This window comes from Talpa europaea (genome assembly GCF_964194135.1).
Source record: "Talpa europaea genome assembly, chromosome: 9".
NCBI lineage: Eukaryota > Metazoa > Chordata > Mammalia > Eulipotyphla > Talpidae > Talpa > Talpa europaea.
This window is the reverse complement of record NC_140076.1, coordinates 4,369,985-4,509,558: the sequence shown is the minus strand read 5'-3', so window position 1 is coordinate 4,509,558 and position 139,574 is coordinate 4,369,985. Positions and strand designations below refer to the sequence as shown.

Below are 139,574 nucleotides of genomic sequence, written 5' to 3'. Positions count from 1 at the left end.
CTGCAGTTCCCCTGTATCCCAGCCCTCTGCTGTGGAGATGGGGCGTACGGGGCGGGCAGGCTGTGGGTGGCTGCCCATGCTCCCCAGCTGCCCACAGGGATCCCGGAGGAGCGATGCCCGTGGATGTCTGTGTCCAAGCCCTTTCTGGGTCAGTATGTGCCGAGGAGGGAGGCGGAGAACCCGTTATTCCCCAAGTCGGCCCAGCACCCCGGGCCCGGGATCCTGCAGGCCCGTGGGAAAGCACACGGTGTTCTTAGTCCTCCCTCCCTGCCTCCACCAGGCTGGCTCGGAGGGCAAAGGACTGGCTGCTGCTGCCACATTCGCAGAGAGAGGCGGCAGCGGGGCAGTGGGGTGTTGCTGGTGTCTCGGCTCTGGCTTCTTGGTGCTAGTCAGCTGCCCCTCCGGCCAGGGCTGCGCAGAGCCAGTGTCTGATCAGGAGGGAATGGCTGGCTCAGCAAGGAGAGCGGGTCACACGGTGTCCCCGGAGTTCCTCAAGTGTGGCTGGAGCCCACAGCGACACCAGCTCAGCCGGGAGAGCGTGACCCACTTCCACATCCTCTCCCGCGCGGAGAGCGGGCGGGAGGCTGTGGAGACCAGCTCCAGTTAAGGTTTTGTTCAGGTTGGGTGTCTCCTGAGTATCCAGCCCGCATGGTTCCTGCTGCTGGAATCCTGTGGTCTGTGTCGCGGAGCTGAATGACACCCCGAGACAGATGGAGTCGCCACCTTGTCCTTCGCAGTCCTGGACCCTGCAAGTGGGGCTTCCTGGGGGGGTCAGGGTCCCGCGGGGATTCAGGTACCTCTCACAGTGTGGACCCCCGCCCTGCTCTTCCTGTGAAGTCATCAGGTCTCCAAGGAGCTGCGTCAGCCTTATCCTCCCTGCCCAGCCGTGGCCTCTCAGCTCCCGCCCCAGGCCACCCGGCTCCTGCAGACCCATCCTGACCAGAGTCTTTGCAGAATGTTCTTTTACGACAGGAACATGAACTAAAACCTGCTCTGGGCCCCATCGATTTCTCCTGCCCTCTCCAGGTAGAGGACTTGAAAATGACTTTCCACTTGTAATTAATTGTTTCTTATGGGGGGGGTGGGGGTGGGGGGCCTGACTTAAATAGTGGAGCTGTGAGTGTGGCCAAGTGACCTGGGGATTTTAAAGTGGTAGCTCTGAGTCCCTGAATGATCCGGTCTTGTTTACAAAGGAGGGAGCAAAAGGTGACAGGGAAACTGCCAGGGTCGGTGACAGGTGGACTGTGACCTCAGGCCCGGGTGCTGGGCACGTGGCTTCCCGGCTGTGGCAGAGGGTCTCGCTGCCCCCGCTGCCCAGGGACTGACCTTGCAGGCACACAGCGTCCTCCCGGCTGCTCCCTGGAGTTGTGGGGAGACCGGGTGCTGTGATTTTTCAGAGGACATGGTGGGCCTCACAGAAGTGTAAGCCACAGAAGTGGGGGCATCCGTCCAGGGCCCCAGCTCTGCCTTCCTGCACAGAGTGGCCTTCCGGTGGGGTGGGAGTGGAGCCCGCCCTGTGCTCCTTCCTCCTTCGGGCCTAGGGCCTCCGTACCCCCCACCCCACCTCCGACTCTCTGGGGGTCCGTGGGTCCGTGTCCACTCTCCCTTCCTAGCTCCCTGGAAGAGAAGGTGTCCCAGGCCGGTGGACAGGGAGGTTGGAGCTTGAGTGCTCAGCAGCAGGCCCTGCGCGGGACTGTCCCAACCACCCAGATAAAGCGTTTCTCTTTATTCTCCTCTTCTGACCCCCTCCCACTGCCTTAGAGGGAAGAAAAAAAGTCAGCCCTGTTTTTGAGTGGGTCAGGGACATGGTACCGCGCCCAGCAGGCTGTGGCGAACTCCGTCTTCCTCCCCCTGCTGCGTTCCCAGCCCAGAGACGCGCTTCCCCTGTGCCTGACGGCGGCCCTTCGTGCACACGTGCTAGTAGTTGCTTGTGCCCAGATGTTTAAGGAACAACTGGACAGACGGTGGGGCAGCCTAAAGGCAATGGTCCTGGGCCCTAAAAATGTGAATGTGATAGAGAAGCCGGTGAGCCCTGCTGGACCGGAGCAGGGAAGGAGCCGCAGCCGGAGCCGAGCCCTGCATGGGCCTGTGGTCAAGTGTGTGTGTGTGGGCGGAGGGGGCGTGGCGGTTTGGGGAATAGGCTAGGAGGCGCTCAGCAGAGGGCATGATATCTGTGCTTACCTTCCGTGATTCGAGTGCCAAGGCAGTGCCCTCGGCACGGGTGCCCATCCCGCAGAGGAGACCAGGGTGGCAGTGAGTCGGCAGCTTCAGGGGACTTGGAGGTTTTTGTGACAGTATGTTTCTAGCAGACTTACACGGCTTTTCTAGAAGCAGGTAAGACCTGGCATTCCCATGTGCCTGCCTCTGGTTTAACAGTTATGTGCTCCCAGTAAACTTGCAGGGGAGCTCAGGTCTCTGGGGCTCCTCGGGAGCGCCACCACACCGACGTGTCATGACCGCCTCGTCTCCCCACTGAGAGTCTTTGCAAGAGAGAAACCTGCCTGTTCTGTGGATACCGGCTTGTGAAAAGACTCCTGGGTTTCACTGCGTGACATGTGACAGCCTGGGGAGTAGCTGGCCTGTAAAACCAGGACTCTTTCTGCTAACAGGTCAGTTTTGCCGGAAGCTTCTGCTTCTTTCCGTGGCTTGGTGACTAATGGTTTCGTGGCTTTGGGACCGGGGGATGTCATTACAAATGGATGATGGGAATTTGGCTCCTGAACTGGATCATCGGGGTGTGCCCAGTCTGGGTGCTTGTACCCACACCCTTCGGGAATGGGGATGCGGGAACAGGGCCTCCCGTCCGCTTCTCTCCTGGGCAGACCCTCCAGGCGACTGGGTGGGGCCCAGCTGTACCAGGTGCTGCCTTTTCCGGGCAGCTCCCCCGCCCCTGAGCACCAGCCGCTGGGGTCCTTGTGCTCACCCCTGGCAGGCTCCGTGACCGGGGCTTCCGCCTTCCTCCACAGTTACTGGAGTCAGCGCACGGTCCGTTCGGGAGTAGTCTTTGTTTAAAATATTTTTGATTTTGATTATCAGCTTGTTCAACATATAGGGAGGAAGGAAACCAAGTCTTCAGCGGCCCGTTCGGGGGAGGTTTCCTTTTTCTTGGATTATTTTTTCTGGGAGGCAGCTGGAGGGAAGGGACAGGGGAGGCCGCAGGCCGCGGGGCGGCAGTTATCCAGACAAGCAAGCCGCGTGGCCGATGTGATGTGTGGGTGTGCAACGATCTTGGCAATTTGGAGTGATGGTATGCATGTTTGCGAGGCAGACAGACATACCTGTGTTTTTATGCAAATTAGCACGTACCTGTATGCTAAGAGCCTGTAGGAAAGAAGAGGCAATAACCCTACAACTTTTCTAAGAGCTTTTAGGAGAAAATCTCCTCCAGGAGGCCATGCCTGGGGCCTCTTGGCGGGGCCCAGAGCTGGGGAGTGGAGCAGTGGGTTCTGAGGCCCAGAAATTGCCGGCAGCTGGGGGCAGGAGTAGGAGGCCTGAGCCTGCGTCTGGACTTCTGAGGGGGTGCAGTGAAGCAGCTACAGGGGACTTTAAGGAGGGAGGTGGTGGGCAGAGAGTGGGGCACAGCGAGAAGAGCTGGTGCAGGCTGCGATTTTTGCCAGGGCCCTGAGCGGGCTGGCTGGGCCACGCCTGGGCCTGCCTGTGAACCAGGCTTGCCCACATGACTGAGAGAAGGGACCTGCACCACTCCTGTTGGGCCGGGCTCTCCCCTTCCTCTTCAAAATAACGTTTAAATTTCCAAGTTTAATTAAAAATTTATTTTATTTTTTAAAAAATATTTATTTATTTATGCATACAAGAACTGGGGTAGAGGCCAGAGGTGTGGGAGTGTGAGAGGATCCACCAGAGACAGAGTGGGGAACAGAACAGGCAGATTGACCAAAAACACTGCTGAAGGGAGCAGTGGGCGAGACAGGAGAGGTCTGCTGCGCCATGTGGGCAGCTCCCTGTCCGGCCGGGGATCGAACTCATGCTGTAGAGGCCGCGGATAGCTTCACGGTGCTCTGCTTAGCTTGCTGTGCCACCAGGTAGGCCCTAATTAAAAATTTGAACAGTGACTCCTTAAAAGTGGACATAACTGGGTAGCAGAATTGATGGGGCTTCCCTGACTCACACCTTCCACCTGGCCCCTGGAGGTGACCCCCAGACTGTGAGATCTCCTGGCCTGGCTCCTTCCCAGGATTATTAGGTTAGGAATTGCTCTTTCCAACCTAGAGCTGACTTCCAAAGACAGACCAGAAATGCAAATTGAGCTTTCCTGCAGGGGTGTGGGGGCCCACCTGCTGGGGCATTTCTAGCATGGATCTAGGTCACAGGAGAGAAAAAGGGTCTTTTTGCCACCAGCTTACACAGGTGGGCTCCTGACACTGCCAGGCGCTCAGTCCAGCCTGGAAGACCCGGCCCTGGGGGAGGGGGCGGGGCTTGCACCACCTGAGAGCTGAGGATTCCAGCCCTCACATTGGCTTATAAATAGAACAGGCTCCAGAGCCTGCTTACCCACCCACTGAGAACCTGCCAGAGGCCGAAGGTCACGAGTCACCCTGAGTCGAGGAAGATCCGGAGCGGATTTTGTAGGCTCTGGTTCCTGACTTCAGCTCTCAGGCGGGGGCCTGGCCAGCTTTCAGGGTTCCAGCTGTTCCCAGGGAAGAAAAAAGGAGTCCCTTTTTATAAATTAGGTCAAAAGATGTCTTTCTTTCCTCTGTCCTTGTCCCCCTACTGTGTGGCGAGAGAGCCACCACCTATGTGTTGCTAGGTCACGCTTTGGGGCCTGAGGACTCAGCCAGGCCGGGAGTCCCTGGCAGAGCTGTGCGGAAGCTGCCTCGGCCCCAGGGTCCCTTCCTGTTTGCATTGTTCCCAGCTGAACAGCAAGAGCCTGCCAGGTGCTCCCTCTTAGCTGCAAAAAGGTGAGTTTCACCCAATTCAGGACGGGAAGAGTCAGTGAGAGCTGGGTAACGCTTTCTACCCATCGGACCCAAACCACAGGGATGCATTTCTTAAAGCAGAAATTCTAAACAGACACTTTACGCCAGTCCGGCTATGTGAACGTTATAAATACACACATGGGCTCCTTCAGTTCCCCCGTGCCTTGGCTTCTCGGAGACAAGGATATTCTAAGACTGGGGGACTTCCTTCTGGTTCCCCAGGGAATCTAAGACTTCTGGAACCCAGCCCTGCACTTAGCCATTGTGGAGCAGAAGCACCGTCCTGTCTATCTGGATTCTTCCAGTTGGGACCTATAAGCTTTTCAAAGGTCCACAAAATCATCAGACCTGGAATAAAAGGTTCTCAAGCTCCCTTTCCTCTTGTGAGTTAGGGGATGTGTTCCATTTTGGTATGTCTGAGAACAGGGCTCCCTGGGCCTGTGAGGGTCTCAAGTTCCGCGTGCAGGCCTTCAGGGAGCTTCCCAGCTGGGGGTGGAGGCAGATCTGCAGACCCACGGACCGGGCCGTGTCAGGGCAGCAGAGCTGTGAGTGCAGGAAGGGGGCAGGGTGCCTCCCGGGCCTCGGAGCAGCCCAGATAAAGTGAGGCACAGCAGAAACAGAGGGAGGAGGAATGACAGGTGCAGAGGGCTGGGGTGTGGAAGGAGGGAGCCTGGTGCAGGGGGCCACTGAGGCGGCTGCCGAGCAGGCTCTGCCACCCAGTGCTATGCACACAGACCAGATAGTGTCTTGTCATGTGGCCTGGCCTGTGCTGTGACCCCTAATCCTAGCCAGCAGCATCCTCCCAGCCCAATCAATCAAAAATGTCTCGAGACCTTGCCAAACTCCCCCAACTGAGAACCACTGCTGTGCAGAGAACAGCTGGGCAGCGGCCGGATGGAGGGAGCCCTTGCTCCCCACCTCCCACCCAGCAGGCAGGTCCTGGGGAGCTGGCTCTCAGTGTTTCGGGCCTGTCCCGGAGCCCTTTGGTTTGTGTGACACGCCCAAGGGTGCCATGTGCAAGAGGGGCCCTGCAAGGCAGTCGTGCCACAGAGAGGAGGACGCACCGAGGCCCTCGGGTGCCCCAGGTGCCCCTTCCCAGCCTACCTGGGCCTCTGTGCCCGTCTTGGGTCCTCAGGTCGGCTGGCGGGTGTGTGGGGGGGAGGGGGTTGAGGTGGAGGAGGGCCACACACGCTGCTTGCCCTTAGGCTGTTCTGAATCAGGGCCAGTGGATTTGACTTTAATGCTGCGGGAACCTTCCCCCAAAGGACCCGATCAGAGGGGTTCTCACCTGGGACAGGGTGAGCACAAGGCTGTGGGGGGTGGCCCTGAGGCAGGAGCTGTTCCCAGTGAGCATCCTGGCTGTTTCCATGCCAGTTGCCCAGCGGCCCCACAGGACAAGGGCCATCTGTGTGGGTTCCTAGCGACCCCCACTCCTGAAGGCCCCACTTTGGTCAACCGGGGGGCCATCTGGATGGATCACACATGGAATTTCACATATTGAGGGGCCTCTGCAGAGCAACTGCAGGTCTCTCCCCACTTGTTACCTGTTGTAGTGCAGGTGGGCACAGGCAGAGCAGCAAAGGAGAGTCCCAGAGCCCTCAGTGGCTTTTTCAGGCTTTTAATGATCTTTCTACGCCATTTGTAGCGCGGCAGGCCTCCCTCTTGGCCTCCAGCAAATCTTTCTCTGGCGTCCTCTCGTGATCTCGTCCCCATGTAGCCGTTCTCTTATAGGCTCAGTCTTGGCTCAGGTGTGCCCACCTGTGCATGCCCACGCCACACTCCAGGTGTCCCCCATCACGCATGTGTGCTCCACGCCTGCGCCTCCAAGCGCCGCCCACATTCAAGGCCTCAGGTGATGCCACTAAGGCCAACAGCGCAAAAGCCTGAGCATCTTCATTTACCCTACACCTCTCCAGTGGCTTTTTAATGTTTTCCCATTCAAAAAAATAAAATACTTTAGAATACACGTAACAGGGAACTGAGGTGAGCAATAACATTTTTCTTGAACTCAGAAAAAACAAGACCCATACTCGACTCTCCCCCACAAGGAACATCTGCTGAAAAGGGGGGAGGGGTCACATACGCTCCCCAGCCAGAGTCCAAGATGTGGGTGGATGGAGCCAGCGGCACCCTTGGGAACCTGACTGCGGGCACTTCCCTCCTGAGCAGTTTGGAAGTGCAGGGCAATTGGTGCCTTTTGTGGTCAGGGCTCTCCAGACCAGTAGAGTTTGACAACCGTTTTTTTGTTGGTAGCAAACGGACGACAACCATCATTATCATACATCGCTAAGCATCGCCGTCGATGCCTCCCCAGGAGTGGGCAGCCACTGTCGGGCCGACTCACCACCGATCGGCTGGTCATCCGTCCTAGGCTCTCAAATCTCTTGGTGTACTAAAAACCAGGGCGGGCTAAACAGGATCACAAAAATTATGAGGTGTTTCAAAGGCTCACATTTAACTTAACGCATGTCTGATGAGAGACGTTTTTCAATTTGGTCACAATTCCTGGGACAGAAAAGAATTGTTCCCAATTGTCCATTTTATGACCCCCACCACCACCTCCCTGGACCCTTGCAAGGACCGTTCCCTGGGCCCAGGTGTTACGCAGCCTTATCTTATTTTCTTTTTCTTTTTTTTTTTTTAAAGAATGTATTTATTTATACAAGCACTGGGTACAGTCAGAAGTGCAGGAGGGCGAGAGAATTCACCAGAGCCAGAGCAGGGAGCAGAGCAGGCAGAAGGACCGAAGGACACTGCTGAGGGGAGCAGCGGGCGGCAGGGGAGGTCTGCGCGCCATGCGGGACCCTCCTCCGGTGGCCGGGGAGCAGCCGGGGATGGAACCGGTGCTGCAGAGGCCGCGGGCAGCCTCGCAACCCAGCGCTCCACCACTGCGCCACCGGGGAGGCCCCCCTTATTTTATTTTCTGACAGGTGATAGTTGGGGTTCCTGGATTCTCTTTTCTTTCCCCTAAAATGGATTTTTGCTTTAATGTTAGCTGAAATGGCTGATACCTCCATCCACACCTGAGCCAGAGTGGGCTGAAAGGGACACTTGACTCCAAATCCAGGCTCTGTTGCTCGCTCTGTGGCCTTGGGCCGTTCACATACCTTCTCGGAGCCTCAGCTGTTTCTATAAAGTGGGAATAATTCCTACCTCGCAGGCTTGTTGTGTGGACTCAAGCAATGAGAGTGTGCTGAGCGTGGCCGACCCTGCGCCTGGCCCTTCGAAAGATGCTGCAGCCACAGCAATTATCGTTGTTGTGCTGCCGTCCCCGCTCCCCAGCAGGAAGGAGCTCTGGCTCACGTTTGAATGTGGGTTGGCCACCTCAGGACAAACTCCTTACCCCCAGCTCACCCCGTGGATGGCCCTGCGTCCTGCAAACTCCCTGGCTGCCCAAGGCTGTCATTAGACCTGCTTGGCTCGTGCTGGGGCCGCCTAGCTCGAGACTGCCGAGCCCAGCTCTGGACAGAGGCGGCTGATGGTGGAATTTATTAATTACGGCGGTTGCTCATGAGGCTGCAGTTTAATTACTCTCTCTGGCGCCCCAGTTTTGATACCACTGGAGGACCTAAGATGTGGCCCCGGGGTGGGATCTGCCGCACCAGCTGCAGTCCTGCCTCCCTCTCCCTGGCTCCGAGCCTCCTTACCCATCCGCTCCCATCCTGGATGGCGGAAAGCATCCGAGTAAAAGCCTGGACAGTCTGGTTCCAGGGCTACCCCAGATGGTCCGGATGAGACACTGCACCTCTGTCTTCTTCATTCGTGAAACCTCACAGCAGTGTCTCCACGGTGTTGAGAGCTGCACCAGGCGGCCGTGGCTCTTTCTTTAGAGCAGTGCTCTCCACCAGGCGAGAGTTTGGCCTCTTAGTAGTCACTACCTAGGGGTGGCATCTGGCGGCTGATCCCAGGGACGCTACAGAGAATGACCCCATCCAGAATGTGGCATCCTGACACCCCACTTTAAAGCCTAACAGTGATGGGGGGCAGCTGTGGAATGGGGAAGTAAGGCCCTGACACCCCCCTATAGCACTTCGCCCCTTATTCTTTTGAACCAGTTGGGGGTTGGGTGAACTGGAGGGGGTGGGGAGAAGAGAAAGCCGCTCTCACCTCCCTCCACGCTGGATTCGCCCACCGCTTCCTCGTTCACTTTGTTCTGTCCGCCCCCCTCTCCCACTAGAATGTGCCCCACAGGTACACAGTCGGTGCTCACTTAGCTGGTTGGTAGAATGAATGAATGAATGAATGAATGAATGAATGCACCCTCCGAGACCAGGCGGCCCGAGAGTAACATGGCCCCGGCTGCGTGGCTGCTGGTCACGGGCCTCCTGGGCGGGCCTGGCTCGAAGCGCTCTCACACCTCCCGTCACAGCGTGCTCCTTTATGTTGCCGTCTGCATGTTGGTTCCATGCTAGTTTGTGTGCTTTCGAGGCAGCCTCCCTCGGAGCAGATTCAGGCATGCGCACAGGCGAGTGTCAGTTGTGGGGGGCGGGGGGGTGCTGGGGCCCATCCGAGCCCTTCTGTGCCGCTGTGGAGGGTGGAGGTCTGTGCCCCCACCCTTTCCTCTCCACTCTGGCCTCTTCCTCCTGCTCAGCGTTTCTCAGGCAGCTGATTCAGAACTGGTGCCCAGGGGTGGTGGGTGGTCACTTTGTCCCGGGGGTCACGTGCTCAGAGAAGCCTGGGGTGTGGGGCTCGCGTTCAGGTCCCGGGTTGGTCAGGGGTGAGGAGGGAGTAAGGAGACCCTGGAATGGGCAGCCCCCAGTGGTCAGGGCCTGAACACCCCTCTCTGCTGCTCTCCTCCTCCACCCTGCTCCCTGCTGTCTCTACCGGTTCTTCTTCTTTCCCATTTCACAAGGGCAGGTTTATTAGGAAAAGCAGAGGAGCAAGGCCTGCACAGTCAGGGCCAGGGGCTCTCTACCAGCCCTAAAGCGGCCTCTGTGGTGTGATTTCTCCTCCCTCCTGCCCTCAGCATCTTCAGAGGCTTCCTCTTCCCTCGACCCTACCTGCGAGCGGCAAAGCTGAGATTAAGACCCCTGTGCTGGGCTCCCTGGGCCCGAGTGTGGCAGCAGAGATGGCACAGACAAAGCGTGTGCCTGGGCGAGGGCCACGGGGACAGGTAGGACTGCAGGGCGGCCACAAAGGTCACCCCACACCAGGCCCTGGCTGATTGCTTATGCCCCAGATGCTGGTTCAGGCCCTGGCATTGCTATGCCTGCTGAAGCGGACCCCATCCTGACCTGTTGAAGCTGGGGTGCGGGGGACTTCAGGCAGTCACTGGTTAACAGGTGCCGCGAAGGAGAACAGGAGCCAGAGCGCGCGTGGCCAGGCTGGCCCGGGCAGCCCCTCTCGGGCAGCCCCTCTCGCCTCCTCCGTCCTCCTCCTCGGAAAGCCGCCCCTTCCCACCTGGCTGTGAGCAGCAACCACGTCCCCTTTGCGCTTCCAGATGGATGCACTCCCCATCCTGGGCACTCTTCTTGAACTCTTCTGGTTCAGCCTGGCAAGTTCCTTTCCTGATTCTGCTACGTGGCCGCACGGCTCTCCCACGCGGGGAAGTTCAGCAGCCCGCCTCACCCCCGGCCCGCCCAGCAGGCCTCCCTCCCTGCTCCTCTCCTTGCCTGGCTGCTGCAGGCACCAGCTGTGGGACCAGCCCTCACCTCACCCTTCCTGGGCCGGACATTCCCGAGGTGTCTCTCACCTGTGGCCTCCCCACCTCGTCACCTGTGCTCCGGCATCACGTCCGCCCGCACACTCTGCCCTTCGCCTCCGCCCGCCCTGCTTAGTAGGTCGCAGTGCTTGGCGGGCGGGACGTCCCACCTTGCAGAGCGGCTCAGGACACACCGCTGAGCCTTCTGTCCTGGGCCATCTCCGGCCCCTGGCCGGGCCCCGGCGTGTGCGCTGTCTGCAGCGGGCCCCCCCAGTTCCCACCTTCACCCAGCCCCACACCCCATCCAGTCCACAGGGCTCAGGCCCTTTCCCCATAGCACCCACTTAATCTGAAGGCTGGAGCCCTGTGGCTTCCGGACTCCCCTACTTCTCTGTCCACACATGGTCTGGTGCCGGCCGTTTCAGGCTGTGCTTGGGCTCTTGCCAGTGCACCGGGCAGTCCTCATGTGCCAGGCCTTCCCCCCCATTCCCGCAGCCACTGCGGTGCCCAGGCTCCTACACAGCACCACGGGCCGTGTGCCCAACCTCCCATCCTCACCGTCCCCTCTGGGACGCCCGGGCCAAGCCCTTGCTCCCGCCTGGCGGGCTGGGAGTTCCCCCCACCTCTGCCCATCTCTTCTCACGCCGCAGCCACTCAGGCTTCTCCTGACTCCTCGCCCACCTTAGAGACCTGCCTGGTCTAGTGCCCGCTCACCCTGAGCCCTCTCGCCTGGTTCCCGAGGCCTCAGCGCCACCTCCCTCGTTTTCCCAGAGGCTGAATCTCCCCTGCTTCAACACTTCCTTGATGGGGCCTCCGGGGGAGCTCAGCCCCCAGCTGTGTCCTCCGGCCCCTGCGCTTACCCTCCGCCCTGTTTCTGTGTCTGAGGATGCAGTTACTGGGTCTGACTTGACGAGGACCTGCTGCCCCTCATCCTTCATCACAGAGGGGCCGCGGCTCTTCTCCTCACGCGCGTGTCTTCCGTGCCTGGCACAGGCCTGCCTGTCGTCAGCGCTCAGCAGTTCGGAGAACGCCTGCTCCCTGTGCCTGCAGGGCCCGCCCGCCCCTCTGCCGGCAGAGTCCTCTTTCTCCCTCCAGGCCCCACTGCAGGGTCTTGCCCCCGAGGCCTCGGCAGCTGGCCCCTGCCCTGTGTCCTCGTAGAGCTTTGCCTGCCCCCTCTCTGGGGTGAAGCCTCCGCTGCCGGGGCGGCGGCGGCGCTTGGCTGACCCATGCTGTCGGCCTCCCGAGGTGCTGGCGCCTCCGCCCGGCCCATCTCCCTGGCTCCCTCCTGCCCGTCGTCGGTGTTGCTTTCCGCTGGCCGTGTGCTGTGGGGCTCCCTTGGCCTCTGGCCACCTCTTCCTCTTCCCGCGCCTGACGTGGACAGAGCACACCTGGGGAGGCTTCAGTACCTCCCCCTCGAGGCCAGGCAGCTTCTACTTAAGGGCCGGGCTTGAGAGTGCCTCCACTGCTTTTTTCTCGTTCCAGACCAAACACATAATCTGTGGGGTCCGATGCAAGACCCCTTGTTCAAAAAATTATTCAGAATTTCAAGATGGTGACAGGAGAGCGTTGAGCCAGGCGTGGGGCCCTGGTGAGCCCAGGCCGCAGCTCAGAGCCAGCCCTGACCTCAAGGTGCCTGCTGGGGGGAGGGGCGTGTGTGCTGTGATTTCCTTTTTACAAATGGTGAAGTGAGAGGCCCAGAGGGCAGTGGCCGAACCTCAGGTTGCACAGCCCATCGACCGGAAGCAGAACCGAAAACAGAACCTGGCCGCGGCACTCTTGCTGCGACCCTGGCCCTGGGCACCACTGCCTTGAGCTTCCGTTTCCTCCTCTGCAAAGTTGGAGGGCCTGACCTGACCACGAGGTGGCCAGTGAACCCCTGGCCATGACTCCAGGACCCTGGCCCCTTCGAGTCCAGCACACAGCTCCTCTCTGCTTCTGGGGGGCCTGCCTGTAGGCAGTGGGAGGCTAATTGGCTGTTGTGGTAGCTGAGGAAATGGAAGCCCCTCAGCGGAGGGAGAGGCTGTGTCTTTTCATCTCTTCCTGAGGAATGTGGGGACTTGGGTGGGAAGTTCCCCAGGGTTCCTTGGTATTTCAGGGCTTTGATATCCAGGGAAATAAAAGAGTAATTAATTGCTCTCATGGTCTGCAGGGTCTGTTCCTGGGGGGTAGTCTCAGGTGGAGGGGGTGGCAGCGGTGGGTGACGACTTCCATCCCCAGGGCCCTCCGCAGGCCAGAGGGAGAGGCAGATCAGAGACCCAGAGGTTAGCGTGGTGTGTGCCTGTGGGGGAGGCGTCTGTGATCTCACTTGCTCTGGAACCCAGGTCTCCCAGCCCTTCGGGTGAGCGCACAGCTTTCCCGGCAGAAACCCCCAGGAAAGTGGAAGAGAGGCTGTGGGCACCTTCCTTGGACCTCTGTCCAGGCCGCAGGGCTAAGAGCTGGGAGTCCACCTGTATGCATGCATGCCAAGGACTGCCTGGAGGAGGTGGCTGCCAGGGGCAGGAGGGCAGGCTTCCTGGAGCCCTGCCTGTGCCTGACACCCACCCGACTGCGCTCCTGCCAGAGAAGCCTGCAGGGCACCCCATCATGAGGTCACGTGTAGGCAGAAGCAAGGCCGAGCTCCCTGGAAGAGGTGTGCCTGGGGCCAGTGGACACGTGGCCAGAGTCTTCAATGACTTGTACCCGCGTGTCCATTCGTGTTGACATACCTGATCACCAATACTGACCCCCGCACAAGCCTCAGTGCACGTGGGCGGCCTGAGAGGCGGGTCCTTCCTGGTAGCTGGGGTTTGCTGGGTGGGGTGCTGGGGCTCCCCACAGTTCCTGCCCATCAGCTGAACAGTGATTCATGCTGTGTGCTGCTGCGCGCGTCTCTGAGCTTGGCTCACACAGGACCAGTTGACTAAGCCCAGGGAGGAGGAGGGTGTGTGTGACCTGCTTGGACCGGAAATGACAGGCAAGGACAGCTGCCTCAGCACCTTCCCCAAGAGGTGCTGGTGCAGGCTCCCGGGCAGGCCAGACACACAGGTCTTTCTGGACCACGGCAAAGCCGCTCTCCTGGCTCCTGCCGCCTTCCGTGTCCCTCGAGGGGGCGTGTGCCGTGGGGCTCCACCCAGCCCCGCCCCTGACCCTTGTTCTGTGTCTCCACAGGGCCACGCCTGCCTATTTCTCCCTGAACCACAGCCTGCCCCGTCACAGTCCAGCACCTGTTTGTCTGAACTTCATTTCCAGGAGCAGGTAAGGACCTGAGGGGAAGGACGTGTGGTGCCATGGCCCTGGGGCAGTGTCTGCCAGGCCTCAATGACTGCTCCAGGGCCAACCGGGAAGGGAGCTGGCTCCTGACTCTGCCCACCGTCCCGGGGCTCTGCTGCTCTTCTTAGCCCCTTGAGGTGTGTACGGCCTCTGAACGGGCATTTTATAGGCAATCTATGAACCATGCAATTACTTGCAATTATTTAAGATTGTATTTTTATGTGATTTAAACATTGCACAGACGTCAATGTGCATTTTAAAATATAAGCATTTAAAATGAATCATCATTTTTTTTTTTCCTTTAGTAGAGGGCAAGTTGGTCAGGCCTGGCTGGCGGGGAGGGTGTGCGTCCCTCCAGGACCTCCTGCTGTCCAGCCCAGCTTGAGGTTATTCAGGGTATCACAAGCAGGCGCAAGACCACCCAGGGCATAAATGCATATTTTGGCTTATAGGAACGGGAGTGTTCAGACAGCATTGGCTTCGAGGTTATATACAAATGCGCGCAGGTGCCTGTTAGTATTCACGCCCGCTCGTGCCTGTCAAAGGTGGCAGCTCTCGGAGCTGTTCATGAGCGTCCTGATGGCTGCGTGCAGCAGCTGGCAGCCCTGCTCTCCTGTCCCTCCCGCACACCTTCCCGATTCTTCTAAAGTGAGATCAGCGCTTCAGAGCTGGAGGGCATGTGCTAGTGGAGACAAGGGCACTGCCCAGGCTGCGCAGGAGACTGTCTCTCTCCCGTGTGGCCTGGCTGTCTCCCAGAGAACATGGCGGCTTCTTAGGCCACGGCCACATCTGTCATTTTGTCTGCATCCTCCCTGGTGGCTAGGGACCCCTTCTTCACTGTCCTGCACCAGCCAGCCTTCCTTCAACAGGGATGTGGGCTCGGAACCCACAGGGCAGTGTGGGGGTATCTCTGTGTCTGTGGTAAATGCCCCTCAGGTCCCTTGGTGGCATTTGCCTGGGTCAGATGTGACTATTTGGAATCGCCCCCACTTTCCACCTGCACATGTATCTCTGGCCTCCTCTTCAGCTGCAGGCTGTCCCCTCTCCAGTCACCTGGTGCTTGACCGTGCCTGCTGCTTCTCACCATTTGCCATTTTTCGGCTATCGGTGCCATTCCCAAGTCCATTTCCAGAATGGTGCTGTCTTCAGGGAGGGAGCAGGTCTGCCTGCCTCCGACAAGGGTCGTTAACACTCAGATTTTCGGAGGCTCCAGAATGGAAGCAGACGACAGGGTGTTTATAGGGCTGAGCCCGGAGACCATAATTGAGAAGCCTCTTTACTGTGGCGCTGATGGCTGATGACCGCGTGAATAATGAGTGTTTCCAAATTAGTCGCAGTTTGGGCTTATGTAATTCAGACACATTCTAATGGAGCCCAGTTCTTGATCCCTACAGGGGAGGAGAATTCTTAAGTGAAGTTAATCTGATGCTTGTCGGGACAGTGATGAAAATTTAATGGCACGTTTGCTTGGACGGGCACCAGCCGAAGCACGCTTTAGTATACGTGGGACATCACAGCTGCCGTGTCGCTGTTGTTTGGGTTGATCATGGTTTATCCTCTTCAGCCGTGCATTTCCCCACGTCGATGCCCTTGGTGTGGGTTGTGTTTAGGGTGGAGTGAGGAGCGGTTAGGAGGCTCCAGCCTCTTGCGCTGGAGCGGGAAGCGCGGGAGCGTGTGCTGCTGGCCACAGTCCGCCCAGCTCCACCATGCGTCCCGCCGTCAGCATCAAGGCTATCAGCTCCCCCCAGAACTGGAAAATCTGAGGCCAGGAGTTTCAGAAGCGACAGGATCTTCAGCAGGAGAGAACAGACAGGCAGGGAGCAGTCTGCTGGGGACGCATCATAGTTGGGGGCAACCTGGCAAGACCGTCACACACAGAGGACACCCGAGGCCCAGGGGTGGGGCGGCATGACCTCCCCAAAACCACTGCATGCAAGGCTACAGAGGCGGGAGGCGGTGGAGCGATGCCCATTTGTGCAGGTGTGGGGAGTAGCTTGCTGGGCTGGGCGAGGTGCTGCAAAACGGAAACCTGGGGTAACCTCTCTCCCTCCTTCTCCCCACCTGTTTTTTCTGTGCCCCTGTCTGTCTTGGAGGAAGCTTGGCTGGTCAGGAAGGGCCTGTGGTGAGGCGGGGAAGCAAGCACTGGAAAGCCAGACCTCCCGAGGGCCTGGGTTACCTGGCAAAACTTGCCTGGGTGGATCCGTCCCTGAATGGTCCCTGAATGCATGAATATTAACTCCAGGGCCTGGGACTGGGGTGTGGCCTGTGACTGTGGGCTCAGAATAAGGGCTTGGACCAGATGGGCCTGTTGGGGAGGTGAGGTGAGTGGGGGCGGGAGGTGGGGGGGCACCTGCTGCCACTCTGGTTCTTTTGTGTGTGGCGACACCTAGTGGCCGGTCACTTGCCTCCAGCCTGTCTGTCACAAGGGAGGCCCGCTGACCACTAGCCACCCGCCCTGGACAGCCCTGAAGATTGTGACCCTGGAAGCCCTAGTCTGAGGGCTCCGTGTGGCATTTCAGACGTCCCGGGAGCACGATCGCTGAGCCCCACAGCTGCTCAGGAACGAGCGTGCTCTGGAAAGGAAAGGAGCTTTGGTCCCGGAGGCTGCACTGGTCACTGCCTCTTTCAACACCATGACATGTGGCCCTAAATTGACATGGCTGTTGTCGGGAGGGGCTGCTAGACACCGAAGGCTCCCTTCAGCCCACAGGCAGGAGTTACCAAGCCGGGCTGGGTCTGGGTTGTGGGAGGAGAGCTGCACGAAGCCACACACCCTGGCCTTCCAGCCCCGAGGGCCTGGGGCACTGAACCTGCCTGGGTCTCGGTCACCCCGTCAGGAGACACCCCAGAAGGCATCTTTGAATGAGAAGAAGAGTCAGAAGAAGCCAGTGCCAGGCGAGGAGACACCAGTGCAAAGGCTGCTGGGGAGGAGCTTCTTGCATGTTATGGAAACAGCCTGGGGGCCGGGGGAGGATGAGGGGCGAGGAGGGAGAGCCAGCCGCTGGGGCTGGGGCTCGGGGGCCTCCGGGAAAGTGTGTTCTGAGGAGCTTGGAGCTAAGAGTGATGTCACCGGTCTTGGTTTTTCAAAAAGCTCATCCTGGCTACTTGGGGGGGGGGGGGGGCAGAGCGCGAAGGAAGAAAGGGGGCGGTGTGGGAAGTGATTCCTGGGAGCAAACTTCTCACTCAGCTGTGCCAGGAGGTCCGGGCTGTCTGAGCGCTGCAGGCCTGGCCCCAGGGGATGCGGCACTGCCCCTTGAGCCACTTACCCGCTTTGCTAGCTACCAGTTATTAATGAGGTCGTCTTCTGAGCCAGGGGGTGATGGGAGGAAGCTGACGGGAAGGCTCTTAAGGAGACCCCACCACGTCAGCGTCCAGCTAATAACAAGGCCCCAGCTTGCCAGCTTCTAGCCTGCCATGTGGGCCTAGGGGCTGAGAGCTTTGGGGACTGGACAGTTGACCTGGACCCCCAGGAGGGTGCTGCCGCCCAGGAAGCCCCAGCACATTTGAGTCCACCCTTTGCCCAGCGGGTCACCGTCCCCAGGAGCCCTCCAGGTCCAGGGCGTGCAGCCCCCAGGGATGAACTGGGGAGGCGTGTTCCCGGCCTGCCAGCCCAGCTCCCTCGCCCTCTGGGCTCAGCGCCTTGGCACTGGGCTGCGGAGGCTCCACCCCCACCAGCTGCTGCGTTATTTCTGACTCAGCCAGGAGTTATAAGTGTGTAACTCAAGCCCCTCCACGCCTGGCTTCCTCCCCACCGGCTCCTCCTCGAGGGAGGAGACCCTGGGACTTCTCTCCTGGCACCTTTCTTCAGGTTGGGTCCCTGCTGCACCTGGACACAGCTGCTGCCTACCCTCTTTGGGGGATGGGCCCGTGAGGGCCCCGTGGCCGCCCCTGCCCACTCCCAACTCTCCTTGGAGCCCGGCCCAGGAGCTGGCCTCTTGAACTCGCAGGGGCTTTGGCAGAGGGAGCCGTCTTGGTGTTTGGGGGCAGGGAGCTGATTTCACGGCTTCTCCAAACACAGACCCCAGCCAGCGCCTGTAGCCACGTCACTGCTCCTTGGAAATCGCTTGCTTCAAAAACCCCAGGCCCTCTGGGCTCCAAGCACCACATCGTGGCTATTGCAGGCACCTGGCTGGTGGGTGGCGCAGCCGGAAGGTCGAGATGGCCACAGGGCTGGGTCAGCTCAGGCCGACAGCGCTACGCACACAGGGGGCTGGCCATGAGAGCACCATTCTAGAATGGAGCTGGTGGGGAGGAGGGGCAGTGAATGTTGGGGGGACCAGGCAACTCTCCCGCTCTAGGCTCTCAGAAAAGGGCTGAAGTGCTGTGGTGGCTGCCATCTTCTGCCCAGTACCCCATGCGTCTGTATCAAGGGGCGTGCTGTCCTTCCTGACCGCTCCCCCCCCCCCCGGACTTCTCCTTGCTCTGCAGGGGTCCCCAGAGCTGTCCAGGGGATGAACCGCGAGGGGGCTCCCGGGAAGAGTCCGGAGGAGATGTACATCCAGCAGAAGGTCCGGGTGCTGCTCATGCTGAGGAAGATGGGCTCGAACGTGAGTGCAGCGTGGCCGCAGTCTGGGGCCACAGAGCAGAGGGGCTGTTGTTGGTGGGGGAGCAGATATGTTTGTCCTAAGGCTCAGTCCTTCCCCTCCCCCCGAAAGGCTCCTCTCCCTGGAGGTATCCTCCAGCAGGCGAGGACAGGCACCGACCGGGCAGGTGTGCAGGGGTGTTCCTCATGAAGCTGGGGGGCGTGGGGGGCTCTGCAAGGGGCCCGTGCCTTCCTCCTGATCCTGTGCTACCCAGAATCCACTCCCAGGGCCAGATCCGCAGGCTTCCTGGCCCAGTCCCCGGGCGGGGGTGGGGGTGGTCAGGCCCCAGGAACAGAGGCCTGCACTCACCCAAGCCTGTCCCGGCAGCTGACGGCCAGCGAGGAGGAGTTCCTGCGCACCTACGCGGGCGTGGTCAGCAGCCAGCTCAGCCAGCTGCCTCCGCACTCCATCGACCAGGGTGAGTCCCTCCCGGCCTGCCCAGCAGGCCCAGCCACAGCCACCTCCACAGAGCCCGGCTGCCTCCATGTGGAGCCTCAGCCTCGAGGGTCTCCAGCCTGGTTCATCCGGGGGGGACCCTTTTAGAGACCTGTAACAGCAAAAACTGCAGGTGTCTGGGGAGCCCGTAACTGCAGAGGCTCTGCTTGCCACAGACCTGATCCGTGCCCACCCAGCACCCTCTCCTGAGGTGTGAAACTGCCTGGATGCTGGGCTGGGTCTGGGCGGGCTCCACATGGCTGGGGTGTCCCTGGCCATGGCAGGGGGGCTCCGTGGTCCTGGCGGTCTCTGTGTGCCCATGAGGGTTATGCTTCTTGGGTGCAGTTTGCCAGTCACCAGGGTGGTGGTGGGAGCAGGTGAGTCGCCTGCAGGCGCTGCGCTCAGTCCGCCTGGACAGCTGCGGGTCGTGTTGTTTCTCTTAACAGGGAAGGGAACTGGGGTTCGGAAGCACAAAGTCGTGCAGCCAATTACGGGGTCGGGGCAGGGCCCTGGGCATGCGTCTGTCTTGGAGCAGCTGGGGCTGGGTGGCCCCCTTTCTGGAAGGCTCATCTGCCGCTGTAGCCCCATCTCCTGACCAGCACCTCCGTCTGGTCCGTCTGTTCTTACTCAGTTGGAACTGTTGGCCGGAGCTCTTGGGCCTGGGGCGTGTCCAGGTATGCGCGGCTTCCAGAAGCAGAGTGCCTGCCATGGGCGCGTCTTGGGATGAGGTGGCCGAGGAAGGGAGCAGGTCTGGCGCACCCTGGGCTTGACCCACTTGTGCACCCAACTCAGCAGATTCGTGTGGGGCATCCCCAGGACCCAGCTTTACCTTGCCAGGATTGCCCTGCCGCGCTCCCGCAGCTGCCTGTTTGTGCCCTCTCTGGAGAGGGGCAGGGAGGGGAGGCCTGTCCCCCGCTTTTCTGGGAGAAACCCTTTCTCTAGCAGGACCCAGTGGGGTTTCTGTCACAGGCTCGGGGTCACAGCTGTGGGTTCTGAGCTGCTGGGTTGGCTCCTTTCCCCCTCCCTGTCTCCGGTAGAAGGCGTGATGGAACGTAATCATCATAAGTCACAGACCTGTGTCAGCACAGAAATAGCAGCACGTACACGCACGTGCCCGTGTCGAGGGGGGCAGAGAGCTGAAAGGCTGGATTATCACGCTGTTAATGGAGTTGGGTAGAGGCATGGGGGACATTCCCAATCACGCATTTTGGGGAGAATAGTGTTTTTTGACATTGAACGTACATTGTTTTGTAATAAGAACAAAAGTTCTTAGAAGTAGTTCTAAGGGAACTTCCGTTATCTCACGTAGCTAAACCACCCCTTGAGGATAGAAACAAGCTCTGCTGAGTGAGGGTCTCAGTGGCCTCACCTGGCTTGAGCAAGCAGGAGTGAGCCTTGGCGCGTGGGCGCTGTGGACACAGGATCCCCGCAGGCAGACACCCTCAGACCTGACACCCCCCCTCCCCCCGCCGCCCAGGAAGGGGCCTCCTGGAGGGGAAGCTGGACTGGGAAGGGCATCTCTGGGGAGGCTGGTGGCAAGCCCCAGGCCAAGTAGGTCTGGTCTGCCCACCTTCTCTGTTAGCAGAGCCAATCTCAGCTGGCGCCGCAAGGCGGCTCAGGTGCCACCCAGGTGGCAGAAGTGCTGGACCACTGCTTCCAGTGCACCAACTTGAAAGACCCCAAAGACCAGGAGCAACTGAGGGGTGATGGCCATGAGTGTCCCGCAAAACCTGGCATAAGCTCCTCCTGCCACTAGGTGGCACCGTTTCTCAGCAAATGCTTCCTGTTCACCATGCAAGTCTCTTACCCTTGTGGTTCCAGCTACACCCACAAACCCCACCCCCAAGCCTGAAGCTGCCCCACCCACCCATGGGTGAGCAGTTGGCGTGGGTTCTGGTGGGGTCCTGCCCCCCACCAGGTCTAAAGGTTTATACTTTCCCTCCAGGGCTGGAGAGATCTGGCACCGGGGGCTGTCAGGGGAACTGGCTGGGCATCCCTCCATCACAGAGCCCCAGCCCATGCCCTGGCCTCCCAGCCCCCTGATCTTTCCTCAGCAAAGAGGTCTGTGTCTACTGGGTCCAGGCAGGTGCTGGTGCCCTGGTGCATGGGCCTGAACCTTAGGGCCTCTCCAAGAAGCCTAGTGAGGGCCTCATGGGCCTGCCCCCTCCTGGTACTCAGTGGTACCTGCTGGGCCCCTGCTGGTTTGAGACCCTTGACAGCCTCCTCCTGGAAGCCTCCCTTCCTCCGTGTCCACCATCCTCCTGACGCACAGCACACACTCTCCCCCACCCCTGTTCACAACCTGAGGGCCATGTTCTCCATCTTCTCTCCCCCTTTCTGTGCCTCAGCTCCCCATACTGGCTCCTGGTCTGTCTCAACCAAATCTGAACCTTGAGTTTGGGAATGTGGCTTCCCTCTCTTCTTTGTGGGGCTGGTCCCCTAGCCCACTGTCCCCCAGAAAGGCAGGACCGTGGAACCAGATCTCACCACCTGCAGGAATCAGCGCCTGTCCAGGAAGGCGGCCTTGCTGAGAAGCACAGCTGTGGCCTGGCGGGTGGGAAGTGCGGCTCCGAGCAGGCTGGCAAGGGTTGAGCACCCTCCTTCCCTCAGGGAGGAGGTCGTCAGTGTCTTCTTGGGCATAGCTGCTGCAGAGCACTGGGGCGGGGGCGTGGGACGGAGGGCAGCTCCAGGGTGGAATCTGCTGTGCGGCCGTGGTCACAGGCACCCTGCGTGAACCCCTCTCAAAGATGGGCGAGTATTTCCGTTGTAAAGCCAGGGCCATCCAATATAAACATTTTAATGCCCATTTTAACATTCACTTTTTTTTTTAAAGATTTATTTGTTTATGCATACAAGAGCTGGGGTACAGGCCAGAGATGCGGGGGGTGAAAGAATTCACTAGAGACAGAGCGGGGAGCAGAACAGGCAGAAGGACTGAACGAAGTACGCTGCTGAGGGGAGGCAGTGGGCGTGGCAGGAGAGGTCTGTGCGCCATGTGGGTTGCTCCCTGGCTGGTCAGGGATCGAACTCTTGCTGCAGATGCTGCGGATTGCTTCTTAGGGCGGTGCTTAACCCCTTGCTCCCTTAACATTCACTTTTTGCTTGTGGCAATTCTGCTGTGTCCTTCAACAGAGGCGAGCATGGAGCAGCCGCCCACGGGCCCTGCGCCTGCCTGCAGAGTTGGGCCCCAGCCCCTCTGTCCCCCAGGGCTTTTCTTTCTGGCTACTAACTTCACCAACAGCCACACGCCTGCGGCCTGCTTTGGCGGGGCTCCTGGCGGAGGTGTCCCAGGGCTTCCCAGTTCTCACAGGAGCCCTGGGGGAGGATGTTGCCCCAGCCCCACTTTCAAAATGAAGAGACAGGTCTGGAGACGCCCAGAGAAGTGGCCAAGACCCAGAGGCGTTGGGTGTGGCCCAGGGGTGCAAAGGTCGAGCACCCTCGTGTCTGAATCCTTGTCACTTATTTTAAGATAAACTCTAGAAGAGGCTTACGGGCCGCACACGTTTTAAGTAGGACAGTGTTTTACCAGAGTCGGGCAGCTGACATGGCATTTCAGGAGGGGCAGCGCGAGAGTGGGGGGGCAGTTTGCCGCTGTTCTGTTCTGAGCCCCTCGCCCACAGGGCCTTTGCACTTGCTGGCTCCCCTGAGACCCCCAGGCACTTCCTGCCCCGGCACTGTGGCGGGGGTTGTAGCGCCAGCAAGGCACAGAGCAGGTTTTCCATGGGCCCAGGCAGATGGGTGAAGGAGCATCCCGGAGCCCTCAGTGGCTTTTTCAGGCTTTTAATGACCCTCCTACACCATTTGTAGCAAGGCGGGCAGGGCCAGCGCAGGCAGGGAGGCCTCCCAGCTCCCAGCGAATCTTCACTCTCTGGCGTTCTCTCGGGGTCTCCTCGCTGGTCTCCGCTGCCCGCCGCCGCGCAGCCCTCTGCCATCAGTCCTCTGCTGCCACGCTGAGACGTTGTCTCTCGGCCCAGGTGTGCCCGCCTGCGCACGCCCACACCACACTCCAGGTGCCGCCATCAGGCACGCGTGTAAGCCCTCAGGTGTCGAGCATTGATCCTAATGGCGGGACGGCAGAAACATCCTGATCACATCCATTTACCCTACACCAGTGCACCCAGGGGTGCCAGTTCCAGGTCCCCAAAGGCACTTGGCAAAGACTTCTCCATCATCCTTACTTGACGAGGTCCCCTTGCTCACCCCCCCACACACACCATGAGGCTCCAGATGTCCCAGGGTTGGGAGGGGCACCGTGGAGACACAGCCCCTTTTGTTAAGGAAGCTCCAGTGCTTTCCCTCAGGGGGCCCCGGGGCCTGCACTGGCCTCTGCTTGGCCCAGGGCAGTGTGGCTCTGCAGGCCCTCTGGTCATGCCCTTCCTCCCAGCTTGGAAGCAGCAGGGCTCACTCCGGACCTACTGTGCTCCCCTCCCCCCAAGTGCAGGCTGCTGACTTGGGGGAATCTAAACTAGGCCATTGGGCCTCAGGGTCACTGGGAACCTTGTGAAAATGCCTGTGGTCATGGGCAAGCCTCAGGGCCCCGTGGCTCCACAGGAGGCCCAGCCAGTCCCAGCACTGACAGCAGCCGAGCAAGCACACTCCTCTGGGCGTCACCCCACTTGACCCTCTCCCAGGCCGGCAGTGGGGGCGCTGGCATGATCAGTTCCCTTTTACAGCCAAGTATGGAGCATTTTCCTGGCATCTTCTCCCACGCCCTGCAGGCCGCTGCGCCCTCACTTCCCCCTTGCGCCCTCTCCGGCTCCGCTGTGCTCCTTCTTTGGGATCTGCAGCTTCCGGCACCAGCCAGGGCCTTGCTGGGTCTCGGCTAAGCCCAAGCCTTGGAGAGCTTAAGTCCCAGAAAAGGCTCCTCCTGTTGGGGGCCCCATGTGGTGGCTGCTGGCTGCTGAGGGTCCCGGGTCCCCGCTCTCCCCAGGCGAGGCCCTGAGGTTCTCCCACAGGCTCCCGGCAGTAACAAACTCTGGACCGAAGTGGCATCAGCCCGGGAGAATCCCAGCCTGCGGGGTGGGAAGCTAATCTTTTTCAGTTTTAATCAACACTTAGATGAGAATTACCTGTAACCTAATAATGGTAAAATTGAACCAAAAATCACAGATACTTTGAATCAAATTAAAAAACCAACCAGCAGGATTTGTATCCTGTGTCACAGGAAGCCCAGGACGGGGAAGGAGTGGGCAGGTGAGGCCAGGTCGGGGCTCCAGATCTGGCCCGGGGGGCCGCTGGACCCTTCCGCCCCGCCCAGTGGGTTCCGTTGTTTAGAACCCAGACAGGATGCCTCCAAGCCCCTCGCGCCTCTTGAGGCCAACCTCCCGGGGCGGCGGATGAGGCTGCCCCCCACCCCAGGGGAGAGCTTGAGGGCACTTGCGCAGCCGAGGAGCTGCCCGCCCAGCGCCTGGCTCCAGGCGGCCTGCTCAGCAGGGCCCAGGCGCAGGAATAAATGCCTGAAGAATTGGGACTCACAGACCCCTGAGCCACCTTGAGGCCGTGGACACCCTCCTCAAAAGCCACAGACGAGGCGCTGTTTGCACTGGGCCTTGAGGGAGCCCCTGGCCCGTGGAAGGACGCCAGCATGCAGATACGGGGCCTCCGGGGCCCCCTCAGGTTCTGCAGTGAGGGCTGCTGAGTGGGCTCTGGCTGAGTTTCTTCTGGAGGCCGTGGGGGGGCACCCTGGGGCCTGATGGCAAGGATGGCCTCCTCCCTGCTGTGTGCAGGATGCCTCCTGGGAGAATCCCCAGGCAGAGGGCAGGCGGTAGCAGCGGGAGATAGGCTAGTGCCAGAGGATACCCAGCATCTGGAAGCAGGATATTTTGAGCTGAGAACTGGCAGGGGGTTGGGGGTTGGGGGTTGGGGTGCCTGGTCTGAGCACCCTTGTGGAGAGGCAGAACCAGCTGTAAGTGGGTGGTGCCAGCGGGGGTCCAGGAGGGGTGGAGCCAGGCCAGAGCTTAGGCCCAGGGTCAGAGCTATCCCGAGAACCCAAGGACCCCGCACTCCAAACCCACAGCCTCCAGAAATGACAACAGTGGGGAGTAGGTGAGGGTGAGACGGGGGTCAGGCGTGGCGTTGCGCTGTCACCCAGGGAAAGCAGGCAGTGAGGGGAGGTGGGTATCCTATGAGCACCCCCTGAGGACCGTGGAGGGGATACTGGGTGCTCTGAGCAGAGGGGGGTTGCAGGGCCCCTCTAGGGTTCCCTGGGCTTGTAAAGGGTCAGTGGTGACTTTTCCCGAAAGGGTTTCTGTGGAGCCCGGGCTGGAAGCCAGGGTGCACAGCGGGGGAGGGGAGAGGAGGAAATGGAGGCAGGACAGAGGGCTCTTTCAGAATTCTGGCAGAGAAGGGGCGATGGCTGGAGGTGGGGGCGAGGGACAGCGTATAGCAGGAGTTCTCAGAATGTGGGCCACAGACCCCCTCACCTGAGTCACCAAAGGCGCTTGTTAAAAGGCAGACTCCCAGGCCCTCCCCAGCACTGCTTACTCAGGCCCTGCCCAGTGTGCCTGGGAATCTGCATGAGACAAGGCCCTGGAAGGATCTGGTGCCCTCTAGAATTTGGCCGCCTGCTTGGACTGTAGCTAAGACCTGGTCACGTCCCCTGGAGATCCCAGATCCCATCTCTTCTCTGCACAGCCGGGCTCTCTGGCTTGAAGAGCTTATGTGTTGGGGACCAGAGATTTGAGGAAGGAGAGGGAGCACCTCCCGGGGGGGATAGCAACCCCAGGGTAGCAGGCATGCACGCATGCACACGTGTTGGGCTCAGCAGGGGTGGGCGCTGAGCCGAGTTTGGGGGAGCATATCTGGGACTAGAACCTCGATTCTGGCCCCACAAGATGCTGCCTGTGATGCTATATGACGTTATCCGGTCCATTAGGCGTGGCTGGGGGGAAGGGGTGCTGTTCATCACGGTTTTAGATGAGGAAATGAGGGGCCTCCCTGGATCCCACAGATGGGCAGGGTCAGAACAGGTTGGGGTACCCGGGTACCCATGGAGAACAACCCCGGGAGGGCCTCTGCCCCCCTGTGCCAGCTCCGCGGCCTCGAGTTCCTAGCGATGCCGCGGTTGTCAGCCTGGAGCCCTGGGCGCCGCCGAGCCAGGAGCCTGCTTGGGCTGCAGAGCCCTGGCGGACCTGGGGCCGTCGTCCCCATGGCAACTGTGTCATGGCGTCTCTGGGTAAAAGCCACCCCCTGGGAATTTGCCGCCCGCGTCTGGGCTTGTCCGGGAGGGCCCGGTCCAGCGGGTGCCTGAGCCTCAGCCCCGAGAAAACGCCCTTGGAGGAGAAACTGGAGCCTGTTTATCCAGGAGCCTCGTGCCTGGCCCATCTCCCCGGAGCGGGTGTAGTTTGGGGAGCGGGAGCAGCAGCAAATTGGTGTCGATAACAAGATAATGAACTCCCGGGGTGAGGAGCGAGGACCCAAACCTGGAGCCCTGTGGGCGGAGGACGGGGGCGACCTCGGGAATGGGAAGTGCCCTGGACGCCCCACAGCTCGTGGCCAGCCTTGCCCCTGCAGGACGGCCTGGGCCCGGCAGGTCGGGTCCCCTCGCAGTTCTGAGGACTTTGCCCGTGTTGCGCGCCCGCCGGCCCTCGCCTCCAGCGGCCACGGAATCTGGCGTCTCGGGGTTTCAGACGTGCGTGTCAGGCCCGGCCCTTGACCTGGTGAGGACGGCGTTGGCCCCTGAGGTCAGGAGGACCCGGGCCTGGGCACGGGACTGGAGCCGCCTGGGAGCCCCGGCCAGCAAGCAGGGGAGTGGGGGCTTGGGAGAGGCCCCCGGCCCCAGAGCATCCTGGGAGGCCCCCCTTTCGCCAGTGACTTCCATGCTGGGCTGTGTCCTGGAGGGGAGGACTCCGGGACTGGCAGCTGGACCGGGCTTCTGGGGTGTCCATTCTGTTGGGGTTGCCCTCAGGGCTTTTCTCTCTCCCCGCCGCCCCCTACCCTGGGCGGGGAGAGTCTGGAGCTGGGCCCCAGGTGTTTCGCTGGCACGAAGGCAGGAGCTGCAGTCAGCACGTCCCAGAAGCCCTCTCGCCACGTCCCTCTTCAGTGCTCGGTCCTGTGTGGCGGCTGCCCCAGCCGTGGCGGCGGCTGCTAGTTGTGGGCTCTGGCCGTCCCGCTGCGCACTGGTGCTGGGCGTCTTAATGAGAAGACCTTTGACAGCCTCACTGAGGCCTCGGGGAGTGAGAGCGAGTCTCCAGACGCTGGGGGTTGCGTCTGAGTGGCCTTGGGCTTTCCCCTGCACCTGCCCCCTGTAGTGGGCTCATTCCCTTCAGAAAGCCAGGGCGTGGGGGCGGGGTGCTGCTGGCAGAGCCTGCGCTGGGCTTTCTGCTCTGCTGGCGTGAATGCCCTGAGCTTGCAAACACACCAGTGGCCCCACTGTCGTCTCCGCCTCCGAGGGGCCAGCTCCCTTCTTTAAGCTCTTGCATATTTGTCATTTTTCTCTCCCCAGTGCCTTGACTGGACTCTGTTAAAGGGCCAAAGCTGGCACTGGGCGTGGGATGGGACCGCCTGCTGGGTATCCTGCCCGGGTTCAGAGAGCCAGCGTAGTAGGTCAGGGTAGAACATGGGGCCTGGGAGGCTGGTGCCAGGGCTCCTCCCAGGTCAGTGCCCTGGGCTCCAGGTTGAAGTTTCCATAAGCCCCCCGCCCCCAGGGTTGTTTTGGTGGGGGTTTAAAGCCTGGGCCTTGGTTCTTCGCACTGGTACAGCAGGTTTGGGCCAGGTCTGCCTGGAGGCCTGAGCAGCCTCAGGCCTGGGGTGTGGTGAGCTCGTTAGTTATTTCTTTCTCCTGAGAAGGGCATAGTCATGCAGGCAGGACCCGAGAGTCTTTCTGGGCCCTCCGCCTCCCTCATCTTTCTGAGTTCCAGGTCCCTTACCTGCACCACAAGGCCCTGGGCCCAGGAGCCTACTCAGGTGCTGTCTCTCGGTTTTGAGTTGTGTGAATATGTGAGTGAACAAGACAAAGTCCCTGATCACCAAGAAACAAACACCCCATCAAGACCTAACTCTGTGGGTACTGCTGAGGCTACTGAGGCGACTGCAGCCAGTGCGAGGTTGACATGGGCTGTCCATCTGCTTCAGGAGTTGTGGTGGCGTGCGGGGGTGTTTTTGCCGAGAATGGAGTGAGTCCAAGAGCAAGATGGAGTGGGGGAGAGTGTTGAAGCCAAGGAAACTGCAAGCACAAAGGTCCTGAGGCACCAGTGACTTGAGCCTGAAGCCCCTGGTTGAGGGATGTGGAAAAAGAGACCAAGAGGCACCAGAGCCAGGTCGTGCTAGGCCTTGCCGGCTGCACTGTGGCATTTAGCGGAGTTTCTTTTGCGTGTGATGAGAAATCTTGCAATAAGAAGCCTTTGGAGAGTTTTGAGTTACGGAAGGACAGAATCTGACTTACATTTTAAAAAACTTCCTTCTGGCTGATGTGTGAGAGTGGACCATCAGGCACCAGAGCCAGGTATCAGGGAAAAGGTGTCCATGAGGGCAGTGGACGAGGGCCATGTTAGGTGACTCCTTCAGGACAGTTTTAAAAGTAGAGTCAACAGGATCTGCTGGCATGTTGCATGAGGAGTGTGTGTGAGAGAAGCGGGTCAGGGAGACCCTGAGGGTTTCGACTAGAGGATGGGGGAGATGGGGAAACTGATGGTGCAGTGGGCTGGGAGCTGTAGGACTGACAGTCCAGCTTGTCAGCCCTCCGAGGAGGGTTCCATGTTGTCCACATCCTTGCTAACTCTTGTCATTGTCTTGTTGATTCTGGCCATCCTGGTGGGTGTGAAGTGGAGTCTCATTGTAGTTTTGAGTTGCATTTCCATAACGACAGACCTCCTCGTGTCCTCACTGACCATTCCTGTCTCTTTAGAGAAATGTCTATATTCAAGTTCTTTGCCCATTGAAAACATTGGCGTGCTTGACTTTCTCTCGGTATTGAGTTGTGTTATTTGTATATTCCAGATACCAATGTCTTGCCAGATGCAGGACTTATAGATATTTTCTGCCATTCTGCAAGTTGCCTTTTCACTTTTCTTATGGCGGCCTGTGAAGCATGAAAGTTTTTAACTTTGTTCAAGCCCAGTTTTTCTCCTGTTTCTTGTGCTTTGGGTGTCATGTCTAAGTAATCATTTCCTAGCTCAAGGTCAGGCAGATTTCTTCCTATATTTTCCTCTGAAAGTTTGTAACTTTTATATCATTGCTCCATTTTGAGTTCATTTTTGCATATGGTGTGAGGTAGGGGTCCACTTCAGCATTTCCGTGTAAGGTTGTCCCGCGTCATGTGTTCAGTTCTTCCCCATTCGGCTGTCTTGGTACCTTTGTGAAAATTTAGTTGACCCTAAACAGGAGGATTCATTTCTGAACTCTCAATTCTATTCCATTGACCTATACGCCTACCTTTGTGCCAGTGCTACTGTGTCTCGTTTACTGGGAATTTGTAGTATGTTTGTGCTGAAAGTATGAGTTTCACTTTATTCTCTCTCTCTTTTTAAATATTTGTTTATTTATCCATACAAGAACTGGGGTACAGGCCAGAGATGCGGGGGGTGAGAGGATTCCCCAGAGACAGAGTGGGGAGCAGAACAGGTGGATCTACTGAAATACACTGCTGAGAGGAGCAGCGGGGAGACAGGAGAGGTCTGCTGTGCCATGTGGGTAGCTCCCTGGCCGGGGATGGAACTCAGGTTGTAGTGGTGATACTGCTGAGACTTAACCCTTAGGCCACCAGGGAGACCCAATAAAGTTTACATAAATTAGGCACAGAAATAGAATAACAACAATAACTAATAATAAAACAGAACAATTATACTGTAATAAAGGTTGTATGAATGTGGTCAGAATACCTTTGGTATATATTTCCACACTGGTTGACTGCAGGTGACTGAAAGAAACGACAAAGTGAAATGTTGAACAAGGAGGGACTATTGTATGCAATTCTCTTTATGTTACTGTATTCAGTTTGCTAGTGTTTTTGTGGAGTATTTTTCCATCTCATAGGTGTGATTAATGATTAGATCTGTAAGAGATACTGGGAGATGGTGGTCTGCAGTATCTTCATCTGGCTTTAACTCTATATTTTAATATAGAGTGGCAGAGAGTGTGGAATAGGAGAGACTGACCAACCTCTCCTGTCCTGTCACCTGCACCTGGTGGGGAGGGGCTGGTAGAAGCTTTGAGTCAGAGGTCAGACAGTTGCAGCAGAGGAACCTCTGGTGTCGTCTGTAATAGAGGATGGGAAACCAGCTCACAGCCCGGAGGCCGTGGCTGGACCTGCCCGCTTCTTTGCAGCCTCCTTCTGTTCTGAGCCGGTGATTCCAGGACACTGAGAGCACCCAAAAGAGCCATTACATGGTGGCCTATAAGGGAGAAGTGTGGACCCTGGGGATCTCCTCTGAGGTCACCCCTGGCTCTAAAGCCCTCAGTGGTGGACTCATAACTAACGAGCAGCTCTCCCTCCTGTTCAATGACTGGCACGTGTTTCTGGAGAAGAGAGGGAAGTCAGCAGCCTTGCCAGGGCCTGCCAGGCTCACGGGCCTGCCCTGTTGAATGTGACTGCCAGGCCTGCCCACAATGATGGGTCAGAGAATGCTCTGGGAGACCCCTGTGCTGAGGTCTGGAAAGCAGCACAGTCCTTTAGGGGCAGGACAGGCAGGGCGGCAGGGCACTTGCAGGCCCTCTCCACACCGGCTCCTGCAGCACAATGCGGGGCTCTGAACCGGGAGACTCAGCCTTCGGCACCCCCAGAACCGAGCCAGCAGCCGGTGGTGCGGGACAGGTGGGACGCTGGCAGAGGCTTTGCTTCAGGTGTTGTGTGGAATAGGTGTCCTCCGAGTCCCCGTGTGACCTTGAGGAGTCATTTCCTTCCCTGCCTTCAGAGCAGTGGAGCAGCGCAGGTGCACGCATGGCCACGTCCCCAGGGCAGGCTCCTCCGCAGAGCCAACGGCCTTCCCCTCCGCAGCCTCACATCCCTCCTGGGGCCGCTGGTGCTATTTTTGTGCCTGCAGCACAGTACAGAGGCCCAAGGCCGCTGTGAGAAAGCCCACGGGGCCAGCGAGGAAAGAAACGAGTGGGCTGCCTCTGCTAACGGGCCCCCTCGCACGGCTCCGCCAGCCCCTCCCGTTTGCCAGGCTGGGGAGGTGGCGCTCGGGAAAAGCCAGCATCTGTTAGGTAACCCGCCCGGCTGCCATGCAGGGTATGATGTAATCTTGGATTCTGTGGTTGCTAGGAAAATTCTGCCTGCAGTGAAATTGCGTGGTCCTGGGACTGAGGCGAGAACAGAATGTTCCTGAGAAGATAGGGGAGGGGTTTTTGTAGGGCTTCCCAAGCAAAGGAGCCCCATCCCAAGGAACCAAAAATCTGAGCGCCTGTCTAGAAGCTTACTTACCTTATGAGGACTAGCAGTTGTGTGGTCACAGCAGAACCCCCAGGGAGGGTGGTGTGTGGGCAGCACCTCAGCATCCTGGGGCTGGGCCCCCGCAGCGCCCTGCGCTTCTCCGGGGCCTGAGCGGTGAGGAAGGAGGCCCACAGGAGGCTGCTGCCGTGGGGGCGACGAAGATGGCCAACACCAGGCCAAGAGTGGGGGGTCATGCCGTCCTCACCCTACTCCCTTTCCCGTGCCAGAAGCTCCCTCCTGCACCCCCATACCAGCCCACCCTCAGGGGCCTTTCCTGTCTGCTGGTCCAGTTCTTCCCCGAGAGAATCCCCTTACCCCCCCTCCCGCCCCCATTAGCTGAGCACAAGTGTCAGAAAGGCCGACTTACTGCTCAGGGCACCACTAGGCCCTGAGAAAGTGGGGAGAAAACAGCTGGACCCGGGGAGGGGCCGGGGCGCGACCAGGAGGTGGGTGTGGTCCGAGGGTCACCTCACTTGCCCTGCAAGGTCTGGTGGCCTGGTGAGCCCCTTCCTTCCTGAGCAGCTGGGGGTGGGAGGGGTCCGGGGTTTTGACTCTTTCCCTCCTCCCTCCAGCTTTGCTGGCTGTGTGTCGGTCTGTCTTATGGAAAACAAGACAAAGGAAGTGATTTCCTGATCGCCCGGACCAGACTCTCAGATCCGGGCGTGGAAACAACAATAATGAAATGGTGGCTGTGATGGGCCTCCTGGCAGCGGGACCCGGGCACGGCGGGCTGGACACGGGCCGGGCCCAGCCGCCTGTGCTGCAGGTGTTGGGTGTGGCGCGAAGGACTGAGTGGCTATTAAATATCATAACAAGCAGGGGCCTCCAGGGATCAAGACGAGTCTAGGGCAAAGGAAGGTTCCCAAGGGTCCCTGGCTTTGGTGCCAGGGCCCTGCCAGGACCGGAGGCCTCGTTGCGCCCCTGCTCACCTCTCAGCTGCGCCCCCTGAGCCACCCCAAGCCTCTCTTCTGGAGGCCCTGCGGCAGGGTGTTGGCATCCCCCGCCAGGCTCTAGGGGGGCCCAGGGCTTCCTAGAAGCGCTCGGCGCACGACGGCGCCAGGCTGCCGTGGATGCACTTGCCACCGGGCCCGGCCCACAGCGTCCGCTCTCCCTGACCCACAGGTGCAGAGGACGTGGTGATGGCGTTTTCCAGGTCGGAGACGGAGGACCGGAGGCAGTAGCGGCGAACCCCTTGGCACACCCTGGACGCTGGCAAGGGCCACGAGATCTGCGTGGACCCCACCCGCCGAGCGGCAGCAGCTCCCCTTGCCCCGCCTCCCCTCCCCCCCACCCCTCACCTTTCCACCCCCGCAGCCTCTCGGAGGGGCTGGCACCAAGGGGGCACCGTGGCGCGGTCGCAGCGGGCTTGGAGGGATGGACTCATGATTGGCTGCAGGAAGAAACCTTTTTATTTTTAAATCTTGACCAATGGAAACCTTTTATTTTTATTTCTGACTTTTTTTTTTTTTTTTTTTTTAATTTGCGCCTCGGAACGTGGCTTCCCAGGAAGCCGCCCGAGCTCTGGTGCTTCATTTAGGTCACTTTTTAGGGATGTGAAGAGGCCCGGCTGGCTGCTGAAACTGGAAAAGGCTGCTGCTGGGCAGGCGATGGGCACGGGTCTCGGACTGGCCGCAGGTGTGCTGGCAGCAACGGCTTCTCTCTCGCACGCTGAGCGCAGGGGCTGGGACGCCGGTTGTTACACTTGACTTGAAAAAAAGAGAGAAAAACCACGTGCGCTCTGCGGTGTTTATTACACAGCCTGTCGCGGCCGCCCCGTGCTCTGTGCATTTGATTGGTTTTCAGTAGAGTGTGTTTGGGGTTCCGTGGGCTCCCCAACTCTGTTCCTTGCAGTCCCGCTCAACCCTGGGGCCCCAGGAGGGCACATTTGCTGTGATGACTGCACCTGGCTCACGAGAGCCAGGGTACGTGTTGCCCCGAATGCCAGCCTGGAGGTGACCGTGACGGGCCTCCCGCGGTGACCCCCACGGCCTCCCGCGGCATGGCTGGGATTGCTCCCGTGCCCTCTGCCCCTCCCGCTTGGCTGAGCCGAGCAGGGGGTGCTCGCGAGCAGCCTTCCCCTCCATATCCCACTTCCTGAGGCCTCCTGGGGCTCCTGTAAAGGTCAGGAGCTGCTCCCAGCTGTGGGACCCCACAGTGTAGCGGAGGCCTCTGCCCGGGAGGCCGGAACCCACTCAGAGGCCCCAGCTTGGCCCCAGAGGCATTTGTGTCCACACACCAGCCCCTGACCTCCAGGAGGGCCTGTGGTGTCCGCCCTGGGCAGCGGGTCCTGCCAGCCGGAGTCTCTGGCTCCAGGCCTGTGGCCCCGACCGCCTTCTGCAGGGTCTCTATCCAGCTAGCCTGGGAGGGGCAGTCATTGTTTACAAAGTGCCCCCAGGACGCCAGCTGGGCCTTGGTCCTCCTTCCAGGCCAGCCCCCAACCCTGGCCTCCAGCCTGACGCCCAGAAACACTCTGCAGAGCAGTGTTCTTGGAACCCCAGGTCTTCCCGCCTGCCCTCCCCTCCCTGCCTCTTGCAGGAACAGGACCTGATGAGCCCAGGCGGCGGGGAACAGATGATCGAGGCTCCTTCTTCCTTCCTGCCCCGGCACCCAGGCCTGGATAAGACTCTCAACCCAATGTCCCCCTTCTCAGGCCTCGCGCCTATGGCCAGCATGGAGCTGGGCGCCACGGTCAGTGGACAGGCCCCCTCTGCTCTGAGCATCATCTGAGCCTTGCCCCAGACGGAGGACTTGAGGGTCCCGGCTGGGACACCCGCATTCTCTTCCACACACGCGCGGCCCCTGGCCCTGCCCAAGTCACCATGAATGAGCAGAGGCCATTGATCCCCAGGAGACCCGGCAGGCGCCTGAGAGCCTCTTCCTCCGGGAGGGGCTCTGCATGTGCACACACGCGCGCACACACGCACACCCTCACACTCACACACACTCCTCAGCCCACCCCTCCAGCCCCCAGGTGGAAGCACCTGTTACCAGGTGTGGAGGCTCGTGCTGCTCCGCCCCTCTCCTGCTACCTGGAGCTCTCACGGGAGTCCACGTCCCCGCAGATCATGTGTTCCCGCCCCAGCCCGACCTTGTCAAGGTCACAGCCCCACTCTTGTAACCACAAAGGCTGGATCTGTCTCCTCTTCTGAAGAAGAAAAGCGAAAGTGTTGCGGTGGCTTCATATTTCAACTAAAAATATACCTGTCAGAGAAGAAATTAACAATAAAGATTTTTAATAGCTTGGTGTGTGAGCTGTGTTGTCTCTGTGGGGGGCGGGCACTTGGGGATCCCCCCACGCAGCACAAGGAGAGACAAAGCCAGGTCTGCTAGCTTGGGGGTCGAGACCTGGAGGGCAGCTTGGGGTCAACCAGATTCCCCACGTCTCCCCGCCCCATGGCAGGCCCGTGGGGAGGTCGAGTCCCCAGTTGAACGGGGGAGACTCAAAACATGGTCCTAGAATGGGCCAAGGTCAGTCATCTTCAGGGGTGATGTCACCTTCTGTCCTCGACACCCCAACGCCGTGAGGCAGCACTCAGAAGATGGAGCGGAACGCCTGTCCCTTCATCCCAGAAACGGGAGATTTATTGGCGCTCAGCTGTGTTACTCAAGTCGAGAGGCTGAAATCATCTCCGCTTTGGGAATTTTTGCTTTGAAAGCGTTTTCTAAGACTGTCATTTCCACCCTTCATCATCCCATTTTAGGGCTTTTCCCCCCCTGCATACATGGACTCACGGCTTTTATTTCCTTTTCTTTTTTTTTCCAGTCACATCTGAGAAGAGCTCAGGAGCCCGGGGCCTGGAGGCCCAGCCCAGAGCCCCGGGTGTAGGAGGTGGGTCCCCCGCCCCGGTATAGGAAAGTAGGTCCCCCCAGGAGTCTCAGGGCAAGTAGTTACCCCACAGCCCGACCCTCTACTTAAATCTAGTGCAGGGTCGGAGACGGAGGGCAGCTTGGTGTGAACAGGACAAATCTGTATAAACACCCCGCGAAGAGATGACCACTCTCAGCCACCCTAGGTCCATGGCACGGGTGGGGGCAGGGCCGGGCAGCAGACAGTGGGCAGAGGACATGGCACATCTACAACCCTGGGAGCAGCTGGCCGGGGTGCGCCAAGCTGTTCCTTCTGGAATGGGGAAGGGGTGGCCTTTACATCCTATCTGCAGCTTTGGGCACAGATGAGGGTGACCCTGAGACCACAGAGGCCCAGCACTTTGGTGATGAGGAGGATGAGGATGACCCCAACGATCAGCCAGGGCTGCTGGGTAGCACCGATGGCCAAGCCACTGCCACCCACTTGGGCCAGTGCCCACTGGAGGAAACTTCGGCAGCGGGTGACACCCTCATCCGGGGAGCTGGTGATGAGCATGGCCACCACCGGCCGTAGATAGGGTAACCCCAGCCATGCGGGGGTGGGGGTGACGGGCTTCCTGATCAGCTCCGGCTGCGTGATGGACTTGGTGGCAAGGCTGGTGCCATAGGCGGTGTCCAGGGTGCCGAAAAGGAGGCATCATGGGGTGTTCTTGGCCTCACAAGTGTCTGGGGTGCGGAGTCCGGGAAGCTCAGTGGCCAGGTGGCAGTGATTGGGGGTTTTATTTCCAAGAGTTGCCCTGGTGCTAAAGGCTCCAGGTCTGTCAACCCCAGGACAGATAGCACAAGCGAAGCCTTTGAGCTTCAGGGCGGGACGCTGTGGGGGAGGGTATGGGGCAGCCCCAGTGCCCGGGCCTGTGAGGCCCCTCTGCAGCGTCAATGAGAGGCGCTCACCAGCTTTGCTGCAACCCCTCCTGGGACGGGGGGCTCACTACCTCCCGAGAATCCCGCCTCTGGCAAAGCGCATCCAGCCTGATGCTAGTTGGCCACCTTTCCTGCTCACTCGCTCTTCCAGAAAGGAGGTCACAGTCATTGAGGGAAAGAACAGAGAAAGACAGCGATGCCCGCCCCAAACGACATGAGACAGTGGCAAGGGCCCCCTCCGGCCTGAGTGGCCCCTGGCTGGCAAGCCCTGGGGTGAACCGATCAGCCGCCCACACAGGGCCTGCGAGCAGGGCGGGGCTGCTGGCCCTGGACCCCTGCCCAGCCCCTGCAGAGTTGGAGGAGGCGTCCCCAGAACCATCCACATAAGAGGAGTGGGGTGGGGGATCTGCCCAAGAAGGCAGAGCTCGCCAGGCTGTTCAAGCCTCAGCCCGCACTGCGTGGGGTCTGCCTCCCTGGAGCAAGCGGCCAGAAATGCACCCCCCTCTGAGCCCCACTGGGACTGGGCTGCTCAGGCCTGCAGGCTGTGGCAGAGCAACCCCCCCCTGGCGGGGGAGGGTGGAGAGTGGTGAATGAGGCGGCTCTGCCCGCCCTGCAGGTGATCCGCAGCTGTGAGAACCTCCCGCTCCAGCCTTTGAACCTGGCCTTTGTAGCAGGAAATCGATCCCTCAGGGCACTTGGGTGGGAAGGGGGTGCATGGACTGGAGCCAGCTTGGGGTGGGGGAGCTGTGCGGGCCCCAGGGAACACCCCCCTGTCTGCGTGGAGCAAGGTGGGACAGTCCTCTTTCTGAGGGTCTCCTGGCCACCCAGCCTCTCCTAGAGGATAACAGAGGCCCAGGCTAGGCCGAAGCCGCTCTCTGCCCAATAAAGACACTTCCTCTCCAGGCTGCTGGTCCTACTTGAAAGAAAGGCCTCCTTCAAGGCCGAGGACAGTGAAACGCTCTCAAATATCAGCTAGTGCCCTGCGGTTGCTTTATCCCTTGACATTGGAAGGACTTCCCGGAGGGACCTGCCCGGCCTGTGGACAGGGAGGCCAGGTGAGCTGCTGCCACCTGGACCAGAGCCAAACCCCGCCCGTCGGCTCACCTGGGAGGAGAGCCTGGAACAGGTGGCCGTCCTGTTTGCACACCTGTGGGAGCCCTGCCCCGCCTGCGTATCCCCAGGAGGTGACCTCAGACCCAGGAGCCCTGAGAGTTTCCGCCTCCAGGTCCTTGGCTGCGGGAGGAGACGGTTTTCACAAACATCCTTTACCAGGTGTGGCCATGTTTGTCTTCATGATGCAGCCCGCATGGATGGGGCCTACCTGTGCATAGGTGTGACCCCTTCCTGGGTGCTGCCTTCAACCGCATGTGAGGCAAGTATGTCATCACCCCATTCTCCAGGTGAGGAAATGGGGTTACGTAGTTTGCTAAGTCAGATCAAACGAGGAGCCCCGTTTTTCTGACCCAGACTCTGCGCCTGTCACTGCTGCCGGGTCTGACGGGACAGCTCGAGCCTGTGTCACGACGCCAGGTTGCCCAGGGCCTCTGCCGGCCTCCTGTGTGACCCAGGACAGGCCTGGCCTTTGCGCATCCTCCGAGCCTCCACGCAGGCTGTTAACAGAATGTTGGGAGTTCGATTCCCAGCTGGCCGTGGGGAGCCCTCAACTCTGGGCTCAAGCTGCTGTCCTTCCAGCCTGGTTTTGAAACTGGTCTCCCTCCAACTCAAGATGCTCCAGCAGCGCCCCCAGCCACCCATTCTAATCCCCTCACTGTGGCCTTCCCCTCACTCCAATCCAGGAATCCCTGCGGATCTGGCAGTTCACCTGCAGGCTAGGCTGGTTTTTCTAGATCAAGTCTTCTGCTTTGTCCTGGGGCTTCCTACTCACAGCTCCCCCCCACACACACACACACACCTGTCCCCAAGTCACTTTAACAAAAGGGCTCAGATTGGGAGGGGGTGGGAGCCCTGCCTCCCTGCTGTGACCTCTGTACCCTTGGACTGGCCTCAGCCTTAATTTTCTTATTTGTAAAATGAAATAATAATAAAAACAATTGTACCTTTGGCAAAATTTACACAAAAATGCTGTGAATAAAAAAGAAAAACCCCTGGTCAGACAATGATCTCTCTTACCTGGGTGTACCTGTTTAACCCCAGAACAGATGCTTGTGTCCACTGTGGTGACAGAGGGAACTCTGGAGGCCTCCTGGCAGGATATAGGTTGGGATCTGCCACCTGGTAGCTGTGTGGTTTGGGGCAAATTATCTAGCATTGGAAAAATGGAAGACAAGGGCCTCTCCCCTCTGAGGCTGCCACCTAGAGTGGACGAGCTCATGCACAGGGACAGCCTCAGCCGCTGACCTGCCCACAGTGGGCGGTCGGCACAGATGGTGCCCCTGAAGCTACATGCTGCTGTCCCTGCCCCCACCCTCTCCCTTATAAGTCATTCAAAGCCAGGCTTGTCTGCAGTCCCAGGTCCAATCAGGTGCTTGCTAAAGGCCTTCTCCAGGAGGATGAAAGAGCTGAGATCCCCGTAGAAGCCTGCGGAAGCCGCCTCCGCCCCACCCCACCGCTCCTCAGCTAAGCGGCTTTGCTTTGGGAGGGGCGGGGACGTGCCTTGGGGCAGCTCCTCAGCCTTCCCGCTGTGCCAGTGGGTGCCCCAGATGGACCTTGTCTCTGGCTGGATGGGCAGGGAGGGGCCTCCAGAGCCTGGGGGTACGAGTCCTGTCTTTGAGGGACCCTCCTCCTCTCCTGGTGCTTAAACTCCAAATAGAACCCGAGCCAGCCAGGGGAGGGGATAAAATTAAATCCTTGATCGTGATCAAGTGGTTAAAAAAAAAATCACAGCCAGAGGCTCCTTTCCACTGCAGAGACTGATCCACAACCAGCGGGGAGGGGGTGGGCAGGGAGCCGCTGTGCCCCCGGCGCCCAGCATGTCTCCCCTCCTCCCTGCCTGCATCCCCCTGGTCACAGATCCCAGGCACACCCCACCCTCCAGAGGGTCCCCACTCCAGTCCCACCAGCCCGTGGAAGGGGAGGGCGGGGGCGGGGGGGAGCGAGGCTTACCGAGGGAGGAGCCGGACAAAGCTCCTCTGGCCTTGAGCAGCGGCTGCTAGGCCGCAGGCTCCTGGACTCGAGCACCAAGCTTCACAGACCAGCGTTCAAATCCAGACTCTGCCAGGCCTGAGCTCTGACTAAGCAAGTCAGTGCTTCCAAGTCTCTCTCCTCATCCTGAGCTGGGAATGAAGGTGCCTGACCCCGGAGGTCATCTGGTGTCTGTGTGAGCACCTGGGGGCCAGCCTGCCCCGGTGTACGGACTGGAGAGCATTCCAGAACAACACACTGAGTCAGTCCCGGTCAGCTTTGCTAGTTTGCTCCGCAGCTCTGACTCAGGCTGAGGGGCTGCTCCCAACCCTCGGCCTCCCCGCTGGCAGGAGGCCGGGTACTGCCTCTACTTCTAGGGCCCCCTCTGAACAGGCCGTGGGTGGGTGGGCTGGAGACGTGGGTGGGAGGGGATTCAGCTGAGGTGCCCACTGGGGCCATAGTCTCCCAGGCTCGGCCTTTGTTCTCTTGTCCCTGCCCAGCCCTGCCTCCACTGACTGCAGGCCGGGGTACCCACTTCTCCCCAGGTGCAGCTCCAGAAAGCTCTGAGGACAGGTGGTGGCCAGAGCTGCAGGCACCCAGCCGGGCAGGGTGGAGTGGCCTGTGTGTGAGGAGGACTGGGGCTCACCTTGGTGGGGAGCTAAGGACACTGAGAGAGGAACAATGAGGCGGTAAAAATAGCCCTTTGTTTACGAGGCCCGCACATCCTCCTGTGTCCTTGTGTGAGAGAAAAACACCAGAGGCCCACCCCATGGACCAGAGCCCTGGACCCTCCTGCGGGGTGGTGGAGGGAGCAAGCCGTGCTGGGGACAGGGCCTGGCCAGGAGCTGGGTCAGGCCACACAGGGCTGGTGGGCTCAGCACCATCCTCTGCTGTTTCCAGATTCTCCCACACCCCACATGTACCCCACCAAAGAGGCAGCCTCCACTGGGCTTCTCTGGCCTGAGTGGCACCAAGCCAGGTCTGTGGTGCAGCCTCTCTGCCCCCTCAGCCCCTAGCCCGAGGAGGGGTCTGTGTCAGCCCAGGGGTGCTGACTGCCCCTGCCACCCACCCCTTCTCAGTCAGACCCTCCTGCTGGGGGGACTGCCCCCTTAGGAATTGGTGTGGGGGTGGCCTAGCCTCCAGGCGAAGGTGGTCTGGGGACTGAGTCAGCCCCACCCCCACCCAGAACTGCTGAAGCAGCAGAGGGGCCAGATTTGTATCTGGAACTTTCCTTCATCTCTTGCAGATCCTCCCAGCTCAGGCAGCTAGCTTTAGAGGGGAGCCCTTGCCATCTGGCTGCCCGCCTGGACTTCTCAGGGCCCCCCGAGAGTCAACAAGGCCCAGGGTCACAGATGCTGACTGTGGGCCTACTGCGCAAGAGCTGGGGAGGCAGACATGGGAGGGATGAGTCCTGCCCGGTGGTCGAGGGGGCTGTGGGAGGCAGACATGGGAGGCAGCCGCCACGGGGGGCTGTGGGAGGCAGACATGGGAGGCAGCCGCCACGCTCAAGCCAGGGAGGAGCCTGGAGGAGCCGCAGACCTAGGCTCCTCTGTGGGGGAATGTCAGGGGGTCCCTTGGTCCTTCTCCCGTGTTCCATGGACACCTCCTCTCCTGGAGAGAGCCTGATGGTATGCCCCTCCACCCCCCAGAGCTGCCGGCCCCTGGCTTCTCCCAGAAGACAGACGGAGCCCGAGAACCTGCTTTGGAAAAAGACAGCATTTGGGGATGATGTGTCCAGGCAAGTCCAGGGGTGCAGGTTGTGGCAACTGCAAGTGAGCCAGCCTCCCACCATTACCCACCCAGCCTGTGGCTTCCTGCTGCTGCTGCTGCTCCTGCTGCTGCTGCTCCTGCTGCTGGATGGGGCAGCTGCCGGCACCAGCTCTGGCCTGCTCTGGCCACCCCCGTCACGCTGTGTGGTCTATTCAGAGCCCTAAACATTCGTCCTGGGGGCAGGAAGGCAGGCTAGTGTCCTGGCACCCTGTCCCTCCTCCCAGGTGCTCCTCACTGACGCATGGAGGGCAGGAGAGGCTTAGGTGGTGACGCTCTCACAGACCATCAGCCAGAGCAGATGCTGGGCAGGTGGGAGGAGACGGGGCATGCAGAGACCATCTGGGTGCTAGAGCCTGCTCCCCCCAGCATTGGGGGACTCCTCGCCAGGGGTCTGAGCCTCAGTTTCCCCTCGGCACAACAGGAGGTGGTGTGAACACTCCCAGCTCTGTCTTCCAGGCACTTGGAGGGACTCTATCCCGTGCTCCCTTTCAGTGAAGCTTGGTGCTGACTTGCTTTGGCCATGAAGGCGGGCGGATGTGACCAGCCATTCCAGGTGGGAGCGTTAAGGGCCCTCGGTGTATTCTAGAGGCAGCTGCCCCAGCAGATCCTTGCAGAGCCCCCAGCCCAGCGGTGAAGAGCAACCTGTTCCGTGGCTGCATCTCATCTCTGCAGCAATAGCAGCCACACCATAGCCCCCGCCCGCCGGGACCCTGAAGCCACAGGATTCTGGCTCCTGCTGTGCCTGGGAACCCCAGGGTGCTGTCTGGGAGCTGCTTGCTTTCTGGGGCCTGCGGCAACACAGCATGCCCAGCTCCTCACCTTGGACCCTGTTTGGCTGGGGCTGCCCTTGGCATTTACTGTAAAATCCTCCTCCCTGCTGTGGGCAGCCCCAGGCCTCTGCAGCAGCCTGGCCTTGCCCGCAGCTGCTCCGGAGCTCCCCGCCCAGCCCCTGTCAGCCCCACCGTCCGCCCCTCCGGACAGGCCAAGCCTACTCCTGCCTCAGGGCGTGCGCACCTGCTGTTCCTCCACCTCGCTGGCTCTTCCCACATGGCAGATCCTTCATTTGCAGGCATCAGCTCCAACGTCACCCGGATGTGTCTGTTCGGTGACTCTAACAAATGCAAACTGCGTGACTTACACAAAACAGACGTTATTTCCTGCAGTTCCGTGGGCTGGAAGCCCCAGATCACACTGGCATCCTGGTGAGAGCCTTTTCTGGGGTGCAGATGCCACCTTTTCTTGCTTGTCCTCTCTTGGTGGAAAGGGTCAGAGCCGTGTGGGTGCTAACCCTGTGCCAGGCGGGGGTGCCCTCCGGACCCAAGCACCGGCCAAAGGCCCCACCTCTGAACACTGCCCACTCTGGGTGGGGACCCCAACCTTTGAGTTTGGACTGTAGCATCCTCTCAGAGGCTCTTCACTGGCCACCCTATTTTCTTCCCACTCTCTGACATGCTCTATTGCGTTTTCCTGGTTATTTACTTGATTGGAAAAAACCCTATTACATTTCTTTCCTTCGTCCTCGTTCCTCTCACTGGAAGGGAAGTTCAAGAGCAGGGCCCCATCTGGCACCTTCACTGCTGTGTCCTCAGAACCCGACGCATTGTGGACTCTCAACAAAAGGTTTGTCAGATGAATGACTCATCTTGACCTTGAAGCTGAGCCCTCTGTGACTCAGAGATGCAGCAACTCTGTTTTCTGAACCAAAACCATGCTGCAGGGAACCAGGAGCCTGCGGGAGGCGAGCATCCTCTTTCTCTCACTAAAGCCTCGGGCATGTTTTTGTGGGGCTGGACCCTGGCATCCCCGTGGCACCCACACCCCCCAGTCCTGCTGGGCCTGTCTTGACTGGTAATCAATTCTGGGCCACTAACGGGGCCCAGGGATTTATATTGGTCAGGATTTTAGGGGTTTAGGCAACAGAAATCCAACTTCAACTGCCTCAGGTAACTGGGTGTCCTTGGGGACAGCTGGTAGGATTAAGACTGTAGGAAGCAGGACTCTAGGCTTTGGAACTAGGGACTTGATGCTTCTGGAACATTCTCTCCCATCAAGTCCACTTCTTGTTTCTACTTGACTTTGCCTTTGGTCTCCTCATTTCCTGTCACACTGACCTTCCTGGTGGCTTCTACAGAAGCCAAGCTTCATTCTCTCAGTGCCCCAAACAATTCCAACCTGATTGGCCCTGCCAGGGCCAAGTGCCACCTGCTAGACCAGACACAGTTGCTGGGACTTAGTCATGTCCTCTTCCTGTAGCTGGCTGGCTGTGGAGAGGGACATTGGCCCCTGAGCCACGCAGGGGAAGCGTGCTGTGTGGTTGGGACAGGCTGTCCCCAGAAGACTCTGGCCGCTTAACTCCACCCTCAGTTCCCAGCAACCTTCCTCAGTGGTGACGGCATTATGGGATTTGTAGTCGCTGGTGACTTGGCTCTCTTTGGTCTGGGGTGGGGGTGGGGTCCATAAAACCTATTTGTGGAGTTTGTTCTGGGCATCCTTTCCTGCCAATAATTCCCCCCTTTTGCTTTTTGTCACTCATTTCTATGGTGATGAAGGTCAAATATCTGGATGCTGGGGTGCAGCCTCAGATGACAGTTTTTTCCAGTCGGTCACCAGGCATTGTCCAGTGTGGCAAACAAAAGTCCTCCATTCCTGGAAAATAGTTTATTAGTCCATGCCAAAGGGGAAAAAAAAAAAAAAACATCTGGAGGCATTAGCCAAAACAAAACAGCAAACATTATATCAAAATTATTGGAAGAAAAAATCTTAGAACTGGTTCATCTTATCCAGAAACAAGTTCTCTCCATCTTGATCCCAATTTTATCCAAAAATACAGCAAAATACTTGCAAATTGAATCTACTTTCAGTCCATTTTACCTATTTTTGCATTAAGTCACAAGACACAACACCAAACAGCAGTTTCAGTTGGCTCTGTCGGAACACTCCCTACGGGACCAGAGTGAGCTCTCAACATCCTGTCCATGCAGGCTTCAGGAACAAGGTCAGTCTTACCAGACTCCACCTGGGGTTTCCTCTTCTCGAGGTTACCAGAGCTTTTTCTTTTCTGAATTGTCTAGTCCTGCCAATGGAGGCAAGCTTCCTCACCTCCGTTGGAGGTCTCTGAAACCCTACAAACAAAACAACAGATTCTCCTCTTCTTGGTTTGGCTCAAATTCAACTTCCTGGAAGAATTTAATTTCAATCAAATCTACACAATGAAATACATGTCCAATTCTCCAATTTAAGCAGACAAAATTCCCTCTTGAAATTATGCAAAAATAGACTCATTGCCAGGCCTCCCTGGTGGTGCAGGGGTTAAAGTCTCAGGCTATCAAGCTAATGGCAGCCACTGTGGCCTGAGTTCGATCCCCGACCAGGGAGCTGACCCACATGGCACAGCAAACCTCTCCTGTCTCACCTGCTGCTCCCTGCAGCAGTGTATTTCAGTAGATCTGCCTGTTCTGTTCCCCACTCTGTCTCTGGGGAATTCTCTCACCCCCCCCACCCCCGCACCTGTGGCCTGCACCCCAGCTCTTGTATGCATAAATAAAATAAATCTTAAAAAAAAAAGTGATAATGACGAGAGATGATCTTTATTGTGCTATCACAGAGTTCTATATGAGCAACTTGGGTGATAACTGGAACAGAGCTGATGGTACTTGAGCTCACAGCTGAGTTCTACATGAGCACCATGTGTAATCACTGTAAAGAGCTGAAGGTCGTCGAGCTCAGAGTTGATTTCTATATGATCACCATGAGTCATATAGGATTGAGAGCTCATATTCGTTGAGAGCTGCATGAGCACTATGAGTAATAATTAGAACAGAGTCGATGGTACTTGAGATCCTTTTGCTCCACAGGAGCACAGTGAGTGATACCTAGAACACAGCTGAAGGTATTTGAGCTCACAATTGAGTTTGACATGAGCACATTGAAAAATAACGATAACAGGGCCTCCCCTGCTGGCCAGTGGTTGAGCGCTGGGCTGCGAAGATGCCCGCAGCCTCTGCAGCGCCGGTTCAATCCCCGGCCACCGGCGAGGGTCCCACATGGTGAGACAGACCTCTCCTGTCTCGCCCACTGCTCCCCTCAGCAGTGTGTTTCGTCAGTCTGCCTGTTTTGTTCCCTGCTCTGTCTCTGGTGAATTCTCTCACCCTCTCGCACATCTGGCCTGTACCCCGGTTCTGGTATAAAATAAATAAACCTTTAAAAAAAAAATAACTGTAACAACAGAGCTGATGTTGATCGAGTTCATTGGATTCTACATAAGCACCATGAGTGTCACAACTGTAGCAGAAGTGACATTCTTTGAGCTCAGAATTGAGTTCCACATGAGCCGTGAATAAGAACTTTAAGAGAGCTGACATTAACTGAGCCACAATAGAGTTTGACATGAGCACCATGTATCATAGCTACGACAGAGCTGGAGGTGCTTGAGCTCAGAATTGAGCTCTGTATGATCACCATGCGTGATAACGAACAAAGCTGCCTTTAGTTGAGATCACCGAGTTCTGCATGAGCACCACGTGTAACAACTGAACACAACTGACTGTAATTGAACTACAATAGATTTCTACATGAGCACCTTGTGTAATAACTGGAAGAGAACTGATCTTACTCAGGCTACAATAGAGTTGTGCATGAATACCCTGTGTAATAACTAGAACAGAACAGAAGGGACTTGAGCTCAAAATTGAGTTCTCGGGCCTCCCTGGTGGTGCAAGGAGTTAAGTGTCAGCACTATGAAGTTATGGCCAGCCACTGCAGCACCAGTTAGATCCCTGGCCAGGGAGCTGACCCGCATGGCCAGCAGACCTCTCCTGTCTCCCCGCTGCTCCCCTCAGCAGTGGATTTCAGTAGATCCACCTGTTCTGCTCCCCACTCTGTCTCTGAGGAATCCTCTCACCACCACCCCCATACACACACCTTTGGCCTCCTACACCCCAGCTCTTGTATGCATAAATAAATAAATCTTTTTTAAAAAACTGAGTTCTCATGAGCACCAGGAGTGATAACTAAAACAGAGGCCATGTTAATTGAGCTCACAATTGAATTATACAGGAGCCATGAGTAAAAACTGGACAGAATTGACAGTGCTGGAGCTCAGACTGAATTCCACATGAGCACCACGAGTATTATCTGCAAAAGATCTAACATGCTTAAGATCATCAAGTCCTAGATGAGCAACTTGTGTAATAACTATGAGAGAGTTGACATTAATTGAGATCATTGGGTTTGACATGAGCGCCATGAGCAATAGTTATAACAGCTGATTACAATTAAGCTAAAATAGAATTCTACATGAGTAATAACTATAACTGAACTGATGATAACTGAGCTACCATAGACTTCGACATGAGTAGCTTGTGTAAACAGTGTAACAGAGGACCTCCCTGGTGGTGCAAGGGGTTAAGTGTCAGCACTATGAAGCTAGATTCAGCACAAGTTCGATCCCTGGCCAGGGAGCTGACCCCCATGGTGCAGTAGACCTCTCCTGTCTCGCCCGCTGCTCCCCTCAGCGGTGGATTTCATAGATCACCTGTTCTGCTCCCCACTCTGTCTCTAGTGAATCTCCCCCCCGCCACATCTCTGGCCTGTACCCTAGCTCTTGTATGCGTAAATAAATAAAATAAATCTTAAAAAAAAAAGTGTAACAGAGCTGAAGGTCCTTGAGCTCAGATCAAGTCCTATGTGATCACCACCAGTAATAACCACAACAGAACTGACCTTAATTGAAATCAATGAGGTCTACATGAGCAGCACGTGCAATAACAGTAACAGTGCTGACTCTAACTGCAATACACTGGAGCTCGATACTGTACCTTTTGTAATAACGATAAAGGCTATGAAAGGACGTCCGCTCATAATAAAGTTCCAAAGGGGCATCACATGTAATAACAGTAATAGATCTCAATAAAATAAAATGAAATACAGTTGTGCCATTGAGTTCGCCACGAACCCCACCCTGGGCCCAGAGTGGGGGTGGGGACTCTCCTGCTCCAACAGGAGGCCCCACATGGGACCCCAGGAGTGGGTTCACTCCACAGGGGAATCTGGTGTCCCCTCCTGTTGTTTCTGGGTTCCTTGTTTTCAAGCCCTGCCTTCCCGCTGTTGAGGTGGTCCCTTTGGGTCAGCTCCCTGTGTCCGCCTGCTGGCACTTCCAGCTGGTATCAATTGACTCAGGGCTCTACTTTTTCAGGAATCATGCAAGTTTTTGTCACAGGCCATTCTCACGGCCACAGTGCCTCAATGTGGGTCATCTGCATTTCTCCTAGATGAAGTGATGGCCAATGCGTTTTCATCTGTCCACGCACCACGGGACTGTGTCTTGGAGAAATGCCTTCGGAGCTCCTGTGCCCACTGTTTATTTGGGTCATTTGCTTCCGTGCTCTGGGATTGAGGAAGGGCGTGTTGATCTTGAAGATGAACCCTTGTCAGAGGCATGTCCTGCAAATACTTTTTCCCATTCTGTGGGTTGCCTTTTTGTTTTTGTGTTGGCTTCTTTTGTGGTATGAAAGCTGGTAAGTTTTATATAAAAAAATAAAATAAAATAAAGAGTAGTAAATTAAAAAAATTGTTTTTTTTTAAAAACTGATAAGGGCCTCCCCGGTGGTGCAGCGGTTGAGTGCTGGGTTGCGAAGTTGCCCGCAGCCTCTGCAGCGCCGGTTCGATCCCCGGCCATGGGGCGAGGGTCCCACATGGTGCACAGACCTCTCCTGCACCCGCTGCTCCCCTCAGCAGTGTATTTCGTTGGTCTGCCTGCTCTGCTCTCCACTCTGGCTCTGGTGCATTCTCTCACCCTCCTGCGCTTCTGACTGTATCCAGTGCTTGTATAAATAAATAAATATTTTTTAAAAATAAAATAAAAAAATAAAAAAGCTGATAAGTTTAGATACAGTCCCACTTGTTGATTTTTGCTTCTGTTTCCAGTGCTGCTGGGCTTGTATTCCCAAATCCATCTTTGTAGTCAGGGCCCTGTTGTGGGGCCCCTTTATTTTTATTCAAGTACTTTGTGTTTCTCTTCTTGTGTCCAAGTCTTTAATCACTTGGAGTGAATTTACATATATGGTGTTAGTCGCTCATTGACATTTGACAGCATTTAGTTGATTTAGCAGCAGCCCTCTCCCATCTCGCCCGCTGCTCCCCTCAGCAGTGGATTTCAGTCAATCTGCCTGTTCTGTTCCCCACTCTGTCTCTGGTGAATCCTCTCACCTCCCCCGCCCCCCCCCCACTTCTGGCCTACACCCCAGCTCTTGTATGTATAAATAAATAAAAATAAATCTTTAAAAAAAGAAGAAAATGTCTGTAGGGTAAGGTAAAAAGCAGGCTTTTCTGCCCTCCCGCCATTAGGACGGATGATGGATCCCTGCAGTCCTGAATGCAGGCCTGATGACGGCACCTGGAGTAGGGTGTGGGCCTAGGTAGATGGGATTCACCTGGGCTAAGACTGGGCTTACAAGGGTGGTGTCACGGGGACGCCAGAAGAACCACGAGAGCAGCAGAGAGAACTCCAGAGAACACCAGAGAACCTAGAAAGAGTGAAGGCTTGCTGGGGGCCGGGAGGCCTGCCAGCCTCCCGGCCCCCCAGCACCCCTGCCTGCCATGTACCTGGTAAATCCCAATAAAAACCTGAAAAGCCACCGAGGACTCCAGGACTTCTCCTTACCCTGTCTGCTCGGATCATAGAGATCCTGCTCTGTGCCCATCCTGCCACTACAATGTATCACAAAAAAGCATTTCAATAAGATTCTGCTATTTAGGAGTAAATTCCTGGATTATATTTAAGTTTACGTTATGTGAAATTTTCATTGTTTTTTAAAAGATTTATTTATGCATACAAGAACTGGGGTACGGCCAGAGGCCAGAGATGCAGGGGGTGAGAGGAGTCACCAGAGAAAGAGTGGGGAGCAGAACAGGCAGATCTATTGAAATCCACTGCTGAGGGGAGCAGCGGGGAAACAGGAGAGGTCTGCCGTGCCATATGGGTAGCTCCCTGGCTGGCTGGGGATCACACTCATGTTGCAGAGGCTGCAGATTGCTTCATGGTGCAGTGCTTAACCCCTTGAGGCACCAGGGAGGCCCTGGTTTGACTTCTTTTAAGTTCTTTGAGGATTCCGTGAGCCGATGGGCTGCGGGTGTTAGGGGGAAATGATGTCCTGAGTTAATCCCATACAGGCTTTGTGGACGCCACCCCCACTCCAGACTAAAGCCATCAAGACATTGGGAAAGACAAATCCCATCACCACCAAGGGAGGGTGGCTGGGACCTGAGGGTGGAGTTGGGCAGCCAGGTTGGATATAAAAACCAAACACGTGGGCCTTGGTCTCTCTGGCTCGCGATCGCTCACCTCCTGGCTTCACCGCTCCTGGCTGGCGGCCAACTCTGAGAGCGCCATTTTGGGATTCCTGATCGGCAGATTGGGTAGGACTCATTTAAAACTTTGTCTCCCACTTTTCCCTCAGAGCTGTACATTTCCTCATTCCCCTTCCCTTGTAAATAAACCTTTTATGAACCTTTCACGTGTGCCTGCAGGAGAGCATGGATAAGTCCTTTTAAGCGCGCGGGTGAGGACCCACAGTCAGGCACCCCGTTTTGTATCGGGGTTGCTCTACAACACGGGGGAGAAAGCACTAGAGGTGAAATCGAAGTTTCACAAGCTGAAAACCAGAGCTCGAGTCTGAGCTCTGCCGCTTGCGCTGGTCTGTGACTCTCCAAGCCTCCGTTGCCCTGCCCGTGACACGGGTAGCTCGACCTGCGGAGTTATCGTGCGTGTGGAACGAGGACAGATTTCTGACAAGTGTCCCGTAACTGTGGGGCTCTAAGCAGATTCCGGGCCTTCAGCACAGGTTTAACCTGGAAAAGAAGGCGCGCCTGCTCGCTCAAGGTGGATCAAGATTAGGGGATGACAAAGGGGCAGGAAATGAGGCATCCAGGGAGACCAGCCGGTGACTCAGGAGAGAGGGGGGAGGGGGTTGCCAGCTGCAACACGCTGGAGAACAAGGTGACATTGCCCGGCCAGCCCTGGGGACCAAGGTGACATTGCCCGGCCAGCCCTGGGGACGAGGGTCTGGGGTTTCCAGCGACTTCTGATCGGACAGCAAATCTGTTGTCTCCTTTGCCCGCGGCTCTCCCTGCCCCACCCCGGGACTGATGCTGCCTGGCACAGGGACAGGTCTTCGGTCCGCTTCAGCTGCCTTAACAAAACCCCATTAAGTGACTTTAACAATACAAAGGCATCGTCTCCCGGTTCCAGAGGCTGGAGGGCCACAGTGGAGGTGTGGGCAGGGCTGGCTCCTCCCGAGTCTGTGAGGGACAACCTGTTCCCCGCCCCGCCTGCAGCCTGCACTTGGCCCCCCTGCATACGTCATTCCCTTCCCCTCTGGAGGGCCACATTTCCCCTCACAGGAGGACATAATGGCTTCGGGACCCCCCTCTCCTATGATCTCATTTTAACTCGATTACTCCCGTGAAGACCTTTCTCCAACCAAGGCCGCAGTCAGCGGCGCCCGCCGGGGTTAGAACTTGGGGGAATCACAGCTCAGCCCTTCGCACCCGGCACCCTCCCCAGCCGACCTCTCCCTCCATCTCACCAGCCCAAGGCTGTGGCCGAAAGCACTGGATTGCGTCCTGCCGGAAGGAAGCAAGAGCCTGTAATTGTGTTAATTGCCAAAATACCAGATCTGCAATTAATACGCCAGGGGAACAAAGAGCAAATGCACTAATAGCACATAATTTGGCTTAAACTATACCCTGGGCAGATCCCTGCAACTGAGCTCTGCTGTTCATGCTCCTTTTCAAATTAGTAACGAGGAGCAAATTAACATCAGTTCCCCCTTCACCCTGCTCAGAGGGAGCTAGCGGGCTGGGGGGGCCTCGGGGATCCTCAGTGGGGCCCCTGGTGGGATCAGCCCCAGACAAGCCCTGGGGCCCTTGAGCTGCAACCTCTGCTCCACTCCTGGGGTGACAATCCAGGCCGGGGCAGAGGGTAGACCATCCTCAGAGGGCTGGGGATCCCCCCAGATGGGCAGATACAAGTGTCCTGGCCCCTCCTTTTGCCCTCTCAGCACGCAAATCTGGCTGCCTGGGGTCTCAGCTCTGCCTGCTCAGGCCTGGAGGCTGCTGGTGTGGCGTCCTCCTGGCAGAATCCCTGCCCAGCGTGTGTCAGGCAGACCCCCACCCCCTGTCATGTGTCTGGGGCTCCTCACTCTTGGCCTCCTCATCTGTGTCTTCCCTCTTTCTACACTTCTTCACACAGGGACCCGCTGAGCCTGGAGCCTGCAGTCCAGGCCTCTTGGCTTCTGGGTGGGCCTGTGCAGCAGGGCCCGGCGGGTGTGGGATAGCAGATTCCTCGTTCTGTCCTCCACGCCCCTACCAGGGCCTGGGCTGAGGGGCAGTTGGGCCTTTCGCTCTAGCATGTTCTTGCAATGTGCTCCCTGCGTTTCCAGGGCTGTGCGGGGTCACCGGCTCCTGCTAAGCTGGTCACAAGCTCATCGAGAATTCTCCCTCCTCTCTGCTGCAGGGAAAAGACTGTCTTCCTCCTGCGATGGCTCCTCATTTGCATCCCCTAATCCAGGCCCTTGGATGATGGACTCCTGGAGCCACTTCAGTGAGCCAGTGGCAGGGAGAGAGAAGAGGGGACAAGGAATCGCCTCACTTCTGGCTGTCCCCTGAGGCCCGGGGGAACTGGAAACAGGAGGCCCTGGGGTCCAAGTCCCTGTCCCCCTCCGGCTTGCCAGCAGGCTGGACTGAGGCCAGCAGTGACAGGTTTCTGGCAGAGAGCCCCACTGTGCTGGCCTTGAATATGCCTGGGGCGCCAGGTCAGCGTAGGGAGTGAGGGGGGGGGGGCTCTGGCCTCCCTGGACACACCTGTAAGGACTCAGGTCTCCGGGCTCATAAAAACCTGCAGGCTGGGGTCTCCCTGGTGGCGCAGGGGTTAAAGTCTCAGTGCTATCAAGCTATCCCCAGCCACTGCAGCTTGAGTTCGATCCCTGGCCAGGGAGCTACCCACATGGCGCAGCAGACCTCTCCTGTCTCCCCGCTGCTCCCCTCAGCAGTGGATTTCAGTAGATCCGCCTGTTCTGCTCCCCACTCTGTCTCTGGTGAATCCTCTAACCTCCCCCCACCTCTGGCCAACATCCCAGTTCTTCAACTCAAAAATAAACAAATCTTTTTTTAAAAAAAGAAAAAAACCTGCGGGCTGGGACAGGCAGAAGGAGGAAGTTTAGTCACCACTAAGGCCTCCACCCCGCCCACACCTGGGACTGACCCAGGAGGGCCCCACCTGGGATGAGGTCACCATCTACCAGCACCCACCTGCACCGGGCCCCGGGCTGCTGCTTCCCAGATGTGTTCTCATTTCATCCACTCAGCACCCCCGTGGGGCATGTGTCTTCATGATCCCCATTTTATGGGAGACAAAACGGAAAGGTGAGGGCCACAGAGCCAGAAGTGGCAGACTGGGGGTGAATAGGAGACAGCCAGGAAGGGTTTGCGAACCCACGAAGAGCCCCGTGCAGGTAGGAAGGTCACGTCCGCACGTGTGAGCTTGGGACGGTGGGACAGGCAGCTCTTTCCTTGGGGGAGATCTCCAGCTGCCCGTCAGGTGGTGCAGGGTACCTGGTCTGGCATCTGCCACCTCTCACGGCTCCACCCCCATGTCCTGGCTCCACCCTGGCCACCTCCATTCCATGAACACCTGGAGCTGGAGGGTGTATTGGCCAGGATGGAGGTGAGACCAGCAGCCCACCCCACCCCTCCTTTCTGATTGCCCCTCTGGCTTTTCAGGACCTGCAGAAAAATTCCCATCAGAGGCCCTTCCAGAAGACAGTCAAGAGCTTCAACTTTGGGGCCAGAGAGTTCTAGCTTCTTCTTCTTTTTTTTTTTTTTAAGATTTATTTATTTATGCATACAAGAACTGAGGTACAGGCCAGAGGTGTGTGTGGGGGGGTGAGAGGATTCCCCAGAGACAGAGTGGGGAGCAGAGCAGGCAGATCCACTGAAATACACTGCTGAGGGGAGCAGCGGGGAGACGGGAGAGGTCTGCTCCACCATGTGGGTAGCTCCCTGGCTGGGGATCCAACTTGTGCTGCTGTACCTGCAGAAAGCTTCACAGTGCTGATGCTTAACCCCTTGCGCCACCAGGGAGGCCCCCAGACAGCTCTAGCTTTGAATGGGCTCTGCCACTCTGCTGTGGGACCTGGAGCAGATGATTTTGCCTCTCTTAGCCTCAGCGTCCTCCTGTGCAGATGCAGACTAATCACCGTGTTCATTGCTGCTAGCATGAAATCAGATAATGCTGGCGGGTGCTCCTGCTCCGTGAAGGCCTGGCCCACACAGCAGACACTGTGTGAGTCGCGCTCATTATTTCTCCATCTCTGGGGTGTGATTAATCCCCGCTACACAGATGACGGAGGAGAAGAAAGAGGTATCCCCAAGCAACTAAATGAGCCAGAGGCTTGAAAGGACAAGAAATTCTGAAATTGGGTTGTTGATTTTTTTATTGGCCTGTGGTGGCCCAGGGAGCTTCAAGGTCAAGAGAAAAGGACAAAAAGTCCATTGAGCCCCTTTGAGGCTGGTTCTGCTCCTTCTCTGCTGCAAGGTTTGGGACAGTCTCTCAACACTTATGAACACCCGCTCCCCATCAGTTAAATCGTGCTGATTAACACCCCCTTTCTTGGAGCCAAATACACAGAGATGCCCTTTGAAAAAGGAGCATGCTGGGACCTCTCCGGTGGCACAAGGAGTTAAGTCTCAGCACTGTGAAGCTATCTGCAGCCTCTGCAACATGAGTTCGATCCCTGGCCACGGAGGTGACCCACATGGCACAGCAGACCTCTCCTGTCTCCCCGCTGCTCCCCTCAGCAGTGGATTTCAGTAGATCCACCTGTTCTGCTCCCCACTCTGTCTCTGGTGAATCCTCTCACCCCTGCACCTCTGGCCTGCACCCCAGCTCCTGTATGCATAAATAAATAAATCTTAAAAAAAAGAAAAGGGAGCATGCGTGTTAGGCAAATGCAAACTCTGCAGAGCTGCGTGAAAGTAGTTGTAACTATCACCCCCTGAGACTTTCTGAAGTGTATTCCATTCACATGCCATCACTGTCCACATCACCATCATCTTCACGGCAAGAAGAGACCCCCTAATTGAGAGTCTGGACATCATAGGCTGAGCTAAACACAGTTCTCTAAAGGAGGTAGAATGAAGCTGACCCCCAGATGCGGAGTGAAGCTCAGAGTAACTCGGGTGGTGTCTGGTCTTTTTGCTAAAAACTGGAATCCAGGTCCGTGTGAACCAAGATCACACAAGGATTTTTTTTTTAATACTTTATAGTCCACCTCCCCGCCCAGTTCCGGGGACTATAATGGAGCCATAGTTGGACCCCGGCCTGCAGCCTCCAAGTTCACGCAGTTACCCCTGCGGGGCTGAGACCTGCCCCGACTGCAGTCCTCACTGTTTCTCCCTGGAACCGCAGCTCGACCTGTTACAGGCAGGGAGAGGGGCACCCCCAGACCCTGCAAACCTGCCTGCTCTAAATAGATTCTGCCATCCGCCGCATCAACACAAAACATATGAAACTTTAATAGGAAGGAAATTAAATACAGTTAGGAAACAATACAGGAAAGGCAGAGAATATAGTTTTTAAATCAAGCACCCAAAGTTACCCGTCCCCTCGTGGGTAAAAGTCCACCCAAGAAAGATTGGCCCAGAGCAAGGCCCAAAAGCTGCCCTAAGTCCAAAGCACCTTCCAGCGGGGACCCACAGAAAAGGGTCAGAAACAACCAGACAAGTCTGGGAGGAAAAGAGCAAAATTAAAATCAAGATAAAAGCTGCCATTATTAACCTCCCCACAGGTCTCACCCACATCTGTGTCACCCCGTCCACGACCAAAAACCAAGTGCAGTTTCTTCATGTGTCTCTGCTCCACGTGCCTCCTCCAGGTCTCCTTCTGGCTCCATCCTGCTCCTTCCTTTCCAGTTTCCTCTGCAGCTTCTTCTCTCCCAGCTCAGCTCCACCCTCCCTTGGGTGGGGCAGGAAACCCAAAACTTCCCCCTTTCCTGGGGACCACCCTGTTACAGACCCAGTCCCTTCCTGGGTATCGGGCAGGGCAACCCAAGCTTGACTGAGCATCCTCAGAGGGACCCTGCTGGCCCACACATGGTGCGTGTGCCCACTGCCCTGGGCGTGTGATTAGAATAAAATGCCCCCATGCCCTCTGCCACACACAAAGTGAGAGATTCCCCCAGAGCCCATTCAGAGCAGGGGTGGGGGGTAGGGGGGAGTAAAGCTGTGTGTTACCTTTGGGAGAGCTTCTACGCAGGAGACCCCCAGTGCCCGTCCTGCCTTCTGCAGGTGCAAAGGCGAGCTGCCTGGCTTCTGTAGGAAGGTGAGATTTTCCTTCCCTGGAGTGTCACCAGCCAGTGAGGCTGATGTTCATGCAAAGGAATTCTTCGTTCCTTTGCAAATTGAGAGCCGTAAAAGCGTGAGAGTCTGGAACAGGCCCCGACCCGATTCCCTGGAGACCATGGAATGTTCCTTCCCAAGTCAGGCTTTCTGTCAAGAGTTCCTTGAAGACCCGAGCCTTGGACAGTCATAAGAGCAAACGGCAGCTAATGCTGCTTGCTGGCTGGCCCACAGCCCACACCGCCCCAGGAAGCAGCATGGACTTGTCCCCATTTCACAGATGGAGACGCTGAGACTGGATTGATGAAGGTGCTCACCCAGCCCTGCCCGATAACATGGTGGATAGGCTCTCCATGGCACCCTGGAGAATCAAAAGACTGGAAACAGTCCTCCGTAGGGGCTGATGGGCAGGCTTGCGCTTCTGACACCAAATACGGGGGGCTTCTCTGTCGAGCAATTCTCTATTTTCCCATGGACACCAAAAGGTGTCCTACGATTTCATTCAATTCTCACACTACCCAGAGTCAGCACAGACCTCACAGGTTGAGGCTGCAGAACCCCCCTTAGATGCCAGTTGTAAGCAGGTGTCTCCCAGTTATCCAAGTTTCTGTCTGGCTTGGCTCTAACTCTGGGGGTCCCCAAGACTACCTCCTTGACTGTACATGCTCGGAGGGCCCCTGCTGGCCCACACGTGGTGTGGTGCGTGTGCATACTGCCCTGGGTGTGTGATTAGAATGAAAGCGTGCCCATGCTGGGGCCTTTTCTTTGGTGTCTGGTCTCAGGGAGGGGCCGAGGCTCTGTTTTGGGCTCCGATGGACAGGAAATTGAACCTCAGGTGTTCTTCTTTCTAGCAAACTGCTCTTGAGTGTTTCTCACCTGGAACCATCAAAGTACCTTCCGGGAAGGGCTGCTGGAGGCACAGACGAGGGAAAGAGCTTGGTGGGGAGGCTGTTGTTAACGATAGTCATTTTACAAGATGGAAATACTGTGTCCCCGATCTCCTGTGCAGACCGGTTGAAACTTCATGGCTTCCTGCCCAGGCTAACCAGGTCCGGTCCCCGTCCCAGCCGTCCCTCATTCAGAGCCTGGCTGGTGTCTTCCTCATGTTCTAGGGTCTCTTTATCAGCATCTGGCTCAGCGAGGCAAGGAGGGGGTCTCTCTGCTCCCCACAGCCTACACTCCCCACCTCGGGGCCATTTTGAGGGCTTACTAGTCCATCCCGGGAAGCCTATGGCCGAGGCTATGGTGAGGCCCTCCGGGAATGGAGGCCCCTGGATCCCTGGGCTTCCCAGACCCTCAGCTGAGCCCTGCAGCTGGACTGCTCGCCCTGGGCAGGGGTGCAGGGGTGCAGGAGCTCACAGCCTGTGCTGCCCCCCTGCTGAGGGACCTTTTTGATCTATTTCTTTCTTTGTTCCTAGAAGGGACTGGAGAGGGTGAGAAGAAAAAGGGATCAGGATTCCAGACAGCAAAGAGCTTTTGTTTGTGCTCCTGATAGAGCCGAATATATTACATTTTCCCTCTTGGCACCAGCCTATTAACTCAAAATACAGTTATGAGATTATACTTTTCTAATTTGATGTTTTGTAAATCTTGAAGGCCCCTGGAAACCTAAAGAGTATGTTTTTTACCCTCAGAGGTATGAACTCCATGATTAAAAAAAAAAAAACACAGCAATCCATTTGGTTCATCACTATTTATTAAGCACCTACTGTATGTGCGGCAGTGTACTAGGAGCTCAGGAGGCTCCTGAGGGAAAAAGAAATGACCATGTTTAGACCTACTGCGTGCTGGGCTCTCGGAAGCATTTTTATTACATCATCTTAATTTAAGAATAACTATTGGGGCCTCCCTGGTGGCGCAAGGGGTTAAGACACAGCACTATGAAGCTATCCACAGCCACTGCAGCAAGAGTTCAATCCCCAGCCAGGAAAGTGACCCACATGGCGAAGCAGACCTCTCCTGTCTCCCCGCTGCTCCCCTCAGCGTGTGTTTCAGTCAATCTGCCAGTTCTGCTCCCCACTCTGTCTCTGGTGACTCCTCTCACCCCCCATACCTCTGGCCTTCACCCCAGTTCTTGTATGCATAAATAAATCTTAAAAAAATGTTAAGAATAACTATGAAGGGGCCTTCCCTGGTGGCACAAGGGGTTAAGTCTCAGCACTGTGAAGCTATCTGTAGCCACTGCAGCAAGAGTTCAATCCCCAGCCAGGGAGCTGACCCACAAGGTGCAGCAGACCTCTCCTGACTCACCCACTGCTCCCCTCAGCAGTGTATTTCAGTAGATCCATCTGTTCTGCTCCCCACTCTGTCTTGGGTGAGTCTTCTTACCCACCACACCTCTGTCCGTCACCCCCATTCTTGTATGCATATATAAATAAAAATAAGTCTTTAAAAATATAACTAGGAAATAGGTTTTGTCATCCCATTTCACGGTTGAGGAAAGATGCAGAAAGTCCCATGACCTGTCCAAGGTCATTGGTGGCGCAGGAGCCAGAGCTGTCCCATGCAGAGCTGACTGCCCCAGCCAGGCCTTCCCCACAGAGCAGGAACACCCGTGGATGAGTCACCGAGCAGCGCAAACCAGCCGATTATTAAGCCTGGGCTGTGTGGGGTCAAGGGTAGGTGGGGGTCGAGGAGTGAGGAGAGTCAGGAGGATTTCCTGAAGGAGGCAGCCCGGACTCCCCCTGGCAGGACCAGAGGCTCAGGGCAGAGGTGGGGGAGGTGCCGTGATGCTGGGCGGAGCAGGAACAAACTTGAACTATTACAGTCTCCAGACTGCAAGCCCTGAGGTCAGCTGGGTGGGGTCTGGGGTGGAGAGGAGAAAGTCTGGCAGAGCTGCCAGGAGCGGGTCAGTGACTTGGGGATCAGGGGGAGTGTGGCTGCAGTTGTTGGAGTGGAGGGCCTGAGGCTGGAGATGGCAGGGGCCGGCGGCAGGGTCACCCAAGGCCAGGCCAGTCCTCCAGGACGCAGGGGAGGGGGGAGGGTCTCCAGGCCTTGGTGGAGGAAGCCCTGGGGCATAATGGGCAGGAGCGGGGAGATCCCAGCTTTCACACTCCCCTGGGGTCCCCTGGGGTACTGGTTCCCTGCTCTTCCAGAGCTCCAGGTCCAAATCCCTCATCCTGACATTTCAGCCACCTCACCATCTGGCTGCTACCTTTTTTTTGGGTGTCTCTGCACCCACTAGTGTCCTAAATGAGCTCTCTGCTTCCCCCAGACCCAGTTACTCATGCTTCCTGCCGCCCAGGCTGCCCGCCGCCCCCCCGCCCCCCAAGGCGGCCCCGCAAAGCCCACCAGCCAGACCCTCTCAGCGAAGGACGCGCTGGAGACAGCGGGGGGCAGCGAGCCGCCTCCCCGCAGCCCCGCCCCCGGCTGAGGATCAGCATCTTGTTGTTATTTACTCTGCGCCCTGGACGACTCCGCAGTCCGCGCGCCCTCGAGGGCTGCGGTGTCCACTGGGCCTCCCGCCGTCTCCCTCCCTCTGTTTCCTCATCCGCAAAATGGAGCCAGACGCGTCGCCTCAGGCCCGGCCGGGCCGGGGCGCCGGGGGGGCAGGGACGGCGGGGACGGGGCGGGGGACCCCCGGGGCCCTTCCCTGTCCGGGCGGCTCCGCGCCTCTCGGGGGCCCGCCCGCCCCGCACTGGAGCTCGCAGAGGGCGCGCGCACAGCCCCCCGAAGTCCCCCGGGTTTCCTCAGCAAATGGGGGCGTCTGGGGTCGCCGCTCAGGACCGACCCCCGGGCCCGGGCGGCCGCGGCCGGCGCAGCCCCCGCCGGCCACGGAGCGCGAGTGCCCGGCCCCGCCCGGCCGGCCCGGTTCGGGGCCCCGCGGCTCCGTCCTCACCGCGCCGCGCTCGGGGCGCCGGGGGCCCGGGGGGCGACGGTGCGCGCGGCTGCCCCTCGCCCCCCGGGGTGTCCGCCCCCTGGGGATGGGGGTGCGGCGGGCACAAAGGGAGGCGCGGGCCCCCGGGCGCCGCTCGCGGGGCTCCGGGGCCTGAAGGGCGCGCGGGGACCCGTGGACGCGCCCCGCGGGGGCCGGGTCGGGGGTGCAGCCGCCCCCCCCCGCCGCGGGGGCCCCCACCCCCGCGCGCGTCCCCGCCGGCGCGCGCCCCGGGCTCCGCCGCCGGCCGGGGAGGCGCGCGCCCGCCCCCGCCCTCCGCGCCCCGCGCGCGCGCCCCGCGCCGCCCGCCCGCCCCTCGCGCCGCACCCCGCCCCCGGCCGGGCCCCTCGCGGCCCGGAGAGCGCGCGCCGCCATCTTAGCTGCGCCGCCGCCCGCGAAGCCCGCGCCGCGCCGAGGGGAGGGGAGGCGCCCGGCCGAGCGCGCACCCGGGTCCCGCGGCGGCGCCTCCTCGCACCCCAGCTCGCCGCGGCGCCCGCAGCCGGCCCCGGCCGCACCCCGCGCCCCTGCGCTCCCGCCCGGGCCGGCCGCGGCGCCCCGACCGAGCGATGCTGCGCCGCGCCGCGCCCGCGCCGGCCCCGGCCGCCTGGCGGCTGCTGCTGCTGCTGCTGCTGGGCGGCCGCGGGGTCTGGGCCGCGCGAGGTAAGCGGGTCGGGCGGGGCGCGGGGGCAGGCGCGGGGGGCCGGAGCGGGGCGCGGGGGGCCGGAGCGGGGCGCGGGGGGCCGGAGCGGGGCGCGGGGGGCCGGAGCGGGGCGCGGGGGAACGGAGCGGGGCGCGGGGGGCCGGAGCGGGGCGCCCGGGGAAGCCTGGCTCCGTCCCGGGCTGGGCTCCCGGGCCGGGGGCGCCCCCTTGGCCGCCGGGGTGGGGGCCGCGCCGACCCGGGTCCCCGAAGGACCCGTCTGCCTTCCCCGCGCGCCCGCGGCTGGAGATGCCCCCCCGGGGGTGATGCCCTGTCCGTGTGGGGTGTGCTCGGGCGTGCTCCAAACTGGGGGTGCAGGCACAGATTTTGGCGGCTGCTTATGTAAGCGCCCACTCCTCCGCGCCTTCCCGGGATGCGGCTCCCCGCGGGGCCGCGGACCCCGCGTCCTCGCCCCCCGCGCCCCTCCGGGGTCCCCGCGCGCGCTCCGCCTGCCACGACCCGAGGCTGGAACTTCTTGCCCCCCCGACACCTTTCCCCGCAGAGGTGAGGTCGCGTGAGCCCAAGACCGCGGCCTCACCTGCGCCAGGAACCCCTTGCCTGCCCCGACGACGGCGCGGGTTTCCTGGCGGGGTTCGGGTCGTGCGAGGACCTGCCGGGATGCTGCTCGCCAGAAGCCCAGACCCCTCTCGGGTCCCTCAGGGCCGAAATGATTTTATCGATACTTGGCGAGACCTGTTTCTTAGAGAATTTATTTGTTGTTGTGTTAACCTTCGTCGGCTCAGCCTTCCCGCGGCTCGGGCTCTCCGGTATTGACCGATCTTGCCAGCGAGAAGCTTACGCATTGCAGATAGGTGCTTCTGCAGGAGCTGGGGATCGTAAACGCTTTCTTGGTCTTGGAGCAAAGTGATCTGCGTGGAGTCAGGAGAGTCCTTACATCTATTTTTCTGATCTTTTTTAATCAGAAAAAAATGGGGGTGAGGTCTGAGGAAGTCTAGATGAAACGGTCATTAATGCATTTTAGCAAGCTTTTAATAAAATTCTCCTTTAATAAAATTCTTCCTCGGCATGCCGTATCAAGAGAAGTGTGGTGTTCCAAGTTGAAGGGCAGAAGAGGCAAATGCCTCTTTTGTTCCATGTTCCTTCACATCAGGATGATAAACTTTGAATACTTCTTTCATAGCCGACATTCTGTTGACTGTCAAATTCGGGTCTGATACTCAGTATCGAAACGCTCCCATTTGATTTTTAAAAGTTACATCAAGCAAAGTTGGAAGAATGTTCTTTCCAGATGTGGGATGGAGGTCTGCAGGTCTCATAATGCATCCAAGAGGATAAAACAGACCTCCGTGCTGCAGCATGGACGTAGGAATTCATCAGTAGGTTATTTTGCTGATCCTGTATGATATGAACTTCTGGGGATTGCAGTGTTGGGGATATTAGATAATAAAAAATGCAGCAGCCTTCCATGGCTGTAGCTTCTTGGCGACCACTTTGAGTCTTTTTTTAAATGGCAATTTTCAGGTTTTTGGGAAAATGGTTTCTTGATTGATTACCTTGCTTTTCATAAACAACTGTCAGGGAAAAGTCATTTGAATATAGGCTTCAGTATTATACTTAATCTCATATTTTTATTGCCAAAAATAAATAGCATTTATTTCACATAGACCTTTAATTGCTAAAGAAATAATGAAATATGAATAATCCTGGATGTATTCCAGTTTAAGAGTTGTAACTCAGTTAGCTGGAACCTTCTGTTAACTTCCGGTTGCATACTGCGGGTAGGAGAAAAAGCATAAAGCCATACTGTTTCATAGGAATTCTTCCAAAAAAAGGCGAGTTTTAAGAGTTCATATCATATAGGATCTCTGTCAGTAGTCTTTGATTTTAGAGTCCCCAAAATTAATGTTTCAGTTTTAGACAGAAGGACTATGACAGATAAGTGGAATTTTAATGAAATGTGATTGCATTATTTTTGCATTGAAATAAGAAGATGCTGTAATTCCATGACACATGCTTCAGTACCTGGTGAAGCCTATTAAACCAACTCTTTTTTCCTCTCTCCTATATTGAGGTAACATTGGTTGACATAGCCAACTCTTAATGTTTCAAGGGAGGAACCTGATGGATTTAAAATTTGAAGACTTTTTTAAAGAAAGGATTGAGTTATTTTTATTATTGCTTTCTAAGACAGAAGCATGAAACTTTCTAGATAGGATTTTTATTTATGACTCCAAACAAAATAGGAAATCTGATGATCCTGAAAATCGGCTGGAGTCTTTTTCACATATTCTTGTTAATTGAAATTTCAGATCATTAGGCTTTAAAAAACATGCATTTTCTTAATTTGGTATAGCACAGGAATTTGAATTCTTTGGTAAAGAAAATTTGAGATAATGATTTGTTATAAAATACATAATCTAGTAGAGCTTTGGGAATATGAATTCAAGATTGGTGGATAGGATTCTTGCGGGGTTGAGTTACTGCACCATTAAAAAAAAAAAATCCATCCAAAACCAACGATGCAGAAGTAGCATTGACACACAATAGAGATGGGGTGCAAAGGCCAGAAGTAGGTGTCCTCAAGGTGACAGCCCCCTGCCCAGGCTGGCTCACCAGGCCTGTCTTTCCCACAGTCACCACCACCGGGAACTGGGATGCTGCTCCCGTTGTCCCGGATTTGCCCCTTTCTTGCCTATGCTCTAGGCATATTTTGGTTCATTTTCTTATTTAGCTGTGGGATGATATTATTATTAGATTGAAAATATTCACAATCTGTTGCTAAGGCTTTTTTCTTTTTCAAGTTTGAGACAAAGATTCAATTCCTTCAAAGGAACTGAATGTAGAACAGCTTAAAAAACCTGCAAAACACATCTGGAAGTTGGCTTCTTTCCTTCTAGAACCCTCCAAAGAAGTATGTAGGAGCAGAGAAAAGGAAGAGCTGGGCTTTGCTTTTTCACCTCTGGGCCGACCTGAACGTGACCTGCCAGCACAGTGCACCCAGCTGCGTGACTTGTGACCAGTAGGGCTGTGGTGTTGCGATGCGTCACGTCTGCCTTGATCTGTTTCCCTGAACTTGTTGTTTAAGATCTCGGAAGACTTTTCCCATGTCCACTCTTTATAAATTTTGAAACGGGCTTTTTGAGATATAATTCATATACCACAAAATTCACCTTATGTGTATACAATTAAGTGATTTTAGTGCATTTACAAAGTTGTGTAACCATGATCACTATCTAACTTTCCAACATTTTCATGCCCCCCACCACCAAGAAGCACTGTACCCATACCCCTTAGACCTGCTCCAGATTCCCCACCCCCATCCCTGGCAACCACTCATCTGTTTTTGTCTCTGTGGATTTGCCTGTTCTGGACATTGCATATCCATGGAATCCATACTGTGTGGCCTCTTGTGACTACGTTCGCTGCTGATGTTTTCAAGGTTCATGATGATGTAGCAGGTATCAGTGTTCATTTCTCCCCCGGACGGTATTTCCTACAGACTAAATGTCCTGCAAGTTCATATGTTGAAACCTGATCCCCAAGGTGGTGGTATTTGCAGGTGTGGCTCTGGGGAAGTGATTAAGTCATGAGGGTGAAGCCCCCATGGGTGGGATTAGCACCCTCTGAAAGTGCCTCAGACAAGGCCCTTATCCCTTCTGCCTTGTGAGGACCCTGCCGAAGGTGCAGCTTATGAACCAGGTGAGTCCGAGTCAGACACTGAATCTGCTGGCACCTTGATCTTGGACTTTCCAGCCTTCAGAACGCTAAGAAATAAACTTCTGGGGCCTCCCCGGTGGCGCAGCGGTTGAGCGCTGGGTTGCGAAGCTGCTCCGCGGCCTCTGCGGCACCGGTTCGATCCCCGGCTGCTCCCCGGGCACCGGAGGAGGGTCCCACATGGCGCGCAGACCTCTCCTGCCGCCCGCTGCTCCCCTCAGCAGTGTACTTCGGTCCTTCTGCCTGCTCTGCTCCCCGCTCTGGCTCTGGTGAATTCTCTCACCCTCCCGCGCTTCTGACTGTACCCAGTGCATGTATAAACAAAACAAACAAGCAAACCAGCAAACAAATAAATAAAGCATGCCTCTATTAAAAAAAAAAAAAAAAGCTTAAAAAAAAAAAAAAAAAGAAATAAACTTCTGTTGTTGATGAATCACCCAGACTAAGACCATGTTCCAGTGCGTGGAGAGGCCACATTTTCCTTCTCCATTCATCAGTCGATGGGCATTTAGGTTGTTGTCCACTTTGCTTTTTATGAATAATGCTGTTGTGAACACTTGTGCGGGTATTTATATTTTCACTTCTCCAGGGTCTGCAACAGGGAGGGAATGCCTTTGCCTGGTCTTTGGGTAATTGTTTAACCTTCTGAGGAACTGCCACACTTTTTTTCCCAACTGGCTGCATGATCCTCGTTCACTCACAACCCCTGTAGTCACTCCTAGGAGCATCTGTCCAATCAGATACATATTTTGCTGTTGCTCAAGAGTAGTCTTATTTGTGTTTTTTTTTTTTTAAAGATTTATTTATTTATGCATACAAGAGCTGGGTTCAGGCCAGAGGTGCGGGGGGTGGGAGGACTCACCAGAGACAGAGTGGGGAACAGAACAGGCAGACTGACTGAAGTACACTGCTGAGGGGAGCAGCGGGTGAGGCAGGAGAGGTCTGCTGCACCATGTGGGTCACCTCCCTGGCCGGGTATCGAACTCATGCTGCAGAGGCTGTGGACTGCTTCAAAAGTTGCGTCTTAACTCCTTGCACCACCAGGGAGGCCCCTTACTTGTGTTTTAAGTGGCTGATTTTTCCCCTCTCTAGGAATAAACTGGCATCTCATCCAGCCAGTCCTTCCTTGCCCCTATCATGCCTGTGTTGTTTCTAGCCAGGGGTTGGACTTTGAGTTGAAAGGGGCTTTTGGAAGGTCTGTCTTCTGTGCCTCAGTCGCCTTCCTGATGAAACAGATGCTTCTTCACGCATCCTGACAATTGGTCATTCAGCACGGGACACTTGTGAGCCCACACAGTAAGCCTTCCCTTCCAAACATTGTTGGGGACGTCAGTTGGCTTTCCCTGGCTCTGAATCTTGTCAAGTCTCCACATCTTTGCAGGCGTCCAGTTCTGTACTTCTTTGTCTTTGCTGCCTCTCACTTTCAGAAAGGCTGGGTGTGTTTGTGAGCCAGTGTCCATCCTGGCCCCGTTGTCCACCTGTCATGTGAGGACTGAGGACAGTGCTGTAGATTCAGTGTTGGGGGACACATGCCCCCCCCCCAGCAGTGTAAATACCTCGTTTTCAGCATCAGGTTTATGAAAGCGAATGGAAGAAACATTAGCGTTCTTAAACTACAACTAGTTTAGAAAATGACATTTTTTTCATTCATGACATTTTTGTTATGGTAATTGGCTAAAAAGTGTGCTTTTATTGAAGTAAATTATTTTGTCTAGTCCTTTGATCTTATTTAAAGTACAATTTGCTATTTACCCAATTTTCAGTCATAGTATCAAATGCTTAGAAATGTCTTTAGAGTCAAAGTGAATTTTATTTTATTTTTTTTTAAAGATTTATTTATGCATGTAAGAGCTGGGGTACAGGCCAGAGATGGGGGGGGGCGGTGACAGGATTCCCCAGAGATAGAGTAGGGAACAGAACAGGCAGACTGACTGAAATCCACTGCTGAGGGGAGCAGCGGGGAGACAGGAGAGGTCTGCTGCGCCATGTGGGTTGCTCCCTGGCCGGCCGGGGATCGAACTCATGCTGCAGAGGCTACGGACAGCTTCATAGTGCAGTGCTTACCCCCTTGCGCCACCAGGGAGGCCCCCAAAGTGAATTTTAAAGCTCAGTGAAAATGAATGTCTTATGTCTAAAGTGTAAGACATATTTAGTCTGCATTCTTCTTAATTTTTTTTTTTTATATAATACAGAACTTTCCTTTTAAGGACTACCAAGAAAAACGAATACCATAAACTTAAATTGGAGAGATGTAAAACGGGAGAGTGGATATTTCCTTGAATGAAGTGTTTTAGACACGTCACAAATGCCGGTGACTCATCTGTATTTGCTTGTTCAATCTCATCTGTATTTGCTTGTTCAATTGATGGTTGATCAACTGATGATTCTGAGTGATTTGTAAAGGTTGTCTATGAAGTGACTTTCAAAGAACACATTTATTCCATCTGAAATGCAGAATCCAGTCACATTTAACTTCGCATATTTGAGATATCACTGATGATGAATATTGATGGGACTAGCTGTGCAATACCGGGGGCCGAGGGCAAAGTGGAAGCGCAGACCCCTTTGTTCAAAATTATTAAGGAATTTAAGATGGCAACGGACATTAAACCCGTTAAACCAGACGGGAGCCCAGCACACCCAGGAAAGTGGCCCTGGGTCTCGGTAGACGGATGTGGTGGAGAATTAATTGTCCGATGTGGGCCTGGCCCTGGGAGTGTAGCCGGCGTGCTAGGTCCTCTGGGCACCCTCTCCGATGAACCAGCTGATGCACAGCCTCCTCCGGGGCCCTCCCGCAGCCGCCCTGCCTCTCATCGGAAGATTTTTATTCTCTGGTGGCCTCAGGGTGGGGGTTGCTGGCTTCTGTGGCCCCAGTACCTGACAAAGGACCAGGCTGTTCTAACCTCATTCTGGACAATGCCTGCAAATCCAGGCAGAGGCTAACTGAGGAATAGGGTCCTCTTGATTTGGGAGATTAAAGCCTGGCATCAAGCCGCCGTATTTACCTTTAAAATACCTTGACTAATTCATGCCAGTTTCCTATTACATATGGGCTTAGCAACAAGGACAGCAGAAATAATTAAAATTCTTGGCTGATCCCTGATCTTTTTTTTGGCCAGGCATTTTAAACCCTTATCATAGTAGCTAGGAAGTAGCAAAATGCGTTAACTTGAATTTAATTTTCTCCTGCTGTCCCTCTCCTTGGGTGAATGTAAAGGCCCCGTGGGGGCTGGAAGGTGGGCCGCGGACCCTGGGTCAGCAGTGCTGTGTTAATACTGGGGTAGTTTGCTAATCCTCAGTCTGGATTAGCAAACCCCAAATTGGCAATGCTTCTAATCTGGCTTCTGAGTTGTTTGTAAATATCCATTAATATCTGCCCATGCTTCCTGAATAAAGTGTTTTCACTTGGCAAGAGTTGGGAAGTCCATGCCCAGGCGTACGGAGCCTTCTCTTAATTAAGAGACGCAACTAAATAGCATCTTGCAAACATTCAAAGCCTGGAATCGACGTGACCGGAAGGCTTTTTGATGTGAAGTGTGACATTTTTAAAACTCTTTAACCTCTGGAGGAACAGGTGCCAAGGGCAGTTTCATCATCCAGCCGCCCTCGCGGTGACTTTGGTTAATAATAACCAAAGCAGCATGAGTCTTTCCTTGAATGAAGTGTTTTAGACACATCACAAATGCCCATGACTCATCTGTATTTGCTTGTTCGATTGGTAGTTGATCAACGGATGATTCTGAGTATCTTTGAAAGGTTGGAGAGATTTACCACCACGTGAAAGTGATGTGTGAGGCAGGTGAGTCTGCGCAGAAGGTCTTCACTGCATTTGCTCCCTTTTCCTGTTAGATGCTTATGTGCTTTTCAGTGCTAATGGACAGCATGAAGCTGGGGGCAAAGAGGCAAAAAGAAAGCTGACTCTGGCCACTCAGGCTGGCTGTGGAGGTTTTGATCTGAAGGGAGAAGTCTGAAGGTCTGGAAGTGAGTGAATAGTAGAGCAGATTGGGGCTTGGGGCAAAAGCCTTGCTTGGGATAGTGCATCTTGGCTACCTTCTTCTTTTTTTTTTTTTTAAATTAATTAATTTATGTATACAAGCACTGGGTACAGTCAGAAGCACGGGAGGGCAAGAGAATTCACCAGAGTCAGAGCGGGACGCAGAGCAGGCAGAAGGACCGAGGTACACTGCTGAGGGGAGCAGTGGGCGGCAGGAGAGGTCTGCGTGCCATGTGGGACCCTCGCCTAGCAGCTGGGGATCGAACTGGCGCTGCAGAGGCTGCGGGCAGCTTCATAGCCCGGTGCTCAGCTGCTGCGCCACCAGGGAGGCCCAGGATACCTTCTTTTTTGGAAACTTGAAGACAGACCTATAAACTGAGGCAAGCTGGTGGAATGGACAGGGGTAGAACCCTGCTAACAAAAATGTCTAGCTCTGGTCAGATTGAGATCTTTGTCCTGAAATGCTCAGGCACATTTTGTTTTTCCCTTCTCATAGCTGAGGACCCCGGCTGAGGTGCCTGGCCAACCTCAGTTCGTGCTTGCTTCTAGTGATGGCTTTTCAACGCCCGGACCAGCTTTGTCTTGTGTACTGTTTCCTGGGACTCGTTTCTGATTCCCAGATGCCCTGAAAAGGCAATTTGTATTGATCTGTTAGGAATTCAAGTTGGAACTCAAGTTGTATTTTCCCCTGGAAACAGTGTTCAAAACTGTTTAAGTTACAAAAGGGATGGTCAGTGAAAATCGGACAAATTTGTGGTAAAACAGCACACACAATTACAATATATGTATTTTTTTTTTTTTTTTTTTGCATAGAAGAACTGGAGTGCAGGCCAGAGGTACAGGAGATGGGGGGATGAGAGGACTCATCAGAGACAGAATGGGGAGCAGAACAGTCAAATCCACTGAAATACACTGCTGAGGGGAGCAGCAGGGAGACAGGAGAGGTCTGCTGCACCATGTGGGTAGCTCCCTGGCCGGGGATCGAACTCAGGCTGCAGTGGCTGGCTGAGACTTTAACCCCTGTACCCCCAGGGAAGCCCCTGGTTTTCTTTTTAGTTTTACTATAGGGTATGTTTTGGATGATGAAGCCACAAACAGGTGAAAATGTGTAAGTTGATGTTAAGATCAGGCTTATTGTTTGGTAATATACACTTATTAATCATTTTTTTTTGTAGAATGAGATATAGGAAAAAAAAGCCACCTTTCCCCCTAGTTCAGTACTCATTAGATGGCCCTTTGGAGACCTTTAAGTGGCTGTTGTCATTGTAAAAATTCTCTGTAGAACTCTTCTTCAATAAAAGAAGTCTCTCTGCTGTTGATTTTTCTGAAAAATGTTTTGGAGTTTTCCCAGCATCTGGAAGAAGTCATCTGTGGCATGGACCTGTTTGTCTTGGTGGAGAGCGGCTGGTGGTTTGTTTTGGCTTTGCCCTGGATTGATGACCCTTGAGAGGTCATCTACTCCTTTCTACCCTTTTAGGATAAAGTCCACTACTTTTATTTTTTAAAAAGATTTATTTATTTATACAGACACTGGGTACAGTCAGAAGTGCAGGAGGGTGAGAGAATTCACCAGAGCCAGAGCGGGGAGCAGAACAGGCAGAACGATGAAATACACTGCTGAGGGGAGCAGCGGGTGGCAGGAGAGGTCTGTGCTCCATGTCGGACCCTCGCTGGTGGCCGGGGATCATACTGGCGCTGCAGAGGCTGCGGGCAGCTTCACAGCCCAGTGCTCAGCCGCTGCGCTGCCGGGGAGGCCCAAATCCACTACTTTTAAAATCTGGCAATTTGTCTTCTCACTCAACCTCTAGTTGCTGGTACACTTTGAATTAGGATGTGGAGCACTTCTGTAAACCCAGACATTGAAAAATCTGCTCCATCAAGAGGAAACTGGTTTCTTAATTATATGACTAAGAGTCTAGAAATGGAAAGGATTTTGGAAATCACTGAGTGCTATCACCCTGTTTTGCCAGAGGGAACAAGTGAAGCCAGTGTATTTGTCGGGGTATTTTCATAGCTCAGCAAGTGAAAGGTGGGACTGGCGGAGCTGGTGGAGCATGCCTCTCTCCTCTCTGTAACAAGGAATGCACCGCAAACATAAATCCAGAGTCCTCCCTGGTGGCCTAGGGGTTCGTCTCAGTCTCATCACTGCTGTGGCCTGAGTTCGATCCCCGGCCAGGGAGCTGACCCACATGGCGCAGCAGACCTCTCCTGTCACGCCCGCTGCTCCCCTCAGCAGTGGATTTCAGTCGATCTGCCTGTTCTGCTCCCCACTCTGTCTCTAGTGAATCCTTCACCCACCCCAGACCTCTGGCCTGCACCCCAGCTCTTGTATGCATAAAAAAAAATCTTAAAAATGTGGAGAAAAGGATACATTGTATTAATAAAGTTGCATTCTTTTAAATTTTGTAGTGCCTTTTTTTTTTTTTAATAGAGGCATGTTTTATTTGTTTGTTTGTTTATTTATACAAGCACTGGGTACAGTCAGAAGCACGGGGGGTGAGAGAATTCACCAGAGCCAGAGCGGGGAGCAGAGCAGGCAGAAGGACCGAAGTACACTGCTGAGGGGAGCAGCGGGCGGCAGGAGAGGTCTGCGCGCCATGTGGGACCCTCCTCCGGTGGCCGGGGAGCAGCCGGGGATCGAACCGGCGCCGCAGAGGCCGCGGACAGCTTCGCAACCCAGTGCTCAACCGCTGCGCCACCAGGGAGGCCCTGTAGTGCCTTTTTAATGCAGAACTCCCAGAAATTTGCACACACTGATCAGACCCCAGCATAGGGGCCTCATTTCACTGTGGAGCCAGCGGTCATGATCAGACCAACCTGGTCTTCCTCCTGTCCCTGCGTCCTCCCGGGATGCTGCAGGCACTGTTGGTGGCAGTGCAGTGCATGGCTAAGAACAGGACTCCGCAGCTTAGCCACTGGAGTGCCAGTCCCAGCTCAGTTATTCACTCACTTTGTGCCCTTGACCAGGCGAGTCTGTTCCTTTGTCTGTAAAAGGGAGATGATAGCACCCATTTCAGGATTATTGGGAGGAGTAAACAAATTTCATATGTATTTAGAACATGGCAGAAAGCACGGGCTTGTTTTGTTAACTGGAGTCCATATAACGCCCCCCCTTTAAAAAATTAAAGTGAAATTCACATCACAGAAACATGGCATTTGAAAAAAACAGTGAACTTTCTTTTTAGAGCAGTTTTAGGTCCATGGCAAGCTTGAGTGGAAGGCAGCGTTTCTGTGGCCCTGTCCCCGCACCACCTCGGCCTTCCCCGCCATTGACACCTGCTCCGGAGCAGTACTTCTTACAATTGAGGAAACTCCTTTGACAAATTGTCTCCCAGAGGCCAGTGTTTACATTAAGATTCACTTGGTGTTGCACATTCTATAGGTTTTGACAAATGTATGATGACATAAATCCTGTCATGGATATGTGTGACGCACAATAGTTTCACTGCCCTGAAAAATCCATTGCCCTAAAAATTCTCCACCTATTTATCACTCCCTTCCCTCAAACTCCTGCAACTCCAGCTCCTTAGTTTCACCTTTCCCAGAGCACCATAGAGACGGAATAATAAATCTTGTAGACTTTTTAGATTGGTTTCTTTCATTTGGTAATATGCTTTTAATTTTCATTTTCACTAAGTTTTTCCTCATTCCTTGTAGCATCAAATAATATCCCAGGTTTGCATGGACCACAGTTTTATTTATCCACCCACATAAAGGACATCTTGGTTGCTTCCAGGTTTTGACATTTATGAATAAAGCTGCCATAAACATTCCTGTGTAGGCTTTTAGTGTGGACTTAGTTTTCCATTTACTTGGGTAAATGCCAAGGAGCAGGACTGCTGGATCATATGGTAAGAAAATGTTTAGTTTTGTAAGGAATTGCCAAACTGTCTTTCAAAGTGACTGCAGCATGCATTCCCACCAACAATGAGTTAGCATTCTGTATGCTCCACATCCTTGCCAGCACTTGGTGTTATCAGTGTTTTGGATTTTGGCCACTCTAGTACATGTATAGTGTATCACTTTTTTTTTTTTAGATTTATTTTTATTTATTTATTTATACAAGCACTGGGTACAGTGAAGAAGCGCGGGAGGGTGAGAGAATTCACCAGAGCCAGAGCAGGGAGCAGAGCAGGCAGAAGGACCGAAGTACACTGCTGAGGGGAGCAGCGGGCGGCAGGAGAGGTCTGCGCGCCATGTGGGACCCTCCTCAGGTGGCCGGGGAGCAGCCGGGGATCGAACTGGCACTGCAGAGGCTGCGGGCAGCTTCGCAACCCAGCGCTCAACCGCTGCGCCACCGGGGAGGCCCTATAGTGTATCACTTTTAATTTGCAGTTCCCTAATGACACACGAGGTTGCATGTCTTGTCTGAATATGTTTAAGTTCTATCGTCTCTGATGAGGTGTTTGTATGAGTCTTTTGTCCATTTAAAAAATCATATTTGTTTTCTTATTGTTGACATATTTGCTGTCAAATACTTTTTCTGTATCTAATGATAGGATCATGTGATTTTTTCTTCTTTGACCTGTTGATGTGATGGAGTCATTAAATTACTTTCAAATGTTGAACCAGCCTTGCATATCTAGGATAAATATTTGGTCCTGGCATGTGATTCTTCATCATGGCTTTGAATTTGCATTTATGTTTTTTTGCAGCTATGTTCATAAGAGAGAGTGGTCTGTAGTTGTAGTATAAATCTTTGTTTGGTTTTGATATTAGGGTGATACTGGCTCAGAATGAGTTAAGAAATCTTTCCTCTACACACCTGCCTTCTCAAAGAAATTGTAGAGAATTAATGTAATTTTTTCTCTTAAATTTTGGTAGAATTCACCAGTGAACCCATCTGGGTCTGGTGCTTTGTTTTGGGAGGTTATTAGCTATTGATTCAATATCTTTAATAGATGTGAGCTAGTCCCATGATCTGTTTCTTTGTATAATTTTTGACAGATTGTGTCTTTCAAGGAATGAGTCCATTTTGTCTAGGCTATCAAACTTGTGGGCATAGAGTTGTTTGTGATGTTCTTATCTTTGTAATGTACGTGGGACCTGTAGTGATGTCCCCTCTCAAGTTTTTCTTCTGTTTTTTTTTTTTTTTTTTTTTTGTTGCTGTTACTTATACTGCCCCTTTATTCTCCAACCGGAACAATATCACATAGCATTCAGAATCACCCACGCTAATGTCAACCATTTCCTTGGTAGATTTTTTTTCTTCTTTATATTCTCAGGCAGGTCTGCTACTCCCCTCTCTCATTTATTTATTTTTTTATACATTATTTTTTGTTGTATTTTTAAAAATTAAATTTATTTATTTATGTATATTTTACATCCTTGTTCATTTGCTTTCTCCTCTCAGGTGTAGTCCTGTAAAATTCCCACCACCGTTTCACCCGTGCTGCTGCTTCTGTTTTTGACTTAAGAGGAATTTATTTCCTCATGCTGGGAAGCTGGCAATTTCAAGATCAAGGTGCAGGCCAGTCAGTTTCTGATGAAAGCTTTGTTCTTGGCTTGCAGATGGCAGCCTCCTTGCCATGTTCTCATGTGGCAGAAGGAACTTTTATTTTTGGTGTTAGTAAATTATGTCTTCTCTCTCTTTTCCCCCTTTGTTAGGCTGTCTAGAAGCTTGTTGATTTTATTGATGTAGTCAGCTTTTTTGTTTTACTGATTTTCTGTTTCATTTCTGACCTAATTTTCATCATTTCTTCTGTTTACTTTGAATGTAATTTGCTCTTTTCCTAAGATGGATGCTTTGATTATTGATTTTATTTTTATTTTTATTTTTTAAAGATTTATTTATGTGTACAAGAACTGGGGTACAGGCCAGAGATGTGGGGGGTGAGAGGACTCACCAGAGACAGAGTGGGGAACAGGAAAGGCAGACTGACTGAAATGCACTGCTGAGGGGAGCAGCAGGCGAGTCAGGAGAGGTCTACTGTGCCATGTGGGTCACCTCTCTGGCCGGCCAGGGATTGAACTTGTGCTGCAAAGGCTGTAGATTGCTTTATAGTGCGTTGCTTAACCCCTTGTGCCACTTGGGAGGCCTTGATTATTGATTTTAGATCTTTGCTAATATATGCATTCAATATCATAAGTTTCTCTACAATCACAGCTTTTGTTGCATCCTGCAAATTTTTAATAGGCTGTATTTTCATTTTCATTAGTTCAAGTTATAAAAAATTTTCTCTGGAGACTTCTTTTTTGATCCATGTGTTATTTAGTATCATGGTGTTTATTCTCCAGGTATTTTAGGGATTTCCTGATACCTTTCTGTGAATGATTCTCATTTTACTCCTTGCGGTTTGAGAGCAGACATTGCATGATTTTTATTCTTTTGACTTTGTTAAGGTGTTTTGGTGAATACGGTCTGTCTTGGTGAATGTTCTGTGTGAGTTTGAGAAGACTGTCATTTGGATGAAGTAGTCGCTACATGTTATTTGTATCCAGTTTGAGTAATGCTGTTGAGTTCAGCTGTAATCTTACGGTTTTTTGCTGTTGGATCTGTCCATTCCTGGGGTGTTGAAGTCTCCAGCTCTGGTAGTGGATTCATCTTTTTTGTATAATTCTCTTAGTTTTGTCTCATCTGTTTTGATGATTTGTTGTCAGACTCAGGCAAATGTGCTTGACATTTTTAAAGCAATTTAAATGATTTATTGTCTAAAAGTTTATCCACAATAGGATAGGCTGTGGGGTAGGTTTGATTTAGTAGTTTGACAACATCATCAGAGACCTGTCTTCTTTACTTTTCTTGTTCTGCCTTCAGTCTAGTCAGCATCATTCCATAATGATTCCGTAATGCTACCTTCTTTCAAAGTAGCAAAATGATCCAGAAATCCAAGTTCAGATCCACGTACCATTTTGCGCAGAGGGGAGATGGTGTCCCTTTTGGTGACTTTTCCAGAGAAGCAAGAAAGCTGCTTTCATAAAATCAGTACTTTAGAGGATATATAGTGCATGTTAATGGACAAAATTATCTTAGAGGTCCTTCCTGAATTAACATCCATGCCTGAGAAATGGCATACACTGTTTGGCTTAGGTGTGGCTCAAATGTAACTAACACTTAACAGCTAGTGACTGTTAAATCTTCTTGAAGAACTGTTTGTTTTATAATTATGTAATGACTCTGGATCCCTGGTAACATTTCTTGCTTTGAAGTTGGCTCTGTCTGCAATTCATTTAGCAACTCTTGTTTTTTTAAGTTAGGATTATGTCTTTCTTATCTCTTTATTTTTAATCTATGTCTTTGAATTTCAAGGGAGTCTTTTGCAGGCAACATATACATGGGTATTGGTTTGTTTTTTAATTCACCTGGGCAATCTCTGTCCTTTAATTGGTGTATTTAGGCCTTTGATGTTCACAGTGATTATTGAGGTGGTTACTTTAATATACATCATATTTGTTACCTCATATTTGTGATTGCTTTCTATTTGTTACCCTTGTTCTTTGTTCCTTTTTCTGCCTTTTGTGTTTTTTTAAAAAGATTTATTATTTATTTATTTATACAAGCACTGGGTACAGTCAGAAGCGCGGGAGGGTGAGAGAATTCACCAGAGCCAGAGAGCCAGAGCGGGGAGCAGAGCAGGCAGAAGGACTGACGTACACTGCTGAGGGGAGCAGCGGGCGGCAGGAGAGGTCTGGTGTGCCATGTGGGACCCTCGCCCGGCAGCCGGGGGTCGAACCGGCGCTGCAGAGGCTGCGGGCAGCTTCGCAACCCAGAGCTCAACCACTGCGCCACCGGGGAGGCCCTGCCTTTTGTGGTTTTAATCAAGCATTTTATGTGATTTCATTTTCTTTTTTCTCTCTTAGCATATTGAATATACTTTTTAAAAAATTTTTTAAGTGGTTGCCCTAGAGTTTCCACTGTATATTTACAACTGATCCAACTCCCCTTTCAAATAACACTAATCCACTTCACAGGTAATCTGAGTACCTTATAACATAATATTCCTGATTCTTCTCCCTCGTTATATCATTGCTGTCATCATAGCAATGAATGTCTTTTATACCCTATAACCTACACAGACGTGTGCGGAAGCCTGTCTAGATACATGTCAGTGTACATAATTCCATTGTTGCTATTTTTATGTCAAACAAACATGTTTTAAACCAATTAAGAATAAGAAAAAGAAAAGATTTTATTTCACCTTTACTTTTTCATTCTTTACTGTTCTTAATGTAGCTAGAAGATTCTGATTTATATAATTTTCCTTCTTTCTGAAGAACAGCTTATAACGTTGCTTATAAGACAAGTCTGCTGGCGACAATAAATCCCCTTGATTGCGGTTTGTCTGAGAAAGTATTTTTCCTTCACTTTTGCAGGATAATTTCAAAGAATGCTTAGTTGGGCTTTTTCCTCTTCACACTTGAGATATTTCTCTTTACTCTCTTCTTGACTGCATGAATTCTGAGGAGTCAGAGGTAGTTCTTACCCTCTTCCCTTTACAGTTACATGCTTTCCCCTTTGGGATTCAGTCAAGATGTTTTCTTTGTCTTTGATTATCTGCAATTCGAATAATATGTGTGTGGGCATAGGATTTTTTTGGTTATGGTAGTTGCATCTATTATGAGCTTCTTAGATCTGTGGTTTGGTGTTTGACATTGATTTGGGGGAAATTCTGACATTGTTGTTTCAAATGTTGCTTCTTTTGCTTCCTTCTTGATTAGGTTTTCCTGATTCTCTGATTCTGCCCATGTTATAGTTGCCTGACAGTTCTTGGATATTTTGTTGTTGTTGTTGTTTGCTTTTTTTCCTCTCTATTTTATGTTTTTTGTAAGTTTCTGTTATTATAGCCTCGCGTTCAGAGAGTGCATCCTCAGCTGTGTCCAGGTACTAGTAAGCCAGCCCACCAAAGGCATTCTTCGTGTTACATTGCTCTTGATTCCTAGTGTTTGTTTATTATTTAGCATTTTCATCTTGCTGCTTATCCTTCGAGTCCTGTTGTTTACTTTTTCCATTAAACTTATAGCATATTCCTGTGGTTTCATAAAGTTCCTGACCTGATAATTCCATACTCCTGCTGTATCTGACTCTGGTTCTTATGCTCCTGTTCCAGCTTTCAGATGGGGTTTTTGCTTTTTAGTATGCCTTGTGATTTTTTGCTGAAAGCTGGACATAACGTATGGGGTGCAAGGAACTCTGGTTAGCAGGCATCTGGTAATGGAGCGCAAGGTGGGTGGGGAGGAGGGGACGTGTTCTGCGGTGCCAAGGTCCCGGCTCAGTCTGTGCCCCCATCTGCGAAACTCACTGGTGCTCCCAGGCCCAGGTGGGTGGCTGGGGTGGGCTGGAGTCCTTGTTTCCCGCTGTGTGCAGAGATCCTGTCTGATGAAACCCCAGCAGGGCAGGCTCTCCTAAGGGCAGGCCTTGTTAGGAACGGAATGCTCTGGTGTGTTTCCCTCTGCTGCAAGCTCAAGGGTGATTCTCTCCTGTGTTTGCTGTGAGGACCTGTTTGGGCTCCTGGAGGTAAAGCTTGTGGATGTGTCGGGGCTTCAGATGACCGGCTGTGTCCCGTGCCCTCCCTGGCTTGGTTCCTGCTCTGGAACACTGTGATTCTGTCTCTGTATTTCCTTGTCTGTCTCTACAGTTTTGGGGGTAGTGGTTTGCCCTGGGACCTCTCTTCTCTGGTGAATCTAAGATGAGTTGATGTTTCATTTTGTTGTATTTTTCACTTGTTAGGACAGAAGTGGTGACTTCTGAGCCCCTTCCAAGCTGGACTAGAAACTAGAAATTCTCCACATAACATCTTAAAGAGTTCAATTAGGTGGCATTTAGTATACTCACAATCCTGAGCGGTCACCACTTCCATCCAGTTCCAAAACATTATATCCCTCCAGAAGAAAACCTTAGAACCATTAACAGTACCCTTGTACCCCTTGTTCCCCCCTCCCGTCCTTGGCAACCCCTTTCGTGTCTATGGATGTAATTATCCTGGATATTTCACATTGGCATCATACAATAATGCACACTTTTACATCTGGCTTCTTTCAATTAGCATGTTTTTGAGGTTCATCCCATGATAACACGAAACTTCATTTCTTTTTTTTAAAGATTTACTATTTTTTTAAGATTTATTTATTATTTATTAATTATTATTTTTTAAAGATTTATTTATTTATTTATTTATTATGCATACAAGAGCTGGGGCACAGGCCAGAGATGCAGGGGGTGAGAGGATTCACCAGAGACGGAGTGGGGAGCAGAAAAAGCATCTGAAATACACTGCTGAGGGGAACAGTAGGCGAGACAGGAGAGGTCTGCTGCGCCATGTGGGTAGCTCCCTGTCCTGCCGGGGATCGAACTCATGCTGCAGAGGCTGCATATTGCTTCATAGCGCAGTGCATAACCCCTTGTGCCAGCAGGGAGGCCCTAAAGATTTACTTTTATTTATGCATACAGCGCTGGTACAGGCCAGAGGTGTGGGGGGTAAGAGGATTCACCAGAGACAGAGTGGGGAGCAGAACAGATGGATCCACTGAAATACACTGCTGAGGGGAGCAGCGGGGAGACAGGAGAGGTCTGCTGCGCCATGTAGGTCAGCTCCCTGGCCAGGGATCGAACTCGTGCAGCAGCGGCTGATGATAGCTTCATAGTGCTGAGACTTTAACCCCTGTACCACCAGGGAGGCCCGAAACTTCATTTCTTTTAAAGGTTGGATAACATCCATTGTGGGGATGTACCTTGTTTTTTGTCTGCCACCATCCTTAGGTGGACATTTGGGGTTGCTTCTCCCTATCATGAATGTCCACATGTGAGAATTTGAGTATACCGCCTGGAGTGGAGCTCTTGGGACTGATGGTAATTCTGTGTTAAATTTATTGAGGAACCACTGCCAAGCAGTGCCAGCCATTCTGCATTCCCACCAGCAAAGCGAGTGGCCTCTCCCATCCCCCCCACACCGACTTTGACTCAGAGTGAAGCATCCTCTGTCTTTCAGCTGTTGTTCAGGTGGCTTTGTTTCCAGAGTCTCCGCTGGCCGACTTGCTTGGCTTTTCCTTGGGTGCTCCGTGGTGTAGCCCCCACCTTGAAGATGGCACAGAGAGTTTGGTGGAGTTCCCTGGCAGGAGCAGAGTCAGGGTGCCACATGGCTGGCACCCTAGTGTAAGCTTCTCAGCTGCTTCATCGCACCGACTTTATCTCGCCTGAACCCCGGGTCCATGCTTCTGTCTTCTAACTTGGGACCCATCTCGTGCAAGCCTCACAGTCCTCTGCATTGTGTGTGGTCCACACTCCGTCCCACGTGCCATCTGTCCCTTCTGGCTCTGTATCATGGACGAATTTGGTGTCATGTGGAAGAAAGCCAACCAAGTCTGCAACCTTGAAATGTTACCAGAGACGGTTGCAGGCTCCTGGGTACACATTTCTGTGACCTTTTGCAGTAGCCCAAAGGTCAGCCTATTGTAAATCCACCCATTGTTTTCATTTTGCCCTGTCAGTCGCAGTCACAGGAAGCTCACAGGGGAGGCCTGGCCGGCAGCCTGCCCCAGGCCACTAAGCTATTTCTAGATTTTCATGCAAGTTGTGGCTTATTAGATAAAACTGTTATTAGGCTGCTTGGCATTCACTGATCAGGTGTAGCGGATGGCGTGTCCAGTGTCTCCCAGTAGACAATGTAGTAGGTTCCTTGATCTCATGAACACAGCCTCTGACTCCATTTCCTTCTCTAAGGCACAAAAGCCAACCTGGGATTTTGCCCATGATTAATGTGAAACTCATGCAAATATAGTTTACGATATTCATTTTCCGATTTTGAAAATCCAGATGCTACAATCTTTGCAGATTTCTTGGGCTTCCCTGCTGGCGCAAGGGGCTAAGCTTCAGCACTATGAAGCTAGCGTCAGCCACTGCAGCATGAGTTCGATCCCCGGGCAGGGAACTGACCCACATGGCACGGCAGACCTCTCCAGTCTCCCTGATGCTCCCCTCAGCAGTGGATTTCAGTGGATCCACATGTTCTGCTCCCCACTCTGTCTCTCACTCTCCCGCACACCTGATTGCACCCCAGTTCTTATATGCATAAATAAAATACATCTCATCCAACCAACATTAAAGACCAACATTAGTGTAGGTTAGCACTCCCATCAGTAAGTTTTCTCAGTGTCCTGGTGTTTAAAACACCTGAAGTAACCAGAGGACGTGGGACCTTCTCTCCTCATCCATGTCGTCCAGCCTCAGACCTCACTCAGTTCTCCCGTTGTTATGTTGACTTTGCTCATTTTTTTAAAAAGATTTATTTATTTATGCGTATAAGAGCTGGGGTACAGGCCAGAGATGCGGGGGGTGAGAGGATTCACCAAAGACAGAGTGGGGAACAGAACAGGCAGACTGACCAAAATACGCTGCTGAGGGGAGCAGTGGGGCAAGACAGGAGAGGTCTGCTGTGCCATATGTGTAGTTCCCTGGCTGACCGTGGATTGAACTCGTGCTGCAGAGGCTGCAGATTGCTTCATAGGTTGTGTCTTAACCCCTCGTGACACCAGGGAGGCCCCGACTCTGCTCTTTCTAATAAAAATAAACACACTTCTTGAGAGAGTCAGTGGCAAAATAAGACTGAGCTGTTACGTTGTCTGTGTTTATCATTAAAATGTTTATTTTTTAAATAATGTAAGAACTCTTGTAAAACCTTTTGTTATCCCTAGTATTGCAGGAACATAAGCAATCAAGGAGCAAAAACAGGGGAAGAAGGACAGATTCTTGATTTTTTTTTTTCCCCCGATTGTCTACAATGGATTTGTTAGACAATGGAGTCAATTTCTGACAGCTCTTGGGTGACAGCTGTTAGGAACTTTACATCAATTGTGAATGTCGGCCCGGCATGAATACCATGTGGCCTTTTCCAGCTATGTTTGATAAAGTTTTCCATTGTGTATGAAGGTCAGGAGACTTAAAAAAAAAACACATGCAGAATCTGGAAAATCACCCCTGGACTGTTACCTTAAGATTCAGGACTGCACCCTGTCCTTTTTTAACTTAAGACAAATATGACGAGAAAGAAGAAAGAAAAGGGCAGACCTGGCCTGTATTTTCTGATAATGTTGCAAAATAGGCAAATTAAGGAAATCACGGCATGTACTTTGTGCATAGATTTCTGCTTGACGTGCGTTACAAGTGCCAATGACCAGAGGTGCAAGTCAGGGACTTGAAATGTACTAATAGTGAGGTTTGTTCCTGTCATGCTGCATTTTTAATATTTTAATTCTATTATTAAAAGCTAAATAGAATTTGGAACCGTATCCAAATTACATGCTCTGAATAATTTCCCTGCATATAAGATGTAGACTGAGAGGTGTGAGAGGGCTCTGTTCCAAAATTATTTTTTCCTGCCAGCTTGCAGGCTGCCTGCATTTCTTACCTTAGTTACTATTTTTATATTAGCTCACTGAAGTTCTGTGCAAAATGTCAGTGTGGGTACTTAAGTCATTCTCCATTAGCATCCAGCTCAAGTTGGTTTCTCAGCGAGCTGGTCAGCCTGAGCGCGCTTAGGAAGTAGGGCAGAGTTGGCCCAGGTGAGTCTTGATTTGGTGCAGACAGACATCAGGAAACCCTGGACACGTGTTCTGCTGGAGGGGACGGGCGCAGGAGTGCGGGGAGCCCTGGCCTGCGCCGGTGCCCTCGGACCTGGTAGGGGCCTGCGCAGCACGGCGTGGGCAGCACGGCGTGGAGGGACACTGGGGATCAAGTTCGCCATATTGTGCCGCTTCGCCGGTGAGAGATGCTACCGGTTACATTTCAGAGAAGCAACAACCACATGTGAGATGAGCTTGTTAAAACAAAACCAAGGAGCCAGTGTCTAGGCAGCTGCCAGTCATGATGTCCTAGAAGAGGCGGGGCCCTCGTAAAATAGGGGGGCTCTGTGGGGGCACCTGTGGAGGGCAAAGCATGAACTTGAGACAGCACCAGTGAAGACTGCCCACTTGCTCTTACCAGAGGACTCCCAGAGGCCGCTGCTCATGAGCCGTCCTGATAGGTTGCTGAGCTGGGTGGTCAGAATCGCCTGAAGCTCCAGCCACACCTGCCCGGCCTCAGGCCGCCCGACTGGGGGGCTCAGCAGAGGGAGGACGGCCCAAAGGCCCCCATACCACCCAGTGGGGCCCCTGCTGGGGGGAGCATCTGGCACATTCTTGGCCCTGTGGCCGGGTCCCCCTCCCCTTGCGGGCTCCAGGAAATGAAGTCGCTCCAGTTCCCTCTCTCCAGAGGGCAGCGAGAAGCGTGGGAAGGCGGGGGACGCCTCCAGTTCCCTCCTCCCCCCTTTCACTCCTCATAAAACTTAGTCCTGAAGTGCTCCACACAGTCTCCACACACACAGCTACTGCCTGCAGGAGCAGAGCTTGAGAGAAGCTCATGGGGATCCCCGACCCCGTACCTGACCCCTACTGTCCACTCACCTGGGTCCAAGAGGACTCCCTGGTTCCCCGGGGTGTTGGCCTGCTAATGGTGCTTCCTTTTCAGGCACCACCCACGAGGGTCCCCTCTGGGGTCTGTGGGGTCAGCCCAGGACACCCGAGCTCCAGGCTGGGCTCCTGCTGCAGGAGCGGGGTTCTGAGTCTGGTCAGGGGCCAGGGGAGGCTGCGGGGTGCTCTCTATAGTGCCGAGAGGCATCCTGTGACCCCAGGACCATTCCTCTCCCATTATAGCCAAGTCCTGAGGGAACTTCTGTTTCCTCAGTTTAGGGGTTCCCCCACCTTTGGAGCCACCGGAAGGCCTGTGCAGAAGCTCAGGCTCTCAGTCAGGGCGTGAGGGGCTTGTTTTTGAAGCTCGGGGACTGAAGTCCACAGGGAACACAGACGTTACTGTCCGACTAGCCCGTCATGTTTTGGGTCGGTGCCTGGCCTGTTAGTTTTTTGGCATAAATCTTCATAGTGAGTAGAACAGAGTTTGAATAGAAAAGTAACTGACTTCTGAGCCTCAGGCGAGTCAAGGGTTTCATTTGCTTACTAGCTGAGTGTGTGGATGTGGCATCAGGTTACTTGGGAAAGTTAAATATAACTCTGTGGAAATCTGAGTGGTAAAAAAAAATGAGATGCGGGGTAACTGAAGGGTTGCCTCTTTAAAAATGTAAACAGTAAATGATTTTCTGAGCCTTCCTTAAAATACATACATTCCTGATCATAGTGAATAAAATTTGTTAGCCCTCTGGATGGCTCAGGGTCAGTTGTTACACTCCGTTGCAGATGGTGCGGGCGGGTTTCAGCAGGCCCGCTGCTCAGCACTCCTGGACCTTGTTTAAAGAAGGAAAAGCTTGCGTTACGCATCCATCCACCCACCCGCCCCACCCTGTAGGGTAAACGAGCTCCTCGGGCTTTTACATCACTAGTGTCTGTGGCCGTCACCTGCGGCCTCGATCATGTTAACGCAGAAGTTGCTTGGGAGTGTGGGTGTGCATCACATGTGCCTGAGTGTGGACACTTGGAGTAAGGGTGTGCGCGCATGGGCAAGTGTGCACACCTGAGCCTGGAGGTGGGGCTAAAAGCTGCGGTGGCAGCAGGAGGATGAGCAGCATGACCACAGAAGAGGCGAGACCATGACATGATGGGGGAGAGAGAACTCCAGAGCTCAGAGAACAGTCTAAAGATTGGCTGGAGGCTTCCCAGCCTCCCGGCCCCCCAGGACCCCTACGCCTGGTTGCCCGACTGCACACCCACATCCATCCCCATCCATCCACCCACACGTCCAGTTCCCTTGCGTCTTGCTCCTGAACAGTGAAGTCAGAATGTTGAGTTGTGTGACTGCTCCGTGGGAGTGCACTGCTCTGAAAGTGGAGGAACACGATGAAAGCAACTTCCTTGGGAGTTTCATTTTTTGCTTTTAAAGCAGTGTTTCTACCGTCATCTCTCACGCGTCTCCCCATCATTCAGGGCACATTCCTCTTTTCACCTTCAGATTGACGCGTTCCTGTCGGCCTTCCTCTGTCACTAGCCTCGGGCCCTGGAGGTGCAGCAGCAAGGTCGCAGCTTATTTCTCTTTCCTCCTTGGTCTCTTTCCGGAGGTGGCATGCGGGGCAGTCGCCATCAAGTGTTAAGAGACTGCTACTAAAGATCGTGAAATAAAGTAAAACTTGATGGGGCTCCCCAGTGGCGCAGCGGTTGAGCGCTGGGTTGCGAAGCTGCCTGCGGCCTCTGCGGCACCGGTTCGATCCCCGGCTGCTCCCCGGCCACTGGAGGAGGGTCCCACATGGCGTGCAGACCTCTCCTGCCGCCCGCTGCTCCCCCCAGCAGTGTACTTCGGTCCTTCTGCCTGCTCTGCTCCCCGCTCTGACTCTGGTGAATTCTCTCACCCTTCCGCGCTTCTGACTGTACCCAGTGCATGTACAAACAAACAAACAAACAAAAAATAAATAAATAAAATAAATAGAAAACATGCCTCTTTAAAAATAAATAAATAAATAAAAGTACTTTGGTCACATTAAAAAAAAAATAAATAAATAAAGTAAAACTTGAGAACCACCAGCATTAAAGAACCTGGTTCTGCAGTTTGATTTCCAGCCTCGCGGAGTGCGCAGGACGAAGACACCGACTTCTGGGGCCGTTACTAGAGCTTTCACTTGCGGGGGAGCAGTGACTCTGGCTTCAGCAGGTGTTTGGGGCCCTTAAAACCTGCCAGGTGTTTCTTCTGTCTCTGCAATATCTTCGGGCAGGAGGTGCCGCTTTCACTGGGTTCTCTCAGGTGGTGTTGGGATTCCTGCCGCGTGAGCAGCAGATCGGCAGCCGCTGTCTGTCGGGGCTGGGGGGCTGTATCTAACCCAGGCTTAACATCAGAAGCATTAATCTCACTAGGTTTTTTTTTTTTTTTAAATCCTAATTTTCAAATGCACATCACACCCTAATTTCTCAGAAATAGCATGGTGACGGTTACTCTTCCTTCTAATCACCTAACTAGAGCCTTCAGAAAACCAGGCTTCGTGGTAAGCAGGATTGAGCACCAGGGACAACGTCAGTGCTCAGGAGACATGCCTTGTTTCATGTTGAATATACAAAGCTGGATAGATTCAACTTTCAGGTTAAAACATTAAAACAGCAGTGAATTGAAATATACTGACATTTTTAAAATGTCATTTTAAAAACCCAACATTTTTAAATGACAATTTCAATAAAGATTTTTAAAAAAAGATTATTTATGCATACAAGAACTGGGGTGTAGGCCAGAGGTGGGAGGGTAAGAGGATTCACCAGAGACAGAGTGGGGAGCAAAACAGGCAGATCTCCTGAAATCCACTGCTGAGGGGAGCAGCGGGGAGACAGGAGAGGTCTGCTGCGCCATGCAGTTCAGCTCCCTGGCCAGGGATCGAACTCACGCTGCAGTGGCTGGTATAGCTTCATAGTGCTGAGACTTTAACCCCTGCACCACCAGGGAGGCCTCTTAATAAAGACACTTTTAAAAAGTCCTCAATAAAATATTAGCAGATAAAATCCAGCAATGTATAAAAGGGGTTAGACACCTTGACCCAATGGGATTTATTCCATGTACACAAAACAACATCAACAGCTTCAAGAAGAAAAACCACCCAATCGTGTTGCTACAGAAATAGCACTGGACAGCATCTGACACCCACTCATGATAAAAACCCAGCAAGTTAGGGCCAGAGAGGATTTTTAGCCTGGTCAGGAGCATCAAGATGTGGACCAGGAAAGCAGCGCTGCTCAGGTGTGATGAGTGATTCAAAGTTTTCTCTTTGTGAACGGGGAATGTATAATGAGGCAACACTCACTCTGTGGAGAAGAGTTTGGAGCTAAATTATCTGATAAACAATGAAATGGGTGTGAATCCCAACTGGATTTCATGTTATTAAATAATTGTGAAGTTTTCAGGGGATGATGCCATTATGTTTAGTTAAAAAAAGAACCAGTATCTTTTGGAGGAGTCTGCTGATGCACTGAGGGCTGAAGTTAACTGCTGTCTGGGATTCTTTGAAATCATTGGAAATTGGTGTGTGAGCAAAATAAGATTTTCCCCGGAGTGGTAGAGCCACAGACACACAGGGTTCCTTATTCTACTGTTTATATCTTATGTTATATGAAAAGGTCAAATGATTGGGTGTAAAATGTGTTCGGCCACTTCCATTAGGGTGGCTACTGTGAAAAGCCAGAAAAAGAACAAGTGTTGGTAGAATGCAGAGAAACCTGACCCTCTGTGCCCGTGGCAGGACTGTCAAGTGGTGTGGCCCCTATTGGAAAACAGTGTAGACATTCCTCAGAAAATGGAGAGGATTACCATGGGATCCAGAACCCCCAACCCCACCCCATCCCCACTCTGGGCATAGACCTAAAAGACTAGAAAGATCAGGCGAAGTGTTGAGTAAATACCAGCACACCCATGCTGGTAACAGCATCATAGACAAGAGCCAAGAGGAGGCAGCAACCCGGGTGTCCATTGATGGGTGATTGGGTAATTGTGGCAGCTACACATGGTGGAATATTACTCAGCTGTACAAAGGACATTCTGTCACGCTGTGACATGGGTGAACCTTGAGGACATGGTGCTTAGTGGACTAAAATAGTAACAAAAAGACAGATACCTACTTTCCTGAGGTGCCTCCAGTAATTGTATTCACAGGACAGGAAGTGGGTGCCAGGGCCTGGGGGTGGGAAGTTGTTTGATTTGGGGACATGGTTTCAGTTTTGCAAGGTGCGAGGTAGGAAGATGGGAGTGGTGATTGCTGTATACAGTGTAAATGCAGAAACACCATTGAACAGTACCCTTAAACATGGCTAAGAAGGTAAACTTTATTATGTGTATTTTACCACAATTTTTAAATTTTTTTATTTTATTTATTTTTTATTTATTTACGCAAGCACTGGGTACAGTCAGAAGTGCGGGAGGGTGAGAGAATTCACCAGAGCCAGAGCAGGGAACAGAACAAGCAGATTGACGAAATACACTGCTGAGGGGAGCAGCGGGTCCCACACGCCATATGGGACCCTCGCCCGTGCCCGGGGATCAATCCAGCGCTGCAGAGGCTGCCAGCAGCTTCGCAGCCCAGCTCTCAACCGCTGCGCCACCGGGGAAGCCCTATTTTACCACAATTAAAAAAAAAAAAAAACTTGCTTGGAATTTAGAGGAGTAATTAGAAGGCCCCTCTTCAGCTTGAAAAGTTGGCATTCTAGCAAGTGTGGCTTTGCTCCCTAAGAATTCCTTTGCAAAATGTGCTTAAAATTAATTCAGCCAACCGCGACTCGAGCTCTGGGTGAGCAGGGTCTGTTTCATGCACTTATTTCTTCTGCACCTAGAAAGAATGTCCAGGGCTCAGTCAAGAGGGGAGGGTGCATGGGTAGATGGATGGCGGGAGGATGGATGGATGGATAGAAGGAAAACAGAAGTCCCTGGATTCTTCTCCACCCTGTTGTCCCTCATCTTTGGTCCTGCCCGGAAACACTGGTCCATCAGCCCAGTGCCGCACAGTCCTGGACAGGGAACCCAGTCCTGACCTCCCCCCGCCCCCCGGATGAGGGGGTCTTCCCAGATCCTTGCTGCCTTCTCCATCTCTTCCTCCCGTGACCCTGCCCTGCACATGCCATGCTTCTCGCCAGGGAGAGCCAGTCTCTTACCGCACCATGGCGACGGACCCCTGGCTCAGCGCCCCACGTCTGCCCTCACCAGGACCCGCGAGACAGTCAGCGTCTCCCAGCGGCGCCCTTCCCCTTCTTGAAGGGCCCCCCTCCCCATGCCTTTCCAGCAGGGCACGGTGCTGGAAGGCGCAGAGAGAAACCATGAGAAAGATTGCTTGTTTGCTTAATTTAAGGATTCACTTTACATTGAAATGTGACTTTAAATGGTTCTTAAAATGAGCCTCACATCAATAGATACACATAAATTAGCATCAGCAGTTTTGAAGTTTATAATGATTTTAATGCGGAAAACCTAGGTTTTCCCTAAAGAGGTGCGTCTGAGTCAGTGCTTCTCCGAGGAGCTGGGGAGAGCGTTGGCCACCAGGGCGTTTTGGGTAATAGCTGGAGACATCTGGGGCCTTATAACTTGGGGGGGCTACTCCCCTCTAGTGGACGGAGGCCAGGAGTGAGTGCTGCTAGTTAACTATCCCCCCAAGGCCCGGAGGGCCCTAGTGCTGAGGCTGAGACACCCTAGCAAAACACTCATCTGTAGATCTTTTCCTTGCTCCTTAAATTATTTGGGATCGTGGTGACAAAGCCCTTAGACCTGCAGCTACGGAATTTGTCTAGAGATTCTTTGCAAGTGTTTGGTTTTAAAAACAAATTGAGTCATTTAAAGATGACTTCTGCGGGCTCAGGGGGAACGGCTACTGCTTGACCTGAGCAGTTCCCAGATTGACCCGAGTGAGGTCAGCTGGGCGGGGAGTGAGGCGCTATCATGCAGGTTACTTTGCTTGATTAAAGTCTCATTTAAAAAAGTGCAGATGCGTGGTAGCACCTGTCACTCTGCTTTCCTTTCACTAAATACAGAAGAGGTGAAATCAGGTCTCTACAGGGTCTGAGGCCACTGGAGTCCTTTCCTGTAGGTTGTACATTTGGGGAGAAATGGATCGCACCCCCTCCCCAACCTAGCCCTCGTCTTCCTGCCCTGAGTTACTGCTAAAACGTGGCACCGGTTCTTTGCTGAGAATGGGGCAGGCACCGGGTTGGGGGGCACCTTTCACTTAGGAGTTCATAACAGGAGACAAGGCTGTGGGCCGCAATGCCCTCCTCACAGGGTTGCAGAAACAGGGGTGCGGTGGTTGAACAGTTGTTTCCCCCATGCAGGGAGTGAGGCAGACAGAATTCATTTACTCCCCACGTTCTGTCTGAACTGGTTCCTGCTTTTTCTACCAGATGCTACTGTTTGAAGCTTTTCACAGCTTCTTGTGGGTGAAGGACTCAGAGCTCGTTACTGCAGCTCAGAATCGGGGTGTTCACTGTGCACCCCCGTCACCCAGTCTAGTGCCAGCACACACAGGGCCGGTTCACTGTGGATTCGGGCAAGGAGAACCCCGGGGCCCTCGGTGGATTTTTCAGGGTTTAATGCTCTCTCGGGGAACCAGGCACGGAGGCTGGCTCTGGCCAGGCAGGGGTGCTGGAAGGCAGGCAGGCAACCGTGCGTCCCAGCCCCCCACAAATCTTTAAGCTTTCTCTGGGTCTCTGGCGTTGTCGCGTGGTCTCCCCTCTTCTGCAGCCGCACCGCCTGTCCTCCGTAGCTGCCTTCCCGTAGCCCTCCCGGTCCCTGAGTGACGCCGCCTTAAATCCCTGACTGCAAGGCTCAGGTGTGCACACCTATGCGCGCACACACCCGTGCTCAGGTGTCTGCCATCAGGCCCACTCGCCCAGCGCCCAAGCACCTCCTGCGGCAGCACCATCAAGGCCGCAGGCGATGGCAAGAGGCCAGTGGTGTGAAGAGCCTGGTTAACTCATTCACCCTACACCCAGGTTCAGCCCCTCCCCAGCAGACCCCCACACATCCCTCGCCGTCTCCCCATCCCGCAGCGAGGCACATGTCTTTGTTACCCGAGCGTGCTCCTGCATGAGTTCTGCTTGAAAGACTCCCTGAAAGCATGTCTCCTTTAAGGGTGTTCTTGGGCAGCCCCCTTGCTCTTCTGGCCTCTGGGGGCCCATCTCAGGTTATTTCTATTGCTGGCTTCTGGCCGCGTGGTGGAGGGACACCTCCCCACCTGGTCAGCTTGGGGTGCCTGGAGCTTCCACGAGACTGGGCCTCTTGATATTTGGGTTTTGGAACACCATACCCCAAGTGATCTCAAAGAAAAAAAAAATCCAGCCAGAGCATCTGTACTGATGTATCTGGGGACACGTCGCTGTGCACACCGGCTCTCACCAGGGCTGCTCACGCGACCCGCACCCCAGTAGGGCAGTTCAAATCCCTGCCCCGCCGCGCGTTGTCGAAGCGCCTCCCGCCACCTAGTGGTGGTGTCCTGGAACTGCAGGCCCAGGGTTAAAAGGCTGGAATCTGCAAACCAAGTGTGTAAGGTCTTCCAGGATTTACCCGTGAAGTTAGTCTCCTAGAACACTCAGCTGTCATTTTCATTATGTAATTACTGGGTCGACACAACCAACGGAGGTATTCTGGAATTAGAAGGGCGTGCGTCTGTTTTGTAAACAGTGGCTTGCCCTTGATGAGTGAGTAAATCGGAATGGAAGCTGGTGTCCAGGCCGCTGTGACTCGGTGACCTGGACGAGGAGCTCACAGAGTTGGATGGTGCCAGGGAGACGGAGTTTTCTATGGAAAGTTAACCCTGAAGTTGACTGCTCTTTTCTGTTTTAAAGGCTTATTTATTTATGCATACAAGAGCTGGGGTACAGGCCAGGGATGCAGGGGTGAGAGGATTCACCAGAGACAGCGTGGGAAGCAGAACAGGCAGACTGACTGAAATCCACTGCTGAGGGGAGCAGCGGGGAGTCAGGAGAGGTCTGCTGTGCCATGTGGGTCAGCTCCCTGGCCGGGGATCGAACTCGTGCTGCAATGGCTGTGGACAGCTTCACAGTGCGGCAGCTTAACCCCTTGCACCACCAGGGAGGCCCCTGACTGCTCTTTTTATCCTGACTTTTAAATTGGTGACATCTAATGACTGGACCCCACAGCAACCCCAACACTAGCCTTGTCCTAAAATATTAGGCGTGTAGCCCAGATACAGCCACCATTGCAGAGGTCTGCTCAGCCACCAGCCTTGCTCTTCCGTGACTTTAATTACGGCGCTGGTATTCAGACTTCAGTGGTGTCTATATGGTCCAGAATGGATGAAATGAAGTGGGCAGGGATTCTTAACATGGCTGGCAGTCCCTTTTTTTGATCTGTGATTTGGGGGATGATTTCAGAAACAGCAGTCACTTGTTTCTATGAATATTTTATAATGCAAATTGAATATGATGAAATATTAAAAATATCATTTATTAAATATTCAAAAGTTCAGTCTTTGGAGCTGGCCAGGGCTCTTCATTCTGCTGACGGCCAAAGGGAGCAATTTAGAAATTTCGAGTTCTAGAATTAGCATGCTGGGGGAAAGTTTAAGGACTGGCAACACAGCTGTGGATTTATTTTTTCTTCTTGAACCATTGCCATTTTCAGCTGCAGGCCTTTCTGTTAGGGTAACAGAAACATTTTCTCCTACTCCCTGTCACTGGCATTCTGCAGTTTGCTTTGCCTGGTATTTTTACATTCTTGCTGGATTAATAAATTCACTTAGTTTAGATCTCAGGAGTTCTCAACATTTAAATTTTGTAATAACCTTTACTCTTGTTATGCTTATAATTTTATGAGTAAGACCTGAAAATATGAAAACCAAGTAGGATAAAATATTATTTTTATTTTTAAAGATTTTATTTATGCATGCAAGAACTGGAGTGTAGACCAGAGATGCAGGGGGTGAGAGGATTCACCAGAGACAGAGTGGGGAGCAGAACAGGCGGAGCCACTGAAATACACTGCTGAGGGGAGCAGGGGGCGAGGTAGGAGCGGTCTGCTGTGCCATGTGGGTCAGCTCCCATAGTGGCTGGCAATTGCTTGATAGTGCTGATACTTAACCCTGTGCCACCAGGGAGGCCCAGGATAAAATATTAGCAATAAATTGATCTGATTATGTGTGTGCTTTAAAAGGAGGGATTGGTGACAAACCATGGTGTTTTGGAGGACGTTCTTGAAAATGTCCTGTCTTGCTGTAGCGCACTTCCGACCTTGGGCAGCTGTGCAGCCCACGTCAGAGCTACCTGGAGAGACGTGGGGCGTCAGCAGTTAGGGAGACCCTTCAGCCTGCGGGCCAAGTGCGCCAAGACCAGAACGGGTCCCCTGCGTTTTCCTTTAAGGACGTTATGGTTTCAGGTCTTCCGTCCAAGTCATCCATCCCTTCTGAATTAACCGGGGTGTAGGAAGTGAAGCAAGAATCTGTTTTCCTTTGCTTGCACGCGGCCGTCCCAGCTGTGGAGTCAGAGGAGCTGACCGTGTGCCTGTTCTCTCTTCTTTTTCGGTGTCCACGCAGTGAACAAGCACAAGCCGTGGCTGGAGCCCACCTATCACGGCATCGTCACAGAGAACGACAACACGGTGCTGCTGGACCCGCCGCTCATCGCCCTGGACAAGGACGCGCCCCTGCGCTTCGCAGGTAGGAGCAGGCATGCACCTGCCCTGCAGGCCTGGGCTGGACAGGCGTCGGGCATCACACGCCCATGTGGGTTATTTCTGAAAATGTCTCTAGCGTGGACAACCTTGTAACGCCTTTTTCCTTTTAATTTTAATCATTGGTGTACTTGCTCCCCCTAAAATAACAGAAAAAGTCTGTGCTTGCTCAGAGGCAGAATATTTCATTGCATTTTATATGCCTGCCTTGGTGTCACCAGGTAGAGAGCAGCTAGTCCAGGGCCCACAGACGCAGAGCTCCCGCTGCCGCGTTACATCGCTGATTGGGGGACGCGGGCCCTGGGCTCCTGTTCTGGTGCTGCTGGCCTCGGGAGCAGCATCTGGCCAATCACAGCTAGAGATTTCCCTGTGCATCCCCAGTTTCTGTTCCCTCAAAACACTTATTTGAGAAAGTTGAGCAGTCTTTCTTTCTAGAGGAATCTCTTTGGCTGAGATTTTACTCCTAACACACATTTAACTCAAGCACCTCAACGTGGGCCACTGGAGCAGCTAGAGACCCGGCTCCAGGCCTGCTCTGGCAGCTTGCGGCTTTGCTAACGTCTCACAGCACTGTCCAGTTGGAACTGTTCTTGCTTCATGTCCAGTCCAAGTGGCTTCCCTGACAGATGGGGGGATGTGCTGCTCACCCCTTCTTTGTCTCAGCATCAAAACTGACACCGTGAAGGTCATTTTCTTTTCTTTTTTTTTTTTTTTAAAGATTTATTTATTTATGCATATGAGAACTGGGGTGTAGGCCAAAGGTGTGAGGGGTGAGAGGACTCACCAGAGACAGAGTGGGGAGCAGAACAGGCAGATCTACTGAAATCCACTGCTGAGGGGAGCAGCGGGGAGACAGGAGAGGTCTACTGTGCCCTATGGGTCAGGTCCCTGTCTGGGGATTGAACTCAGGCCACAGTGGGCCATTGCAGTGATAGCACTGAGACTTAACTCAAGGCCACCAGGCTACCATCCCTGTTTTAAAGAGAGGAAGCCGAGGCCCAGAGCAGCTAATGCATCAGCTTTGAGTCACTCAGCTAGAGTGTTAATATATATAATAAATTACGGGGCCTCCCTGGTGGCTCAGGAGATTAAGACGCAACCTATGAAGCTGTCCATAGCCACTGAAGCACAAGTTCGATCCCCCTGCTGGCCAGGGAGCAACCCACATGGCCCAGCAGGCCTCTCCGGTCTCTCCTGCTGCTCCCCTCAGCAGCGTACTTTGGTCAGTCTGCCTGTTCTGCTCCCCACTCTGTCTCTGGTGAGTCCTCTCACCCCCACCCCTCTGGCCTGTACCCCAGTTCTTGTATGCATAAATAAACAAATCTTTAAAAAATATATATGTAATAAATTGTATATAATAAATTCAGCCAATTTATTATAATTCACCCAATGAGAGGCAGTACACAGATATATGGGATGAAGCTGGAAGGCTGGGTTTTCACAGGAGCAGGGGCTGGGGTGGAGCTAGAGCAGAGGTGGACAGACCAGGCTTCCAAAAGGGGGGATGACTAGTCAGCCTGCTGAGTGTGACCTAGGGGTGCAGAGGGCGGGAGAAAGCTCACCTGAGGTGCGAGGTGCTCTTGCTGACTGACTAGACGGGATGTTACCCTGAAGGTGGTTTTCCAGTGCGGCCTGACCTCCCCGGGACCTGTCTCCTCTCAGTTCTCTGAGTCTTCCAGGGTAGAGGCTCAGAAACCTGTAACCAGCCAGCGAGGCTTGGGAACCCCAGGTGGGCCAGTCTCCCCAGGCATAGCCTGCTGCATGGGAACCTTCTGGCAGTGTTCCTTGAAAACCCAGATCTCTGGGCTCCACCCTAGAGCTGCTGAGTCAGAGTCTCTAGGGAGGGGGCTTGGCAAGCTGCATTTTTAAAGAGCTTCCCAGGAATTCTCAGCTGACATCGGAGAGGCACTGTGGTGAGTGAGGAGGTGGAGGCTCGGTGGCTGGTGAGCCTGGGCTGGGAGGCATGGCCCTGGGGTGAGGCGTTCCCTGGCTGCTACGGCGCCTTGAGCAACTGTGCTGATCAGGCCCCGTGAGCTTATTGCAGGAATAGCCTGGGCCGGCCAGCAAGGAAGCCACAGGGCACCAAAAATGAGGGGCCGCCTGGATATCCAGCTGGTGAGCTTGGCCGAGCAGAGAAAGTGGGTGGGGTCCGGGGCTGGGTCAGTGGGGACGTGGCAGCAGGTGCTGGCAGCTCAGCAGGTATCTGTTTTCTTTTTTAAAATTTTTGCATAGAAAAGCTGGGGTGTAGGCCAGAGGTGCCGGGGGTAAGAGGACTCACCAGAGAGAGTGGGGAGCAGAACAGGCAGATCCACTGAAATACACTGCTGAGGGGAACAGCCGGGAGACAGGAGAGGTCTGCTGTGCTGTGTGGGTCGCCTCCCTGGCTGGGAATCGAACTCATGCTTCAGCGGTTGTGGATAGCTTCATAGTGCTGAGACATTAACCCCTGCACCACCAGGGAGGCCCAGAAACAATAGAATTATTACAGGGTGATGGTGTTGTGAGTCCTCACTTAAACCCTTAAGAACACAGGGCGAGACCCAAAAGCAGAAACCCAGAGAGAGAGGCAAAAAAAACAAAACAAAACAAAAATCACACAACCTTCCAAGGGGAGTAGGGAGAGAGAGGCCAGTGACCGGACGTGGAACGTGGCACGTGGCTGAGCTGACTGTTCTCCAGCAGTGCTGTGTGAGTGAGACCAGGCGCCAATCAGAGCCAGGAAAGGCAGCACTGGAGGCCTGTCTGGCTTCAGACTCTCTGCCCCCCACTCCTGGCAGTCTCTGTTCAGGAAATAGAGATCGAACCTGGAAGGCTTCACCTTTTATCAACTAGTTGGCTGTGAGCGCCCCCCACTGGCTCAGAGGCTGCTCTCTGTACCTCTTGGATAATGCCCGGCTTTCCAGCCCTCCAGCTGGTCAGCAAGCCCATGGCAGTGGCCAGGGTCGGAGAAGCACAGACCCAGCCCCCCACCCCGGGTGTGTCTCGTCCCTGCATGGCACCATCAGCCACCAGATGGTTAGGCCAGATTCTTTCCCTCTGTCTCTCTTCAGTTGGTTTCGAAGTCCTATATCATTCTCCTGGAAATTCTCCTAAACGTTGCCTACAAAATCTGCCTTCGGCGAACCCTCGCCAGTTCTCTGCTGACATGCGGCAGCCGTTGTCATTGTTCCGTCACCCAGCCTTGCCCCGGTCGATCCGTCATCCTTGTCTAATTGCGTGAGGGGGGTGCCCTGGCCCAGGCTGCAGATGGTGGCTCCACGGTGGCAGCAGGGGTCATGTGACCGCCTGTTCCGGAAAACCCAGGTTGGCCCAGTGAAGTCTGCCCGGCGAGGTCTGTTGCCCCTGCTGTGTCCAGCGTCCATCTGGTGGGCAGTTTTTAAGTCTTTCTAGGCCAAAGTACCAGCCCGCCTGGCGGGGCCCCTTAAAAGGGATCCTTGGATTTGAGGCACCAAATACTGTTGGTCCAACCCATGCAAGGAGCCAGCTTAAATATGCTGCATTGGGTGGGGGTAAGCGGAGAAAATACAAATACACATTTTTGCTGCTCTCGTCGTCAGTGGACCCACATTTTCTTTTTTTTTTTTTAAAGATTTATTCATGCATACAAGAACTGGGGTGCAGGCCAGAGGTGTGGGGGGTGAGAGGATTCACCAGAGACAGAGTGGGGAGCAGAACAGGCAGACTGACTGAAATACACTGCTGAGGGGAGCAGCGGGCGAGACAGGAGAGGTCTGCCCCATGTGGGATTCTCACCGGCTGGCAGGGATCGAACCGGCACTGCAGAGGCTGCGGACAGCTTCACAGCACTGCTCAACCGCCTGTGCCACCAGGGAGGCCCTGAACTCACATTTTCAAGGGGGCATCCTGGAAATGCATAATGAGTCTCAAAATAATTTATTTTCTTCCATTGGATCACCACGCATTTGAGACTTTGTTCCCTAACAAATTGCCATACGGCGTTAAAACCACAACTCACAAATGTAGATCTCATTGGCTTTATTAATCAGTTGGTGAATCAGCCAGCATCCCGCAGAGAATGCTGGGGGCTCCCCAAAACAGAGGTTATTTATTGACAAAGGTTACAGCAAAGGAAACGATTATCTCAGGTAGAACCACCTCCTCTCGGGGACACGGGTGTCCTGTGCAGGTCACCTCACAGGTGCTGGTCAGGAAACACCTGGATGCCTGGCTTAGAATCGCGTTTTGGGGAGAGATCACGTTAGGTCAGACGTCTGGGTGGAGGCTCCATATGACTGTGGGGACCTGCTTTTTTCTGTTTCTAACAACAGATGCGTGTACGGAGCCGGTGGGGCCTCCGGTCCCCCAGATCTTCCTTCTCTGGTCTCTGCCTCATGGAATTTTCTCACCATCCTACAGTGTGGTTGGTCTTGCTTTCAAAACACGCCCCGAATCTGGCCACTTCTTACTGCCCCCCCCTTGTGTCTCATCACCCCACCTGTGCCCCCGGCCCTGGCCTCCAGAGTCTCGTGCAAGTATCCATTTTTGGCCTCCTACGGCTGTCCTTCAGGCACAGTAGCCGGGTGGAGTTTTTTAGAATATGGGTTATTTTTACCTGTTTTTCTGTTCAAAATTCTCCAGTCTTTTCCTCCTTACTTGGCAGGAAAGCTGCGATTCTTGTAGTAGCCACTGTAGCTTCAGGTTACTTCGACCTTACCTACAGTCTCCCCTTTGCTCAGCCACAGAAACAATGTCTGCCTCAGGGCCTTTGCACCTGCCAGCCCCTCTGTCTGAAATTCTTCCCCCAAGGATGCTGTGATTTGCTCCCTTAGTTTCCTCTGGTTTCTGCTCAGATGTTACCAGTGACGCCTCCCCCGACACCTGCAGTGTAAGACTGGCAGAGCCTCCCCGAGTTTTTTCCATCCTCAGCCCAGTTCTCAGAGAGCCTTCGGGAGTTTCCATCTGTTGGCAAACAGTTCTACGCCTGATAGTCTCATGGTCATACAGTCTCAAGGGCACTGCCCGACGGGAGAGAGTCTCGAGCCCCTGATTCAGCACAGGTGCACCGCACAGGCAGGCTGTTGTCCCAGCGCCATCCACCTGTGCAGACACGGTCACTGTCAGTTCCCTCCACTCAGATGATGCGGAATTGCTCCACCATTTTCTCCTTAGAACAGTGAACTCCAAGCCAGACTGCGAGGCTTCCTCTGATTTAAAGCAGGACCATTTCGTTTTAAATGTGTCATATACTGGTAATAGACGCCCCAAAGCGAGGCACAGTGTGGGGAGTGAGGAGTCAGCACGGTCTCCACCACCGCTGGACACATCTGCTGCCCAGCTCCAGACCAGCAAGCTTCGTCTGTTGAGGGCTAATGTGACCTCTGACCTCGCGGTGCGAACCCCTAGCCAGTCTCCTTTCCAATAAGACTTTGCTTACGGGGCACTGAAAACAAAACAGATTTTTTTAAAAAAGATAAAAAGTCTCCTAAGCACCTCAGGCTGCTCAGAAAACTGACCAGGTTGGACGTGGCGCCTCTGCTCCCCGCCCTGAGCAGTGCTGCCCCGTAGAACTTACTGGGGATGGCAGCTTCTGGATCTCCAGGCTCCATCCAGTCGCTGCTGGTCACCTGTGGCCAGCGAGCCACTGGGATGTGGCCCTTGGGCCGAGGACCAGGATTTTTGACATTATTTAATTTTAAGATGAATTTTAATTGAAACAGCCCCGCGGGACCAGTGCCACTGTGCTGCTGGCCGGCGCAGGGCTGGGGACGCTGTACGTGGGCGGCAGACGGCAGGATGTGTTGCTCACCAGCGGTGGAAACTGCCCCAGGGCCCGTGGCGGTCCTCGCCTGCGGCTCTGCTTTCTGAGGTTTCACTGACCAGCGGACAACCATCATGCAGAAATAGTTACATCCAGGAAGGGCTTTTGAGAGAGAGACAGAGAACTTTCATTATGGAGTGTTGTCATCATTGTTCCGTTTCACTGTTAGCTTCTGCTGTCAGTCTCTTACTGCACCTGTTTATAAACCAAGCTCTATCCTAGGTCTGTGTGTAGAGAACAGGACAACAGGTGTAGGGCTTGGTGCTCTGTTTCAGGCAGCCACTGGGGGCATGGATAAGGGGGTATTCACACCACAGGAAATGGTCACAGCAACACCCAGCATCTGTGGAGTGCTTTCCTCACGCCAGGGGAGGGTGTAGCCACGTTATGGGTCTTAACTCACTGGGTCCTCACTCTGCAGTAGCGAGAATAAGTGAACTAGAACTGCCAGGGCTGACAAGGATGACCAAATCCTACACGCAGAGGCTGAGTGGAAAACATGTCGCAAAAATGGCATATAGTCCGAACCCCTGGAATCCTCCAGAACGAGCCAGGTGAAGGGGCCCTGTGCGCCGTCACCGTGAGAGACACAGTGCGCGTTAAAATCGTTCACCCAGCCAGGGGCCTGAGGATGCTTTCCCTCTGGGGGAGAGAAAGGTGCCCCGGGGAGTGGGAAGAGGCAGCGGGTCCTGGGCACTCTTGTTCTGACTCTAGTGGAAGCAGGCGAGGTGACAGGCTGAGGCTGGACTCCGCGGTCACTGCAGTCGGCCCTACCTTGGTTCCCTCCCGGTGAAGCTGGTGGCCCCTGGAAGTTTCTACATTTGTTGCCTCCCTTGGGTATTTGAGATTAGGAAACATTATATTTTATCATCACAAGAACAAAGGGTTAAGTCCTTCTCTTCAGTGTTTGTTGCCTCCAGTGTAACAATGAGTGAGTGCTGGAATCTGGCCTCCAAACTCCTTGCCAGCGACAATCTGAAAACTGTAAAATAACAAACAGGTTTGCCTCTAAACCATGCAAGTGTTCATGAGAAGTGCAGAGGACACCTGGGGGTATCAGGAAACATTCTAGCGGCATCGCATGCGCAGATTAGTGGAATTTCTGAATTACGTGGTAAGATGGATGCAAAGAGATGTTTTGTTCCCGGAGTCCAGCTTTGCTCTGGTGATTCTAGCATCTGGCCTCCCCGGGCCGATGGTTGAATCGTGTCAAGCTTTCTGTGTGATATGTTGCTCTTCCTTCTGTCCTGTATTACTGACTTGGGTTTGTCTTTTCTCCCTTTAGAGAGTTTTGAGGTGACAGTCACCAAAGAAGGTGATCAAGGGTTCTTTCTCTCTCTCTCTTATGAATATTAACCCACTAACTTTGTTTATAAAATTGGGAATCAGCCCTTAAACAGAAGAAACTGTCATGCTTTTTTTATCCCGATTCGCCTACTTTGTTTCTATTTTTTAAAGATATTGATGGAAATTGTATGTAACCAAACCCTTGGTTAGAAATATCTGGAAATCAGACATCCATTTGAACTCTAGGGATCGTTCTGCACCTTTTTTAATTGAACCTGAGGGTTACTTCGGAGCAGTTTTCCATTAGATTTATGTCATTTTAGAAGAGTTGTCTCATTTTTATGCGAGATACATTTTGTGACTTTTTCACATACATCGGAACATATTTGTTCTCCCACGGGTGAGACTGGAAGTCTAGATTTTCAACTCTTAATTTACACGTTTAGAAAACCCACTCACGTGGGCTGGAGCGCCCAGGCAGGTCTCTCTCCCCAGGTCTGGCAGGACAAAGGGAAGATGAAGGTGTGGGGTGGGGGGGCCCCCCCCCCGCACTGGAGCCTGCAGAGTGGGTGACAGCTGTTGAAATGGATGCCTGAAAAGTTGGTATTTCTACCTTTCTCATTTAGTAGTTTGTTTTGATTCCCGAATTTTAGCCAGGCTCATTGCACAGGAAGACTTGTTTCTTGTGATTTTGTTTTGACAGAATTTCTGTAATTATGGTGCTGAATCTATAGCTCACGCCGCTGCCTCTCTCAACACGTAACTGAGCCTCTAGCCTTCTTTCTGGTCCAAATCAAAACAGCTCCCGGCTCTCCCCAGCTGCTGGGGCAGCTTCTCCTGTTATCAGGCCTTGGCTGTTTTCTAATGAGACCATGTTTGCCCCGGAGCTCTCTTAAGTACTCCTGTGAAATGCCTGTCTATATTTTCTCTTTCTCTCTTTTGTATTCCTGCATGAGTGGATGCAAAGTTAATAAACACGTTGCTTGGAAAGCCAGAACGCGCTTCTTCTTACTAAAGCCCAGAACTCACCCTGTTCAAGCACAGCGCCCCTGCTTTATCCACGGACCCTCTAAACCCCTGGCTGCCAAATCGTTGTCATTTCTTTTTTGCGGGGGAGGCTGGGACGTGCGGCAGGCTTGTGTGGCAGAAACCCTCACCTGCCGCTTGACCCCCCAGGTGAGATCTGCGGGTTTACAATCCACGGGCAGAATGTCCCCTTCGAGGCCGTGGTCGTGGACAAGTCCACTGGCGAGGGGATCATTCGCTCCAAAGAGAAGCTGGACTGCGAGCTGCAGAAGGACTACACCTTCACGCTGCAGGCCTACGACTGCGGGAAGGGCCCCGACGGTGCCAACACCAAGAAGTCTCACAAGTGAGTACAGCGGGCAGGGCGCTGCCCCGGCGCCCAGACGTGGCAGGACGTGGGTCCTGACAGTCCCCTCCACTGTGAGATCGTCCTGAGCTCTGTGATCAGAGACCAGCAAGTGCCCGTCGCGTATTGGGTGTGGGGGAAACGAAAGAAGTAGTTTATCTCTGCCAGGTCAGGGCTAATGAAGCAGAGACCCTGCCCAGGAAGGTGGAGCAGCCGGGTGGCTCCCGAGGAAGAGATTGTGTTGTCACGGCGTCTTTTTTCAGTCTTTGGCCCTGAGCATTGGATGAACACGGGCGCATCCTCGTCCTTCCGGCCGCTGGGCGGACTGCTGGTCCCTGGGAGGACGCGGGGGCAGGCGTGGGGTTAGAATTCTTTCTCCGCCGCTTGCTAGCACGGACTTAGCAAAGTAAACCTTTTTCCCGGTGTCCCTCAGTGCAGGCTGCTGCAAAGTTAACTGCTGCATGTCACTTTCCGCTCGGGGTACCGTCTCAGGGAAGAGGGGTACGTGGGTGGGGTGGTGGGTGAGAAGACCCCGCAGGAGCTCACTGCCAGGGTCCGGGTGGACGGATGGCGTGCGGGGGCTTGGCGAGCAGTGGGGTGCTGTGTGCCCGTGAGTCACCCTCATGCTTTTCATATGATATTACTGGTTTCCTGCACACCGAGAGGTCCTCGCCGGCAGGGGTGGGAACCTTCCGCTGTCTCTTCCGTAGACGCGGGACAGAACTTGTTTTAATGCTCATCAACTCCTGGAGCCATTTCTGTTTCTTATCCCATCTCCCCCGGCTCTCATTTTTTTTTTTTTTCTGGAATTGGCAACAGAATATTTTTTTGACTTTATGATTCGAGAACTAACAGATGTCTGGTGTAGTTCATCTTCCCTCTGCCTGCTCTGTCCCATATTGCCAGAGAAAATCCCGAGTCTCTTATTTTCTGTCACCGCGGCTTGTGCCTGCTGTCTCCCTGGTCCGAGGGAGGGCCTGGAAGCAGCAGCTCAAACTCCTGTTTTCACTTTCAGGGGTCTCCATGTTAGGCTGAAAATAGGCCATCGTTTCATCTTCATCTCCATCATTTGAATTTCATAAAATATCAGAAAAGAGAAAATCTATTTATTTATTTTTAAAATGAAAGTAAATTGAAGTCTTTTAAATAAAAAACTTTAATGTTATACAAATACATTACCTCCCTATAAACGTCCCATCATGGTAACCCCTTCTCCATCCCCGAGTTACTGCCTCCTCAGGCATTCCACACGTGCGCACACACCCTCCAGCGGGTTTGCAGAACAACACTCCTCACTCAGCAGCGCCCACGAACCCCGTAAGGCTCAGCCTCTGCAGACGTCCACGGCTGGACGCGCCGCTCGCGCCTGGGCCACGGGTGTCCAGTGGTTTATCCCCCAGCCTCTTCACTGGTGGGCGTTGGCAAAAGGGCGTTCAGAGGCTGGGCAGAGTCAGGGTCTGCGTGGGACACACCCCCCATGGTGTCCTGCTTGTCCCTGCAGGGCCACCGTGCACATCCAGGTGACCGACGTGAATGAATTCGCCCCGGTGTTCCGGGAGAAGTCCTACAAGGCGACGGCGGTGGCGGGGCGGCAGCACGACAGCCTCCTGAGGGTGGAGGCCGAGGACGCAGACTGCTCCCCACAGTTCAGCCAGATCTGCAGCTACGAGATCGTCACGCCCGACGTGCCCTTCTCCATCGACAAGGACGGTAAGGCCGCGGGTGCTTCCTGGGCTGGGCGGCCGCTGCGCCCTGGGCTCAGCCCCACCTCTTGCTGCGCTCAGTGCCTCCCACACCCAGACCCACGTCTGTGAGGCCGTCAGGTCGCTCGAGTGAACGCCACGAGCGGGGCGGCTTGGACGGCAGCCGTCTCTGGAGGGCTGGAGGTCCCAGATCGGAGCGCAGGGAGTCCGCGTCTGCGAGCGCGTCCTGGCTCCAGGCAGCCTCTGTTCTGCGTGCTCACGCAGCAGCAGGGGAGCAGGCACTGGGCTCTCCTCACCCAGGGCATAGAGTCCCAACGTGGCACTTCATCACGGCCTCATTGAAACATTCGGCCCCCCCAAAGGCCCCACCTCTCATGCCGCCCCGTGTGGCTTGGACCTCGGCGTGGGTCTGGGGGTGGCGCGGGCACCCAGCCCCCAATGGGCCTGACTGGGGGAGCTTCCCCCACTGCTGCAGCTTCTCTGCCCCCAGAGGGACACTCCCCCGCACCTGCTGGCCGCACGTTCTCCTCGTGCTCCTCCCCCCGGAGCCCACTAAGAACCTCCACTTTGCTTGTTTTGAGTCTTTGCTGTCCCGCCTTCCCACTGAGGAAGACCGACCTCCAGTTAGTCTCGCTCCCAGTTCGCCGTTAGATTCCATCTCCCGCGTCGCCTCCGAGATGAAGGCTCCTGCCCTAACACCAGGCGCCCCCACCCCGTCGCTGAACAGAGTGGGCTCATGCCAGCTCCTCGGTGATGCTGCCGCGCCCCCTGCCAGGGCACAGCCCACAATTTCTGATGAAATAAGGGCGTTGCGGACACCTGTGCTCGCGTGAGGCAGCAGCCCCCTCTGTGCTGGGGGACGCCAGCCGCTGGCAGCAGCTCTCGAACTGTGGAGTGCAGCTTGACCTCATATTTAGGATTTGAAGCACTTGAATTATTTTGTCTCTATTTTATATTAACCATTGAATCCTAAAATAAATATAAGCCGCCCTCCCCCTCAGAAACAGAACTGGTAAGAATAAAGGGAAGTCCAGTTATGGCCTCACTCCTCCCGCCCAAACAAACCCCCCAAGTGTTCGCTACCTGGGCACATGGGTCATGCCACACACGGGTCGTGCCACACACGGGTCATGCCGCACATGGGTCATGCCACACACCGGTTGTGCTGCACACGGGTCATGCCACACATGGGTCATGCCACACACACGGGTCGTGCTGCTTCCGTCTTTACACGGCTGGATCAGCGTGTCTCCCATCTTGGCACAGCATGATGAAGGCGATGCCAGCTGGGGCTGGATCTCACCGCTGTTTTTCTTCTCGAAGGTTATATAAAGAACACAGAGAAGCTGAACTACGGGAAGGAGCACCAGTACAAGCTGATGGTCACCGCCTACGACTGCGGGAAGAAGAGGGCCGCGGAGGACGTCCTGGTGAAGATCAGCGTCAAGCCGGCCTGCACGCCCGGGTGGCAAGGTGCGCCCCGTCCGCCCTCACACCCGCCAAACTCGCCATCCCCCGCGCGAGCCTGACACATGGCTTCTCCTTCTCCCGCCCCCACGTGTGCCCCTGCAGGATGGAACAACAGGGTTGAGTACGAGCCGGGCACGGGCGCCCTGGCCCTCTTCCCCAGCATCCACCTGGAGACGTGTGACGAGCCCGTGGCCTCGGTGCAGGCGACAGTGGAGCTGGAGACCGAGCACATCGGGAAGGGCTGCGACCGCGACACCTACTCGGAGAAGTCCCTCCACCGGCTCTGCGGTAAGGGGCCGGGGCGGAGACACCCCTCCCTGCGGGGTATGCGTGTGTGTATTTGTCGTTATAAGCCACAGCGGAGACGGGCTCTCTTAGTGGCTGTTGCTGCCCGCTGGCTGGCGCCCCCTCGGGCACGGGCCTGCTAGTCCGCTTGCAGTGTCACGTGTGCATCTTAAGAACCGCTGATTTGGGGCCTCCCTGGCAGCCTAGGGGTGAGTCTCAGCGCTATCACTGCGATGGCCTGAGTGCGATCCCCGGCCAGGGAGCCGACCCACAGGGCGCAGCAGACCTCTCCTGTCTCCCCGCTGCTCCCCTCAGCAGTGGGTTTCAGTAGATCTGCCTGTTCTGCTCCCCGCTCTGTCTCTGGGGAATCCTCTCACCCCCGCTCATCTACAAAAAAAAGAACCAAATTCTGATTTAAAAGAAGCATTTCTCCAGTGTACATTTGAGACGCATCAAAGTCAGGCTTACGACAGTAGAGTGAGTTTTAAGTGAAATGCGATGTTTAAGAACCGAAGGAAAATACATAGGAAATGCGGTAGCTTTTGGCCGACATGCAGTAGAAAATTGAGAAACCAAAGGGACCTGGGTCTGGACAGACCCTGGATCACAGGCACCGCGTTGGGAGGTGGAGGGCAGCGTCGGAGACCAGCTTGCGGCTTTCGCCATCCGGCCCGGATATTGTTCTGGTCCCTCTGAATGAGGGAGAGGCCAGTGGGACACACAGGCGGTGGTAAGACACCAGCAACCTGTGACCTTGTCATCGTCACAAGGGCACTTGGTGACTGAGAGCTACTCGGGCGACGGCTCTGTGGGGAGCGTGTTCCGAAGCTCCCCTTTCTGCTCCCTGGCCTGGATCGGCTGCTTTTCTTCCCATAATTGTGATTGTCCTGTGGTCAGGAAGCCGAGGGGAAGCCCATTCTCTGCTGGCCCCTCCTGATGATGGAATCATCCAGGTCTAGGTCGCCAAAGAGCGTGATTGCCTGCCTGAGAGCTGGAACGTGTGCCCTTTTCAGCCATGGGGCACATCAAGCTTATTTCCTCTCTAGTACTGCCAATATGTTTATGATTTTAAATGACCAGTTTGTCAGCAGGAAATGTAGCATGGGAGGAAAGAGCTTCAGGGCTGAGTGCTTGCTGGATGCTGGGCATTTCTGCACGTGGCACCCACCTTCCCACCTCGCCTGAAGGTGGCATCGACCTCGATTGTACAGAGGAATTAATCGAGACCCAGGGAGGCTAAGTAGCTTGCCTAAGGTCATGCTTTTAGGAAGTGGCAGAGCAGGGATTTGGACCCAAGTTTTACGTTTCTCAGATGCCAGGCTGCTCCAGCCAAGCCATGTCCCTCCTCGGGTAGAGAAGTCATAGACCACGTGACTGGGAGGGCAAACAGGCTCTTCTGTGGGCAAATTTAAAAGAAAATTGAGCTTGGCAATACAGACAGCAGCTGTAAAAAAAGATCACATTCTTTGACCTGGTGATGCCATTGCCTGGGAGTATCGTGAGAGATTAATCATGAGGACACTAAAGCCTCATCAAGGCGAGGATTATTGGAGAAGATTAGCAACACCGGTGCCCTCCAGGGGGGTCGTTGAGTAAGTGGTGGTGGGTCTGTGTGTCACACGCCACCCGACGTTTTAAATTATGCTCTAGAAGGATAGTAATGGGAGTGGGTGTTTGTGTGACTGCCTAGCCTGGCTCCGTGTTTCTTTCTGTCTTTTTTTTTTTTTTAAAGATTTATTTATTTATGTGTACAAGAGCTGGGGTACAGGCCAGAGGTGTGTGGGGGGGTGAGAGAATTCACCAGAGACAGAGTGGGGAACAGAACAGGCAGACTGACTGAAATCCACTGCTGAGGGGAGAAGCAGGGAGTCAGGAGAGGTCTGCTGCGCCGTGTGGGTAGCTCCCTGGCCGGCCGGGGATCGAACTCGCGCTGCAGAGGCTGCAAATTGCTTCATAGTGCAGAGCTTAACCCCTTGCGCCACCAGGGAGGCCCTGGCTCCATGTTTCTAATACGTGTATTTCACAAAGAAAGACCCAATGGTGGGTGTATTTGGGTAGGGATTACAGGTTTGGATTCTTTTTCTGCCTTTGAAAAAAAAAATCTGTGGTTATTTTTTACGAATTCTTTCGGTAATAAAAATCCTGCTTTGGGAGGCGAAGGAAGCCGAGCTGGCAGATCTATCAGCAGTGCGGGCAGCGCAGCCGCGCAAGGCTGGACCCACTGCCCTGGCTGAAGGTGTGTGCTCTGCCCCAGGTGCTGCGTCTGGCACCGCCGAGCTGCTCCCCTCTCCCAGCGGCTCTTCCAACTGGACGGTCGGGCTGCCCACAGACAACGGCCACGATAGCGACCAGGTCTTCGAGTTCAACGGCACTCAGGCGGTGCGGGTTCCGGATGGCGTAGTTTCTGTCAACCCTAAGGAGCCCTTCACGCTTTCTGTGTGGATGAGGCACGGGCCGTTCAGCAGGAAGAAGGAGACAGTTCTCTGCAGTTCAGACAAGACAGGTGGGCAGCTATGGGCGCGCAGGGGTCGCTGGAGGAGGGCCCTTGGCCTCCCCCTAAGCCTGGCCACTCGGTGACACACACTTTCCTGTGCTTTTCCCCGGGGTGCCACGTCCTCCAGAGTCCCCCTGGTATTCAGGTATTTGTCACACGGGTCACTCAAGATTGGCTCCCGCCTCTCTAGAGGCAAAGCCCAAGTGTCTTTGTTTTGAAGCCTGGCCTTGACCCAGCTGGAGGGTTCATTTATGCTGATCCAGCTGTGTCTTCAAAATCCATTAAAGAAATGGCTCTTGCCTCTCCTTTGGGTCTTAAGTTGGCAGTTTACCAGCAGAATTTCTCTCTGCAGATATGAACAGGCATCACTATTCTTTGTACATCCACGGCTGCCGGCTTGTTTTCCTCCTCCGTCAGGATCCTTCGGAGGAGAAGAAATACAAGCCAGCGGAATTCCACTGGAAGTTGAATCAGGTGAGTGGGAAACTCGCTGATGGGGGTCTTGTCGGAGAGTAACCGAGTCCGGCCGCCTGGCACGGGAGCTGCTGTTCACGGGCAGTGACATCTTCGATTTTATTTCTGTGTCTCTGGGGAATAGGGCAGTCTGTTAAATCCATTGAATTCCTTTCTTGGGAAAGCCTACATTGCTTTTTTAAAAAAAATATATATGTATCTGATACATAATGTTAATAAAAAGAAACTGTATGGCTCGTGTTCAAAGTAGTGTAAAAATTCATGAAATAAGCAGCATTTGCTTAAAAACTGGAGCTGAGAAACACGTACTTGTTTATTTATTATTTAAGGCTTTGGCTCCCGGATTGTGCCAGGGAACCCCAGGGTGTCTCTGCGAATTCAGAGGCACCACGGGATATTGTAAATGTTCAAGCCATCAGCGTTCTTGACATATTTCAGATACCACACGGGGTTCTAGCTTGAGTGCGCTGACAGCTTTGACGTTAGCTCATGTTTTATTGCTGTGGATGAGGCCGTGTCTTTGCTGAGCGGATTTCCCAGCTGCTATGATGAAAAGCAAGAATCCCATGAAAAATTCAGCGTGTTACAGGAAGCAAGGCAGTGTTGTAAGCCGAGGGAGCCTTCCCACACAAAGATTGTTTCTTCTCTTGATTTAGGGTTGGGGCAAAAAGGAAAACTTTGGCCTTAATTTAATTTTATTTGTCTCGTGGTGTTACTGGCCCAGAGCTGACACAGATGCTTGTTGCTAAAGCGTAAGCTTGTCTCAGACAGTTAGTTACGGGACAGATGTGTAAGAGCAAAAGTGAGAAAGGGGAAAAGTATGTGGAATGTGAGTCCACTGGGGGCCATTGTCTCCTAACTGATGTAATTCTTTTTTTTTTTTTTTTTTAAGATTTATTTATTTATACAAGAGCTGGGGTATAGGTCAGAGGCATGGTAGGGTGAGAGAATTCACCAGAAACAGAGAGTGGGAAGCAGAACAGGCAGGCGGACCGAAAATACTGGTGAGGGTTGCCGCAGGCGAGACAGGAGAGGCCTGCCGCGCCATGTGGGTATCTCCCTGGCTGGCCAGAAATTGAACCCGTGCTGCAGAGGCTGCGGACAGCTTCTCAGTGCTGTGTTCAACCCACCGCGCCACTGGGGAGGCCCCAATAAGTGATGTAATTCTTACATAGATCTGTCCTCGCTTAGAAATGCTTACCATGATTATTGTCAAGAAACTAAAGAAGTGCCTCCCCTGGTGGCGCAGGCGGTTGAGCGCAGAGCTGTGAAGCTGTCGCAGCCTCTGCAGTGCCGGTTTCATCCCTGCCGGCTGCAGAGCAACCCACATGGCGGGGCAGACCTCTCCTGTCTTGCCTGCTGCTCCCCTCAGCAATGTATTTCGTCAGTCTGCCTGTTCTGTCCGCTCTGTCTCTGGTGAATCCTCTTACTCTCCCGCGCATCTGGCCTGTACCCCAGTTCTTATATAAATAAATAAATAAATCTTTAAAAAAAAGAAAGAAAGAGAGAAACTAAAGAGGTGTAGTCCAGTTTAAAAAAAAAATTGTGCAGCAGCGGTGGACATTTTAGGTACAGTTTTGAGTAGCCAGAGTCTGTCCATGTATGGTAAGTCCTCAGTAGCCCCCTGGAGTTTTCTGGAAATGGTTAAATAAAGGGATATACAAAAAAAAAACCCCGATCCTATCCAAGATTTTCAGTGTAATCTAAGGTCTTTTCAGCTTTCTCGTGGCTCAAGTGCAGCTTCCCTGTTACTCTGCACCCTTCCCTCTGGACAGGGACTGGAGAGAGCAGGGAAGAGCTTTGATGGAGCTTCCTTGGAGTCAAGAAGTTCTTTCTAAAATCGCAGTACTTGAAGAGTGTTTTCTTGACAAGTCTGTATTTTCACTTAAAACTTGGGCCTCCCCGGTGGCGCAGCGGTTGAGCGCTGGGTTGCGAAGCTGCCCGCAGCCTCTGCAGCACCGGTTCCATCCCCGGCTGCTCCCCGGCCACAGGAGGAGGGTCCCACATGGCGCGCAGACCTCTCCTGCCGCCCGCTGCTCCCCTCAGCAGTGTCCTTCGGTCCTTCTGCCTGCTCTGCTCCCCGCTCTGGCTCTGGTGAATTCTCTCATCCTCCTGCGCTTCTGACTGTACCCAGTGCTTGTATAAACAAATAAATAAATAAAACATGCCTCTATTAAAAAAAAAAACTTAAAAAAAAAACTTATGTGAGTCTATATACAGTTTCATTCATGTTCATGTAAGTTCAAAGCAAGAAAAAAAAAACGATCCTCGAGTGACGCCATCTTGTTCGCTGTTGGCTGAGACTACGTCTTTCTTACCTACTTTTTCACAAAATGACATTATTTGAGGACTTGCTCTTTATCGTTTCTTCTGATGCATTTTTAAGACTGTTATGGAAAATCTCAGGCATAGGTATAAGTAGACAGATGTGGGTGACGAGTAGCCCCAAGTTACTTGGTCTTGTTCCAGCAGTTCCCAGCTCTGAGTCTTGGTCCATCATCCCCCAGCCCCTACCTGCTAATTTTGTTACCCCTCGGAAAACTACTCGATACATTTTAAGCAAATTCCAGATACAGCTTTTCACTTTGTAGAGATACATAGAAATCTGACCCTTATACTATGTCCCTGTCCTTTTTTTTTTTTAAGATTTATTTATTTATGCACACAAGAGCTGGGGTGCCGGTCAGAGGTGCAGGGGGTGAGAGGACTCACCAGAGACAGAGTGGGGAGCAGAACAGGCCAATCTGCTGAAACACACTGCTGAGGGGAGCAGCGGGGAGTCAGAAGAGGTCTGCTGCGCCGTGTGGGTCAGCTCCCTGACTGGGGCTCGAACTCATGCCGCAGTGGCTGGCCATAGCCTGATAGCGCTGAGGCTTAACCCCTTGTGCCACCAGGGAGGCCCCCTATTTCCATGCCTTTTGTAAAATTAGCCACAATTCCTTGATATCCTTGATACCCAGTGGGTATTCAGGTTTCCTGCGGTCTCATATGGTCACGGGACGAGAGAGCAGGCACCCACCGGCAGTGTCCCAGGGTCGGCGGTGTGGCCGTGGCCCCTGCTGGGCGATGTAGTCCCGGGGGGCGAGGGGAGGTGTGTGGTCACACTCTCCCTCGCCAGAAGACAGCTGTGTGTGATGGGCGACTCGCCCCTGGGACACGGGCGGTGGCTTCTCATGCACCCGGCCTCCGGCAGGTGTGTGACGAGGAGTGGCATCACTACGTGCTCAACGTGGAGCTCCCGAGCGTGACTCTGTACGTGGACGGCGCTGCTCACGAGCCCTTCTCCGTGACTGAAGACTACCCGCTTCACCCGTCCAGGATAGACACTCAGCTCGTGGTGGGGGCTTGCTGGCAAGGTAACCCTGCTCCCTCCCCCAGGTCTCAGGAGTCCTGCACCCCCCTGCTGTGGGGGTGGTGTGGGCGCTCTGTCTCCCCTCCGTGTCTCACGCCGTGTGCCTTCATTTCCTACATCTGCCCTTGTCCTGGGCAGAGCCTCTTTGGGGACACTCCTTTAGCTCTCTTTGTGGGTGCTCAGTTTCCTGCACGGAGCTAGGGTGTGATGGGGGACCATTTTATTAGTTAACCTGGTCACAGGAAAGTTTATGACGACAAAGAAGCAACAGACCCTGAGCCGTGAGTGAGCTTGAGCCGGGGAAGCTGTCCCAGGGCCAGCCCTGACCTCCTGCAGGGAGAGGGCTGCGGCCGTGGGTGCCTCCGCAGAGATGAGGTGGGGTGTGAGGGGCCACCCTGTGGGCTTGCCTTGCTAGTCCCTGCGATGATGACTCGGGGAGGGGGTCATTTTATCCCTGTCTTACTGCTGAAGACACTGAGGCTCAGAATCACGGGGTCCAGGGTTTCCTATGGTCTGGGGTTTGAACCTCTGAAGCCCATGCACGCGGAACCCAAGCTCTGTCCCCACTGGATCAGGGTTCTCTGAGGCCCGGGGTGATCTGCTGGGGCCTGCGAACCCCATCTCGGGTGACGAGGCGAACCCAGCCACCAGAGCACGGCCGGGCTGGTGTGGGGCGTAGAGACACCCGGCTGCTCCGTTAGCTCATGCAGAGCAGGTTTCAGCAGCAGGCGCAGCGGGCCGTGGTCTCAGGGTAAGCGAGGCCACGGGTGGGGCTGACGGCCGCTCGCAGTGATGGCCAAAAATCGAAGAGTCAACTGGTGACAAAGGTGCAGTTGCCGAGGCTGCCCCGGGGGTGTGCGGCTGAACTTTGCAGCTGGGGAGAGGCTGATTTTGAGAGTCGGGTGGAAATCAGCAGGGACACCCCCATCCAGTGCGAGGCCTTGAGGCCCCTCTGTCTACCCTTAAGGGTCACCCTGCTCCAGCCCTCGGGATCCACCAAGCTGCCGTCTGTGCGGATCTGCTCAGAGCGCCCCTGGGGTTTGCTTTTCTCCCTGTGGAAACATTGTACCTTGAGTTATGTTGGAAATTTATAAAAGCGCCTGATTCCCAGGACAGCTTTGCTTATTCTAGGAGAACTTGAGTTTTGGCACTCATTCTGGGTCCCTTCCGGTGAGACGGAATCAGACGATATTTAGTCTAAACCTCCTCACCTGATTCCCAAATTTTTAAAAATTTTTATTTTTTCCCCAAGATTTATTTATTTATGCCTAGAGGAACTGGGGTGTAGGCCAGAGGTGTTGAGGGGGTGGGTGAGAGGATTCACCAGAGACAGAGTGGGGAGCAGAACAGGCGGATGGACTGAAATCCACTGCTGAGGGGAGCAGCGGGCGAGGCAGGAGAGAGGTCTGCTGCGTCGTGTGGGTAGCTCCCTGGCCAGGGACCGAACTCAGACTGTAGAGGTGGTAGTGCTAAGACTTAACCCCTAGGCCATCAGGGAGGCCCCCGATTCCCATATTTAATTTTGGTGACCTTTTACCCGTGAGAAGTGGAAACAGAGCCTGAGGACTTGTCACTGGGCTTATAGGAATTTTTTACTTGCTATTCTTGAAATTTCAGTTCAAATTTGCTTCCCGAATTAAACAGCAATTTCTGAGTAATGACCTTAAAATTAAGAACAGAAATACAAGCGCAAACCTCAATGTTACTCGGACCCTGAGGACTCTGTTGCTTGGATTAAAATGCCCCACCTCTCGTTTCCCGCCCACCTCACTGTCTCCTCCTGGACCATCTCAGGCACCTTCTCATCCTTTCTACCTCAGCCCGCTCAGCCTCGTCCAGAAAAATCCACTTAAGTCCCCACACTGAACAGACACAAAGTGGTAAAGATCTCTCGCTAGCGGAGAGGATGCTCTCCCAGCAGCTTCCTTTCAGTGGGTTTGTCAGCGCTTCCCTTGTGCGTGCAGCGGGGAGTCTGGGCTACAGCCGCAGCCCCCACCAGCCTGTCCATCCAGCCAGAGGAGGCTTCCCAGGCTCCCAGGTGCTCTGGCCTCACCTGTGCCCCCTGGCTGCAGCCCCGGCGCCCCCTTGTGGCTTGGCATGGCAGGTGCCGGCTGTGAGGGAGATGCAGCCCCCCCCCAGGATGAGACTCACCTGGCCCAGGGTGAGCCTCCTTGGCCTGTTCTGAGGACACTGGTGCTAGCCAGGGTTCGAGTCCTCCCGGAGAGTTCCTAACGCTCTGACTCTCCCTTCTCGCTCAGGAAAAGTGGTTAAAATGCCTTCTTTACTCTTCTTTACTCTGTTACTCAGGGGTTAAAGCCTAGAGCGAGGTGCACCTGGGTCAAGCTTTCAAAAAATACACACACTTTGATTTGCTGAATTTCTTTTAACTGAGGTAACTGGCTCCCAACTGTGTGTGTGGCTTACGGGGTGGAGGCTCCCACGTCTTCAGATGTGGTCACCGTGCCCACCACCAGCACTCCCGTGCCCCCCTCCACGGTCCCGGAGCCCCTCCATCCTCTGCCTGCGCCTTGAACCGCTGTTGGATGATGCGGCTGCTGGTTCTGCCCGGCTGGGCCGAGGCCATGGCCAGCAGCCTCGGACCCCAGCTCCGCAGCACAGGCGGAGACACGGGAGAGTCCACACGGTGCCTGTTCGTCCGTCTGAGGCTGGATCCAGCCCATGTGCTGGCAGGAGGGTGCGGGGAGAGGCGGTGAAAAGAGCAGCTGGGGCGGGGGAAGTGTAAATAGCGCCCCGGAAGGCGATGATCGTGCCTCTGGGTCCGGGTGGGGTGTGTCCCCAAGAACGACTTGAGGGGGATCTCGCTCTGTGTTTTGTGTTTGGCAGCTTCTCGAAACTGAGGTTCCAGGCTGCGTCTGACGAGCCTAACCTCTCGGTCCTCTCCTGTTGTCTCTGTCTTGCTTTTCTGCAGAGTATTCAGGAGTTGAAAGTGACAATGAGACCGAGCCCGCGCCTGTGGCCCCTGCAGGTGGCTGGATCCCCCCCCCTCACGGTTGTGTTCATTTAAAAAACGAGACATCCATTCATTCCACATTTCGCATGAAATGTCCAAGTTGCCTTTTGGTCCCAGACACCATTGGAGCTGCCGCTTTGCATTCTGCTTCCCATTGCTTCATGGACCCCCGTCCCGCCCACCCCGACCCCAGTTGAAGTGAGGGCAGGGCCTGGTGATTGCCATGCACTGGGGGTTGCTGTTTGTCTCATCCCATCCACCCGACCACTGCATGGGGTGCCCTCCTTGACACCTCCCGGCCAGGTGGGGTCTGTACCCCGAGACAGGAAAGACCCGTTCTCGGAAGTCTGTCCGGAGGGGCACTCAACGTTACGATTCCTAGAGACCTCCGCCCCCAGGGACGGCCTCGTGAGGCGCGCTGCTGCCCCGAACTGGTCTCTCCGCCATCAGCCAGAAAACAGGCTCCCTTTCACCTGGCTTGGCTCTGTGCTAGTCCGTCAGGGGCCACGCTCTGAGCCCGTTTTCCTAGTAAATCCTCCCTTCGTCGCAGGGCACAGACCCAGAGGCCTCGACCCTGGGCTTCTGGCGCGGGGCGGATGGAAACACTACTTTATCTCCCGAGGCATATGGGGGGGGGCTCGCCCCAAGTTTCTAGACAGGCAGGGGCTGGGGGGTGGGGTTGGGAAGCGTTACTGTAAGCCGTGGCAACGGTGTGTGGGGCCACCAGAGGGCTGGCTGCTGTGTGGGGCGTCGCGGACCCTCCGCAGACCACGTGCATGACCATGAACAACCTAATTCCTTCACCGCGCTTCCACGTAGCTCGCAGGCTAACGGGACTGGGTCTGACTAACCCGCATGTCCATCCATCCAGCTTCCACCAGTAACACCGCGTTGAGGAGCGCCCAGGCGCCCGCTGCGCGCGTAACCTCCCCCCTCCCGCCGCGCTCCAGGTGGGGACCTGCGCATGACCCAGTTTTTCCGAGGGAACCTGGCTGGCCTGACGATCCGTTCCGGGAAGCTGGCGGATAAGAAGGTGATCGACTGTCTGTACACCTGCAAAGAGGGGCTGGACCTGCAGCTCCCCGAGGACAGCGGCGGGGGCGTGAAGGTAACCCCGCTTCCACCGGCTGGGGCTGCGCTTTCTGTGATTAGCCCTGCGCTGTCTTTATGTGACAAACACGAGGGGTTTCCCCCACCCCAGCCAGTTCTCCAGCTCTGGGGACACCACCTTCACCGTGTGCCCTACGGTTCAGTTCTGCTACAGATGACTTGGAGCTGGAACCAGGCACTCAGTGGATTGAGGACGCAGCCGAGAGGCTGCCCCCCTTTCTGCATGCCACTTTCAGGAATTGGGCCCTCAGATTACCTGCACATCGGTGGTACAAATTTTGGGGTTCCCACAGTCCTCTTCCCTTTCAGGTTTAGTAATTTGCTAGAACTACTCACGAAGCTACGTAAAACATTTTGCTCACTATGACTGGTTTCCCATAAGAGAACAGCGTGTGGAAGAGACGCCCAGAGCGAGGATTGGGGGGGCATGGTACTCCACCTTGGGCCCCTTGATATGTTCTTGCTGTGCAAACCCTGTTCCTCTCCTCTCCCCCATGCACAATTTCAGATCCAGGCCAGCCCGGGTCAGTCGGTGCTGACCTTGGAAGGGGAGGATGTTGGGGAGCTGGTCAAGGCCATGCAGCACGTTTCCTACCTGAACTCACGCCAGTTCCCCACGCCCGGGATCCGGAGACTCAAAATCACCAGCAGGGTCAAGTAGGTGCTGATTTTTAACAACAAGCCTGTTTTGTTTTTGTTTTTGTTTTTTTAAGATTTATTTATTTATGCATACAAGAGCTGGGGTACAGGCCAGAGGTGTGGAGGGTGAGAGGATTCCCCAGAAACAGAGTGGGGAGCAGAACAGGCAGACTGACTAAAATCCACTGCCGAGGGGAGCAGCGGGGAGACAGGCGAGGTCTGCTGAGCCATGTGGGTTGCTCCCTGGTTGGTCGGGGATGGAACTTGTGCTGCAGAGGCTGCGGGTAGCTTCATAGGTTGTGTCTTAACCCCTCGTGCCACCAGGGAGGCCCCAACAAGCCCGTTTTTAGCTTGGTGACCTGGAGAAGATGTGTGCCTTTGCTGCTGGGGATGGCCTGGCCTCCCCCATTCCCGGAGGGGCTGAGCGAGGGGCCTGAGAGGATGGCGTAATATCTGGGCTCCTCTCCCCGGAGGGCTGTGTCCCCGGGTGCCTTGGCGTGTGGGGCCCTGACCACCCTCCCGCCACTGTCCCTGTTGGCAGGTGCTTCAACGAGGCCCCCTGCGCCGCGGTCTCCCCGCTGGACGGCTACGTGATGGTTCTGCAGCCGGAGGAGCCCAAGATCAGCCTGAGTGGCGTCCACCATTTCGCTCGAGCGGCGTCTGAATTTGAAAGTCCGGAGGGGGTTTTCCTCTTCCCTGAGCTCCGCATCATCAGCACCATCACGAGGGAAGTGGAGCCCGAAGGCGATGGGGACGAGGACCCCACAGGTAACAGCCCCTCTGCCTGGGCAGTCGCCCGCACCTGGGCTCGCGACCAAGGGGTGAAACCCCGCCGCCGCTGGCTGACTCGCGGAGCCGTCTCCTCCGGGGTTGGGGGGATTTAAATTTCACATGCTGCTCTTGGGTCTGCTTGCGGAATCGCACCCCCGGGCCAAGGCCCGTCGTGATCTCGGAAGCCCACCTGGAGGGCCTATTCCCTCTTCCTAGCTTGACCTGGGGGTCCAGACGGACCTCGAGGGCTTGGAGATTGAGACTGCGCGGGCCTCGTGCCCACGGGAAGCCAGGGTCCCCGTCCTCAGGCCTTCCTGGGGGGCACGTAAATCTCCCCATCCTGGAGCACGACCTCGGACCTGGTCCCGGAAGGGCTCGGGGGGTTGGGGGGGGCAGGGCCAGCATCCTCTGCGACTCCTGGCCGGGCCCTTCCCGCAGTGCAAGAGTCGCTGGTGTCGGAGGAGATCGTGCACGACCTGGACTCCTGCGAGGTCACGGTGGAGGGGGAGGAGCTGAACCCGGAGCAGGAGGGCCTGGAGGTGGACACGGGCCGCCTGCAGCAGAAGCGCATCGAAGTGAGCAGCTCCGACCTGGGTGTGATCTTCACAGGTGAGTGGGGGCGCGGCTGTGGAGCCGCCGAGCCTGGAAGCAGACGCTGCGCCCTCTCGGGCCCCTGCCTGCCTGGTGTAAGGACGCCAAGGGGCCCCGGAGCGGCTGGGAAGCAGAGTGACCAGGCTCCCTGCAGCCCTGACTGGGGCTGGCTATGCACGTCCTCCCAGGCCAGAGGGGCTGCTTCAGAAAGGGGCCCCCGTCCTTATAAAGGGGCAGAGCTTAAGTACGTGAGCGCATGTCCCCCGAGAGGGAAAGCAGCCCCACGCCCGCGCACATGCTCTGCGTTGGTTCTCACGACTGGAAGGCCCAGCACGGGCCAGCTGGGCAGCTGCCGCATCGCCTTTGCTTGCGGCCCTGGCTCTGCCCGTGTCCAGCTTTAGCCACCAACATCGTCCTCTGTGCACCCCTGCAGGCGTGGACACCATGGCCAGCTACGAGGAGGCCTTACACCTCCTGCGCTACCGGAACTGGCACACCAGGGCCTTGCTGGACCGGAAGTTCAAGCTCGTCTGCTCGGAGCTCAATGGCCGCTACGTTAGCAACGAGTTCCAGGTGGAGGTGAGTGCGGGCCGGGCTGAGAAGGGCCAGCAGCCTGGGCTGTGCTGCCCTCACGGGCTTCACACTGCAGGTGCCAGTCTTCAGGCTCGCCTGGGGTGGCAGCCTTTGCCCACCAGGGGCTGCTGCAGCTTCTACCAAGCAGGTTTTGGGGGACAGGATGTGGGATGTAGCACAGTGCTCCCCTCTCACAGGGGCCTCTGCCCAGAGTCGGGGGCCCCAGGGCCTTTGGAGGGAGGTGGTCAAGAGCCGGTGGCAGGCGATGCCGGGGTCGGGGGTGGCCAGGTTGTTTCTTGAATTTGGCCCAGCTCTGCGAGGAACAGCACCGAGAGGGCCGGGGTCTTGTGCTAGACACGGCCTGGGTGGAGCTGTGTGCGCGGAGCCTGGCGGCAGTGGCTCAGGCCCCGGAAGCCCCCGGGCGGTGTCTGCTCCGAAGACCCCACTCCTCCGGGCGCTGCTCCTTTATCGCTCAGCTTCTGTGACCCGGAGGAGTGGACCCAAGGGGACTGTCCTGGATGGGAGGCCCCGCCCTCCCCAGCCTCGGGCAGCAGAAGCGAGGCTCTGCGGCTGAGAAGCCAGGAGCGTTTCCCTGGAGCTAAGGGACGGCTGGGCGAGCTTGTTTCTCCATGTGGCTGTGGTTTGGGGACGTGAGGGGAGGTGGCTGCAGCTGGTGCTTCTCCGATGCCCAGTATGGCTTCCGGCTTTGGTGTTTTCCTTTCTGCTCAGGACAGATGCTTTTGTTAAGCACAGCAGAAGTGATTAGACCAGGGAGGAGCTCTTGGGTGCCTGACGGCCCCGCGCGGCCACTGTCCATGATCCGCTGCCCTGTTCTGCTCCCCGGTGCCCGTGAAGTGCGGCCCCCCAGCTCCCCGGGGTGCTCGCCCATCACCAGGCCTCCCGTGTCCCTATGCCCAGGTGAACGTGATCCACACCGCCAACCCCGTGGAGCATGCCAACCACATGGCCGCCCAGCCGCAGTTCGTGCACCCCGAGCACCGCTCCTTCGTCGACCTGTCGGGGCACAACCTGGCCAACCCGCACCCCTTTGCAGGTAGGATGGGGACCCCCCCGCAGGCTCTGCGGCTCCATCCACTCTCCCTGTTCTCGGGGTCCCACGGAACACGGTGGGGATGTGGGCCCCTGGGCCGCGCCCTCACGGCCGGCGCCTGCCCCTCCTGCAGTTGTCCCCAGCACGGCCACCGTGGTGATCGTGGTGTGCGTCAGCTTCCTGGTCTTCATGATCATCCTGGGGGTGTTCCGGATCCGGGCCGCGCACCAGCGCACCCTGCGGGACCAGGACGCCGGCAAGGAGAACGAGATGGACTGGGACGACTCCGCCTTGACCATCACCGTGAACCCCATGGAGGTGGGTGTGGGCGCCGGCCCCTGGGCCAACGCCGGGGCCTCGCCGCGCGGCCCCGTGCCGCGTCCCCCACGCGGGGGGGAAGCGGAGGCCCCCGAGGCCTCGTTCGAGGTCACATCATGGGCCGCGTGTGGACGCGCTCTCGAGGGGGCCGGAGTCTCCGTCTCACCGTGGGTGGCGACGCGGGGCCGGGAGCAGGGGTGGCCCGGCTCAGGCGCCGTCTCCCGGCAGACGTACGAGGACCAGCACAGCAGCGAGGAGGAGGAGGAGGAGGAGCAGGAGAGCGAGGACGGCGAGGAGGAGGACGACATCACCAGCGCCGAGTCGGAGAGCAGCGAGGAGGAGGAGGGTGAGCACGGGCGCCCGCAGAAGGGGGCCCGGCCGCAGCAGCTGGAATGGGACGACTCCACCCTCAGCTACTGAGCCCCCCGCCGCCTGCGCCCCCCGCGTCCGAGGACTCCGCCGGCGCGTGTCCCGCCAGCCCCAGGGTCCACGATGTACAAAGTCCTTCTGGCCAGTAGGTCTGCAGACCCCTCCCCGCGCCGCCCGCCCGCCCCTGCTCGTGTGCACCCCGCTCCGCCCCCCACCGTTAAGTTATGAGGAGCGCCCCCACCCCTCTGGTCACCCCGCTCCACGCAGGCCCCTCGCACCTCCAGGAAAGCTGCAATGACTGGACCTGGTGACGAAGGGTCAGAATGGCCACCTCCCCCCGCCCCGTTTTCTTTTTTTTTTAAAGTTTTTATTTTTTCCAAACTAGTGCATGTATAAAACGGCAGAATGGGGGTTAATATGTAGATGATAAACTGACTTTTTAATATTTTGTAAATAAATTGGGGTTCCTCGTGTCCTTCGTGCTAGTGTAATCCAGGACTGGAATCAAAGTGAAGTTGGCGACACTGAGGGCAGGAGAGACCCCAGGCCCCTGCTTCCCCACTCCACCCCGCTGCTCCCCCAAGGAGCGGGCCGGCCCCCTTGGCGCTCCCGGCCTCAGGCCACTGCCCCGGGTGTGACCAGGGCAGTCGGCGTAGGAGGGAACTGCATCAGGGACCCCTCTTGGGGCCGAGCACAGCCAGGCTTTCTCTCGGGGTTCTGCCCTTGGCTGGCTGGGCGGCGGGAGGGAGCGCTGGGCTCCCTGGCCTCTCACGCTCCCGGGGGCTGCAGCCTCGGGGCCCGGGCCTGGGACGGTGTGTCCTTGCTGGCGAGAGGACACAGGTGCCCGCTGACTCGGCAGTGCAGGCAGCCCGGCCCTTGGTGGGGAGTCGGCGCGGCCCGAGTGACCCGCACAGACGCTGACAGCACGGTCAGCGCCCAAGGCCAAGCGCCCCCGGACCCCCCGTGGGCCACACCGGCCACCTCGGGGTCAAGCCACACCGGCGGCCGGAGCCGGCCAGGCAGGGGAGGGAAAGGCAGCCCGAGCAGAGCCCCCGCAGCACTCCTCAATTCGTGTAAAATTCTAGATTTTCTAAAACGAAAGGGAGCCATTTGGATACTGTTCTGTGATCATAACTGCTAGTTCCGAGGCCGCCGCCGCCGGCTGTCCTGTGTGGTGTGTGGCGTCCTCGTGTCCTGTCCCTGTAGCTGCTGTGTAGACCGTGGGTAGAGGCTGGCGCGGGCCGGGCCTGGCGGGGCTGGGAGCGCCGGCGTGTGCACAATAAAGCTCTGGTTCTAACTCCACCGGGGTCTGTGCTGTTTTGTCTTGTTTTTGTACTAATCCTGCATCCCCTTGTCTCCTTGGGAGCCGAGAATGTTCCATGAAGAGGCTTTTATTCTTCTCACCGCTGTCACCTGTCACGTCGGGTTCCCAAAAGCCAGTCAATCTGTGTCCCCCCAGAGCTCACCTTCCCCGTGTCAGGAACAGCCCCGTGATTAAAACGTTAGCAAATACTCTTCCCCCCACCAGGGACCTAGGCTGCACCCCCTCGCCAGTGCTCTGAGGGCACAAAGGGCCGTCCACACTGGGACTCACGTCAATGAGCAGCGGTGGACAGCTGTGCTCGGCGTCTCCCATTTGGAGCAGGCGAGGTGGCACCCATGGGCGCAGCACATCATTGGGACCCGTGGGGTGGGGCTGCTCCGTGGGGGCACTGGAGGTGCCTCCTCCCCTCACCCCAAGCCCCGGGGATTTTGTCTCTGTCGGAAGCCGTGCACCTGAGCCGTGCAGTGGCTCCGCGTGGGTCCGCTGAGCCCGGCAGTGGGTGTGAGCACAGTGGGGAGACCCTGGCGGCCACCATGGGTGCCTCCAGGCCCAGATTTCCAGCCCCACTGGCGCCAGATGGTAGGGAGAGGCCTGGGAACCTGCATTTTGGGCTCCTCAGACCCAGGGAACTGGGAGAGCTAAGGCTAAGCCTGAGCCAGCTGAGAACCACCCGAGAAAACAGTCCACTGCACCCCAGGTGATGACATGGCAGGTTCTCAAGGGCCCCCCCCAGCCTGCTGGGAGAGGCAGCCAATCGTAATTGCACAAAGGACTCTGACCTGCTTTTGCCGTGACCGTGACTCAGATGAGCTCGGTCACGCTCTTTAATGTGTCTTGAGGACCACCATATATTATGCTTCATAGGGACCGGGGCCGTTCTCCTGAACCACGGAGGTTCAGGAAGTAGTTTGGCCACGGTTTTCTTACCCGCAAACGAAATTGCTTTGCAGCAGAGATGAATGCCCGTACCCGTGAGTCACTTCAAAAGTGGCAAGTGGACGCCCCCCATTCAGGAGGGCACCATGCTTCCCGGGGAGCTGCCCAGAACTCAGTCAGTGGGGACTCGGAGATGGAGGGGTGAACGGAAGAGGTGCGTGTCCCGTCCCGGGGGACAGCAGGCGCCAGGGCCCAGGCGGCCCGTGGGGTCTGGGCGAGAAGGCGAGAAGGCGGTCTCCCCGATGGCGAGCATCGTCTTGCCTGGGTCCAGAGCCACCCGCTGGAAGACTTGGGGTTATAGTGCTCAGCAAGATGCAACCTTGGGGTGCCCATCTCTCGTCCGCCCCCGAGTCTGCTATGGGGGGGCGCTGGAGCGGCACCCCTCCCCTGCAGGAGGATGCGTTTCTGAATATGGCTGTTGAGTTCCTGAAACATTTCAAGTCATAAATAAATAACCAGTGTAAACAAAAGGCGATTGTGTAAGTTCTTCCCCGTGGGGCGCAGTTCAGGTTTTGGGCCCCGAAGGGCGAGGGTGCCTGGTTCCCGGGTTCGCAGGCCCAGCCAGGCTGCGGGGTGCTACTGCCGGTTGTCCTTGGACACGTTGTGGGCCAGCCAGTTCACTTTGGTTTTCCAGCTTTCCCGCAGGGCTTCGTTGAACTTCACCCGGAAGTGCTTGAGCGCCTCCTCCTCCGTCTTGCCCAGCGCCAGGGAGTCCTGGGGCAAAACCATCCAAGCCGTGAGCCCACAGAGCGGCCCAGCTCCGGAAAGCTTCCCTTCTGCCCCCTTGGGGACTTTCCCGTGCCTCCTCGAGGAAGCGAGTGAAGGGAGCGGACATGTCCCTTGCAGGACTCTTGGCGCTGACCCCAAGCCGAGACAGCCCCTGACCCGCTCTCGGGAAAAGACCAGCTCGTGCCAGGACCTCTTGGCCCCTGAGCCCCAGGGGTGGCGGGTGGCCTCCCCTTCTCTGCCGGAAACCTGCAGGAGGAGCAGCTCCATTTGGGGTCCTGGTCCCCAAAGACAACACCTGGCTGGGGCTGGGGGTCAAGCCCTCCCACCCCCCCATCCTGGGCTTCTCACCAGCTGCAAAACAGAAAAATGTTTATTAGCAGGCCGGGCACCGAGTCCCGCCCTCCTGTGTCCAGGAGGAAACCGCGGCAGTCGGTAGAGGTAGCGGGTGGGCTCCACGGAGGTCCCAGCGCCCCCACGGCAGAACCGGGGTGCACTCCGGCTGTGTGCCTGCAGCCCCCACTGCTGGTCCTGGGGCCGTGTGAGCTGCACGATGTGGGCATGCCCCTGGGGTTCACCCACACTGGGTGGGGGGCCCGGGAGAGGCCTTGGGGTCCCTGACTGGCGGGCTCTGGCCTGAGCTTTACCTTGAGATACTGGATGTCTTTGGAGCAGCTGAGCTCGGGCAGGCCTGCCGCCCGCATCAGGGCGAAGAGGTGGAGGAAGAGCAGGCCGTGGCGCCGCAGGATGGTGTAGGCTCGTTCACAGTAGCCCCGGAACCTGCCAGGGAGCCGGGCGGTAGGGCTGTGGGTCCACTCAGCGCCCCTCACCCCGGGCCGCCCCTTCTGTGGGACCCACAACCCTGCTGCCCGCGCCCCTCCAGGGTGGACGGAGCTGAGTCCCAGCCCAGCACCCCGCTGGGGCCCCAGGCACAGGGAGGGGGCTCCCGGGGTCCGAGCTCCCTCACCTCTCGAATTTCTCACTGTTGCTCGTCTTGCCCTGCTGGATCACGTGGACGAAGTCGTAGGTGAGGATGAACGGGACGCGCTCGCGGTTGATTCCAAACTTCGTCTTGAAATTGCCCAGAAAGTGGCCGAAATCGATGTGGAACAGCTAAGGGAGGACAGACGGAGGCGTCGGGCGGAGGCCTGGATCCTGGGGGGCCGCGGGGCCGGGGGCGGGGCGGGGGGGCCCCTACCTGCCCGTTCTCGCGGATCATGATGTTGTCGCTGTGCCGGTCGCCGATGCCCAGCACGTAGGTGGCCACACAGTAGCCGGCGCAGGAGAGGGTGAACTCCTCGATGGCTCGGTCCAGGGCCTCCCTGGGTGGGATGGGGGGGGGCATGGCCACGCAGCTCTGCAGCTCCGTCTATAAGAGCTGAGGTCCCTGTCCCGCCCCGGGAATCGGCCTCGTGACTCGCTCAGACCCCACAGAACACCGGGCACGTGGAGGAAGGCGGCGGGCTAGACCCAGAACCCAGGCCTGAAAACCTCATAGTCCCTCCCTCCCCCCGCGGGGCCTGGTCTACTCCACGGGGCGGGAGGCCGACGGCCATCTTGGGCCGCCAGGCCCGTGCAGCTGCAGGATTCTGGCGGAAGAACCGCCGAGCGGCGTCCACTCAGCTGCATGAGCCAAGGGCGGGCAGCGGCTGTCCAGGGGCCTAAGGCCGTCATCCCGTGACAGGGCCGGGCCCACAAGAGGGGCCGGTCCTTAGCTGAGCAGAGATGCATGGAGACTCCCCAGGCCCTCCCCTCCCTCGGAGCCCCAAACTGCACCTTCTGGAAAGGAGAAGCGTCTCTCCCCAGGACCCGAAACCTACCCCGGGTTCTTGGACTTGAGCCAGTTGAGCAGGGCATCCTTGTTGAAGGCGGCCGTGGCCGCCATGTTGCTCTTGTTCAGCTGGATGTTGGCGATGGTGTCCGAGCGCAGCACCACCTCGATGAGGCCTGTGCGGTCCCCGGTGGAGAGGCAGCCGTAGGGGGTCATCCTAGGTGGGTGGACACCAAGTTCAAGGGCTGTCCCTGGGGCAGCCTGACCACAAATAGCCACAGGAGGTGCCCCTCAAGGGTCGAAGAGCAGCAGACGGTGCTGGGAGGAGCCCAGGGACCAGGGAGGTGCCTGGAGGGGTTGGTAGAGGGCAGCCGGCACCCAGTTCCTGACAGCTTAGAAGAGAAAAGCCCAGGCAAGCGGGGCTGGCCTCCACCTCCTCCTGGGCCCGCCGCCTCCCGGGGCCCTGGGCCCCGGGCCCTCACGACAGCCTTCCAGCTGAGGGGTAAATGTTGGCTTTGATGGGGGAACCCTCCAAGGGCCAGGTGTGGGGCTTGGGGAGGTCACCGAGGGGTGACAGGGCCCCTCACCTCAGGTCCAGCCCCTCCTGCTTCCATAGCACATCCATCAGCTGGATCATTTGCAGAGTCAGCATGTCCTGGCGGAGGTCTGCGGGCGCCGGGAGGAAGAGCGTCTGCTAGTGGGGTCTGCGTCCCAGCCAGGCCGGCCCCACCCAGCACTGCCTTCCCCTCAGCTGGCCTGCCGGCTCCCCCAGGGCAGTGCACCCTGTGGGGGGGGGGGCCAGGGCACAGCAGGCTGTCTGGCCCCCACCCCACCCGCTTACCATCCCCATTCTTGAAGATGATGCCCACGCTGCCATCGCTGCCTGCCTCCTCGTTGCTGTACATGACCCACAGCGGCTTCATCTTGGAGTCCATGAACGTGCACTGCTCCACACTGCCGGGCCAGACAGCGATCAGCGGGCCCCGCGGGGGGCTGTGGGGCACAAGGGCCCTCCCGGGCGTGGGCTCAGGCTCACCAGACTTCAGCCAGCTGGGTGCTGGGGTCGAGGGGGGACTGCAGGTGGGAGAGCGCCTCCAGGTAGGGCTCCTGGCGCATGCACAGGTGCATCAGCTCCTTGGTCTGGGGCTTGGTGGTCTTCTGGGAGCTCACTTTGACGAAGTCATTGAGGGCCTTCAGTTTGTTCAGTGCTTCCCCCTGGCCAGGAGGACAGGATGGAAGGTGGGCAGGCCGGGAGGGATGGCTCTCAGATTCAGCCAGGCCCCGGGGGCCCTCAGGGGGCCGGGCCCACCCTGCCTGCCCCAAGCCTCACCTGCTTCATCAGCACCTTCATGTGGTGGGTGCTGCCCCGGCAGTAGGCCTCCATGATGAGGCCGAAGCGCAGGGCCACGGACGGCACGTGCATCTCAGAGCTGGAGGAAGGAGGACAGGGCTGAGCCAGGCCCAGGGTGGGGAGGGATTGGGGGGGCTGAACCCAGCGAGAGGAGGCCCCTCCCCCCACGGCCTTCTAGGGAGAGGTGGGCGGGGGCGGCTGAGTCCAGCTACCGAAGGTGCCAGAAGAAGAAGTGGCCAATCTTGCGGTTGGCCAGGGCCCGGTCCAGCAGGAACTTGGTCAGTTCGCAGTCGAGGTAGGACTCATACTTGAGCACCTGCACCAGCTGCAGCAGGTACTGGAACAGCTCATCATCCCTGCAGGGAAGGAAGCCGGCCAGGGCTGGGGTCAGGACTGGGGTCTGGAGTGGGGGGCAGCAGAGCGAGAGGCAGCCTCATCCCCGCAGGCCCCCAGGAGAGTCAGTCCCCTCATGCCTGGCATCCTAAGTCAGGCCAGGCCCCTCCCCTGTGCAGGGCGCCAGAGGGGCTCACGTCAGTTTCCGCAGGGACTTGATGGCGAAGTTGCAGACGTGGCGGTCAGGGAAGCTGAAGTCCAGCAGCTCCAGGGCGCTCAGGACCGGCAGCTCGGGCCAGGTGCACAGCAGGCAGAGCATCTGGGGGAAGCTGACGGTCAGGGCACGGCTGACCAGGCCTGGCCCCCGACCCTGGCATTTCCCCACTCACCTGAGCCACGTCCTCGTGCTTGTTCCACTTGGTGACCAGCAGCAGCCGGGCCAGCGCCTCGGGAAAGTGCTCCTGGACCTCGTGCCGCATCTTCCACACCAGGTCCTTCTCGTGCTCGTACAGCTCCCCGGACCCCCGCCGCTCCAGGATCTCCCGCAGCTGCAGCTGCTGAAGGGTGCAGGCGGGGTGAGGGCTGGCACCCCGGTCTGCACCCCGCCGTCCACGGCCCCCAGCTCACCTCCTCCTCCGTGAAGCGCCCGTGTTCCCCGTGCCGGCCCACCTCCAGGATCTGCAACAGGAGGGGCTGCTCTGAGGGGGGCCGGGGCCAGGTCAGCCCCAGCGCCCCAGGGGAAGTGTCAGCAGCCTTGTGGACCAGCAACTGTCAGTGGCAGGGGCTGCCCCTGTGATGTGGGGCAGTTAGTGCATCTCTGGCCTCTCCATGGGGGTCAGTCAGTATAACTGCTTGACTGCCCAGAATTCCCTGGGGCCTCAGTGCCCTCTGGTTGAGAACCACCCCCCGAGGGCACATGAAGATTCTCTAGAGTCAAGAAGGTCCCCCACTGTGTGGGGTGCCCTAGCTCCCAGCCCTGGGCTTTACAGGGTATGGGGACCATGCTGGGGTGGCACCAGAGAAAGGGCCTGCTGGGCCAGTTCACTGTAGTCCCACAGCCTCCGGCCAGGGTGGACCCTGGACCCCGGGGGGCCAGGGGGACCTTCACTGACCTTGTCCAGGGCAGGGTAGTACACAGGGTGGGGGGCCACCTCGGGGAGACAGATGACCAGGGCGGCCGCGCTCTCAGTGTTGGGGTTACTCCTCACGGTTCCCGTGGGGTTCAGCAGCTCCCCTTTCTCGTCTGGACACAGGGACAGATGGCATCGCACAGGGAGGCCACCACACCCGGGCCGCTCCCCACGCCGCCCCCTGGGGCGTGGGCTGACCTGGCACCGAGGGCCACATGTAGAGGCAGCGCTCCCCTGTCTTGAGCTGGTCCTTGTAGTCAAACAGCATGAGGTTGGCCCAGGCGATGGGGCAGTCCTGGGAAGGAGCGGCCCGGTCAGAGCAGCACCGCGGAGCCTGCACGCTCTCTGAGGGCTGGGCCCAGACCCCCAGCGCGGCGGCCACAGCATCCGCCCCTCCGGCTCAGCGCCCTTCGGCTCCTGGGGGCGCCCTGCCTGGCTCCCCGAGGACCCGCCACAGGGCCCAGAAGGCCTGCCAGCTCAGCCAGGGGTGAGTCAGCACCGCTGGAGGGTCAGTCACATGGGGCGTGGGGACTCCTGTCCGCCGCCTCAGCCGCTCCCTCCCCTGAGCCAAGCGTTGTCCTTTCTGCACAGGCTGCTGCGGCCCCCTCAGGGCCAAGGCCAGGCCCAGAGAGCCCTCGGCTCTGCTCACAGACCCCGCCCCAGGGCCGCCCCAGGGTGGGGCCTGGAGGCCCCAGCAAGGCCGGACTTGGGGGTCCAGGACTGGGGTGCGCGGACTCCCCAGCCTCCCGCAGGCCCCACCCACCGCCTTCTTGGACTTCTTCTTGGTGGAGCGAGCCTTCTTGGCCTTCTCGATCACGGCGTAGAGCGCAAAGCAGAGCCGGGCCATGCGCGGCAGGTCGCAGACGTTGATGTCAAACTCCAGCCTCTGCTTCCACACGGGCTCCGAGCACACGCTCACCTCGGAGCTGGACACCGTCTTGCACAGCGTCTCATTGCCGTGGAAGAGGCCAGCCTGCACCACCAGCTGGGGGAGGAGGGGCAGGGCAGGGTGACGGGCGGCAGGGGCCTGGCCCCGCGGCCTTCCCCAGCCTCCCACCCTCCGCAGGTCCTATCTCCTCCCCAACGGGCTGCCTTTCCCGGGGTCTAGACCCCACTTTCCATGTGGGAGCAAGTGGTGCAAAAGGGGGCCCCCCACTGACTGTGCAGGAGCAGGGGCCACGGGGTGAAGGGAGGGGCCCAAGGGCTGGGCGGCCTTCCCTGCTCTGGGCTGGTTTCCCCACTGGACTTTGGTAGCCCCAGGCCCTGCCAGTTCTAACACCCCAGGGCCCCTCCGCTGCTCAGAGTCGTCTGAGACCTGAGTGTGAAGCCTGAGCACCCCCTGAGAAAGCCCTCACTGCCCACCCCACCCCCTCCTCCACCATCCCACAGGGAGCCCAGCCAGACGTGTCCTGCTGGTGCAGTGGCCCCAGTGGAAAGTGCTCCCCAAAGAGACACGCTCTGGGCCTAGTGGACCTGCCAATGATGCAATAAAATCTGCACCTCAGGCTGCCCTGAGGGCTGCAGCTGAGGGTGTGAACAGTCCCACATTGTCCCTGCAGCTCAGAAGCAGCTGCCCCCTCCAGCCCCTCCTCTCTCCAGCCTCTCCCCACCATGGACACGCCTCTCCATGCCCCCTGGGAACCCCCAGCCCCTAGCCCAGCTGGAGCAGCTCCTGTTCCCAGGCCTGTCACCTTCCAGATTGCGGTTTTCATGTCCCTAGGCTAGGCCTGGCCCCACAACCTCCACCAGAGTCAAATACCCAGAACTCACTGAGCCTCGTTTCTTCGAATCGCCCGCTTCAGTACCCCCCCACCCCGGTCCGCTCCCCTCCCCCCTTCCTGTTTTGAAGCGGCTCACAGCCACCCCAGGCAGGAATGCTGGGTAATGTGGTCAGGTGGCTTTCGTTGTGTGACCCCCCCCTTCTTCCTCTGCCGCCCCTCCAGGCCACAGCCACCTTGTTTGTGCAAAAAACACCCCAGATCCCCCCTCCCAGCGATTCCAGCCCCCCGCCCGGCAGCCCCTACCTTCATCCGCTCGTCGGCATTCACTTTGCTGCCCTGGATCAGCTCGACGTAGAAGGGCTGCTCCAGGGCCCACAGGGAGGTAGAGGAGGGCTGGGCGGTGGAGGGAGAGGCGGGGCCATTAAGCAGAGGAACCCCAGGCTCGCTGGACACTGACAAGGCCTGCGGCCACTTGGGTGTTGCGGGTGCGCGGCAAGGCTCAGTTGCCTGCCCACAGCACCGCCCTTCACAGAGACCCGCTGGTCAGAGCCCCTGGGGCCCAGCACCCCTGTGCTCCACAGGCAGGAGCGTGCCTCTGGCGCAGGGGGGCCTGGCAAGGGCAGCTAGAAGGACCTGCTCCTGGGCCCTCAGGCAGGCTCCCCACCCCACCCCACCAGGTGCCCGCCCCAGCTCAAGCTCTCAATGCCAACCAACCAAGGGGCATGAGACAAGAGGCCCCCGACCCCCAGCCGGCCCTGGGCCTTGCCTGGTAGACTCCAGGGCTGGACCAGAGCAGGGAGGGAGGGGAGAGGGGAGGTGCTGCCCGGTGCCCCGCTCACCTTCTTCATGGGGATGGGGGGTGGCTTGGTGCGCAGCTTCTGGACTTGGGGGGTGGGGTTGCTCTGCTCGTCCCGCATGGCCAGGATGGAGGAGGAGTGCACCATGGTGAGGTGGGGCGTCAGCCCGCTGTGCAAGCAGCTGCAGATATACTGAGGTGGGGGCAGAGTGAGCGCCAAGTGGCTACAGGGGTCACACCCATGCTGACCCCTGCCCAGCCTGGGTCTCGAGGGCATCTCCTGCCCCTTCCCTGGCAACCTCGTCAAACGGAGCTGTCCCTGAGCGCACAGGAGGGGCGGCCGCCCAGAGGGTGCTCTTGCTGTGACCCCCAAAGGCCTAGCCTGGGGGTTTTGAGAAGGGCCCAGGGGCAGCCCCCCTACCCCCTGCCCCAGCCCTCACCTGGAAGTGGCAGAGCGGGTAGCTGCCGTACAGGTACTCGTGCTTGCCGTTCACCTGCAGGGTGTAGTCCTCGGGCTGCTCCACCAGCGGCTGCCGGAAGACCGTGGCCTTCTTGCGCAGGGCGCAGGCCATCAGCGCCAGGGGCACGTCTTTGGTGGACACCTGGAAGGTGAAGCTCTCCTAGGGAAGGAGGGAGCATCAGCCCTTGGCCTTGACGGGGAACCCGCGGACTCTGGGTACCTCTGTGCCCGCAGCAAGCACCCCTCCCCTGGATGTGAGGTCCCCGCGGGCACGTGGCAGCACCCAGGAAACCGCTCTTGGAGGAATGAATGGACCAGTGATCAAGGTCCTTCGCTTAGTCGGCCTCACTGAGCCGCCTGGTGCCCCACAACCCCCCTCGTCATGGCAGGAGGGGAATTTCGGGAACTGGTGGATGTCCTGGGAGTCCCAGCGGGAAGTGTCCCCCACAGACATGGCAGCAAAGGGGCGATGTTCCCAGCAGGGCCACAGGCTCACCTCGCTGCCCTCGAACTTGACGTTGACCAGGAGGGCCCGGTTGGGGAGCCGCAGGGTGCCGGGCCCCCAGCTCCGGGCCGAGGGCTCCAGCTGCAGCGGGAAGCTGTACTGCAGCCAGGCCTCCCAGCCCAGCTGCTGCCGCCGCAGCGCCGCCTCCTCGCAGAACTGGCGCATCTTGGCCCGAAAGTCATTGACTTCCGGGTCGTGCAAGGAGTCGAACTCGTGCAGACCTGAGAGGCAGGGAGGAGGGGGTGGGTGGGGGGGCAGGGGTGCAGGGGCCGGGCACAGGGGCCTGGTTGAGGGGCCCGGGGCGGACCTTTGCCGATGAGGAGGCTGATCTGTGAGTTGATGACCTTCTTCACCCGGTCGCCCTCGCGGGCCACCAGGCGCAGGAAGGGCAGGAAGGGCTGGATGTCGCACAGCCGCCGCTGCTCGTCCTCCAGCTCCTGCTGCTCTGCCGTCTGGTTGACGCAGGTGAACACGTAGGCCTCGGGGTCACTGAGCATGTGGAAGAGCGGCTCATACTGGGCTCGCTGCCACAGCGCCTGGGAGGGACAGCGGGCAGGTGGGCCCCTCCGGCCAAGAGGCTGGTCTCAGTCCGCATGCCCCACCCTCACAAGGCAAGGCAGGGTTCCAGGACTGCCACCCTCTCTGGATCCCCGGAGCACGGGCCAGGTGGGCCCCAGGGATGCTCTCTGCTGGGGGATGCAGGATCTGGAGCTGTGAGCATGGGCTGCAGGCGGGAGGCACGCCCCCCCCCCCAGTAGCTGTTCTGGGGTTCATCATGCCTTTTAAATGCTGTCAACTAATTCAGAAGCTGTTAATGCACAGAAGGGGTCCCACAAAACTGGGCTGTTCAGTTTAGGCTGTCAGCATGCCCCTGGGGTGATGCGTCCCCAGGGGCCACTGGAGAAGCCCCCTAACATTAGTGCTTCAGTGCAAAGATGTTTACAGCAGAGTCCCAGAGAAAGCAAAGGAGGAAGAAGCTGCCCAGGGCTGCTGCCGTGGGGGCAGGTAATGGCAGCCTCAGCACACAAAGAGGCAGCACGGAGGAAGAATCTGGGGGTGCCCGAAGCTAGGGACATGGGGGGCTCCAGAATGCACCTGTCAGCGGGAGAACCCCAAGCTGCAGTGCAGCCCATGTCATCAGGACGATTTCCTTAAACCACAAAAGTACTGATACAAACCAAGATGTACCAGACTAATGTTTCTCCAGGAAAACAGCCAGTTGGGACCTTTGCACATCATCTTTGGCTGGAAAGCCTAGAATATCGACTATCTGGCCCCTGGTGTAAATGAAAACATGAAGAAACTGAAATCCAGTGGGGTGTGACATAGACGTGGGGACTGACAGGTCCCACCTCAGTGTCCAGAGTCCCCCACATGCTCTGGTGGCAGGAAAACCCAACCAGCTTTGGAAGGATAATTACATAGAGTTAATAACATGAAAAGGATGCTACAATGTTACAACTCAAAAAAAAAATCCTAAAGTGTATCATGGGAATTATCACCCAATATGCATGCTGTCTAAAGGGGGAAAAATCCAGAAATAAACAGCATTAACTGTGGCTGTCTTATAGGGCTGGATCGTAAGTCATTTTCTTCCTTCTACATTTTCTTTTTTTTTTTTTTAAATTTTCCTCAGAAGCCTTTAAATTTTTTTTTTTTAAAGATTTATTTATTTATTTATACATGCACTGGGTACAGTCAGCAGCGCGGGAGGGTGAGAGAATTCACCAGAGCCAGAGCGGGGAGCAGAGCAGGCAGAAGGACCGAAGTACACTGCTGAGGGGAGCAGCGGGCGGCAGGAGAGGTCTGCGCGCCATGCGGGACCCTCCTCCGGTGGCCGGGGAGCAGCCGGGGAGCAGCCGGGGATCGAACCGGCGCCGCAGAGGCTGCGGGCAGCTTCGCAACCCAGCGCTCAACCGCTGCGCCACCAGGGAGGCCCCCTTGTACATTTTCTTATTTTCCTAAATTTCAATAGGTCCTTATTACTTTTGAAATTAAAAAAAATAAATTTAATTTTGAAAGAAATCTCCCGGGGCGGGGGGGGGGGAACTAGGAAAACACCCCAAAGATGGTGTCGCTCTTCTCTTCTTTCTTCCCCCCAAGCACCCCGCCCGCCACTCCAAAAGTGCAGCTTTTAAAATTTAGAGCCCACATCATGTTCTCTGGCATAAGCCATTCAACCCCTCCCTTTGTCAGTGGGACAAGCCCTTTGAAAAGTCACAAAACAATACCCGCCAAGTATTCTCCAGAAGTCTAATCCCTTGACTCAGTCAGCCGCCCTGAAAATTATTCATCAAAACCAAAAACTACTTCCAAAGATAACGTTTACTATGATGACAGCTCTGAAGACAGAGAGATGGGTAACCCTCTTCCGTTACCAACGATGAATGTGTTTTCAGTCCTAGAGAAAGTCAGGGCCTTGGGGGAGCAGCACCCCTGGGCCATCATGAGGGAAAATGGGCCCAATGAAGGAGGGGAGATGCATTTGGAGCAACAATTCATGGATATTATTTCTATCCTTTAAAATACATTTCCCGGGGCCTCCCCGGTGGCGCAGCGGTTGCGCGCTGGGTTGCGAAGCTGCCCGCAGCCTCTGCGGCGCCAGTTCGATCCCTGGCTGCTCCCCGGCCACCGGAGGAGGGTCCCACATGGCGCGCAGACCTCTCCTGCCGCCCGCTGCTCCCCTCAGCAGTGTACTTCAGTCTTCCTGCCTGCTCTGCTCCCCGCTCTGGCCCTGGTGAATTCTCTCACCCTCCTGCGCTTCTGACTGTACCCAGTGCTTGTATAAACGAAACAAACAAACAAACAAATAAATAAATAAGTAAAAACATGCCTCTATAAAAAAAATAAAATAAAATAAAATCCATTTCCCAAAAAAGAAGTGGTGTGTGTGTGTGTGTACACACCACATGTGGAATACTACTCAGGCATAAAAAAGAAAAGATAAAATCTTGCCATTTGTGACAACATGGATGGAACTGGAGAGGATGATGCTGAGTGCAGAAAGTCAGAAGGAGAAAGACAAGCTCTGGATGATGTTACTCAGGTGTGGAATATAAAGAAACAAAGTCAAAGAACAAACTAAATCAAAACAAACCTTAGAAGGTGGGGGGGACGGGGAACAAAGGTGGGGGAGGCCAGCGGGCTGTGGTGAGGATTGCTGGTGTTCTGGTGGCGTGATAACCTGCATCTGCAGGGGTGTGAACCTGCACCACTAAAATAACATTTAAACCAACACCACCTCAGAAATATCATCTCATAAAAAATAAAATTCATATGAAATTCAGCTCTGAGAAACTCTGGGTGAGCATAAGCATCTGTCTGGGTTCCAAGGCCAGAGGACGAGTTTCGAGGCCGAGGGTGTACCTTCTTGATGGTGCTGAGGTTAGCATTTCGGGACACCGGGAAGTTCAGGTAGACCCCTGTGGGCAGCAGGAAGTCAACGGCCACGTTCGGGTTCTCCTCCTTGGTCCAGAATTCCATGGGGCAGTCAACCCCGGGGGGCATCCTGCTTCTCACGTCTCAGACGCCAGCTGTCCTGAAAAGGAAGCAAAAGCAAAATGAGGCCCGCAGTCAAGGGGGTCCTTTGAGAGACCCATTTGGAAAACGATGTCAGGACCCCAGACAGCAGGAAGCTCGGGACAGAGTCCCGGCCTGGCCCCCCAGTGGTTGCCACCACAGTCCAGCTGCCTCTCATCACAGCTGGACACTCCATCTGCACCCCTCACTGCAGCCCCTCAAACCAAGACATCAGCAGACCCCTGCCTCGTCATTTTTCCTCTAGAACACCCACCAGTGGGCGACCCCGGCTCGGCCAGGGGGCTGGCAAAGGTGGGGAGTGGCAGGTCAGCCGGTCAGGCAGCCTCAAACCTGAGGAAACAACGGCTCAGTTCTTAGAAATGTTCTAAGCAGAAACCAAACGGCTTAAAAATGGCTTTGACCATCAAACAAGCTCTTGAGATCATCTTACCCAACTCCCCGTCTTGCCCAACCGCTCAGCAAGTAACAGACGTTGCAGACCCGACTAGGTCTCCTCTCGGCCTCCGGTTCCCTCCAGCTCCTCCCTCCACCGCCGCCTGGATTCCCATGGTTTATCATTTCCAGGCATGTTTTTATACTTTCATTATACTAACATGTATCCACAAACAATCCCCAACATTCTGCATGCTTTACACCTTTGATTGACGGGAATCTGCTGTTCAAGGTAATCCTTATCCGGCTGACACAGGGAGCGCCAGCTCAGGCTTTGAACTCTCATGCGGTATATTTCACGGGGCGATTATAAACCACAATCTATTGACCCCCCTCTCCTGCTGCTGAGCTTCAAAGTTCGTCTCTCTTCTTTCTGGTTATTCCATCAGTGTTGCAATGTACTCGTTCATGCCTCCTTGAGTACCTTTGAGTCTCCAGGAGAGTATCCAAGAGAAACAGAATATAAACCACAGGGAGAAAGTCCAAGTTACTGGCAGCCACATTTGAAAAATAAAAAAAGGGGAAAAGATAAAATGAAGTGTGCTGCTATGTTTTATTTAAGCCACTATATCCAAAATTCGGTCACTTCAATGTTATCAACCTAGAAAAGCGACCCATGAGATATTTTATGTTGTTTGGAGATTAAATCCTTGAAATCTGGTATTTTAACTTTTATACTTTGTGCTTTTCTAGAGGATACGGCAACTTGGACACGAGGCTTTCATCGCGATGTAGATTTCGTACAATTGACGGGTGAACGTCAGGCTTGAGGTGTTCCCAATGGAAAGGTCTTTCAATAAAGGAATCGATTCTGAAATTTCAATGCACTGAAGTTAAATAAAATGTTAAAAATAATTCCATTCCTCAACCACATTCTACACATCTCAAATGCTCACCAGTTAAGTGGCAGGTGGCTGCCACCTGGGCGGGCAGGTCTAGGATACACACCTGAGCAGGTGTCATGCCCCTTCCAGTGGCTCCGCCCGTGAGGCGTTCCCAGTGCCTCCGCAGCTGGCCACTGCCCCCTCGCCCTTCGCCAGCACTTGGCATGGTTGGCTGTTTATCCTGATGCACAGCTTCATTTGCATTCTCCTGATTACCCATAAAACACCTCTCTCCTGCCAACAGCCCGCTAAAACCCTTTGTCCATGTGTCTGTGGGGTTTTTTCTCATTGGCCAGTGGGGCATCTCTGGTTACTGTAGGCTCAATGCCTTTGTTGATTACGTGGGTTGAGAACATCTTGGGTGCTAGGGGCCTTTCCACTCAATGGTGTCCTTTTGACTCACAAGACGTTTTTCAGTGTCGTCAAATGGATGCATCTTTTTCTTGATGTTTTGTTTTCATTCTTTAGAAAATACTTCCCTTCCCTAAGATCACATCCTCCCAGATTTAAATGCCTTTGAAAATGTTGAAAGGACATGCTGAATTTAAGGGAGATGCTCTTACCCCCAGGGGTTCCCCAGTTGAGCCCTGGCCTGGCTGCCTGCCCCCCCCCCCGGGGGTGCCCTGGGTTGGATGCAGGAGCTGTTTTGCCCATCATCCGCGCAGCCCCTGTACTGCCGTGTCACCATGGCTGGGATCCACTTCCCCTGATTAGAAAACCACATCCTACTTGAGGTTCCTCTTTCTGAGAATGGCCAGGCTTCCTTTCTGTTTCAAAATGTTGTAGACGGTCAGGAATCCTGGAGCACCCACTGACCATGGCTGGCTGAATTTAGGGAGTCAGGAGCACCTCTGGCCTGAGGTTGAGGTGAGCTCATGGGCATCCTGGACTCTGGCTCAGGGAAGGGGCTTCCGGACAAACTGTCCCTTGACTTGCCCATCCCTAAGGGTTATGGAAATCAGCTTTCAACAATGTGCAGGCATCTGGGACGCAGGGATCTAGGATGGGACAGGAGAAAGGGGGGCCTTTCTTCCTCCTTGTGGACCCAGGACCCAGGATGCAGCTGCTCACCAGCCCCAACCCCCGAGGCAGCCCAGGCGCGTCTCTCCAGGATGCAGGAGACGCAGATGCTAGCTAATCCTGGAACGCAGGCCCGTTCCAAAAATGCAAATTGGTACAACCACCTTGGAAAAGTGTCAGTATCAACAAAAGCTGAACACTCGTATGCGGGGTGACCCAGCACTCCACCCCTGCGGTGGGCACCCAAAAGAAGCATGTCCAGCGAGTCCCTGCTGAGTGTCAGCGCCAGGTTCTTGGAGACAGCAACGCTCCGGGAGGCGACACGGAACACAAGCAGGTTACGGGGAAGCGACACCGAGTGAAGACGGGATCGCAGCCAAATGTGTCCACGAGGGTCCCGAGCACCGCTGCCCCACAGCCCGCACCGGGGGACGACCCGCGGGCACACAGCCATGCCAGGCGGTGGGGAATGGTGCCTCCTCTCCCGGGGCCCGCGAGTGATAGCGAGGACAGCAATGGAAATGCGACACAGCACGAGCCTCGCAGACATGAGCCCGAGCGGAAGAGGCCAGCACCAGGCTCGCCAGCCCGAGCGCACGGAGAAGCAGCGCTGACCGATGGGCAGAACTGATCGATGCTGGGGGGAAAGACGAAAGAGGGGCTCCCTGGGGAGGGCAATGACTGGAGTGCATCCTAAGGGGGATCTCGACACTGGTCATTTCCAGGGTCCCGATCTGGGGGCCGGGGAGTCGTCAGCGCCAGGCCTTCCATCCAAGTGGTCCGGGCGGGACTCGGCGCCTGGCTCTCAGACCCCGAGTTTCCCCGGCCCACGGCCTCTGGGGGACGCAGTAGGCGGCGCGTGAACCGCCGGTCCTCGGACCGTGTCTTCATTCAATGTCGTTTCACTGTAATGTTGGTGAGAAAAAAAAAATCCCCGCCGAAGGTGGACACCACAGCCGCTGCACACACGGGGGTGGGGTGAGCTGAGTTGACGGGGTGTGTGGGGACCACAGCCCTGAGAACAGGGAGGCACCGGGATCCCTCAGAGCCGTGGCAGTCCACAGGGGTTTAGGCCAGGCGCCCTAGGGTCCCACCTGCGCGGGGAGCGAGCGCGGCTGCCTGCCCGGGGCGGCTGGCGAGAAGCGTGAGCGGCGGGCGTGGGAGGGTGGCAGGCGTGGGCAGGTGGGCAGAAGCAGCTGGAGCTGGAGACAGGCAGGGCGTCGGATCTCCTGAGGAGCTGGGTGAGATCCGATAGGGGACAGTGAAGGAAAAATGAGGGCCCCACTGGGCTGGGGAGACTGGTGGGAATTTACCAAAGTGGGGAAGTGCAGGGGAGGACTCGACTTGGGGGAGCGGAGCAGCAAGAGCACGGCTTTAGGCGCCATCACCTGCGCTGCTTATCGGGCACAGCAGTGAAGTCGGCCAAGGGGCAGAGCCCAGCGTGGTGCCCGGGAGAGCGCTTTAGAGTCCCAGAGAAATGACTTGGGGAAAGCAGGTCACGGACGGAGGGAGCGCCCCGGGACAGGAGAGGGCCCCGAGGCAGAGGGTCTGGGCGGGCCGGGACCACCCTGCCGACCAGCATGGACCCATCAAAGACAAAGGCTGACCAATCCCTCCTGGCTCTGAGCCTTCTGGAATCTCGAAGCAGAACCCTCTGTGTGCAACGTGAATCAGCAGCACATCAGTGAAGAAAACGGGCGAGAAAGGAACTGCGCGCCTCGCGCCTCCCCACCAGCACGGCCCCTGCGGGAGACGGGAGACGGCAGGGCCAGGGCCTGGTCTCCCTCAAGACCCGGGGGCCGCTGTTTTCATGTCTGTCATTGATGCACTTTCTCTGGCCCAGGCTGAAGAACAGTTTGACCGGCTGTGACCCTCGAGGGGTTCCGAACAGCCAGCGGAAGAGTTTCTCCCAAGATTCCCACAGACGTGCTCACGCCACCACCAGCCGACCAGCCGCAGGGAACCTCCAGGGGACCCTAACTTATTCATAGGAGAGGAGGGTGCGCAGGGGATGGAGCACCCCAAGTCACAAATACTTCTTCCAGATTGGGGATGAAGCTGCACCCCTCTAAGGAACAGCCCCCCAGCTGGCACAGCTGCGGACCAGCGGCTTGCCACGAGCTCAGGGCTGGACGGTCCCCCTTCATTCCCTTAGAAGCGCCACCATCGAGAGGCTCTGCACAGGCGTCTCCAGGGTCTGGCTGTCACCAATGCGCCGGGGCTCTGCTCTCCCCAGGAGCCACTGCCCAGACTTAGTCAACACAAAGATGCCCTTTTTGGTGCCACAGTCACACTCTGCGGGAAGCGGCTTCTGAGGGACACGTGAGTCACGCTCAGCAGGCTGGGCAAGGATGGGCAGCAGGGAGGGGCGGAAGGTAAACGCGGCACCCTGGCCCGCCTGCCACGCACCCTCGGGTGTCACCTCTGCAGCAAGAGTCCGAGGGTCCCCCGGAACCATTCCTACCCATCTGGGAAGACACAGACGTTCCTGTTCTTAACATCTGTCCCATTCTTGAACAAAACACCCGCCCCACTCTTGAATTTCAGGACAAAACATTTCAGGACAAAACATCCGTCCCACTCTTGAATTTCAGAGCTGAAAATGACAACCCCAATAGGTCAAGAGAGGAGCCGTGGTCATAGAAACTTCTTGAAGGCGGGTGACCCACATCGTCCAAGTATCTGTCATCAACCCAGGCAGGGCCATGCGAGACCAGCAGCCCCGCGACGGGAGCCAGGCCACGTGGATGGGCTCCTCACACCATGGCATCTGCATGGGCTGCTCCGCCAGCTTCTTAGGCTCACGGGAGCTTCTAGTCAGTGTCCGCTGCCCACCACTCACCCGTGGCAAAGAATTGACACCTTCCTGCTGCCCAACTAAGGTGGTAGATTCATATGGACACTTCAGAGGCTTGACCTGGAGGCTCCAGCCCCATGGAGTTCCCAGACACTTGCCCTAAAAGAGCTTTCCAGAAACTACCATCTGCTCTGGTGGCCAGAAGCCCAGAGATCCTTCAATCACATCCTCTGGAAACCCTCCTCAGCCCAGAGGGTGCAGGCTCCTGCCAGCCCCGCTTAGTCACTTGCACAGCAGGTATTTACGTGAGCATCTTTGTTCCAGATGCCCATGGTGGGGGTGGGGGTGATGGGGGTGAGGGTGTGGGGGGGGAAAAGGCACTGTCAGGAGCTAATAGGAGAAGAAAAAAAAGAATTAAAAGGAAACATGATGACTTCTAGGGCCTCCCTGGTGGCACCAGGTGTTAAGCGTCAGCACTGTGAAGCAATCCATAGCTACTGCAGCACGAGTTCGATCCCTGGCCAGGGAGGTGACCCACATGGCACAGCAGACCTCTCCTGTCTCCCCGCTGCTCCCCTCAGCAGTGTATTTCAGTAGATCTGCCTGTTCTGCTCCCCTCTCTGTCTCTGGTGAATCCTCTAACCCCCCTACACCTCTGGCCTGCACCCCAGCTCTTGAATGCATAAACAAACAAAAGGAGTCTGCCAGAGCCGCCAGTCTTGGCAAGAGAGGCCCCAAAATTCCAACGCAGGCTGCATCTCTGCTGTCCTCTGCAACACAGCTTCTGTCAGAGGGGGTCAGCTGGTTGGGGTGTCACGTGATCAAAAAGGGGACTGGAAAGAAATCCCCAGCAGCCCAGTAGACCATCCCGAAGACAGGCCTGGGAGTGAGGAGGGGTTTGTCTGCAAGACTGTCTGACACCCTCAGTTCCTGCCACAGAAGAAAAGAGGCTGGAGGGTGTGGGACAGGAAGGGATGAAATGATAAAGTGCAGTGTGGGTGTCCCCACATTCATGTGAGAGGGGCTGGGGACAGGACCAGCGCTGCTCCCTCTGTCCTTGTCTGACTTCTGTCTCCTGCTTCTCTCGCTTTTTTCTGCTCGCTCCCATTTTAAATATGTCTCCCTTGAGCTTACATTATTTAATAGGACAGTAATTTTTATTTAACTATTGAAAAAGGAAAAAATCCTCAATGGGGGAAAACCAAGTCTGACATCAAAGAACGAGAGGTAGAGGTCTCTGGAAATTCTGTTCTAAAGCAAGAACTGACTCCTGCTGCCATCAGGGGGAAAAATGAGCCAACTACCCAACGAGTTTGATCCCAACTATCTTCTGTGAGGTTCAGTTCATGGCCCCCCAGGGGAGCCCAGCAACACCACACATCAAATGAATGGAAAAGAATGGAAACAACAAATGCTGGTGAGGATGTGGAGAAAAAGGTACTGTCACTCACTGCTGGTGGGAATGCAAGCTGGTTAGTCTCTATGGAAACCGGTATGGAGATTTTTTTTTTTTTAAAGATTATTTATTTATTTATACAAGCACTGGGTACAGTCAGAAGTGCGGGAGGGTGAGAGAATTCACCAGAGCCAGAACGGAGAGTAGAACAGGCAGACTGACGAAGTACACTGCTGAGGGGAGCAGCGGGCGGCAGGAGAGGTCTGCACGCCATGTGGGACCCTCGCCGGGGGCCGGGGATCGAACCAGCGCTGCAGAGGCTGCGGGCAGCTTCGCAGCCCAGTGCTCAACCGCTGCGCCACTGGG

General features: G+C 55.6%; 3 protein-coding genes across 7 annotated transcripts; 2 read left to right on the top strand and 1 right to left on the bottom strand.

Annotated features, from left to right (window-relative positions):
* Positions 1–18,278: 18,278 nt before the first annotated feature.
* CTNNBIP1 (catenin beta interacting protein 1) lies at positions 18,279–32,393 on the top strand (the record flags this gene model as incomplete). Its single annotated transcript, XM_084242998.1, has 3 exons — positions 18,279–18,374; positions 18,738–18,828; positions 32,335–32,393. 3 exons carry the CDS (start codon positions 18,279–18,281, stop codon positions 32,391–32,393), a joined length of 246 nt encoding a protein of 81 aa, XP_084099124.1.
* Positions 32,394–59,625: 27,232 nt separating this feature from the next.
* Positions 59,626–118,265, top strand: CLSTN1 (calsyntenin 1; the record flags this gene model as incomplete). 3 transcript variants are annotated; one of them, XM_084242994.1, is made up of 19 exons in its annotated part: positions 59,626–59,719; positions 91,341–91,463; positions 98,542–98,571; positions 99,720–99,915; positions 101,417–101,625; positions 102,942–103,091; positions 103,191–103,376; positions 105,628–105,876; positions 106,220–106,341; positions 109,535–109,697; positions 112,623–112,679; positions 113,615–113,772; positions 114,283–114,431; positions 114,955–115,181; positions 115,623–115,793; positions 116,209–116,354; positions 117,267–117,402; positions 117,533–117,717; positions 117,946–118,265. In XM_084242994.1, 19 exons carry the CDS (start codon positions 59,626–59,628, stop codon positions 118,135–118,137), a joined length of 2,943 nt encoding a protein of 980 aa, XP_084099120.1. In that variant the 3' UTR covers positions 118,138–118,265. The 3 variants fall into 3 exon arrangements, with proteins under 3 accessions (XP_084099120.1, XP_084099121.1, XP_084099122.1); XM_084242995.1 differs by lacking the exon at positions 98,542–98,571; XM_084242996.1 differs by lacking the exon at positions 112,623–112,679.
* A 2,657-nt stretch (positions 118,266–120,922) lies between these two features.
* PIK3CD (phosphatidylinositol-4,5-bisphosphate 3-kinase catalytic subunit delta) lies at positions 120,923–132,726 on the bottom strand (the record flags this gene model as incomplete). Of its 3 annotated transcripts, none has more annotated exons than XM_084243298.1 (22): positions 132,506–132,726; positions 129,447–129,675; positions 129,131–129,360; positions 128,615–128,794; positions 128,218–128,367; positions 127,682–127,771; positions 126,421–126,642; positions 125,856–125,952; positions 125,640–125,770; positions 125,155–125,205; positions 124,917–125,084; positions 124,725–124,846; positions 124,407–124,550; positions 124,174–124,273; positions 123,880–124,058; positions 123,685–123,797; positions 123,431–123,509; positions 122,893–123,060; positions 122,271–122,394; positions 122,040–122,185; positions 121,720–121,852; positions 120,923–121,060 (listed from the first exon to the last, which is right to left on the bottom strand). In XM_084243298.1, the coding sequence occupies exons 1-22, from the start codon at positions 132,644–132,646 to the stop codon at positions 120,923–120,925; spliced, it is 3,135 nt and encodes a 1,044-aa protein (XP_084099424.1). In that variant the 5' UTR covers positions 132,647–132,726. The 3 variants fall into 3 exon arrangements, with proteins under 3 accessions (XP_084099424.1, XP_084099425.1, XP_084099426.1); XM_084243299.1 differs by having other exon boundaries at positions 124,917–125,081; XM_084243300.1 differs by having other exon boundaries at positions 128,218–128,280.
* Positions 132,727–139,574: the final 6,848 nt, after the last annotated feature.